This window comes from Elaeis guineensis, chromosome 5, assembly GCF_000442705.2.
Source record: "Elaeis guineensis isolate ETL-2024a chromosome 5, EG11, whole genome shotgun sequence".
Lineage (NCBI taxonomy): Eukaryota > Viridiplantae > Streptophyta > Magnoliopsida > Arecales > Arecaceae > Elaeis > Elaeis guineensis.
In genome coordinates this window covers 19,237,446-19,381,624 of record NC_025997.2, presented here as the reverse complement: position 1 = coordinate 19,381,624, position 144,179 = coordinate 19,237,446, and the positions used below count along the sequence as shown (strand labels likewise).

Genomic DNA, 144,179 nt, shown 5'->3' with positions numbered 1-144,179 from the left:
CAAGTACTTGACTTGTCGGTGCGTGTGTCAAGATGGGATTGACCACTTCAGTTTAGGAGCTGTGTACAGTCGTGTTTCAATTTAGCAAAACCTTGGCCAGGGTAGTCCTAGTGAGGAGTCACAGGACTAATTGAGTTGAGCACGATTCGGATGATATGATCAGGGTTGACAGTTTAACTCTGAGTCATCCTAAACACAGGGGTCAAAAGGGATGAATTATACGGTAACCATATTCACGTAGGTTCTGAATGTTGCGATTGCGATTATTCGACCTATCCGGTCGTCGGGTACCATTGCTAGATGGTCACTTCGATTAGTACAGAAATTGGTTCCTGTGCTACCGGCTTAGGTTCGAACCTGCGGGGTCACACACATTAGAGGTTCCTTTCTGATCTGATGGCTGATTATGAGTCTTATCTATCTGGAACTCTATGATTGAAAATTAGGATTCTCTAATCATGAGTTCCACACATTTTGGGTACCGGGTCAAAATTTTGAATTTCGAATTTTGAATTTGAAATTTGAACTCTTTGATCAGGGTTTCATATCGATGGTCTCTGATGCCTGATTGCCCATCGAATTTGGACTCAACATTTATGAGAGGTTTAATTAGTAATTTAATCACTAATTAACTCAATTTGATTGAGTAATTATTTTTGGATCAAGTCCAATTGAATTGGATTCAGTTTGGATTGACCCGATTAGGTTAAATGTTGACCTAATCGCTAAGGTGGTTTAGTCCCTGATTTGATCAGGGGTTAGGTTTAGTTAATTCCTGATTTGATTAGGATTTTATTAAGCCTAATTAAGCCTAATTATGTTAGGTTTAATTTGGTCTAATTGTGCTCAACCTATTTTAAACTAGGTTGGCTCAATTTGAATCAAACCACCTTGTTTTAAATTCCCTGCATCACCCAACTTCCTTGCACCCATTTGAATTCACGAGAAGAAACTTCTCGTGAAATTTTTCTAACGTAAAACCCTTCCCCACGTCCTCATTTGTGCACCATATGGATGGATAAATTAATTAGTTAGCCATTCAAATTCAAAGCATGTTTGAATTTGAATGGATAACTTATCACTTGCCCTTTCATCCTTATCCATTTTGTGCGCCACATTACTTACACGAGAAAAGGTTTCTCGTGAAACTTTTCCACGCATAAAGAGCCACGCCCCTTCTCTTCTCACACCCAAAAGGATAGGGATAAGTTGGTTTTCATTTGAATTCAAATTTGATTTGAATTCAAATGTGTAACCTCTTATCTTTATCCTCTCACGCGGATAAGACACGTTCGACGTTGTTTTAAAAAGAGGAAAAGGTGGGACGTGTGTAGAAAAATTAGGAGAGAAACTTTGGGGCATGAGGAAGGCTTCTGCACAAGGTGAAGGTCCAAAACCTTTCGAGAGAAAAAGAAAGAAAAGAGAGAAAATTGGGTGCAGGGTTTTTGGTGTGTACCCTAGGGTTTCTACCTAGGGTTCGGGAAGTGAGATTGGTGTGCCACGAGTGTCGTGAGTCCACCAAATTTTAGAGAGAGATCCATCAGCCTCTCAAGTAACTGTGCAGACGATCCGGAGTATTCGAGAAGTCGGCACACATCGATCGAAGGAGTTCGATCAATATCTGCCATCAAAAGGGTGAAATCACGAACTAGCATTCGTGAGGAGCTGATCAGACGGGAGCTTCGTGTGGACGATCTGCAGAGGCCAGACAGTTGGGTGGCTGTGACGTGATGATCAGAGCCCTCCGATGGTGATCAGATTGCGGTGATCGACTACCGCAAAAGGTGATGTGTTCTGAACACAGTACTGTAAAACGTTTACTGATTCAAATTTGAATTTCAAATTTAAATGCATGCTGTTGTATCATATTTAGATCCTAGTGTAGGGTTAATTAGTATTAATTAATGAGATTAATTAATAATTTCGCTGTAAAATAGTAATTTTGAAAAGGTTTTAAAATTACCATTTTGCCCCTGCCCTAAATTTTTGCTTCATAGATACTGTGCCGAGTGGCTTTAGGACAAGTGGGAGTTGTTGGGAAATGTATCCCAAAAAGCCAATCGTCAAGCTGTTGACGGTTGAGCAACCAAGTATTGTAATTGATTTGTTAATAAATAAAATATATTTGGCATCTTCATCATAAGCTTTCATCTTCTAATGAACTTCGTTGTTATGATGAAGTCCTTAGGACTATTTAAGTTCGATAAAGAGAGGATTTATCGATTAGTCCTTAAAACTGTTCACGACCAAATGATAAGCTGTTAATAAGGACGACCGCTTCTATTGAGCATAGGTCGCTGTAGGCCATATGGGTTGGTTGTCCTCTTAACCAAGGAGTGTGGAGACATTGGTATGGCATACAGGTGAGATGTAAGGGTACATCATCATTGAACGTGACCAACTCCAGAGCATTCTGCTGTCGAGAATGTCTCTGATGGGATATAGGTATAAGTGTCCCTTAGACTTGAGATCGCCTCAGTGACTTGCAAGCAACTCACTGTGCTTTGGGACTGGACTAACTGAATTTCTAATTTAGGGACGGAAGGCTTCCGGGCACAGTCAAGTACTTGCGAAGTCAGAGTGTGATCGAGATGGAATTGACCACTCCAAGAGTTGGAGAAGAATGAGTCGCTGTATTTCAATTTAGCAAAACCTTGGCCAGGGTAATCCATCAGATGGATTTGATATTTTGAAATACAATGTGGTCAACCTGATCAGAGTTGACAGTTGAACTCTGGGGTGTCCTATGATCATTTTGATCAAGGAGATAAATTATATGAAAACTATATCCGCATGGGTTCTAAGGATGTTGTTCTACACATTCGACCTATCCGATCGTCGGGTACCATTGCTAGATGGTCACTTCGATTGGTATAGGAATTTATTCCTATGCTACAGGCTTAGGTTCGGACCTATGAGGTCACACACATTAGAGTTCATGATCCGATCAGATGGTTGATCAACGATTAAGAATCATTCTAGGGTTAAATGATCAATACGATTGACATTTAATCTAGTGCAAGTGTTGCAGGAGGATCGATTAGCAATTCGATTACTGATTGGCTTAATTTGATTAAACCAATGGGCTGAGATTAAGTCTAATTAAATATGATTTAATTAAATTTAGTTTGGGCTTGATTGGATCAAGTCCAATTGATTTATTGGATAAGCCAAGTGCAAGGAAAAACTAGTCCTAGTTCAACTAGGACTTGGATCAATCTAATTTCTAATTTGATTAAAAATTAAATTAGATTTAAATATAATTTAATCTGATTAAATTAGATTCTTAATTGGGTTAAGACCTATTTTAATTGGGTTGATCTAATTTTGATTTGATTTGGTTTGGAAAACCAAATTAAAACAAGTCATAAGACAGAATCCTAGTAGGACTAGGATTCCACCTTGCGCCACATAATCCTTCTCCATGCCCTCTCTCTTATTCAACGCCAATCTCTACTTATTTTATGTGACAAAAGCCCTCTCCCAGATCTCTCCCACGTTCACAAAAGGTCTCCTCTCTTTTTTCTTACATGGAAGGTGGTTTGGATCAAATCTAAAAGGAATAAGTTTGGATTTCGAATTCCATGAGATAGAGTTTTAGAAATCCAAAACTCTTTCAATTTTGCATCGAATTTATCCAAATTTTTTTTAGAATTTTCATGGATTTTAGGGTATACATTGTGCACCCTTTTCTGGTGATCCATGCATGAAATATGAAGGAGGTGCTCAAGAGTTGGGCGTCCCTTAACTTGCCATGTTTGGATAAGCCTTGACTAGGTGTTTGACCTAGACAAGGACTCTATCATATCTCTCTATATAAGATGAGTTTCTTCATGAAATTTTAGGACAAGTTAGAGATTTGAGAGACCATTGTGCCATCAAAAATCAAAGAGTAATACCTTTGGGTTTGGACATATAAAAGATGCAAGTTTGGGTGTCTAGAGAAAAAAATGTGAAGAAGAAGAGGGTCTTCTTCTAGGGTTTTTGTTTTCATATCTTTCCTCCCTCCATCTTGAGTTTTCTGAGAGTGTCTCAGATCTGAAACTCCTCCTTCTACTTTTCATCTTTGGAAGAGTCCAAATCAAGAAGAAGGAGGCACCTGATCAACCATCAAAGAAGGATCAGCGCAGTACTAGCATACTGTGCTGATTTTCTGAAGCAGGACTTCTGATCGAGATTCATGGGCTCGTGTGGACGACTCCTAGAGGCCGGATGCGTGTGTGGCTTGCAACATCATCCTCAAGCCCAGATCAACAAGGTTAGAATGTCTAACTTGCAAGGTAATAGATCTGATCTATTATTTAATACATACATTAGATGTAGTATAAAAACATGTTGATATGATCAACATGTAGTTCATGCTATATTTATATATTTTAATTTTTGATTTAATACTATGTAATAATCATGTAATAGAATCTTAGATCTAGGGATTTTCTGATTTTAGAAAATAAATTTTGATTTATTTTAGTCTTCCGCTGTATGATCTTGAAAAAGTTTCAAGATCTAACCCTAAAACCCTAGATATGGTTCCTACAATTGGTATCAGAGCCTAGGTTCTTTATTACATGATTATTTATACATGCTTAGATTATTTTTTAGATTAGATCTAATTTATAATCTGATTATTAAATCTAAAATTAAAATTTTAGATCAATCACAAACTGCAAGGTTGTCCTGCTGTAAGGTTTACCCCTTACAGTGCAAAGGTTGTCCTAGTTTGTGTAGATCTATCTTTAATCATAAATTTGTTAGATATGATTAGATTAAATTTATATTTATTAGATTTAAAAGATATTTAAATCTAAATAAAATCTCTTTGTTAATAATTTTTGTGCAAAGAAATTGTTTAAAGTTGAAATTGTTTCAATTACATGAACCTGTTTAGATTAGATCTAAAGTAGTTTCATGTTTATTTCACTTGCATCTTGATTATGAATCAAACATGCAATATGGTTGGTAGAATCATATTGTAAAATTATTTTACAAATATGAAAATTATTTTTTGAAAAGCCAAACCCAACCCTCAGCCCAAAACTTAATTAAAATTAAGAAGTTGTTTGAATAGGTTCTAGGATTGTGAATTGAAGAACCTAAGACACAAACCATAACAATTGGGTTAATGGGTTAGTGGAATTAGGTCCATTAATTGGGTTAGACCTATGGTTAGATTGAAGATGGACTTAATTAGAGAATTGACTAAATCTAATCAATTATTGTCTTAGATTAGGTCAAGATTCTCTAGATCAATTACAATAGTTGTAGTTGGTCAAGTCCATGTCTTTAACGAGAACCAAATGGACTTGATTCTTGGCTAAGCGGTCTAGCACGAACTGTTAGGTTGATCTAATCGAAACTAATTAAACCAGTTGGTGTCTAAGGTAAACCAGACCGGTGGTTTTAATTGGGAGCCCGCTTACCTGGCCATTTCTGATGGTGTCTAAGGCAAGCTTTGGCAGACCCTCCCACTGATCGAACTTACCTGGCCTCTTGGTGAAATTATTTTTGATCGGATCACTTGACTATTCGAGCTGACCCATGTCAGCTAGGTAAATCAGTGTGACTGATTTAGGTGCTCCTAGACCAGCCCTTAATGGTCTCCCTTAAGCTGACTTGGTGAAGCCAGTGGGAGGATCATGATAAGCTGGTTCATCTGACCTCATCCTCTATATTATTTAAATCTCTAAAATTATTAGATCCTTAAAATGATAAAGTTATGGAGATAACTGAGTCATAGCCTCCCATTAAGGTGTTTGATAATGAGTCCATTAACTCAATAATCATTGCAGACCCAAAGGCCTGGTGCTTGTTGACTAATGGAATTATCACTCATCATATGACGACTTGGAAGTGTCTCTCTAATGGTGGTTAGGTGAGCCAACCAAAGTTGGGCTTAATCATTCGTTGGTTAGATACACCAAGTATGATCATGTTAATGGTTGGACCTAACTGGATCCTTACAGTGGAGGCCAAAGCCTACTGATTAGGTTTCTGGGGCAAAATTAAATTACTAGAAATTATTTAGAAAAAATTGGTTATGAACCTACCCTTAGATGTACATGGGTTGCCAACCAAGTTGGGCTTGTGTGCAGTCTAAGTGGATTCTAGTACCCGCTAAGAATTAGGGTAATTCCTCGAATTGGAGGTAGAGGCTACCAATTCGAATAAAATAGTGGGAGAAACCTTTTGATTAAAGTCCAAATCTTTAGGTTTAATGAATCAATTACTAATTAGGTTATGGTTCTCCTTTTGCAAATATGGCCACTTCCCTATCGCTCCGATCATTGTTGGACAATGATAAGTTGGTGGACCCAACTTCGTAGCTGGTATCGAAAGTTGAAGATAGTCCTGGAGCATGAACGGATCCTATATGTGATAATGGATCCTGCACCTGAGGAGCCAGCTGTCAATGCAGTGGAACAGTCAGAGACACTTACAGAAGTGGCTCAGTGACCGGACCACGGTGGCTGTATCATGCTGGCTGCCATGAGCGACGAGTTCAGTCGCAGATTCGAGATAGCTCAGCCAAGGACATGCTTCAAGTGTTGGAGGATGCCTTTGGCACACCCGATGACGTAGAGAGGCACAAGACTAGTTGTGCCATCTTCAACGCCAAAATGCGGGATGGTGCCTCTGTCACTGATCATGTATTGTACATGATCGAGCTGATGGAACGATTGAGCAAGCTCGGCTTTCCTTGCATGAGCAGCTTGGGAAAGATGCAATATGAACTCGCTGCCCAAGTCTTATCTCCCATTCCTCACTCATTATAGAATGACAAAGCCTGAAGAACTACCACGGTTACTGGGGTTGCTTCAGAACTTTGAGAAGGATCACCAACTTCAAGGAGTCGGTGAACTCAGTGGGAGGTTCATCTTCTGGTTCTCGACCCTTTGAGAAAGGAAAGAAGAACAAGAAGAAGAAAGTAAGAAGGTGCAAGTTCAGGCTGGACATCTGTGCGAGCCAGACCAAAAAGATCAAGCCTGATAAGAGTCTATTCACTGGCAAGCATCCTAGATTAGATAGTGTGTCAGATATCTACTTATGGCACTGTAGGCTAGGTCATATAAACAAGAACAGAATAAACAGGTTGACTCAAGAGGAATCCTCGAGTCAGTGATTGTGAATCACTTCAACCTGTGAGTCCTGTCTTCTTGGTAAAAATGATCAAGTCACCTTTTACTGGAAAAGGTGAGAGAGCTACTGAGCTCTTGGGCCTAGTACATACTGATGTATGCGGGCCATGAGCACAGTGCTAGAGGTGGATATTTCTACTTCATAACTTTCAGGATGACCTATCCGATATGGATATGTCTATCTGATGAAACATAAGTCGATTCATTTGAAATGTTCAAACGATTCCGAAGTGAAGTAGAAAAACAAACTGGAAGAGTATTAAAACTCTTCGATCTGATCGAGGAGGAGAATACCTTTCTAGTGAGTTTCTCAATATCTAGGAGAGAATGGATTCTCTCCCAATGGACTCCTCCAGGAACACCACAGCATAATGGTGTGTCTGAAAGGAGGAATCGGACTCTGTTAGACATGGTCGATCCATGATGGGTTTTGCTAGCTTGCCGATATCCTTCTGGGGATATGCACTCGAATCGGCCTGTTATCTGTTAAATAGGATTCCAAGTAAGTCTGTAATTAAGACTCCATATGAGATATGGACGGGACGTAAGCCAGCACTTTCACACCTTAGGGTCTGGGGGTGCCCGGCCTATGTCAAACGATTAGTCACAGACAAACTTGGACTAGGTCTGACAAATGCTCATTCATAGGGTACCCCAAAGAGACAAAAGGATATTTTTCTACCATGCTGATGAACAAAAGGTGTTCGTCAGCCTTAAGGCAATCTTTTAGAAAAAGAGTTCCTTGGTGAAGGAACCGTTGCCTCTAAGGTTGAACTTGATGAAGTTCAACAGGTAGAAGGACCGACACCAATAGCTGAACCTGAGTGGATATGATTAGATCAATCCGGAGCCCAATTACCTGCACCATTAGGGATCCGGTAGAGTACCCGTCAGCCGACAGATACTACGTTTCTTGGTCCGGGAGGTGATCCCATCGAACTTGATGAGAATAATGAGGATCCGATACCTATATGGATGCAATGCAGAGACTGATTCTGAGAAATGGCTTGAAGCCATGAAATCCGAAATGGAGTCCATGAAGGTCAACGATGTATGGACATTGGTTGACCCACCTGAAGGGGTTAAACCCATTGGGTGTAAATGGGTCTTCAAAAGGAAGAGGGGCGCAGACGAAAGGTGGAGACCTATAAAGCCCTCTGGTGCCAAGGGTATCGTCAACGTTATGGTATTGACTATGACGAGATTTTTCCCTGTGGCAATGCTCAAATCTATTCGGATAATGCTTGCAATAGCTGCCCATCTGGATTATGAGATCTGGCAGATGGATGTAAAGACAGCTTTCCTGAATGGAGAGCTGACTGAAGAGGTGTATATGATACAACCTGAGGGGTTTACATCCACAGATGAGTCCAAGGTGTGCAAGCTTCAGAGATCCATTTATGGATTGAAGCAAGCTTCTCGGAGTTGGAACATGCATTTTGATAAGGTGATCAAAACGTATGGCTTCATTAAGAATGGAGAAGAGCCCTGCATCTATAAATGGGCAAATGGTCCAGTTGTGGTATTCCTTGTCTTGTACGTGGATGACATTCTCTTAATCGAGAATGACATCCCCGCACTACAGGGAATAAAAGTTTGGTTGTCATCACAGTTCTCCATGAAGGACTTGGGTGAAGCATCCTACATCCTAGGGATGAAGATCTATAGGGATAGATCTAAAAGGATGCCTTGGGTTATCCCAGTCCATGTACATAGACACTGTGCTGAAGAGGTTCAGCATGGAGAATTCCAAGAAGGCTATCTACCGATAGGCCAGGAATTTCTCTCTCTAAGAAGGATTGTCCGACAACTCCTGAAGAGAGAGAGGTATGAGTAGAGTCCCATATGCTTCAGCCGTGGGATCTATCATGTACGCCATGACATGTACAAGACCAGATGTGGCATACTCACTAGGAGTAGTGAGTAGATACCAATCTGATCCTGGAGAAAATCACTGGAAAGTGGTTAAAGCCATCCTTAAGTATTTGAGAAATACTAAGGACCAATGGTTGGTTTATGGCGAGTCAGATCTGAAACTTGTGGGTTCACAGACTCCAGCTTTCAATCTGACCATGATGACAGCAGGACGTGTCGGGTTATATCTTTACTCTGAATGTGGAGCCATCTGCTGGAAGAGTTCCAAGCAGCATACTTGGCAGACTCTGTTTGTGAAGCGGAGTACATCGCAGCATCGGATGCCGCGAAGGAAGCTGTGTGGCTGAGAAAATCATCACGAGCTCGGAGTAGCACCCTCCCTCGATGGTCCAGTCCTGCTCTATGCGACAGCACTGGTGCCATAGCTCAGGCGAAGGAACCCAAAGCACATCAGCGGACGAAGCACATCTTGCGCCGCTTCCACCTGGTCTGGAGATCGTGGATCGAGGTGACGTCGACCTTCAGAAGATCGACGGAAAGGAGAACCTAGCCGACCCCTTCACTAAAGCCCTGGCGATAAAGGAGTTCGACAACCACAAGTCGAAGATGGGTATTAGATACTGTGCCGAGTGGCTTTAGGACAAGTGGGAGTTGTTGGAAATGTGTCCCAAAAAGCCAATCGTCAAGCTGTTGACGGTGAGCAACCAAGTATTGTAATTGATTTGTTAATAAATAAATATATTTGGCATCTTCATCATAAGCTTTCATCTTCTAATGAACTCCGTTGTTATGATGAAGTCCTTAGGACTATTAAGTTCGATAAGAGAGGATTTATCGATTAGTCCTTAAAACTGTTCACGACCAAATGATAGGCTGTTAATAAGGACGACAGCTTCTATCGAGCATAGGTCGCTGTAGGCCATATGGGTTGGTTGTCCTCTTAACCAAGAGTGTGGAGACACTGGTATGCATACAGGTGAGATGTAAGGGTACATCATCATTGAACGTGACCAACTCCAGAGTATTCTACTGTCGAGAATGTCTCTGATGGATATAGGTATAAGTGTCCCTTAGACCTGAGATCGCCTCAGTGACTTGCAAGCAACTCACTGTGCTTTGGTACTGGACTAACTGAATTTCTAATTCAGGGACGGAAGGCTTCTGGGCACAGTCAAGTACTTGCGAAGTCAGAGTGTGATCGAGATGGGATTGACCACTCCAAGAGTTGGAGAAGAATGAGTCGCTGTATTTCAATTTAGCAAAACCTTGGCCAGGGTAATCCATCAGATGGATTTGATATTTTGAAATACAATGTGGACAACCTGATCAGAGTTGACAGTTGAACTCTGGGGTGTCCTATGATCATTTTGGTCAAGGAGATGAATTATATGAAAACTATATCCGCATGGGTTCTAAGGATGTTGTTCTACACATTCGACCTATCCGATCGTCGGGTACCATTGCTAGATGGTCACTTCGATTGGTATAAAAATTTATTCCTATGCTACCGCTTAGGTTCGACCTATGAGGTCACACATTAGAGTTCATGATCCGATCGATGGTTGATCAACGATTAGAATCGTTCTAGGGTTAAATGATCAATACGATTGACATTTAACCAGTGCAAGTGTTGCAGGAGGATCGATTAGCAATTCGATTGCTATTGGCTTAATTTGATTAAGCCAATGGGCTGAGATTAAGTCTAATTAAATATAATTTAATTAGATTTAGTTTGGCTTGATTGGATCAAGTCCAATTGGTTTATTGGATAAGCCAAGTGCAAGGAAAAACTAGTCCTAGTTCAACTAGGACTTGGGTCAATCTAATTTCTAATTTGATTAGAAAATTAAATCAGATTTAAATCTAATTTAATCTGATTAAATTAGTTTCTTAATTGGGTTAAGACCTATTTTAATTGGTTATCTATTTTAGTTTGATTTTGGTTTGGAAACCAAATTAAAAAAGTCATAGATAGAATCCTAGTAAGACTAGGATTCCACCTTGCGCCACATAACCTTCCACGCCCTCTCTCTTATTCACGCCAATCTCCCTTATTTTGTGGACAAAACCCTCTCCAGATCTCTCCCACATTCACAAAAGGTTTCCTCTCTTCTTTCTTACATGGAAGGTGGTTTGGATCAAATCAAAAGGAATAAGTTTGGATTTCGAATTCTATGAGATAGAGTTTTAGAAATCCAAAACTCTTTCAATTTTGCACCGAATTTATCCAAATTTTTTTTGAAATTTTTATGGCTTTTAGGGTATACATTGTGCACCCTTTTCTGGTGATCCATGCATGAAAATATGAAGGAGGTGCTCAAGAGTTGGGCGTCCCTTAACTTGCCATGTTTGGATAAGCCTTGACTAGGTGTTTGACCTAGACAAGGACTCTATCATATCTCTCTATATAAGATGAGTTTCTTCATAAAATTTTAGAAGTCAGATATTTGAGAGACCTTTGTTCCATCCAAAAATCAGAGAGAATACCTTTGGGTCGTGGAGATATAAAAGATGCAAGTTTGGGTGTCTAGAGAGAAAAACGTGAAGAAGAAGAGGGTCTTCTTCTAGGGTTTTTGTTTTCATATCTTTCCTCCCTCCATCTTGAGTTTCCTGAGAGTTCTCAGATCTGAAACTCCTCCTTCTACTTTCCATTTTGGAAGAGTCCAAATCAAGAAGAAGGAGGCACCTGATCAACCATCAAAGAAGGATCAGCGCAGTACTAGCATACTGTGCTGATTTCCTGAAGCAGGACTTCTGATCGAGATTCGTGGGCTCGTGTGGATGACTCCTAGAGGCCGGATGCATGTGCGGCTTGCAACATCATCCTCAAGCCCAGATCAAGGTTAGAACGTCTAACTTGCAAGGTAATAGATCTGATCTATTATTTAATACATACATTAGATGTAGTATAGAAACATGTTGATATGATCAACATGTAGTTCATGCTATATTTATATATTTTAATTTCTGATTTAATGCTATGTAATAATCATGTAATAGGATCTTAGATCTAGTGTTGCTCCTTAGATTGATTTTGATGATTACAAAGCAGTTGAAGGGGTACCAATGATTTTCACTTGAAAAAGCTTATTGCTCTTCAGGGGCAAAATTATAATTTTACCAAAATCCTGATTTGATAGTATCAAATGATAGAACAAAAGATTTGTGATCCAATGGTGAAAATTTTATTGATTTTGGACTTGTATTTTGAAAGATATGCATGATTGAAAATCATGAGTCGACCATGAGTCGACTCATGGCAATGAGATGACTGGCACGCTGATTTTCTGGCCGGCACAGACTTGGAACCTGTGAGTCGACCCATGAGTCGACCCCCAAGGCATGAGTCGACTCATGAGTCGACCTCTGCGGGTCTTTTGCCAGTTTTACAGAACCATGGATCCCGTTCACTTCTGTGACGATTTTCCACAGAGGTCGACCCATGAGTCGACCCCCAGGCATGAGTCGACTCATGAGTCGACCCCTGTGACGGGATTTTTCCGCAACGGCTAGTTTTTTACCCATTTTAAATACTTTTAATGCTCATTTAATGCAGTCTAACGGCTCTTTTTTCAGTCTAGAATGATTTCCTCTATTTCTTAAAGCTATAAAAGGAACAAAAAGGTGGGAATCAAGAAGAGGATTCAAGAGAGAGATTTTGAAAAAGGGATTTCAAGCCAACTTTTCAGCCCTAAGCAAGAGCTCATTCAAAGCTTTCAAGAAGCCTTTAATCCAAGCTCACCAACTCCTCAAGTGCACATTCAAGTCTCCATCCACCTTGAGGAAATCCAAAAAGGGTCTTCTTCTCTTGAGTAAAGTGTATTTAAAGTTATATTCGCTCATTGAAGGAGCTTTCTTTGTACTTATTTGTGCTATAAATTGTTATACTCAGTTTGAGTGATTGGTTTTGTTTTGGAGGGTTCCAAAACAAGGAAGGTTGATCCGAACCTAGAATCGGAGTGTATTGGTTGGCTTGTACCTGAAATAAGTGGTCTAGCTTGGAATAGCTAGAGTCGGAGTTTCCGACGTTTGTATTCGGGTTGAATACAAGATTAGTGGATTGAAATTCCAAGTAGGAGCTTGGGGAGTGGATGTAGGTGCAAGGTTGGCACCGAACCACTATAAATCCTTTTGTTTGGTGTGTGTCTAATTGCTCTTCTTTATCTCTTCATTATTCTCTTGCATTCTTGCTCTTGCTATTAGCCTTGAATTAATTCTACTCACTCTATCTATTTAGCTTTGTCAAACATTTCTCATAAGTCATAAGTTAAGCTTAAAATTTTTAGAAACCCAATTCACCCCCCCTCTTGGGTTGCATAGCTGGGCAACAAGTGGTATCAGAGCCCGGTGCTCTAGCCCTTCTTTGATCTAAACAATCAAAGAGCCAAAGATCTATGGCAACTCATGTCGGCACTTCTCTAGCCGAGGGGCAATCCACCAACCGACCTCCACTTTTCAATGGGTCTAATTACACCTATTGGAAAGCTCGGATGAAAATATTCATTCAAGCACTCGACTATGATATGTGGAGTATCATAGTGAACGGTCCTCACACACCCACTAAAATTATAGATGGTGAGGAATCAACCAAACCCGAGAAAGAATGGGATGAGGTTGATAAGAAGATGGCCCAATTAAATGCTAAAGCAATGAATGTTCTTTATTGTGCTCTTGATGCAAACGAATTTAATCGCATTTCTACTTGCTCATCTGCTAAAGAAATATGGGATAGGTTAGAAGTAACCCATGAGGGAACCAATCAAGTAAAGGAGTCTAAAATCAACATGCTTGTGCATAAATATGAATTGTTTAAAATGGAGCATGATGAGTCCATAACTGGAATGTTTACTCGCTTTACTGATATTATTAATGGTTTAAAGAGTCTTGGTAAGTCCTATACTAACAGTGAGCTTGTAAGAAAGATTCTCAGGTCCCTACCAAGAACTTGGGAAGCCAAAGTGACTGCCATCCAAGAAGCTAAGGACTTGAACATTCTACCCTTGGAAGAGCTTCTTGGATCATTGATGACTCATGAGCTGAGCATGAAGCAACATCAAGAGGAAGAAGTCAAAAAGAAAAGAACCATTGCCCTCAAATCCACAGCTCCACCAGATGAAGAAACTGATGACACTGAAGATGAAGAACAGGATGAAGAGATGGCACTCATTACCCGAAGATTCAAGAAATTTTTGAGAAAAAGAAACAGGGGATGAGGAAGAGGCCATTCACAAAAGGGAACAGAGCAAAGAAAAAGAGAAAGACCAACCCCTTATCTGCTACGAATGCAAGAAGCGGGACACTTCAAATCCGAATGCCCACAACTGAAGAAAGGTCCAAGAAGTACAAGAAGAAGGCCATGATGGCCACTTGGAGTGCGAGTGATGACTCAAGCTCCGATGAGGAAAACTCAACCGAACAAGCCAACCTGTGCCTTATGGCACACGAAAATGAGGTAATTTCTGAAACTCCTAGTGACTTTACATTTGAAGAATTACATGAAGCTTTCTATGATTTAGTTGATGAATTAAAGAAACTAGGAATGAAGAACAAAGAGCTAAAATTGAAAAATCAATCTTTATTGAAACAAACTGAAAATATTTCAATTGAGAAATCCACCCTGCTTCAAGAAAATCAAAGCTTAAAGAATGAAATTGCCAAGCTAAAACCAATAGTAGAAAAGTTCACCTTGAGTTCAAATAAACTCAATATGATTCTTGATAATCAAAAAGCCGTGTATGATAAGGCTGGACTTGGCTATAACCCTTGAAGAAACAAAAATATCTGAAAAATATTTATGTAAACTCTTTAAGTAACAAGTCTTCCAATATTACTTGCTTCAAATGTGGTAGAGTAGGACATAAGTCATACACTTGCTTCTCTAACAAGTCTGCAAACTCAACTATAAAGAAAATATGGGTTCCAAAAGGAACCATTATGACTAACCAAAAAGGATCCAAGAAAGCTTGGGTACCTAAAACAAAAACTTGACTTTTGCTTGCAGGTGTGTCTAGCATCCCAAGGAGGAAACAGAAATGGTATCTTGACAGTGGATGCTCGAGACACATGACTGGTGATGAATCCAATTCATCACTCTTGATGCTAAGGATGGAGGGATGGTCACCTTTGGAGACAATGGCAAAGGAAAGATCATCGGTATAGGTAACATTGGTATCACTCCCTCCAAATACATTGAAAATATTTTGTTAGTTGATGGTTTAAAGCATAATTTACTAAGCATTAGTCAATTTTGTGATAAAGGATATAAAGTTATTTTTGAATCGTCTGTTGCATTGTAACTAGTCCTATTAATGATGGCATTAAATTTATTGGACATAGACATGGTAATGTTTATATGGTAGATTTAAATGATTTAGCCAAAATAAACATGCAATGCCTAGTATCCTTGAATGCTAAATTAATGAGACAGTTGGCTTTGGCATCGCAGACTTGCACACATTAGCATGCATTCTCTTTCAAAATTAATTAAGAAAGAATTAGTTCTTGGTTGCCAAAACTGAATTTTGAAAAAGATAGAATTTGTGATGCATGCCAACTAGGTAAACAAACAAGAGTTTCATTTAAATCCAAAAATATTGTTTCAACCTCTAGACCTTTAGAGCTTTTGCATATGGACTTATTTGGACCTACTAGAACCACTAGTCTAGAAGAAAATGATATGGTTTTGTAATTATAGATGATTACTCTCGTTTTACTTGGGTTTTTTTTTTAGCACACAAAGATGAAACTTTTCATGTTTTCACTAAATTTTATCGAAAAGTCACTAATGAGAAAGATTTTCAATTCAAAATATTCGAAGCGATCATGGAACTGAATTTGAAAATCAAGACTTTAAAAACTTTTGTGATGAAAAAGAATTGGCATAACTTCTCTGCTCCTAGGACACCCCAACAAAATGGGGTAGTAGAAAGAAAAACAGAACTTAGAAGAAATGGCCCGTACCATGCTTTGTGAAAGCAACCTTCCAAGATATTTTTGGGCGGAAGCAATTAACACAGCATGTTACATTTTAAATCATGCTTTGATTAGACAAATTTTAAAGAAAACCCCCTATGAACTTTGGAAAGAAAGAAAACCTAATATTGCATATTTTCATGTTTTTGGTTGCCGATGTTTTGTGTTAAATAATGGTAAAGAAAGACTTGAAAATTTGATGCAAAATCAGATAAAGCAATCTTTCTTGGTTACTCCTCCACTAGTAAAGCTTTTAGAGTTTTTAACAAAAGAACTTTAGTAGTAGAGGAGTCCATACATGTTGTTTTTGATGAATCTAACGATCTTCCTTCAAGGAAGAATGAGGTGTTGATGATGCAGATCTCTAATAGAAGGACTGAAGGAGATCACTCTGAAAGATTCAACAATCAAGAGGACGAGCAACAAGAAGACAAACAGGATGAGAGAGGTGAAGAAATTCAAGAACAACCTCAAGGTACAAATGACCTACCCAAGGAATGGAGGTATGTTCACAATCACCCTAAGGAGTTAATTATTGGTGATCCTATGCATGGGGTAAAAACTCGTTCTTCACTTAGAGATGTATTTAATCATTGTGCTTTTGTATCTCATCTTGAACCAAAAACTATTGAAGAAGCTGAAAATGATCATAATTGGATTAATGCAATGCAAGAGGAGCTTAATCAATTTGAAAGAAATAATGTATGGACTTTAGTATCAAGACCTAAAAATTATTCAATAATTGGCATAAAATGGGTCTTTAGAAATAAATTAGATGAACATGGTAATGTAATAAAAAATAAAGCAAGATTGGTTGCTAAAGGTTATAATCAAGAAGAAGGAATTGATTTTGATGAGATCTTTGCACCTGTTGCTAGATTAGAGGCCATCCGACTTCTACTTGCATATGCTTGCTTTATGAAATTTAAATTATTTCAAATGGATGTCAAAAGTACATTTTTGAATGGATATATTGCTGAAGAAGTCTATATAGAACAACCTCCAGGTTTTGAAAATCATGCTTTTCCTAATCATGTTTTTAAGTTAAATAAAGCTTTATATGGATTAAAGCAAGCACCTAGGGCTTGGTATGATAGGCTAAGCAAATTTTTGCTAAATAATAGTTTTTCAAGAGGTAATGTAGACACAACCCTCTTTATTAAGAGAAATCAAAATGATATGTTAGTTATACAAATTTATGTTGATGACATTATTTTTGGGTCTACTAATGAATCTCTTTGTCAAGACTTTGCTAAGCTCATGCAGGGGGAGTTCGAGATGAGCATGATGGGAGAACTTACTTTTTTCCTCAAACTCCAAATCAAACAAACAAAAGAAGGAATCTCCATCACCCAAAGCAAGTACACCAAAGAATTACTCAAAAGATTTGGAATGGAGAACTCCAAAGCAATTGGCATACCCATGAGCCCCTCATGTAAGCTTGACAAGGATGAAGAAGGTAAATATGTAGACTTAAAATACTATAGAGGTATGATTGGCTCTCTATTATATTTAACTGCAAGTAGGCCTGATATCATGTTTAGTGTCTGTTTGTGTGCTAGATTTCAATCTAATCCTAAAGAATCTCATTTGAATGCTGTTAAAAGAATCCTTAGATATTTGAATGGTACTCAAACTCTAGGGTTATGGTACTCTAAGGACTCACTAATTGATTTATTAGGATATTCAGATGCTGATTTTGCTGGATGTAGATTAGATAGAAAAAGCACTAGTGGAAACTTGCCAATTTCTTGGAGTTAACCTAATCTCCTGGTTTAGCAAGAAATAAAATTCGGTAGCACTGTCTACGGCTGAGGCCGAATACATTGCAGTCGGAAGTTGTTGTGCTCAAATTTTGTGGATTAAGCAATAACTCGAAGACTTTGGTATCAAACTTAATGAAACACCCATAAGATGTGACAATACTAGTGCCATAAATCTAACTAAAAATTTAATTCAACATTCAAGGTCTAAACATATTGAAATAAGACACCATTTTATAAGAGAACATGTTCAAAATAAAGATATAATTCTTGAATATGTTTGCACTGAAAATCAATTAGTTGATATCTTTACAAAGGCCCTTAGTGAGGATAGATTCTGTGAAATTAGGAGAAATCTAGTAATTCTTGATCCTTTTGCCTAAATATTTCTCAAAATTCCAAGAAGTCGATGTCAAAATTTCTTTGAGCTCAATTTTCATCATCTCTCTTGGACCTAAAAGCTCAAGATTATCATTCTCACAACTTGTCATTGAGCAAAATTTCTTCTCTCAAAATTTTAAATTTTTTTGGAATTTATTCATATTTTTTCTGAATTTTTGTGATTCATGAGTCGACCCCCTAGGGTTGACCCAATGGCATACTTGAAATTATTGCCAACTTTCCACGGGTTCTTTTCTTTTTAACTTAAAGCCCGTTCATGAGCCAACTCATTCTTCTTCTTCGTCTTCCTCCCTCCAAGACTCGTCGTCCTCATCTTCGTTCTCTCCAAAACCAAGGATTTAGCCCAAGATCATTCTCCCTTCTCCTCTCCATCTCAAATCACCCCCTGGGAAAGGAGCTTCTCGCATCCTTCTCCCTTGATTGAAGCGTTTGGAGCGTGCCCTAGCTTCCACCGTTCTTCTCAAAATCATCTCTTCTCTCCATCAAAATCTCTTTCCATCCTCTTGTAACCCTCCTTCTCCTCATCCTTTTGATCTTCCGAGTCTCCCTGCCTGCTCTTGTGGTGAGAATGGCTCCAAAGATGAAACTCCCTCAAAGAAGAAAATCAGTCTGTGAGCTGGAAGAAAGCGTCCGCAGGAAAAGGCAAGCTGCTCAGACCTCCACTGCTCCCGTTCCGGCTTCAGTGTCTGCTCAAGGTCCCTCTCAGTCTCCCCTTAGCCCTAGCAAAATTCCTCTATCTGACAGAAAGGTAGAAACCGGCAAGAATATGGATTTTAGATTCTTTGAAAAAGAAGGTTTCTCCTTTGAGACAAAGATAAAAAACCAGGGTTGGGGTTTTTACTGCTCTCTCAAGGAAGTTACATATGTAGACTTGGTTAGAGAGTTTTATCAAAATCTACACTATGGCAATGGAATAGTAACTTCTACTGTTAAGGGAGTTGATATATGCTTAGATCCTATTATTTTGGGAGAGATACTACATTTGCCCTGTGAGGGATATTCTTACATGGAACTCCCAGTGAAGGAAGAGGGGATCAATGTAATTCTAGGAGGAACCTACTCGGGAAGTTTGAATAAATTGGAAGCCAAAATTTTGTCAATTGAAATGAGAATCCTACATCAATTAGTGACAAAGCTTTTCTTCCCAAAGAGTGGTAGGCATGACCTCCTTTCTGGCCGAGACATTTGTATAATGTTTCATGTGATCACTCAAACCCCCTTAAACCTCCCTGCTTTAATGATTGAGGCCATGAGAGAGACACTGAACAGATCCAAGGCATATCTGCCTTTTGGTATGGCTCTCACACTAATTTTCAGGAGGTTTGGAGTCAGTTTTGAGGGGGAGGCATCTGCTAAGCTTTCTCACGCAGACACCATCAACCAACACACTCTACACTGTATGGGATTCACTAAGATTGATGGTGGTTGGATCAAATGTACAGAAGAAAGAGCTGAGGACAGAGTTGAGGACAGAGCTGAGGGAGAAAGTCCCTCATCACCTCTCCATGATGTCAGGGCAGCATCTCCAGACATCCAGTTTATTTCAGATTCAGAGGCTGGCCCTTCAGAGTTCACCAGGAGGTACACACCAGTTCAGCAGCCAGAGAGCAGAGCACCTCCTTCAGAGTTCAGATTGACCGATGATCAGATTGAGCAGATTTCTCAGCGTGTGGCTTCCTTGCTTTCACGTCAGTGGAGCACTTCTGCATTTGCACCGGGATCCACATCATTAGATTCATCTGATCAGACCTTGATACCCCATATCTCCACTGTATTTCAGTTGATCTCAGATCAGTCTATTCGGATTCAGCAGCTCGAGGATTGCATTTTGAGACGACTGGGAGAGTACTTGACTTGCAGGGGCAAGTCTTAGCTTTGGCCCATCCTCAGCCATAGGAGTGTACTATTGAGGTCACAGACCTTACTGCGGAGGCTGGCAGGCTCAGAGGTGTATTGGAGGGTGGTTATGAGTTCTTGAGTAGAGAGATCAGAGGCTCCAGTGAGCGTGCTTCTACACAGTTCACTGCATTGCTTCAGTCTGTTTCGAGAGCTCTGAATGTTCTTGATTCCATCAGGCTCTCTCTTACAGTCCAGTCTTTGGCCTCTCAACGTTCTCAGCCTTCAGGATCATCTCACCCACCTGCTCGTGCCAGCACCTCCACTCGTGGCAGAGGCAGACGGGGTAGAGGCCGAGCTCTTGGCCGTGATCCATCATCTCCCCACCCCATCTCTGATACATCTGATTCTGATCCATAGAGTCATGTAGATCCTTGTTGTTAGTCATGTCTGTTGTTCTTTCTAGGATCTATCTTTTGGGCCATGTAATGATATTAACTAGTTGACTTTTATATTATGGAATATGTATTGAAACAACTATGGTTTTAATCATCTTTTAATTATATATCTACTCTTTGTAATGGTATCAATTATCTCTTGATTATATATCTTTTCTTTGTTGCTAATTCATATCTATGGTACTCAATGGCATATTTTGTTTAATGATTGCTGTATTCAGGGAGAGCAAACATTAATGATTAGCACAAGAAGTTTGAAGAAACACTAAAGAGAAAATGTATTCAAAAAAAAAGGGGGAGTTAACAATGTTTGATGATGTCAAAAATGGGGGAGAAATTAATGAAAAATATCAAAAGCAAGATTATTAAATGACTTAAAAATACAATGAGTGAATTGCTAAGCAAAAGTATCAAAAGAAAGATAAATAAAAGACTTAAAAATAAAATAAGTGAATTGGGAGAAATTAAAATATCAAAAACGAGATTGCTAATAAAATGGATGAATTGCTAAGCACAAAGCAAATGAGCAACCTTTAAAATTTCTTCTTAGACATGCTCTGATATGCTTTAAAAAAAATTAGACTTGCTCTGATACATCTTAAAATTTGACATGCTCTGATATACTTTACAATTAATTCTTAGACATACATTGATACACTTAATTGTTAAACTTGCTCTGATACTAAAACTAAATAATCAAATGAGAATGAGTAAATTTTTAAGATACAACTTGCTCTGATACTAAAACTAAATAATCAAATAAGAATGAGTGAATTTTTAAGGAATTTGAAAATAAGCAAATGAGCAAATGAGATATTTTCAAACATGCAATTTTCAAATCCTAATGTAAATTCTGCTTCGCTCTGATAACAAAAATAAATTTTCTACTCTGATACCAAAATCACATAATCGAATGAGCAAATTTTCAAATCATTAAGCATTGGGCAAATTATTTATGCTAATGGGCACATGTTTCACATGCCAAAAGAATCAATCTTCTTTTCAAGCAAATGCACTTATAAGTTGGTAGTAAATCTCCTATTTATCTTCAAACTACCTATAATGTATTTCATTCCTTTGAATTTCATGATCATTGATTTATATATGAATGCTTTTGTTCAAGTGTTTTGTCATCATCAAAAAGAGGGAGATTGTTGCTCCTTAGATTGATTTTGATGATTACAAAGTAGTTGAAGGGGTACCAATGATTTTCACTTGAAAAAGCCTTATTGCTCTTCAGGGGCAAAATTGTAATTTTATCAAAATCCTGATTTGATAGTATCAAATGATAGAACAAAAGATTTGTGATTCATTGACGAAAATTTTATTATTTTTGGACTTGTATTTTGAAAGATATGCATGTTTGAAAATCATGAGTCGACCCATGAGTCAACTCATGGCACATGAGCTGTTAGGCATGCAGATTTTTTGGCTTAGCACAACCTGTGAGTCGACCCATGAGTCGACCCCCAAGGCATGAGTCGACCCCTACAGTTTTTAGGTCAAAAATCACAGAACCTTATTTTTTGGTGATTCTCTGATGTTCTTCCACAGAGGTCGACCCATGAGTCGACCCCCAGGCATGAGTCGACCCATGAGTCGACCCCTGTGATGGGATTTCTCCGTAACGGCTAGTTTTTAACCCGTTTTAAGTGCTTTTAATGCTCATTTATTGTGGTCTAACGGCTCTTTTTTAGCTTAGAATATTTTTCACTATTTCTTAAAGCTATAAAAGGGATAAAAATATGGAAATCAAAAAGACGAACAAGGAGAACAAAAGAAGAACAAAAAGAAGAAGAAGAGAGGATTCAAAGAGAGAGATTTTGAAAAAGGAATTTCAAGCCAACGTTTTAGCCCTAAGCAAGAGCTCATTCAAAGCTTTCAAGAAGCCTTTAATCCAAACTCATCAACTCCTCAAGTGCACTTTCAAGTCTCCATCCTCCTTGAGGAAATCCAAAAAGGATCTTCTTCTCTTAAGTAAAGTGTATTTAAAGTTATATTCGCTCATTGAAGGAGCTTTCTTTGTACTTATTTGTGCTATAAATTGTTATACTCAGTTTGAGTGATTGGTATTATTTTGGAAGGGTTCCAAAACAAGGAAAGGTTGATCCGAACCTAGAATCGGAGTGTATTGGGTTGGCTTGTACCCGAGAAATAAGTGGTCTAGCTTGGGATAGCTAGAGTCAGAGTTTCCGACGTTTGTATTCGGGTTGAATACAAGATTAGTGGATTGGAATTCCCAAGTAGGAGCTTGGGGAGTGGATGTAGGTGCAAGGTTGGCACCGAACCACTATAAATCTTTTTGTTTGTGGTGTGCATAATTGCTTCTCTTTAACTCTTCATTATTTTCTTGCATTCTTGCTTTTAGCCATTAGTCCTGAATTAATTTTACTCTCCATATTCATTTAGCTATTGTAAAATATTTTTCATAAGTCATAAGTTAAGCTTAAAATTTTTAGAAACCCAATTCACCCCCCCCCTCTTGGGTTGCATAGCTGGGCAACAACATGGAAATGTGATAAGAAATAAAGTGAGATTAGTTGCAAAAGGTTATAATCAAGAAGAAAAAATAGATTTTGATGAGACCTTTGCATCTGTTGCTAGATTAGAAGTAATTAGACTTCTACTTGCATATGCTTGCTTCATGAATTTTAAGTTATTCCAAATGGATGTCAAAAGTATTTTTCTAAATGAATATATTACTGAAGAAGTTTATGTAAAACAACCTCCAGATTTTGAAAATCATGCCTTTTCTAATCATGTTTTTAAATTAAACAAAGCATTATATGGTTTGAAACAAGCACCTAGGGCTTAGTATGAAAGGCTAAGCAAATTTCTGCTTAATAATGATTTTTCAAGAAGAAATGTAGACACAACTCTTTTCATTAAAAAAAATCAAAATGGTATATTAGTTATACAAATATATGTTGATGACATTATTTTTGGGTCTACTAATGAAACTCTTTGTCAAGATTTTGCTAAGCTCATGCTGGGGGAGTTCGAGATGAGCATGATGGGAGAACTTACATTCTTCCTCGAACTCCAAATCAAACAAACAAAGGAAGGAATCTCCATCACTCAAAGTAAGTACACAAGAAAACTACTCAAAAGATTTAGAATGGAGAACTCCAAAGTAATTGGTACACCCATGAGCCCATCATGTAAGCTTGACAAGGATGTAGGAGGTAAAAATGTAGACTTAAAATTTTATAGAGGCATGATTGGTTTTCTATTGTATTTAACTGCTAGTAGACCAGATATTATATTTAATGTTTGTCTTTGTGCTCGCTTTCAATCAAATCTGAAAGAATCTTACTTGAATGCAGTTAAAAGAATCCTTAGATATTTAAATGGTACACAAACTCTAGGACTATGGTATTCTAAGGACTCATCAATTGACTTGATAGGATATTCAGATGTTGATTTTGCTGAATGTAGATTAGATAGAAAAAGTACTAGTAAAACTTATCAATTTTTTGGAGTTAACTTAATCTCTTGGTTTAGCAAGAAGCAAAACTCGGTAGCACTGTCTACGGTCGAGGCCGAATACATTACAGCCGGAAGTTGTTGTGCTCAAATCTTGTGGATTAAGCAACAACTTGAAGATTTTGGCATCAAACTCAATGAAACTCCCATAAGATGTGATAACACCAGTGCTATAAATCTAACTAAAAATCCAATTCAGCATTCTAGATTAAAACATATTGAAATTAGGCATCATTTCATAAGAGAACATGTCCAAAATAAAGATATAATTCTTGATTATGTTTGTACTAAAAAATAATTGGCTGACATCTTTACCAAGACCTTAAGTGAAGATAAATTTTATAAAATTAGGAGAGAACTAGGAATTCTTGATCCATCAGCTTAAGTATCTCTCTAATTCCAAATTTTTAATGCTAAAAATTTATTGAACCAAATCTATTGAGCTCAATTTTCATTTTTCTTAAGAGCTTAAAAGCTCAAAACTATCATTCACATGATCAATATTTGGGTAAACATCATTCTCTCAGAGTTTCAAATTTTTTCAAAATTGTCCCATCATTCTTTTGAATTTTTCTGTGCCATGAGTCGACCCCCAGGGTCGACCCTAGGATAATCTTACAATTTTGTCAAAACCCTTTAGGCACTCTCTTCTTATTGAGAATTTTTTCTTGAGCTGACTCATCCCTTCATCTTCTTCCTCCCACCGAACCAAAAGCTCTCCATCTCTTCTCCCTCAAACCAAAGATTTCTCTCAAATATCTCCTGCCATCGATTTTCACTCTTCAAATTGCCCATTTAGGAACCAAGTTCCTCTCCTCTTCCTTCTTCATTTGGGGTGGTTCGAGCTTGCCCTAGACTCTACCCGTCTTCTCCAAATCGACACATCACCTCTCCAAAATCTTTGCCTTTCCACTAGAATCTTTTCCTCTCTCCCTCACATTTAGTCTCCAAAGCTCTGTGCAAGTCCTTCTTGTGCAAATGGCTCCCAAAATGAAGCTTCCACAGAGGAGAAAATCTGTTCACGGGTTGGAAGAGAGTGTGCGCAGAAAGAGATTAGCAGCCGAGCCCTCTCCTGCTCTAATCCCTGCTCCAGGTCCTGCTTCAGCTTTCACTCAGTCTCCAATCAGCCCAAGCAAGGTACCTCTCTCTGACCGAAAAGTGGAACCCAAAAAAATATTGATTTCAATTTTTTTGAAAAAGAGGGTTCACTATTGGATCGAAGATTAAGAATCAAGGATGGAAATTTTGCTACTCTTTAAAGAAAAATACTTATGTCGATCTAGTCAGAAAATTTTACTTAAATTTGAGCTATAACAATGGAACAGTGAAATCTACAGTAAAAGGTATTGATGTTATTCTTGATCCAGTACATTTGGGACAGATACTGCATTTACTTTGTGAAGGCTATACCAATATGGAGCTCTCTATTAAAGAAGAAGGAATTAATATTATTTTAGAGAGAACTTATACTGAAAGTCTAAATAAATTGGAAGCAAAAATTTTTTCTGTTGAGATGAGGCTATTACATCACTTGGTAACCAAACTATTTATCCCTAAGAGTAGTAGACACGACCTTCTATCTGGTAGGGATATTTGCATTATGTACCATGTGATCACCCAAACCCCCCTGAACCTTCCAGCATTGATGTTTGAGGCCATGAGAAAAATCCTGAACAGGTCCAAGGCTCACTTGCCTTTTGGTATGGCACTCACCTTAGTTTTTAAAAGGTTCAGAATCAGTTTTGAGGAGGAGGTAGTTGCTAGACTATCTCATTCCGACATCATCAACTGCTACACACTGTATCGCATGGGTTTCTCTAAGACTGATAGCGGTTGGACAAAGGGTGTTGAGGAGAGAGCAGAGGAGGAGGGACCATCTTCACCTCTTCGTGATCATAGAGCATCCCTAGATATTCAGTTCATATCTGATCACGAGGCTGGTCCTTCAGAGTTTGTGAGGAGGTATGCTTCAGTTCCACAGTCAGAGAGCAGGGCACATCCTTCAGAGTTTAAACTAGCAGATGATCAGATTGAGATGATGTCCCAGCGTGTTGCCTCCATTCTATCTCAGTAGTTTGCGACTTCAGTCTTTGCTCAGAGATCGACATCCTAGGATGACTCAGATCAGACTCTGATCCCTCACATTTCTACTATTTTTCAGATGCTTACTGATCAGTCGGTACGTATTGAGCAGCTTGAGGGATGTATTTTGAGATTGATAGGCAGAGTATTAGACTTGCAGGGATAAGTATTAGCTTTAGTCCATCCCCAACCGCATGAGGATATCACAGAGGTCTCAGACCTATCTACAGAGATGGCTAGACTTCGAGGAGTTTTAGAGAGTGGCTTTGACTTCTTAAGGAAAGAGATCAGGGGCTCCAGTGAGAATGCTTCTACTCAGTTCAGTGCCCTGATGCAGTCTGTATCGAGAGCCTTGGATCTTTTGGACACCATCAGACTTTTTCTTATTGCACAGTCTGTAACTTCTCAGGCTCCAGGATCCTCTCACCCCTCTACTCGTGCTGGTATCTCTACCCATGGCCGAGGCAGACGTGGTTGAGGTCATGCTCGTGGACTTGATCCTACATCTCCTCACCCTATCTCTGATTTTTTAGATTCTGATCCCTCTAGCCATAATATCTATTAGATCTAGATTAGTTTGTCTCCTATGTCTAGGATCTATCTTATGGGCTTTGTATTTGTTGGCTAATTAACTCTTGGATAGTTTCTATCCATGACTTTTATATTTTGAGTTGACTCATGTGTATTGGGATACCTTTTGTATTCAGTCACTTTTGAATATATATATATATATGCTTTGACTTTCAATGAATGTCTATGAATGTGATCAAATTGAATTGTTTTAATTATGAGATATGAAAAATAAGTCATATTGTGTTGAGAAATATTACGAATTACAATATTTTCTAGATGAGAAAATTGATATATCCTTTATGTTTGCTATGTTGAGGGGGAGTAGAGAAATAAGCAATCAAAGAAAGAGGCTAAAGAAGTAAAATATGGTATCAAAAAGGGAGAGTAAAGAAAATATATCCTTTTTGTCATCTTTCTTTTCTTTTCTCTATTCTTAAAATCCCTTAAGATCTTAATTGATGCTATCAAAAAGGAGGAGTAAAAAAAATTTATCTTTTCAAGATCCCTTAAAAGGAGGAGTAGAGAATCTTAATTGATGCTGTCAAAAAGAGAGAGTAGAGAATCAAAATCGAATTTGAGCAATAAGCAATAAAGAAATGAGCAATAAACAATAAAGAAATTAGTAATAAGCAAAATTGTTAAGCAAATGTGTCAAAGAACCAAAATCGTCAGCTCTTTTTTTATCTAATTTTTAAAGCAAATGAACTTATAAGCAAATTTTAAATTGATCTTCAAACTGCTTATGATGCATTTCGTTCAAATACTTGGCTATGATATTAAAGTGATGCATCTTCATAAATTTAAAATTCATGTTCAATGCTTTATATATGCTTTTGCTCAAGTATTTTGTCATCATCAAAAAGGGGGAGACTGTTGCTTCTTGAATTGATTTTGATGATTACAAAGTATTTGAGGGGGTTACTAATGATTTTGGCTTGAAAAAAGATTTATTGTATTTCAGAGGCAAAATCATAATTTTATCAAGTTCTGATTCGGAGGCCTTAAGAGCAAGAACACAAGATTTGTAATCTATTGGAGGCAATTTTAATATTTTTGAATATGTATTTTGAAAGAAAATCATGTATATATATTTGAGTCGACTCATGGTAAAAGGGGCTGAACGGCACGCTGAATTCTTTGGCTGGCACACTCTGTGAATCGACCCCATGAGTCGACCCCTGAGCATGAGTCAACCCTATGAGTCGACCTCTGCTGTTGTGTAGGTCAAAATTATAGAATAGTCATTTTCTGTTCTGTGCCGCAGAAGTCGACCCCATGAGTCGACTCATGAGCATGAGTCGACTCTATGAGTCGATCCCTGTGATGAAAAAATTCTGCAACGACTAGTTTTCAGCTCATTTTGTCTGCATTTAATGCCCATTTAATATGCTCTAACGGCTCTATTTCAGCCCAGATTACTCTCCACCATCATTTGAAGTTATAAAAAGCACTTAAATGAGGGAATCAATAAGATTTTTGAAAAGCTTCTTCAAGCATTCATTTTCAACCCCAAGCAAGAGCCCTTTTGAAGTTAAAGAAGCTTTTATTTCAAGTTCACCAACCCCTCAAGAGTTCATTCAAGTCTTCAACCACCTTGAGAGAAATCAGAAAAGCTTGCTTCTCTTTGTGTAAAGTGTATTTAAAGCTTTATTCACTCATTAAAGAAGCTACATCTGTATTTCTGTGTGATTAACTGTTATACTCTATTTTTGAGTTGAATTTTTATTTTGGAAAGGTTTCAAAATGTGAAAAGATTGATTCGAACCTTGAATCAAATTGTATTGGGTTGGTTTGTACCCAAAAAATAAGTGTTCTAGCTTGAAATAGCTAGAGTCGGAGGTTTCGACATTGTATTCAGATTGAATACGGTTTAGTGGATTTGAATTCTCAAGTAGGAGCTTGGAGAGTGGACGTACGTGCAAGGTTGGCACCGAACCATTATAAATCTTTTTGTTTGTGTTGTGCTTACTTGCTCTCCTTTTAAATTTTCTTATCTTCTTGCATTCTTGCATCCAACTTCTACACCTTGCATAAATTTCACTCTCCACATTTATCCTGCTCATTGTTAAATAATCTTCATAGTTGTAAGTTAATTTTTAAATTTAAAAAAAATCTAATTTATCCCCTCCTCTTGGCTTGCATAGCTGGGCAACATGAGTAAACATTTATGTTATAGACTCTTCAGGTTTCATTTTAAATAATTTATAATTATGCACAAATATATTAATTTTTGACTCCTTTACTTGATTTGTGCCCTCATTTGTAACTTATAACCTATCCTAAATTTTTTTGGCTGAATTATAAGTGAAAATATAGTTAAATTTATTTGCATCTAAAGCACAATATAAGATATTTATAGCTTTAGCATTGAGCTGAGTCATTTTTTTATCAAATTCATCCCATTCACCTTCCGACTTAGGGAAGGACACACCATCAATCAACTTTATGGGTGTGTGAGGTCCATTTACTATGATACTCCACATATCATAGTCAAATACTTAGATAAATATTCTCATCTGAGCTTTTCAATAGGTATAGTTGAATCCATTGAAAAGTGAAGGTCGGTTTGTAGATTACCCCTCGGCTAGAGATGTGCTAAATTGGGCTGCCATAAATCTTTGGCTCTTGATGGTTAAATCAAGCAAAGACTAGAGCACCGAGCTCTGATATCACTTGTTGCTCAGATATGGAGCCCAAGAGGGGGGGTGAATTGGGTCTTTTTAAAACTTTTGTAATTAGTGCTTTCAAGTAATGTGCTATACTTATTGAGTGGGGTGAATTGATTAGCTAAAAAAATAAGATCAACTACAAATGACAAGTAAACAAGTATAGAGCATAATGAATGAAAGAAGATATGCAAGCATAACAAACACAAGAGATTTATAGTGGTTTACTGCTAACCTTGAATCGACATCCACTTTCCAAGTCTCTACTTGAAAATTTAATCCACTAAAAAGATTTCAAGATACAACCCATCGGATAACACCGACCCTTGCTATCCAAGCAAAAATATTTGTTTTTTAGGTACAAGCCAATCCACAAACACTCTGATTTCAGATTTGGATCAATCTAACCGAGTTTTGAAACCCCCCAAAACTTAAAACCCAATGTACAACAAGAAGAAATGAGTGTACAGGAATTTCATCACAAACAGGCCCTTAAATAAGCACAATAAAAGCAATGAAAATACAATACTCAAGAAAAAGAAGCTTTTACTGAATACTCTCAAATGATTGGCACACTTGAATGCAGCTAGAGAGTGGTTGGTGTGCCAATTGAATGCTTCTTTCCTCTCTTTCTAAGTTTTTCTTTTTCTTTCGTGAATGTGAGCTTGAATGCATGAATCTTTTTTGATTTTCTACCTTTAGAGAGCATTTATAGTCTTCATTTGGAATTGAGAGTGTCTTAGTATTGGTTAAAAGCCATTGGAGTGTGTTTAATACGTATTAAGTGTATCAAAAATAGACTGAAAACTAGCCATTACGAGTGTTCGCCCAGAATGGATCGACCCATGGGTCGTTCCACTACGAATGGATAGTCGCATGAGTCACCTCATTTAGCCAGTCAGAAAAATAGGTTTTCTATTTTGATATTTGGATCTCAGAGGTTGATCTATTGGTCGTCCCACTGCGTGCCACAAGCCAAAAATAGTGTGTGCCGGCTACTCAATAAAAGGGAATGACCAAGTTGGGTCATCCCATTTCATTCCAATTCAGTTTTTCATATATTTAAGGTCTGAAACTTATCAGAATACTATCAAATACTCTTAAATAAATTTGAATCAAATTGACACTTCCAAAAGGCTTCAAAAATAGCTCCAACTTATAGAAACTTCAACTTTGGCACACTTGATGGAGCTTTTCAAATTCAATATTTTTGGACTACCTGAAACAACACTAAAATATTTTTTAAAGATAAAAAACTCATTAGTAGTCTCCTCAAATAGTTTGTGATCATCAAAATCAATTCTTAGAGCAACATAAATTTTGATCATCCACATTGGATCGTATGGTTAGAATTTTGATTTTGATAAAAGATGATTTTATCCTTTAGAGTATTGTAGAAAAACCCATTTATATAACATAGTATAAAATCTCTAAAAGTATTATGATAACTGCTATTCAAATTTGAGTGCTCCTTCTAGGTATCAATTCATTCCTTGCACATAATCTCTATTGGATTAGGTGGGCCTATTTGTTATAATCCCAACAATCACCATGCATCGACACTATAAGTGAGAGATAGCCACCATGCCTTCAATACACCAATTCATCCAACACTAGATTATATCTTATTATTATTGATGCTCATATATGCCATTGATCTATTGCTAGTATATTGTCATCAAATTTAAGATACCAATGCAGATTACCTTCATGAACCTATAAGGTAATAGGTAAAAATTAGAAAGCTCATCGGATTGGCTTCAACTAGTTACTCTGATGCTTAAGTTTAAAAGGATTTATTTGGTGGCAAGCAAGGAAGTAAAAGAATAATGCCCTACAAGCCAATCGCATATGGGATGCGATAGGATATTTTTTTTATAATTTATCTTTCAGACTCATGTAATTGATATTTATATTATTAATAAAATAGATATTTTTGATTCATCATATGCTACATCTTATTGTTCTAAAGATTATAATGAACCTCATAGGTCTGGGCAATGATTTTAGGGCCGTGATGAGATCACGCTAGTGAGACCTAAATTCTTGATAGCCCTGATCTAAAATATTTTTAGTCATTGCTACATTGAGTCAGAGATCAATGATACCGATAAGACTGGTATATCCTATGTATGCTCAGAAATGAGGGTTGTTGATCTCATAACTACTTATGTGGTGACACTAATACAAAGATATGGATGCTCATTAGAGAATGAATTTCCTATATTGACCTATGAGAGAATATCAGATAGAATTTTATTTACATGTCAACTGATGTTTCTCTACTGGGAGTTGTGTAAGTGATCTTTTGACCTGAAATCATCATGGTACTTTGTGTACTTGGATCCATATTTTGGTCCACTTCCTAACTTAATTCTTTGATCTTTGTATGGGATGTTCTGGATATGGTGAAGAGTGCATGGAGGTTGTGAGTGATCAATAAGGGATCAATCACTCCTAATAAGGAGAGCGAACATCCTATGTGATCTCATAGGTCAATGATTCGAAAGTTTTTGGCCAAAGCAGGATGATAATTAGAATAGAATTTTTAATGTATCATCAATTGAATCATCATCTTCAGATCGAGATACATAAAGATAAGTGATTGAGTTTGACATATTTCTATACCCACATCTCATCTGAGATGTTGTTTGACTGAAGGATTGAATTATACGGTAACTTACCACTGAAGAATATTTTGATAATTTTTTATCAAAATTTTAAAATTTTTGGATAGTCATGATATATTGCTAGACATCAATATTGACTTATAGATTCATCAAAATTAAAAGAGTTTAACTCTGAAATCAATTTGGAAGAGTTCAAATTAATTGAGACTCTTCAGATGACCTAATCTCATCGGATTAAGGTTACATTGAAAGTCTTAATCTACTGCTGGCTAGATTTGAAACTCAATGGGTCACAGACTTTAGAATTTGATCTTGATCTGATCTAATTAGAGTTTAATATAAATTCTATGGGTTAATTTGATATGTTAGCATATTGTATTAACCCAAGTTCCTAAATTGGTTTAGATCAAAGTTTTTGAGCTAACCTGGACCAGTTGCCTTTGATCTAATGAGATTGGGTCAATTTAAATTGGATCCTTATCCAACTTGAATAGTTTCAAGTGGAGAAGGACTCCTCTGTGCCCATTAGAAGCCACACCAAAAATAAATGCCACCCCACCTCTTTTCAGCGTGTGAAGTTGGAGAGTCCTTCATGAAAGCTCTTAACTAATACGCATTGCCTTAAATTCTTAACCAGATATCCATTGATTTGTCACCAAAATTAAGTGAAATTTTTATGACATATAGAAAAAAGAGAGTTCTTCTATTGCAAGTATCTCATGTACTAAAAATTCTACATGATGAATTTATTCACCATGTGAGAAGTTGGAGTGCCAAAGGTCGGTGCCCCTTCATCCCATGACACGTCTCTTGGTCACTTATTTATATGGGACATCCCACATGGATAGCTGCTATGATTTTGGATTGAAACCAGAGATTAGGGATGTGAAAATCATAAAAAAAATTTTGAAAAAAATCTGAGAAAAAGATAAGGGAAAATTGAGTGGCAACAGTTGTAAGAAGGGTGGTGAGAAATTTAGCAAGAGTTGCTAGTGTGCCCTAGGGTTTGGTTTTTCTATGTGTTGGAGCCAAAAATCAAATCCTAGATTATGAGACATTTGAAGAGTGTCTTCTTGGTGTGATTCTGGTGGCAAGCTTGGAGGCGACTGGGCTTTGACGTGATCATACCATGAGTATAAAATCAATAGTGTTTTTGAGAAGACAAGGCTGCAGTGGCGCACCAATTAGGAAGGACCTTGGCCAACTTTCGTGTGGATCATCATTGGAGGATTTTTAGTTTGGAGTCTCATGGAGAACACCAACATACCACTTCTTTCTTTTTGGTGAAAGTAAAAATTCTATCTCTTTTGCATGCTTGTTTTTATTTTATCGATATCGGCAAGGTGATTCTAGGGTTTGGATTCTGGCTCGATAGTTTTATTTGATAAAGTTATTAATTTATTTATTTTTAAAATTTTTAAAATTATTTTTACTATGTGATCGGATCTCAATAGTAGTATCAAAGCCACCCTTATCTAATTCGATCAAACAAGTGCAAAATAATTGCATAGAATTGTTATTGAACATATATTGCCAAATATGTTACATTGATTTTTAGCATTGATCTTTAATCTCAAAAAAGTATTTTTGACTTTATATGTATCATGATTTTAAATTTTAATTAGTAGAATTATAAATTTTTGATAATTTGAAATTTATTTTATCATGGTAGCTTCATGCTTAAATCGATGTATGGTTAAGGGTGTTATGCATGCCTAATATGATTAGGAGTTGCTTTCTTTTTCAATATGCTTGTCATATGTTATAACTTCTAATGCACCCTTATTTGAATTTTTGGCATGTTTATATGACTGATATTATGATTTGTGTTTACATGCCATATTGCATAATATGTAGAGTACATTTTATGTAAATGTAGTCAAGATATGCCGAGACTAGTTCAAAGTCTCTCTTAAAAATTATATTAAGTTGTAACGTCGAGATTTATTTTCAATTCAAAAGTCAAATTCTTTAGATCATTGGTGTTGAAGAAAGTGTGAAAGGTGATTTTTTAATTAGGTCCGTATACTAGCCTAGCCAACTCTATTGGTGTCCAAGAATAGCTACAGGATGCCTCCCACCTATTGACCTGGCCAATTTGATCTTATTGAATTTCAGACTTAGATTGATTAGTGATGTAGACATTGCAAGGGCTTTCTTTCGAACTTAATCAATAGAGTATGTCAAGATCTTAGTGAGCTTGTTGTGCTATCCACAAAACTTATTATAAAAATTAATATGATGTTGATCAAATGCATTTTGATGCTTATGGCATATTTTGAATAGTATTGCTTTGTTATGCTATCCACAAGGGCAGCATTATTTAAGTATGACCATATGGAATTGAAGGATCAACTTAATTAGAATACTATAGTTTGTTGTGCTATCTACAAGGCTGTATGTGATCTAGAGGCCAGAGAGAAAAATATTAAAAATTGTAGAGGTACAATTGGTAAAGAGTTATCTACTCTTGAACTCATGAATACTTGTTGTGCTATCCACAAGGTATTTGTGAGAAATAGAGATCTTAAACCCATTAAAAAATATTAGTATATTTTTTGATTTTCATATTTGAGGACTATGAAGTTCGATAAAATAGTGGAAGACACAATTAGATAAAAATTTTAGTCTAGTTGTGAATGTCATCATGAGTCGACCGCTTATATTGTGTTCTTGTTATTATAGATTAACTACACATATGGCATCCTCACTGTCACTTAGAGGCATACTAGATGCAAACAAGTTGATTGGACCTAACTATGTCGACTGGTTAAGAAACTTGAGAATTATTCTCACTCAGGAGAAAGTCTCCTACATTCTGGATACACCTACACTAGATTTCTTTGGGGAAGATGCTTTCGAGGAGGAAAGGGCCACATACAAGATGTGAAAAGATGACAGTGTGACTGTCAAATGCATCATGCTTGCCTCCATGAGCAACGAGCTTCAGAGGCAGCATGAGGACATGGATATTTTCTCTATACTCCTTAATCTTAAGAAGTTATATGGGGAACAAAGTTGAATTGCTTGATATGAGATATCAAAGTAGTTGTTCCGTATCCGCATGACTGAAAGCACCTTTGTGCAAATGCATGTCCTGAAGATGATTGATTTGATCACTCATCTGAGATAGCTAGATTTTGCCATAGATGGTGATCTGAGCCAGGATTTGATCATGCAGTCTCTCCCTGACTCCTTTTCTTAGTTTGTCATAAATTATCACATGAACAAACTGAACATCAGCCTGTTAGAACTGCTGAACATGCTGAAAACTGTAGAGAGACATTTCAAGGGTAAAAAAGCTCTGGTACTTCTTGTTGATAAGATCGACAAGAAGAAGGCAAAGAAGAATTCTAAAAAAAAGATGAACCCTAAGGCTGGCATCTCCAAAAAGAAGGCAAAGAAGATCTCCACCAGAGGTACTTGCTATCACTATGGTAAGGAGGACCATTGGAAGAGAAATTACAAGGAGTATCTTGCAACCATGAAATCGATAAATGTTGCTAAAGGTTTGTATGTGATACAAACTAATTTATCATTAAGTACTTCAATGTTAGATTCTTGGGTATTAGATACCACCTATGGCTCACATCTTTGCAAATCGTTGCAGGGTCTACAGGAAATAAAGAGTCTGAACAAATGTGACTTTGAGCTGTTCGGCACTAGTGGAGAGTCCATTCAGACGAAGCTGTAGGAACCAAAATTTTGGAGTTGCTTTCGGACAAAGTTTTGAAACTGAAGACTTGTTATTATATTCTAAATATCGTTAAAAATATTATTTCTATATCATTGTTATTGGAATAAAATTTTGAAATAAATATAAAGAACAATAGTTGTTCTATATATTTTTCTAATGAATATTATGGAAATGCTTTTATTGATAATGATCTTTTATTTCTTTCACTTAATGATAATGTATTTCATATTGATAATATGAAAAAAAGAAAGAGAGAGGATGTGAATGTCACGTACCTCTGGCATTGCCGACTTAGCCATATAAATGAGTCAAGAATTAACAAGTTATTCAAAAATAAATTCTTTAATCCTTATGATTATGAATCATATGGAACTTGTGAATCTTGTCTTATGAAAAAAATGATCAATACTCCATTTACTGGACATGGAGAAAAGACAAGTGATATTTTGGATCTTGTACATACTAATGTATGTGGTCCAATATTGACTCAAGCCAGAGGTAGATACTCTTACTTCATCACATTTACTGATGATAGATCTAGATTTAGATATGTGTATTTAATGAAATACAAATCTGAAGCTTTTGACAAATTTAAAAAGTATCAAAGAATGGTTCAGAAATAAACTGATAAAAGTATTAAAACTCTTCGATCTGATCGAAGAAAAGAATACTTATCTAGTAAGTTTTTTAATTATTTAAAATAAAATAAAATACTCCCTTAATGGACACCTCCTTATACTCCATAATTAAATAGAATTGTGGAAAGGAGCAATCACACCTTATTAGATATGGTGCAGTGCATGATGCATTTCACGGATCTTTCGATATCCTTCTAGGAATATGCTTTCAAAGCTGCAGTGTATATTTTAAATAAAGTACCTTCTAAATCTATTTCTAGCACTCCATATGAAATATAAAAAGAAAAAAGATCAAATCTTAAGCATCTTGAGATTTGAGGTTGCCCGGCTTATGTGAAAATGTTGATGGGCATAAGCTAGATGCTAGATCAGAAAAATACAGATTTATAGGTTATTTCAAGGAGAGTATAGGATACTACTTCTATAATCCTACTCAACAAAAGGTGTTTGTTAGTAGGCATGCTGTTTTCTTGGAGAAAGAGTTTATCCAAGAAGGAGGTAGTGGGAGGTCTGTCGAACTTGAGAAAGTTCAAAACCTACAATCCATCTAAGATTTATAAAATAATTTTTAACCAGATGTGCCCATTGTTGAGGTACAGCCACTACACACACCTCCTCTCCGAAGGTCAAATAGAGTACGTAATGTACTACTCAGGTATGGGTTTGTCATTGAGAATGACAGTACATCCCACATCATTAAGAATGATTATCCCATGACCTATTCAGAAGTTGTCATGAGAAGTGACTCTGACAAATGGCTCAATACCATGAAATTCGAAATGGACTCTATGTATACCAACTGAGTTTGGACTTTGGTTGATGCGCTTGAGGGTGTGACCTCAATAGACTGTAAATGGATCTTCAAAAAGAAGATTGGAGCAGATGGCCAGGTAGAGACCTATAAGACCAAGCTAGTAGCAAAAGATTTTAGATAAAAATAAAGTGTTGATTATGAAGAAACCTTTTCGCTGCTAGCCATACTCAAGTCTATTCAGATAATGCTTGCTATTGCAGCATACTATGACTATGAAATCTGACAGATAGATATCAAAACTGCCTTCCTCAATGAAAACTTTGAGGAAGAAGTCTATATGACTCAGTCAGAGGGATTTTTCTTTAATGAAAGAGCAAATCAGGTATGCAGCTGAATAGATCTATATATAGATTAAAATAAGCATCGAAGAGCTAGAACATCCATTTTGATGAGAAAGTCAAATCATTTAGCTTCATCAAAAATATGGATGAACCTTATGTGTATAGGAAGACTAGTAGGAGTGCTATTATCTTCTTAGTCCTGTATGTGGATGACATACTGCTCATTGGGAATGATATTCTGATGTTACAATCGGTCAAGATTTGGCTATCATAAAAATTTTCTATGAAAGACTTGAGTGAAGCATCCTATGTACTTGGTATAAAGATCTATAGGGATAGATCAAAAAGAATGCTAGGCTTGTCCCAGTCTAAGCACATTGATCTTGTGTTGAAGAGGTTCAACATGAAGGGAAGTAAAAGAGGTTACTTGCCCATAAGTCATGGCATACAACTGTCTTAAAAGATGTCTCCTAAGACACCTGAAGAAAAAAATAGAATGAGCTTTATTCCTTATGCTTCAGCTGTAGGATCAATTATGTATGCTATGTTATGTACCAGGCTTGATGTGGCTTATGTTTTGGGTATTGTAAGCAAATTTCAGGCTGATCTCGGAGAGGATCATTGAAAAGTTATGAAAAATATACTCAAGTACTTGAGTAGGACTAGAGATATTTTTCTGATATATGATGGATATGATTTAAAACTAGAAGGTTATACAGATTTTAATTTTCAATCTGATTTGAATGATAGTAAATCTATATCCGGGTATGTGTTCACTCTGTATGGTGGTGTCGTAAGTTGAAAAAATTTCAAACAGCAAACTGTTGCTGACTCGATCACTGAAACTGAGTATATTACTGTAAGTGAGGCTGCTAAGAAGACCATCTGGATCAAGAAATTCATCACAGAGTTGGGTGTGATTTCAAAAATTGAACAATCAATGCCCTTTTATTGTGATAATACTGGGGCAGTTGCTCAAACCAAAGAATCAAGGTCTCATCATAAATCCAAACACATCCTAAGATGGTTCCATCTTGTTTGAGAGATAGTTGAAAGATGCGATGTGATCGTGGAGTGAGTTGACATTAAGAATAATATAGTAGATCTGTTCACTAAGGCCTTGTCAATGCAGTAGTTTGACCGCCACCTTGATAGCATGGATATCAAGTATAGAAACGATTGACTTTAGTATAAGTGGGAGATTAAAAAAATAATATCTTACAAGCCAATCGCATATAGAATGCGATAGGATACTTTTTTATAATTTATCTTCCAGACTCATATAATTGATATTTATATTATTAATAAAATAGATATTTTTGATTCATTATATGCTGCATCTTATTGTTCTTAAGATTATAATGAACCCCATAGGTCTGTGCAATGGTTTTAGGATTGTGATGAGATCATACCAGTGAGACCTAAATCCTTGATAGCCCTGACCTAAAATATTTTTAGTCATTGGTACATTGAGTTGGAGATCAATGATACTGGTAAAACTGGCATGTCTTATGTATGCTCAGAAATAAGGGTGGTTGATTTCACAACCACTTATGTGGTGACACTAATACAAGGATATGGGTGCTCATTAGAGAATGAGTTCACTGAATTAACCTGCGATAGAATATCAGATGGAGTTTTATTTACATATCAACTGATGTTTCTCTAGTGGAAGTTGTGTAAGTGATCCTTTGATTTGAGATTATCATGGTACCTTATGTACTTGGATTTATATTTTGGTCCACTTCCTAACTTAGTTCTTTGATCCTTGTATGGGGTATTCTGGATATAGTGAAGAGTGCAGGAGGTTGTGAGTAATCAATAAGGGATCTGTCACTCCTCATAAGGGAAGCGAACATCCTATGTGATCTCATAGGTCGATAATTTGAAAGTCTTTAGCCAAAGAAGGATGATAATTAGAAAAAGATTCTAATATATCATCAACTAAATCATCACCTTCAAATTGAGATATATAAAGATAAGTGATTGGGTTTGACATATTTTTATGCCCATAGCTCATCTGAGATATTGTTTGACTGAAGGATTGAATTACACGGTAACTTATCATTGAAAGATATTTTGATAATTTTTTATCAAAATTTTAAATCTTTCTAGTAGTTATGACACATTGGTAGACATTAATCTTAACTTATAAATTTATTAAAATTAAAAAATTTAATTTTAAAATTAATTTAGAAGAGTCCAAGTTGATTGAGACTCTTCGGGTGACCTAATCTCATCAAATTAGGGTTATATCGAAAGTCTTGATCCACTGCTGGCTAGATTAGAAACCCAATGGATCACACACTTTAAAATTTGATCTTGATCTGATCTAATTAGGGTTTAATATAAATTCTATAGGTTAATTTGATATGCTAGCATATTGTATTAACCCAAGTTCCTAAATTGGTTTAGATCAAAGTGTTTGAGCTAACTTAGACCAGTTACATTTGATCTAATGGGATTAGGTCTATTTAAATTAGATGCTTATCTAACTTGAAACAGTTTTAAGTGGTGGACTCCTCTGTGTCCACCAGAAACCACACCAAAAATAAATGCCGCCCCACCTCTTTTCAGCATGTGAAGTTGGAGAGTCCTTCTTCATGAAGGCTCTTAACTAATACATGTTGCCTTAAATTCTTGACTAGATATCCATTGATTGTCACCAAAATTAAGTAAATTTTTTATGGCATGCAAAAGAAGGAGATCCCTTCTATTCAAGTATCTCATGCACCAAAAATTCTACACAGTGAATTTATTCACCATGTGAGAAGTTGGAGCGCCAAAGGTTGGCACCCCTTCATCCCATGACATGTCTCTTGGTCCCTTATTTATATGGGATGTCTCACATGGCAAGCTACTATGATTTTGGGTTGAAACCAGAGATTAGAGATGTAAAAATCATAAAATAAAATTTAGAAAAAATTTGAGAAAAAGGCAAAAAGAAATTGAGTGGCAAAAGTTGTAAGAAGGGTGGTGAGAAATTTAGCATGAGTTGCTAGTGTGCCCTAGGGTTTGGTTTTTCCATATGTTGGAGTCAAAAATCAAATCCTAGATTGTGAGACATTTGAAGAGTGTCTTCTTGGTGTGATCCTGGTGGCAAGCTTGGAGGTGATTAGGCTTTGGCACGATCGTACCATGAGTTCGAAGTCGGCAGTGTTCTTGAGAAGACAAGGCTGCGACGGCGCACCAGTTAGGAAGGACCTTGGCCAACTTCCATGTGGATCACCATTGGAGGACTTTTACTTTGGAGTTTTGTAGAGAACACTAACGTGCCACTTCTTTCTTTTTGGTAAAAGTAAAAATTCTATCTGTTTTGCATGTTTATTTTTGTTTTATCGATATCGACAAGGTGATTCTAGGATTTGGATTCCAGCTCGATAGTTTTATTTGATAAAGCTATTGATTTATTTATTTTTCAAATTTTAAAAATTAGTTTCTGTTGCATGGTCAGATCCCAATAGGAAGAAGAAAAAGGAGAATAATACCACTAATAGAAGTTCGTAGATAGAGCCTTCATCCTTTTCTTATATTCATGGATAGCTTTTCGAGCTTTTTTTATAGCCAAATTCCCACATCTTTGGCTAATCATGTCCCAATAAACTCTAGGTCTTGCCACAACAATTTTGGCATATGATGGAATTGCCAAAACCCCATGCATGTTTGGGGAGGATGTTCTACTCAACTCAAGTAATTAGTCATCGAGGTTGCAAGTTGAGAGGTCAGCCATCTCTAGTCTACTCATTTGGCTTTTAAAGCAAATCAGAATTCTGATTTAGTTGGGGTGTATCAAATTATGGGATAATTTGATGATTCATAAAAAATAATTATCTAAAAAAATAATTATGAAAAAAAATAACTTTTACTATAATTGATTAGTATAAAAATTACTCTAAAAAATAACACTGAAAAAAAATTACTACGTTTAGTTGGAGGTAATACTATATAAAAATATGATAAAATTTATAAATATATCCTTCAATATAAAATAATTTTTAATACTAGGATAGTATTATCATATTCAATTAATTTTTATATAATGACTATAATTACATAGCTCTTTGCAAAATGCCATCTTACTTTTAATTTTTTTACAAAAACTCTTTATTAAATAAATTTGAAAAGACATCATAATAAATTCAATGATTACATAAACAGCTTTATTAGGGATATTTTTATCAAGAATGGATTACTATTACTTAAAAATTTATAAAATACCAATCCTTCATGGTATTTATTTTACCTTCTTTTTTCAAAAAATAAATATAGGGCCCATCAATTTTTTTATCATCTCTCTTTCTCATATCTTTTATACCAAATATGGTAATCTGATATGAGATTTTTTTTTCATACTAGATTACCCCCAACCAAACCAACCCTTAAAAGTTTCTAAGGATGCCAAGATCATCCTCGATCATTTATTGTCCTAACATATATCTCATTATTTGTAGAAGATAAGCTATTCATGTAGCTAAACTAGATCGGAATTGTGAATTACAAGCCAGTTGTTCATTAAATGATAAGTTGGTGTTCGCGAACGCACGAGGAGAGGTGGGCATGTTGTTGGTTCCACTCCATCGTCATATACATTATTATTTTGCCCTCCTATTTTTTTTAGCAAAGAACAAAAAAGAAATGAAAGGTGAGGGTCTGACACATACAAAAGGTGATCGATAATGGAGAGCTGCCAACTAGAGGTGGCTTCCTTTCAAGAAATCATGGGCGAGCATGGGACCAGGCCTAGATCGCTTCACATGGGACCAGGCCTAGATCACTTCACATGGGCATGGTCATCGCATGCCGAGTTCTAAGTTAGAGGGAAATTTTGGTAGCACGATTGAATCATCCAACCACCACTATAGTAGTCCACGCATTTCTTTTGGTTGTTGATGTTTTTCCTAGATCAAAGGGTTCTTTCCATAGTGTATTTCTGGTGAGCCACTGTCAATTGACCATCAGAGTTGATGTAACAAACTCCTATTCTCCTTTATCTTCTTTTTTTCAAACTGTAGGAAGCTTTTGACAGTCAGATTGAGCCATCAACCATCTGATTTCTTAAGAGACTAGACCTCCCCTACTTTTGTTTCTTCTTTTTCTTCCATCGGACTGCCTGCTGTCGTCGAATGCAATCATGCTTGAGTGTCCAACAGTTGAAGCCATCGAGGAGATTGTTGCCATCGTAGGGATGGCCGGTGTAAAGCCTTTCCCCTCCCCTACTTCCACAAAGAAGAAGAAAGAAGGAAACGAAAGAAATAGAAAAAAAAAAAGAGAAGAAGAACAAGAAAGAAAAGAAAAGAAAGAAAGAGTTTCCCCTCTTCCCTTTCTTTTCTCTCTCCTCTCTCCACTTCCTCTCTCTATGAGTTTCTCTCTCTATTTTTTTCTTTGCTTTCTATCTCTAGCTTATTTTTGTTGGCTTGTCTGATCAGGACACCACCACCACAGGATCTTTTCGATACCATATATCGTAGTAGGAAGAAAGAAGAAATAAAATAGAAAACAATCAAATATGTGGATCAGCCAAAAGACTCACCTCCACGGACATATAAGCTTCACTATGAAAAAAAAAATTACAAGAGGAGATCATACCTTCAAACCTCGTACACCTAATCTCTCCCTCATAAGAAGCTCTCCCTCACAAAAGCTCTCTCTAGGAAGACCCCCTAAACTCTTAAAGTGACCACTGTCTGCTGCTTGATAGTCTATCTGAAGCTCCTACTTTCACTCTCTATCGGCATCCCTCCAGGGTCTACTACCCCTACTGTCAGACTTTGCTCACGGCTGCCACTCATCTGGGTTCACTGCCGACTGCGCACACCATGGTTCCTCTCTGTTTCACCACGAGACCTCTTAAAGGCCAAAATCCATGTTCAAAATGAAGACAGGAGTCCGATCACAAGTCTAAAAATTCTCCTGACCGTTGGATCTCACTGCAATCATACCCGACACCAACTGCTCCCCTCCGATTGCGCAAATACCCTGGGAAACACCCAGAAACCAAGTTCGGTCTATGATGGATCGTGAGAAACTGCTGAGAAGCACCTCCCGATACATGCAGCCTCTCTATGGACCGTCGGTCCACACACCGTGCATGGATTGTGTGAGAAATCCACGTGAGCCACGCCTACGTGCACCGACCTAGGCTTGGGCCATGCCCGTGCATCCACGTGCTGGGCCGTGCGCCATCGCATGCACTCGCTCCGTGGTGGCCGGTCACGCCCTGAACCCAACACTCGAGTTCGATATGTGATGGCCGCACACTCCTTAGGACAAGCCCTAAAGAATATGTAAGGCCTAAAATAATTCATTACGACCTCAACATCTATAATGTCTAATTTCAATAATAATTAATAAAACTTATATAATTATAATTTAATTTTTTTCAATCCTCTGATCAAGTATCAATTACACTCTATCTATGCATCCACTTGCTCGTAAATCCATACCATAGCAAATTATGAGCATCCTATAACTCCGAGAAGAAAAAAAATAGAAAGGTGTGAGCTTTACAGCCCAATAAAAATCCTACATATCACACCATTATAATAATATAATTTAAAAATAATAATAAATATAAAATCTCATATCAAATATCCAAAATAATATAAATATCTGTATAAACATATGTCAATTATCTATCTTGTCCAAAGAGAAATGCTATCATATATCACCAGTGAGAGCCTTTTATTCAGTATGAATTTCGTGTCTTGTCATCTATTTTTCTTATTATATATCCAGATTTCTTAATCCTTTCTTTCCAACTTTGGACTAATCAAGATCATGCCTCAATTCTCTATTTGATCAAATTTTTTACTCATAAGCCCATCAAGACTGTCTCAGGCATGAGCTCTTGGCTGGCTGTCTCACGTATGAAAGCCCGTGGGGGCTGTCCCAGGCATAAGCTCCTGACGGAATGTCTCAGGCATGAGCTCTTGGCTGGCTGATCCACGTATAAGCCCGTGAAGGCTATCCCAGACATAAGCTTCTGACAGACTGTCTTAGACATAAGCTCTTAGCGGGCTGTTCCACATGATGAGGCTAGTCCAAACCATATCCTTTTTATTTAATTATTATATATTGATTTCACCAAATCAATTTTGATTTACAGTGTGATCAAAATAGATATGTTATATCCATATAACCATATCATCAATCACTCGCATACATATATATTAACACATAATATATGTACATTGAAAAATCATACGAGCAACAATAGTATCTCAACATGATAATCCATCAACAAGAATCCAACGATATAAAATCAAAAATACAAATCCAACAATAAAAGTAGTATATATAATGGTGATCATGTATCGAGATTCTTATCTCCACTAGTGATTATTTCAAGCATAAGAATCAACGAACTCTTTGATTTATGAATTTCAAAAATAAGATATTCTGCTTGACATCTTATGCAGATAGTCACATCTCTACATGACCATGATCAAACATAAAAATCATATAGGGAGAAATTATGGATAAATGATTCTAATAACATAAATCCAATTTCTCTCCTTGGATCAACCAAAATTAAAATTTGTTTAAGCATTTGGACCCTCCACTGTCCATAAGATTTTTAGAGAGAGAAAATCATAAAGAGAGATAAAATTTTAGAGAGAAAAAATAGAGAGAAAAAGTAGAGAGAGAATCTTCATATCCTTCAAATGAGGTAATCATGATCGAGATCATCGGAGGTCATATTAGGGTGACTCAATATGGATTAACTATGATCAGATGCTATAAATTTCGAATAGGGACTGAACTGGGATCCAACCTACTACACGAATTTTGACATGATTTCAGATCATCTTATTTTCATCTCAAGTTTGTCCTAGGATCCGTGATGCAATTAGAGAGAGAAAGAGAGAGAGTAGAAAGATCCTAAAGAAAAGAGAGAGAAAATTCTTTTTCTCTCTTTTTTTTTTCTTTTCTTCTCTTCTTCTTTTCTTTTCTTCTTTCTTTTCTTGGCCGAACAGAGGAGGAAGTGGCAGTGATTCTTGGTGGCTAGTGGCCGAAAGACCGACAATAGGTGATGGTAACAGGTGGCCGGTGATGGTGAAAACAAGGGACGACCGATGGCAGCAGAAATAAGAGATGACCAACGACCAGTGGCCGGCCAATAAAAGAAAATAAAAATTTTCAGAAAGACAGGGGACCTCCATTATTTCCTTCATTTCTTCCATCATCGGCCGATCACTAGCAGCCATGAGCTTTAAAAGGGTAGCAAGTAGGTGGGGGTTTATGATCCAGGGGATTGGCACCATAGATAGCGGTGCCGGTGGATGAAAAAAGGAGGAAGGTTCATTCAAAATAGAGAAAAATAGGAGTTCTCTTTTTTTGATTTTTTTTGGCAAAGTAGGTGGTTGGTGGCAAGGCTTGAGCCAGGAGAAGATAGGGAAGAGAGAGAGAAGGAAGGATTGAGCCCTTATCTTGGCTCCGACAGTCGAGAAAAGCTCCGATGACTCTTCTTTCCGTCCAGCAACTCATAGAGATCACCTTGAAAAATTCTGACAATTCTCTACAATCCATGGTAGAAATCTAAGGGAGGAGAAGGGGTCTATTTATAGAAAAGTTTTCTAGACCTAACCAAACTCTCGTCCACCCAATCTCGATGAAATCAAAAATGAAGAAGACTCCGATTAGGAGTCTTCTTCCTCCTCTCTGTCACGCGTTGCACATAGGGGTTTTTTTGGGCATCAAAATTTTGGGCTTGTTCCAGGGCCCAAATGGACCGGGTTATTACATTCTCTCCTCTTTAAAATAATTTCATCCTCGAAATTAGTATGTTGTAAACTCGAAATCTTAAGGGCACAAACTCTTATCTCACAAAGCTCTTAAATAACCTTCTTCACTCAGAATTTCAATCCTCTATCTTAACAGCCTTCGAGTCAGAACTAATCTTTCGATCAAATTTAAATGATTTAAACTACCATGCTTCCGCTGCACACTATAATCTAAATCCATCAAATTTTTAGGACTTGCTATATAACTTTCAAAACAATACGATCGTAAATTTGTCAATCTCTTAATTTATATCCTAAGATTCTAGTTATCTATTGAAATCCAAATCCTATGAATCACCTCAATTATAACCTTATGTTCAATATCCATTAACTCACAGTTCTTAGAGATCACATCCTAATCACTTATATCATAGTCCCCAAATGATCATAACCTAAGCTCTGATACCATTCTGTCACATCCTATTGATCATACATAAAGTTTTGATTTCACTTCATAAACTCTAGTGATCTTAAATCTAAGCTCTGATACCACTCTGTCACATCCTATTGATCATACATAAAGTTTTGATATTACTTCATAATCCCTAGTGATTTTAAACCTAAGCTGTGTACCATTTTATCACATCCTATTGATCATACATAAAGTTTTGATATCACTTCATAATCCTTAGTGATCTTAAACTTAAGCTCTGATACCATTTTGTCATAACTTAATCACTTATATCATAGTCCTCAAATGATCATAACCTATGCTATGATACTACTCTGTCACGCTCCGAACCCAACACCTGGGTCGGATACGTGATGGCTGCACACTCCTTATGGCAAACCCTAAAGAATATGCAAGGTCTAAAATAATTCATTACAACCTCAACATCCATAATGTGTAATTTCAATAATAATTAGTAAAACTTGCATAATTATAATTTAAATTTCTTCAATCCTCTGATCAGATATCAATGATACTCTATCTATGCATCCGCTTACTCGCAAATCCATACTATAGTAAATTATGAGCATCCTGTAACTTTGAGAAGCAAAAAAAAAATAAAAGGATGTGAGCTTTATAGCCCAGTAAAAATTTCACATATCACACCATTATAATAATATAATTTTAAAATAGCAATAAAAATAAAATCTCATATCAAATATCCAGAATAATACAAACATCCGTATAACATATGTCAACTATCTATCTTGTCAAAAGAAAAATATTATCATATATCACCAGTGAAAGCCTTTTATTCAGTGTGAATTTCGTGTCTTGTCATTTGTTTTTCTTATCACATATCCAGTTTTCTTAATCCTTTCTTTTCAACATTGGACTAATCAAGATCATACCTCAATTCTCTATCTGATCAAATTTTTCACTCATAAGCCCATCAAGGCTATCCTAAGCATGAGCTTCTGGCTAGCTATCCCACATATGAAAGCCCGTGAGGGTTGTCTCAGATATAAGCTCCTGACAGACTGTCCCAGGTATGAGCTTCTGACTGGCTGATCCACGTATAAGTCCGTAGAGGCTATCCCAGGCATAAGCTCCTAGCAGACTACTCTACATGATGAAGCTAGTCCAAATCATATCTTTTTTTATTTTATTATTACATATTGATTTTATCAAATCAATTCTAATTTACTGTATGATCAAAATAGATATGTCATATCCATATAACCATATCATCAATCACTGGCATACATATATATTAACACATAATATATGTACATTCAAAAATTATACGAGAAACAATAGTATCTCAGTATGATAATCCATCAACAAGAATTTAATGATATAAAATCAAAAATACAAATCCAACAATAAAAGTAGTATATATAATAGTGATTATGTACAGAGATTCTTACCTCCATTAGTGATTGTTCCAAGCATAAAAATCAACGAACTCTTTGATTTACGAATTTCAAAAATAAGATATTCCACTCAACATCTAATGCAGACAGTCACATCTCTACATGACCATGATCAAACATAAAAATCATATATAAAAAATTTATGGATAAATAATTTTAATAACATAAATCCAGGACCTCTCCTAGGATCAATCAAGATTAAAATTTGTCTAAGTATCTGGACCCTCCACTGATCCATAAGATTTTTAGAGAGAGAAAATTATGAAAAGAGATAAAATTTTAAAGAGAGAAAGTAGAGAGAAAAAGTGAAGAGAGAATCTTTGTATCCTTCAGATGAGGCAATCATGATCGATATCATCAGAGATTATATTAGGATGACTTAATATGGATTATATGATCAGATACTATAAATTTTGAATAAGTACCAGACTGAGATCCAATCTATTGTATGAATTTTGAAGTGATTTTAGGTCATCTTATTTTTATCTCAAATTTTTTTTAGAGTCTGTGATACAATTAGAGAGAGAAAAAGAAAGTAGAAAGATCCTAGAGAGAGGAGAGAGAGATGAGAGAGAAAAAATAGAGAGAAATTTTTTTTTTCTTTTTTTTCTTTTCTTCTCTTCTTCTTCTTTTCTTTTCTTTTCTTCTTTCTTTTCCTGGCTGAACAGAGGAGGAAGGGACAGTGATTCTTAGTGGCTAGTGGCCGAAAGACCAACAATAGGTGGTGGTAACAGGCAGCCGGTGGTGGCAAAAATAAGGGACAGTCGGTAGCAGAAACAAGGGACGACTGGCGGCCAACGGTCGGCCAACCAAAGAAAATAAAATTTTTTGAAAAAATAGGGGACCTCCATTATTTCCTTCATTTCTTCCATCATCAATCGATTGTTGGCAGCCATGAGCTTTGAAAAAGGTAGCAAGTAGGTGGGGTTCATGATCCAGGGGTGTGGCACCATAGATGGTGGTGCCGGTGGTCAGAAAAAGGAGGAAGGCTTGTTCAAAATAGAGAAAAATCAGAGTTCTCTTTTCATAATTTTTTTGGTAAGGTAGGTGGTCGGCGGTAAGGCCTGAGCCAGGAGAAGATAGAGAAGAGAGAGAGAAGGAAAGATCGAGCCCTTACCTTGACTTCGACGGTCGAGAAAAGCTCTGATGACTCTTCTTCCCATCCAGCAACTCATAGAGATCACCTCAAAAAATTTCAACAATCTCTCTACAATTCATGGTGAAAATCTAAGGGAAGAGAAGGGGTCTATTTATAGAGGAGTTTCCTAAACCTAACCAGACTCTGCTCTACCTAATCTCGATGAAATCGAAAATGAAGAAGACTCCAATTAGGAGTCTTCTTCCTCCTCTCTGTCACACGTTGTACACAAAGGTTTTTTTGGGCTTCAAAATTTTGGGCTAGGTCCAAGGCCCAAATGGACTGGGTTATTACATTCTCCCTCCCTTAAAATAATTTCATCCTCAAAATTAGTATGTTGTAAACTCGAAACCTTAAGGGCATAAACTCTTATCTTACCTTAAAGCTCTTAAATAACCCTCTTCACTCAGAATTTCAATCCTCTATCTTAATACCCTTTGAGTTAGAACTAATATTTTGATCAAATTTAAATGATTTAAACTACCATGCTTCTGCTGCACACTCTGATCTAAATCTATTGAATTTCTAGGGTTTGCTATATAACTTTCAAAACAATACGATCATAAATTTGTCAATCTCTCAATTTGTATCCCAAGATACAAGTTATCTATTGAAATCCAAATCTTATGAATCACCTCAATCATAACCTTATGTTCAGTATCCATTAACTCACAGTTCCTGAAGATCATATCCTAATCACTTATATCATAGTCCTCAAATGACCATAACCTAAGCTCTGATACCATTCTGTCACATCCTATTGATCATAGATGTAATTTTGATATCACTACATAATTCCTAGTAATCTTAAACCAAAGCTCTGATATCACTCTGTTACATCTTATTGATCATACATAAAGTTTTGATATCACTTTATAATCTCTAGTGAACTTAAACCTAAGCTCTGTACCATTCTCTCACATTCTATTGATTATACATAAAGTTTTGATATCACTTCATAATCTCTAGTGATCTAAAACCAAGCTCTGTACCATTCTGTCACATCCTATTGATCATACATAAAGTTTTGATATCACTTCATAATCCCTAGTGATCTTAAACCTAAGCTCTAATACCATTCTGTCATATCCTATCACTTATATCATAGTCTCCAAATGATCATAACCTAAGCTCTGATACCACTCTGTCACGCTCCGAACCCAACACTCAAGTTGGATATGTGATGGCTGCACACTCCTTAAGGCAAGCTCTAAAGAATATGCAAGACCTAAAATAATTCATTACAACCTCAACATCCATAATATCTAATTTCAATAATAATTAGTAAAACTTACATAATTATAATTTAAATTTCTTCAATCCTCTGATCAGGTATCAATGATACTCTATCTATGCATCCACTTCTCGTAAATCCATACCATAGTAAATTATGAGTATCCTGTAACTCTGAGAAAAAAAAAATAGAAGGGTATGAGCTTTATAGCTCAGTAAAAATCTCAAATATCACACCATTATAATAATATAATTTAAAATAGTAATAAATATAAAATCTCATATCAAATATTCAGAATAATATAAATATCCGTATAAACATATATCAATTATCTATCTTGTCAAAAGAGAAATGTTATCATATATCACCAGTGAAAACCTTTTATTCAGTATGAATTTCATGTCTTGTCATCTGTTTCTCTTATCATATATTCAGTTTTCTTAATCCTTTCTTTTCGACTTTGGACTAATCAAGATCATGCCTCAATTCTCTATCTGATCAAATTTTTGACTCATAAGTTCATCAAGGCTGTCGTAGATATGAGCTCCTGACTGGCTGTCCTACGTATGAAAGCCTGTGAGGGTTGTCCCAAGCATAAGCTCCTGACAGACTGTCTCAGGTATGAGTTCCTGACCGACTGATCCACGTATAAGCCGATGGAGGCTGTTCTAGGTATAAGCTCCTAACAGGCTGTCCAAAGTATAAACTCCTGACGGGATATTCCATATGACAAGGCTAGTCTAAATCATATCTTTTTTATTTAATTATTATATATTGATTTCACCAAATCAATTTTAATTTACAGTGTGATCAAAATAGATATGTCATATCTATATAACCATATCATCAATCACTGGTATACATATATATTAACACATAATATATGTACATTGAAAAATCATACGAGAAACAATAGTATCTCAATATGATAATCCATCAACAAGAATCCAACGATATAAAATCAAAAATCTAAATCCAATAACAAAAGTAGTATATATAATAGTGATCATGTACAAAATTCTTACCTCCACTGGTGATTGTTCCAAGCATAAGAATCAACAAACTCTTTGATTTATGAATTTCAAAAATAAGATATTCTACTTGACATCTTATGCAAACAGTCGCATCTCTACATGACCATGATCAAACATAAAAATCATATATGGAGAAATTACGGATAAATGATTCTAATAACATAAATCAAGAATCTCTCCTAGGATCAATCAAGATTGAAATTTATCTAAGTATCAGGACCCTCCACTGGTTTATAAGATTTTTAGAGAGAGAAAATCATGAAGAGAGATAAAATTTTAGAGAGAGAAAGTAGAGAGAGAAAATAGAGAGAAAATCTTCATATCTTTCAGATGAGGCAATCATCATCAAGATCATCAAAGATCATATCAGGGTGACTCAATATGGATTAACTATGATCAGATGCTATAAATTTTGAATAAGGATCGAACTGAAATCCAGCATACTGTACAAATTTTGAAACGATTTCAGGTCATCGTATTTTCATCTTAAGTTTATTCTAAGATCTGTGATGAAATTAGAGAGAGAAAAAAAAATAGAGAGAGAAAAAATAGAGAGACAATAGGTGGTGGTAATAGGCGGCCAACGGTGGTGGAAACAAGGGAGGCCGGCGGCAGTAGAAACAAGGGACAGTCGGCGGCCAGCGGTCAGCCAACAAAAAAATAAAAATTTTTTAAAAAATAGGGGACCTCCATTATTTCCTTCATTTCTTCCATCATCGGCCGATCACTGACGGCCATGAGCTTCGAAAAAGGTAGCAAGTAGGTGGGGGTTCATGATCCAGGGGTGTGGCACCATAGATGGCGGCGTCGGTGGCTGGAAAAAGGAGGAAGGCTCGTTCAAAATAGAAAAAAATAGGAGTTCTCTTTTCTTGATTTTTTTGCCAAGGCAGGTGGTCGGCGGCAAGGCCTGAGCCAAGAGAAGATAGGGAAGAGAGAGAGAAGGAAGGATCGAGCCCTTACGTTGGCTCCAACGGTCGAGAAATGCTCCGACGACTTTTCTTCCCATCCAGCAACTCATAGAGATCACCTCAAAAAATTCTGACAATCTCTTTACAATCCATGGTGAAAATCTAAGGAAGGAGAAGGGGTCTATTTATAGAGAAATTTCCTAGAGCTAACCAGACTCTCCTCTGCTCGATCTCGACGAAATTGAAAATAAAGAAGACTTTGGTTAGGAGTCTTCTTCCTCCTCTCTGTCACGCATTACACACAGGGGTTTTCTTAGGCTTCAAAATTTTAGGCTTGGTCTAGAGCCCAAATAGACTGGGTTATTACATGGCCTCCGCTAGGGCACCGTCGGCCTCCGCCACTCCATGGATCATGCTACTTTTTTTCATATGTATCTTCTCCATCTGAACTCTGTTTGGACTAATCTTGGGCTCGTTAGACTCCATTCGTTATATTGGACCTCGCTGTGGGTCAATGTGGATCGAATCTCAAGGCATCAAATCCTAACAATTTTTCTTCATGGATTTCTCTTCTTGGAAATCTTATGGACCAGTAGAGGGTCCAGATGTCTAGTACTTTTGGATTGATCAGTTAATCCTAGAAGGGGTTTGAACCTACAGTGTTAGGATCATTTACCATAATTTTTTACCATTCCTAATCATCAATAATTTTTGTATTTGATCTTGATCATATAGAAGTATAGCTGTTTGCATAATGTGTCAAGTAGAACACTTTATTTTCGAGTTGGTAAATTGAGAAGTTCATTGATTTTTGTATTTGAATCAATTACCGATAGAGGTAAGGGTTCTCAACATAATCATCTACATGATTATGAAATTATAGATTTATATGGTTGATGTATATTTTATATCTATTGATGTATCTTATACGTTTTTAAATTGATATTACTTAAATTATGATTAATTGATGCTTAATAATTGCTGAGTAAGAAAAATATGATTTAACATAATTGATAGGATAGGCAGTATCTAGATTAGCTGACTATGTAAGAAATATGGTGTATATACTGGATCAGTCTTGGATTAAAAATATGGTATTATTTTTTATCTAGCATGGGCTAGAGCATGACTGCAACTGATTTAACATCGAAAATTAGATTATGACTTAATAATATGGATGTGGCATTAGCATTGCTTGAACTGTTTGGCTATATAAGAAACATGGTGTATGTCAAGATCAGGCTTGGGCTAGGGCGCAGTATTGTGTTTTGCTGATCACAGTCTGGAGCATGACTATAATTAGTCTAATATCAGAAAGACAAACATAAAGCATAAAAAATGGGAGCATGTGGATTAGTCGGTCATGTGTGAAATATGGCATATCAATCATGGACTGAGATGTTTTGGTCTGCTATGGGCTGGAGCATGATTGTGACTAGTTTAGTATCGAAATCAAATTAAGATGATGAATCGTATTTAATTGAAGCATATTTGGGCTAGTCGACATGTGTGAAATATGGTATTTATGATGTCAGCTACAGAGTGAGATATGGTTGCCGGCCACAAACGGAAACATGCTGTGCGTTTGTGATCAAAGCACAAATATGTCATAAAAATTATTAAAATTTTTGATATTTAATTTTTATTATTTTAAATTTGATATTTTTTATATTTTTAAAAAATAATTAATTATGATAATTTAATCATGAATCAACAACAACGGTCTTTCAAATTTTACGGATGAAATTCAAACTCAAATTTAAATTTATCAGATATATGATATATGAATGTATCAATAGAGATTCACTGGATAAAAAAATAAGAAAAATAATAAGAAGGAGAATTATGAGCATTAAAGGCTAAGGGTCCTACGGTGAATTTAACGCATCAGAAGGCCACTTCTTCATGTGGTGCGTGGGCTTGAGTGGTCCATGGTGGACCACGTGGAAGCAGGGAGCGTGGCGTGGAGTTTAAATGCTGGCAGGCGTCCGGGGCTTCAAGTGGGCGAGAGGAAGTGGGTTTGCGCTGGGGTTCAAGCGGCTTCAGGCGGACTCGTGGCTCTCTGGTTGGCGTGCAGGTCGAACGGCGGACGGGTGCGATCATGTGGGTCCGAGCGGCCTTCGGGCGCGCGTTCATGTGGCCTGAGACGCGCGACAAACCGAGAAACTTTAGGATTTTAAAACCTAAGCCAAAAAAAAAAAAAAATTCGGTGAGAAGCAAAGAGATTGCATACGGTCAAGATTAGAGAGGCTACGAAAGCTATAAAAAAAAAATTTAAAAAAAATAAAAAAAAATTATGAAAAAAAAAAAAAAAACAGCCCTATACACGGATAGCAATTTTCGTCTTCAGAAGAATAGATGAAGTTTTTCAATTCAAATTTATATTTTATTTTCTGATCTTATTATATATTTTTTTATATAATCAATTACTTGAACATTATAATATATTTTTTAAAATAATATTAAATATTTAATAAATATGAATATTTTTTATGATTTTATTTATATATTTAAATAATAATTTTTTATTTCATAAGATAGATTTTTAAATAGTTTAGGACTACATAGAGACGAATCATGATCTAAGGATACGATTCGTGCTCAGCGAGATAAGCTATGCTCGAAATTTAACCATGAATTTATCTTCTTCCAATCACCAAGGCTTATAGTTTTTAGTAATCTAAATTGCTTTAATTAAAATATAAATCTGTGATCAAAAGATGAATTCTAAAATCTAAGACACTTTCTTCTATTTGATTTTTTTCAACTTTATTTCTATCAAACTTATTTCTTTTATCTTTTCAAAATCTCAAAATCTTAATTCTTCACTTTATTTTCTAATTTAAACACAACTCTGCACTTTGATCCCTAAGGATACAATCCCGACTTACCGTATCTATATAGTTTAAGTTAGATTTTTTTTTTTTTGATCGCCTACGACAACGATCAGTTTCACTTGCCATGAGCTAGAGCATAGATAGGTCTAGTCCAATATCAGAATAATAATATTATCTAGATCAGAACTATGTAATCAGTTAATGATAAGTAATCTCATTGAATTTTCATTAAATAAAATTATTGATCGGCGATATGTGATGTATTTAATAGAATAGCATATGATGATATTATTCAACTATCATATTGATGATGTATGAGTCCTATTATTTTTCTATCAGTTATATATATTTATTAAAAGATGTTTTATATTCATATTAGTGTGAGATGGAGGATTCTTACTAGACTGTAAAACTCATAACCCTTCTTTCTTTTTTTTTTTTCAAAATTATAGGATGTTCATAATTGGCTATGGTTTGAATTTGCAGATGAACAGATGAATAAATAGAGTACCATTGATACCTGATTGGATAGTTGAAGAAATTGAATTTATAATTACACAAATTTTGCTAATTATTATGAAATTAGATCACTATAATTTGTGAATATTGAGGTTATATCAGATTTTAAGATCTTGCATATTCTTTAAGATTTTACCCTAAGAAGTATATGGCCATCACGTATCCGACCTGAGTACTAGATTTGGAGCATGACAGAATGGCATCAGAGCTTAGGTTTAAGGTTACTAGGGATTATGGTATTAGTGATATTGAAACTTAGAGTTATGATCACTAAGGATTGTGATAGAGATGATTCATAGGATTTGGATTTTGATGGATAATTTGTATCTCAGATTATCATTTGAGAAATTAATAGTCTATGATTTTATTGGTTCAAAAATTATTTAGCAAATATGAAATATTCGATGAATTTAGATTAGAGTGCACTGTGAAAGTGTGGTGGTTTAAGTCATTTAAATTTGATCGAAAACACTGATTCTAATTCGAAGAGTTTTATGATAGAGAATTAAAAAAAATTTTCGAGTGAAGAAGGCTATTCAAGAGATCGAGGATAAGATAAAAATTTTATACCCTTAAAGTTTCGACTTTGCAGTATGTTAATTTCGATGATGAAATTATTTTAAGAGAGAGAATATAAGGATCCAGATTTTTTCTATACAAAACTTAAAACAAAAGTAAAAAAAAATACTTTGACCTCACATGCTCAACACGTGAGGTAGAAGAGGTGGACTCCTGATGGAGTCCTTCTCCTTTTCTAAGTTTGATTGAGAGAAGGATCCTAGGGCTAATCGAAGTCGAATGATGACCTTAGGATCTGTGTATATAAATTTTTCGGTCATCTCCCTAAAATCCCCAGCTAATCACAGATGAAGTCATGAGAATTAGAGGGTTTTTTCCACAAAGTATTTCGGACGAGCCACCATCAATCGCCCACCTGAGTTGAGGTAACAAATTCCTATTCTCCTTTCTCTTCTCTTTTCTGAATTGTAGAGAGCTTTTGATAGCCGAATTGAGCTGCCAACCATCAGATTTCTTAAGGGACTGAATCTCTCTTGTTTTTGTTTCTTTTTCTTTCGTTGTTCTAGTTGCTGTCGTTGGATGCAGCCTTGCTGGAGTGTCCTAGGCCGAAGACATTGGAGGGTGTTGTTGGCATCTAGGGTCGCCATCGTAGGGATAGTTGGCATAAAGCCCTTTCGCTTCCCCTATTTCTACCAAGAAGAAGACAGAAGGAAACAAGAGAAATAGAAAAAAAAAAGAGAGAAGTAAAGGAAAGAAAAGAAAAGAAAAAGAAAGAAAGAGTTTTTTTCTCTTCCCTCTCCCTCCTCTCTTCTCTTCTCTTTCTACTTTTTCTTCATATTTTCTCTCTTTACGAGTTTCTCTCTTTATTTTCTTTCTCGACTTTCTCTCTCTAGATTGTTTTTCTTCATAGATTTCTCTCTGTAGAAATGTTTTGGGCTAGTAAAGGGTCCAAATGTCCAGTACACTTGGATTGATTAGTTAGTTCCTGAGAGGGACTTGAACCTGCAGTGTTAGGATGGTTTACCATAATTTTCTACCGTTCTTAATCATTTTTGATTTTGATGTTTGACCTGATCATGCAGAGGTGCTGCTGTTTGCACAATATGTCAAGCGGAACACTTTATTTCTGAGCTCGTAAATTGAGAAGCTCATTGATTACTGTTTTTGAATCAATCATCGATAGAGGTAAAAATTCTTTAATATAATCATCTATACGATTATGAAATTATAAATATGTATGATTGATGTATATTCTATATCTATCACTATGTATCTTATACGTTGTTGAATTGATATTGCCTAATTATAATTAATTGGTGCTTAATTAATGATTATGGAGTAAGAAAAATATGATTTGACATAATTGATGGGGTGACGGCATTTAGGTTAGCTGTCATGTAAGAAATATGGTGTATATACTGGATCAGTCTTGGACTAGAATGCGATATTATTTTTAGCCTACCAAGAGCTGGAGCATGATTGTAACTAATCTAATATTGAAAATTAGATTATGACTTAATAAAATGGATGAGGCATGAGCGGTGTTTGGACTAGTTGGCCATGTAAGAAATATGATGTATCACTACAAGAAAAGAGGATTTTAGTGATGGAATTATTTACGAAAAAAATATTTGCATCGCAAATACATGTATTAGAGATGTAATAAAATTTACGTCACAAATAATGAATTATTTATAATAAAAAATATTTTTCATCATAAATAATTTATTATTTATGACGTAAAAAAAATTTATGTCATAAATATTAAATTATTTATGATACAAAATTTTCATCACAAATAATCAATAAAAAATTAAAAATTTAAAAAATAAATTTCAGATTATTTGCGATAAAAACTTTTCTTCATAAATAATTTTATTTATGAAGCAAATTGAATTTATGTCATGAATAATCAATTGTTTATGATGCAAAATTTTCATCATACATAATCAATGAAAAATCAAAATATTTAAAAAAATTGAATGGCATATTATTTGTGATAAAATTTTTGCATCATTAATAATTGATTATTTACGATGAAAATTGAATTTGTGTCGGAAACAATTACTATTTACAATATAAAATTTTTATCATAAATAATCAATAAAAAATCAAAAGTTAAAAAAAAATGAATGGTAGATTATTTGCAGTGGAACTTTTACATCATAAATAATTGATTATTTATAATGAAAATTAAATTTGCATCATAAATAATTACTATTTATGGTGCAAAATTTTTATCATAAATAATCAATGAAAAAATAAAATTTTTTAAAAAATAAATGATAAATTATTTATAATAAAAATTTTACATCATAAATAATCAATAATTTATGACATAAATTGAATTTGTATCATAAATAATTTTCTATTTGTGATGTCAAATTTTTGTCGCAAATAATCAATAAAAAATCAAAAAATTTTAAAAAATAAATAGCAGATTATTTATGATAAAAATATTTTATAAATTTTAAAAATAATTCAAATATTTTATGATCTATTTTTTGATAATAATTTTTTTTAATATTTTATAACCAAAAAATCGATCTCAAATATATTTTACAACTGAATATAATTTTTTTTTTTTTTTGAATATAATATAATTTTAAAATTTAAAGTCTATCTTCACTGTTCATTATCTAAATAATTATCGTTAAAGTATCATCATAAAAGAATATCTCGATCTGATAGCCCTAGCTATGTCGATCAATAAAATTTGATTTCAACAGTCACAAACGACTGCATGATGATCTGATAGATAGAGATCATCGATAGATTCAAAAATTTATAACGATGATATTAATAATATTTATAATATACTATCAAAATTTTACTTCAATCGAATATTATTATCATGGTCAATTTAATACGAAATGATTTGGACCGTTAAATGAAAAATGAGTGATCAAAGCCCAAACAGTATCCAATTACAAGATAATTTTTTAAATAAATGATCTTTACTACTACTTTGATCATCTATATGGTGGTGATCATAAAATTCAAACCGTGCACATATGAACCATCCACATTAAGTAGATCTTATAAAAGCATAAGTATAATTACTTAAGGACTTTAAAAATGAGTATCAAGAGACATAGTTTGGATGGTTCATATACATATGGTTTGAATTTTATGATCATCACTGTACAAATGATTAATCAAAGTATTAGCAAATATCATTTATCTAAAAAAATTATCTTATAATCAGATGTCATTTGACTTTTTGATCACTTATTTTTATTTAACGGCTCAAATTATTCTGTGCTAAATTGATCATGATAATGATGTTTGATTGAAGTAAAATTTTGATAGTATGCTACAAATATCACTAAAATTATCGTTGTAAATTTTTGGATCCATCGGTGGTCTCTATCTATGAGATCATTATACGATCATTCGTAACCGTTGAAATCAAATTTTATTGATCGACATAGCTAAGGCTACCAGATCGAGGTGATCTTTTGTGAAGATATTCTAATGATAATTATTTAGATAATAAATAGTAAAGATGGACTTTAAATTTTAAAATTATATCATATTTGAAGAAAAATAGATAAAAATTATGCTATAAAAAAATAAGATTTTTGTAATGGAAGTATTTGATATGAAAATTACCATCATAAATAATTCATATTTGTGATGAAAATAAATTTTATATCATAAATATTAAATTATTTATGATTTAAAATTTTTATCACAAAATAATAGATGAAAAATCAAAAAAAAATTAAAAAATAAATGAGTCAATTATTATCGACGCAAAAATTACATCGCAAATAAGTATTATTTATGATGTAAATATATTTTACATCATGAATATTAAATTATTTACTATGTAAAGTTTTCACCATAAATAATCGATAAAAAATTAAAATTTTTTAAAAAATAAATGACAGATTATTCACAACATTAATTTTGTTTGCATTGAGAATAACTATTATTAACGACGAAAATTCTAATTTTTATCATAAATTATTTTTTTGAGAATTTTTTGGGTTAATTTTTTTTAGAGAGAAAAATTTTTAGGAAAAAAAATTTGACAGAAATTAATAGCGATGGAAAAAAAATTTGTTGGCCAGATATGCAGCTCAAGAGGGGGGGTGAATTGGGTCTTTTTAAAATTTTTGAGATTAGTGCAATCAAGTAATGTGCTAAAGTGTTGAGTGAAGTGAATTGATTAGATATGAAAATGAAATCAAATATAAATAATAGGTAATCAAGTATAAAATATAAAGAATAAGAAAAGAGATGCAAGCATAATAAACACAAGAGATTTATAGTGGTTCGGTGCCAACCTTGCACCTACATCCACTCTCCAAGTCTCTACTTGAGAATTCAATCCACTAAAAGATTTCAAGAATACAATATATCGGACAACCCCAATCTTTGCTATTCCAATAAGAACACTTATTTTTTGGATACAAGCTAACCCACAACACTCCGATTTTAGGTTCGGATCAACCTATCCGAGTTTTGGAGCCCCCCAAAACTCAAAACCCAAAATACAATAGGAGGAAAAACAGTGTATAGAAATTTCAGCACAACAACCCCTTAAATGAGCACAATAAATACAATAAAAATATGATACTTAAGGGGAAGAAGCTTTTGCTGAACATCCTCAATGGATTTACATACTTGATTGCAGCTGGAGGGTGGTTGGTGAGCTGATTGAATACTTCTTTCTTCTCTTTTTGGAGATTTTTGAACTTTCATGGATGTGAGCTTTGAATCCTAGAAAACTTGTGATTTTTCACTTTAAGAGAACATTTATAATCACTATTTGCACTCGAGAATGTCTTAGTATCGGTTTAGAGCTGTTGGAGAGTATTTAATGCGCATTAAATGCACTAAAAATGGACTGAAAACTAGCCATTACGAGGTTTGCCCAGAATGGGTCATCCCACTATGATGGAAAAATCCCATGAGCCATCTCATTTGGTCAGTCTAAAAATCAGATTTTCTATTTTGATCTCAAGGTCTCAAGGGTCATCCCATGTGGGTCATCCCACTACGTGCCATAAGCCAAAACAATACGTGCCGGCTACCCATTGAAAGGGGATGACCCAGATGGATTGCTCTATTTTGTTCCAACCTAATTTTTTATATATTTAAGGCTGAAACTTATCAGTACACTTCCAAATACTCTCAAATGAATTTAAATCAATCCGACACTTTCAAAAGGCTTCAAAAACTTCTCCAACTTGCAGAAACTTCAACTTTGGCACACTTAATGGAGCTTCTCAAATCTAATATTTTGGACTACCTTAAACATTACTAAAATATTCTCCAAAAATAAAAAAACTCATTAGTAGTCTCTTTAAATAGTTTGTGATCATCAAAATCAATTCTTGGAGCAATAATTTCTCCCTTTTTGATGATGACAAAATATTTGAGTGTTCATAAAAAAATTCATAAAGCTTAAGGGATTGAGTTTGTGAAGCACTTGTAGGAACATGCCAAAGATTAAGCATAGAATATCATGAGATATATATTTTCAGTAAGTTGTAATATTTTAAATCAATTTTGCTAAAAATTATTTGTGAAGGTATCAGAGTTTTTCAAAAATTATTTCTAATCAGTAAAATTCTTCCTTTTCTAGTATGAAACAGATAAAAATAACCATTTTGACCATTTTAAAAAAGATCTCTCCCTTTTTTATATAAAAAGTAGTCAAGTTGTAAAGTTTTTCTTATTGGAGCAAAGATGGTTCATAAAAGAAATTTCTTCTTTTCTTCCTTATTTTTAGTATTAGAGCAATATGTATAAAAAAAATCTTTCTTTCTCTTTTTTTATTTTGATATCAAGGCAAAGATGAAAACATCAGAGCAAGAATCAAAAGCGAAAGTATTAGAGCATTTTGTAAAATAAAAAAATAGATGTATCAGGATATTTTGGTATCAAGATAAAAATGAAAATATCAGAGCACTCAAAAAAAATGAATGTATCAGAGCATTTTTCAAAAAATATCTAAATAGAAGTAGAGATAGATGTATCAAAGTAAAAGATGGATGTATCAGAGCAAAATACTGTATCGTATCAGAATAAAATTTGCAAAAAGTTAAAAAATTCATATAGACAGGATAAATAGGACTACACTACTTTCTCCTCCTTTTTGACATCATCACAAATGGACTAAAGAGAGTAAGATTTTTAATATTGTACATCAGGTATCAGAGTAATAGTGCATTCATTCAAATAAATTAGTCATTCATTCATTCACATATAAACAGAAAGTGATACCAAGTGATGTCAAGATAATGGATAACCTCATACATTAATTACAACAAAAAGAGAGGTTACAAGGGTCAAGTATATTCATTCATAGTACATATCATGATAGTGTTCTCATACATTTTACAAAACAACAAAATACAACAACTAAGCAACCTAAAAGTCTAGTACAAAAAGGATCAGATCAACGAGAATAGGCATCGAGCTGAAGATCAAGATAAGTGAAACATAATCATCTTCGTCCTCGACCGAAGGGTCTGGTCCAAGTGGAAGATGTCGGGGGACGGAATGCAATGGGCTGGACAAAAGCTGGCTCACTGGATGCGGAGGGCCTAGACTGTAGCTGAGTCCTAATGGCATCTAGCTGGGACAAGACCCTCCTCATAGAAACTCAGAGCCCATCAAGATCAGAAGAGATGAAGTCCCTAGAGTCTTTGATATCTACTCGGATCAGCTCAAGTGAAGAACAAAACTGGCTGTGGAGTCTCTCTATCTCTCGAGCCAAATTAGCCAACCGAGGTAAAGAGATGGTCGATGTGCTCGCAGCTACCAATAGAAAATCTAAAATCAGTCTGATCTCCCTCTCAATGTCAAAGATCCTGTCACTGAACCTGAGTAGGAAACTCTCCACACTCTCTAGTCTAGAACTCAGATCAGATAAAAGCTGCATCAATGAGGATATGTATGGCACAACAAAAAAGTCTGAGAAAGAGTCAGAAAAAGAACTTGGTGAAGGCTGACGATACTGCTGCTGCTGCTGCTGTTGCACTAGCTGGAGGATCTGCTACTGAAACTGATGAAATTGCTAAAGAATCTAATCCTAAAACTGCTACTACTGAACAGACAGAATGTCTGTCACTCTCTCAGTCAACAGTCCCATCTGATCCCCCCCAAAACTAAAAGATGGCACGATATGACTCGAAGATGCGGGTACATTGATCGAGGGTCCTGCCTCAAGCTCCAATACAAGGTGATCATCAAGGCTTTGCGTGGACACAGGTGAGGGACCCTCCCCTTCAGCACGCTCCTCCTCCTCATCATCATCCTCCTCGACTGTAGCTGCACAGCTCTTGGGCTAACGGCCATCAACTCTAACAAACCCCATGCATCGAAGGGAGTGGTTTTTGTAGGTGTCAGTGTTTGACAATCTACAAACAATCTCTCCCTAAAAACTCACTCTAGACTCCCTAAAAATCATAGTAAGAGCCATACCATATGGCAAGAGAGCCTTGGATCTATTCAAGGCCTCCCTCATGGCATCGATCATCAAAAAAGGTAGATTCATGGGAGTCTCAGAGACAACATGGTGCATCAAGCAGATATCTCTATCAGTCATCAAATCATATCTTCTCCCTCTGAGGAAGAAAATCCTAGACACCATATGGTGGAGCAATCTCATCTCCATGCTCAGATCCTTGGCTTCAATTTTCGAAAACTCTTCTACATCCTCTCTTCCAAAGATAGTTCTAAGCCCGATTTCTTTACTGGAAAGCTCATCTAGGCAACTATTCTCATAGGGCATCTGAAGGAGTCTACCTAGCCTAGGAGTATTCAGAATAATTTGGACACCCTTCACAATAGATCTTAACACTCCATCAGTGAAGACTAGATTTGAGTAAAATTTCTTGACAAGATCAATGTAAATGGGCTCGGATAAATTACAAAAAAATCTCCATCCTTGTCTAATCAGTTTCTCACCAATAGAAAATTCATCATTTCTTATGAAATGAAAATCAATATTCCTTCCTAGGACTACTTTTCTTGCAGACAAAGGGATCTTACTTGGGGTGATCGGAGGAGAGGCTTGAACTGGTGCTTGAGCTGTCTTTTTTTTTCATTCCTCAGTCTCTAAGGACCTCACTGACTTCCTTCTCTGCAATAACCTCATTTTGGGGGCCATTGTCTCAAGAAGAGCAGAAAAATCGATCAAAAAGACAGAGAGGGATGAGGGATGGATGGAAATGATGAGGAGAAGAGGGTTTTGGGTTGATTGTCACGGATTTTGTAAGTTAGGGCTTGAGATTTTGATGGAGAGCAAGAGGGTATGCCGAGAGAGAGAGTTTGCTCTAGGGTTTGAGATGGAGATCTAAGATTTTGGGCAGTTAATGGGATGGATTTGTGGCCGATGGAGACTTAGAGGAAGAGTTTTTGGTTTGGGATGAGAAGAAGAGGAAAAAGCATAGTAGTTGAGTCACCCCACTTAGCTTTTAAGAGAGAAGTTTAAATGGATCGATTCACATGAAATCTATTTATCTGATCAATTGGAATGTCCCACATAGGTCGTCCCATCCAGAAAAGATTCAGGTGATGAGAAAAAGATTTAAAAAAAAAAATCAAGAGAAATAATTTGAAATTGGTCATATCGACTTGAGATGATCATGAGAGGTTTAGGTAAGTTTTTGGCAAAATTTTTGATGGAATATTTCAACAAAAAAAATTTGAGATTGTATCTGAATACCGCTAATGATTTTTTAATTTTCTTGAGAAAATCTCAAAAAAAGATAGAAACCTTCCAAAATTAAGATAATGAAGTCAAAAGATTTTAGATAGATTTTGAGAGTGAAAATATGATTAAAGTTCAAGCAGAAGGATCTAAGATGCCTAATTTCCTTCCAATTTCACAAAATTTATTTTTATTTAGAGCTTTGGTGAAAATATTGGCTAATTGCTTTTCAGTGTTTATGAATTCAAGTGTTATATCATTATTTTGAATATGTTCTCTTATGAAATGATGTCTAATTTCAATGTGTTTTGACCTAGAGTGTTGGATTGAATTTTTGATCAAATTAATAGCACTAGTGTTATCACATCTTATGGGGATGTTTTTAAGTTCAATACCAAAATTCATGAGTTGTTACTTAATCTACAGGATTTGAGCGCAGCAACTTTTGGCTGCAATGTACTCGGCCTCAACCGTAGACAATATTATCGAATTTTACTTCTTGCTAAACTAAGAGATTAAGTCACTCCTAGAAATTGACAAGTTATACTAGTACTTTTTCTATCTAGTCTACATCCAGCAAAGTCTTCATCTGAGTAATCTATTAAGTTCATAGAAGATTGCTTTGAGAATCAAAATCTTAGATTTTATATTCCTTTTAAGTATTTAAAAATTTTCTTAATAGCATTTAAGTGAGATTCCTTAGGATTTGACAGATATCTAGCACACAAACATACACTCAACATTATATCAGATCTACTAGCAGTAAGATATAATAAGAGCCTATCATACTTTTATAGAGCTTTGAATCAATATTCTTACCATGTTTATCTTTATCTGATTTGCAGAAAGAGGTCATAGGTGTACTTATAATTTTTAAGCTCTCCATTCTAATTTTCTTTAATAGTTCTCTTATGTACTTTGGATGATGGAGATTCCTTCTTCCATTTGTTTGATCTAGAGTCCGAGGAAGAAAGTGAGTGCTCCCATCATGCTCATCTCAAACTCTCCCTGCATGAGCTTAGCAAATTTTTGACATAAATCTTCATTAGTAGACCCACATATGATATCGTTAATATATATCGTATGACTAGAATTTCTTCATCTTTTCTTTTTATAAATAGAGTTGTATCAATTTTTCCTTTTGAAAAATTATTTTCTAGTAAAAACTTACTTAATCTTTCATACCAAGCTCTAGGAGCTTGTTTTAAATCATATAATGCTTTGTTTAACTTGAATATATGGTTTGAAAATTTATATTTTTTAAAACCTAGAGGTTGCTCTACATATACTTCTTCAGCAATATAATCATTTAACAAAATATTTTTAATATCTATTTAAAATAATTTAAAATTCATAAAACAAGCAAAAGCAAGCAGTATTCTTATAGCTTCTAGTCTAGCAACATGAGCAAATATTTCATCAAAATCAATTTCTTCTTGTTGATTATATCCTTTAGCAATCAATCTTGCTTTATTTCTGATATATTTCCATCTTCATCTAATTTATTCCTATATACCCATTTAGTTTCTATTATGGGATGATTTTTAGGTCTAGCAACAAATATTCATACATTATTTCTTTCAAATTAATTTAGCTCTTCTTGCATGGCAATTATTCAGTTATGATCTTTTTCAGCTTCATCTATTATTTTAGGTTCTAGGTGTGAAACAAAAGCTATATAATTATATACATTTTTAAGAGAGGATCTAGTTCTTACCCCTTGTGCTGGATCATCAAGGATTAATTCTTTGGGGTGATTGTGGACATACCTCAATTTTTTTGAAAGATTACTTATATCTTGAGGTTGTTCTTGAATGTTTTGATCATTGATGCTTTCATCCTCATGATTTTTTTTTAACTATTCCTTGTTTCACTCATTTGAGTCATTGATGGTGAGCTTTTTCATTCTATCTTCTATGATACCTGCATCATCAACACCTTCTCTCTTCCTTGATGGAAGATCATTAGCTTCATCAAAAACTATATAAATTGATTTTTTCACTACTAGTATTCTTTTATTAAACGCTCTAAAAGTTTTATTAGAAATAGAATAGCCAAGAAAGATAGCCTCATCAGATTTAGCATCAAACTTGCCTAAGCTATCTTTGCTATTATTTAAAATAAAGTACCGACAACCAAAAATATGAAAATAACCTATGTTAGGTTTTCTACCTTTCCATAATTCATAAGGTATTTTCTTTAAAATTGGTCTTATTAAAGTATGATTTAAGATGTAACATGCTATGTTGATTGCTTCTGTCTAAAAATACTTTGGAAGCTTGCTTTCATAAAGCATGGTACGGGCCATTTCTTCTAAGGTTCTATTTTTACTCTCTACAACTCTATTTTGTTGTGGTGTTCTAGATGTTGAAAAATTATGATCTATATCTTTTTCATCATAAAATTTTTTAAAATCTTTATTTTCAAATTTAGTGTCATGGTCACTACGAATTGAAATAATTGATAAACTTTTTTTATTTAAAACCTTTCGATAAAACTTAAAAAATACTGAAAATGCTTCATCTTTAGATGCCAAAAATAAAATCCAAGTGAAACGTGAAAAATCATCAATAATTATAAATCTATACCTTTTACCTCCTAAACTAGTTGTCCTTATAGGACCAAATAAATCCATATGTAAAAGTTCTAAAGGTTTAGAAGTTGAAATAATATTCTTAGATTTAAAAAAAACTCTTGTTTGTTTACCTAACTGACGTGCATCACAAATTTTATCTTTGTCAAAGCTTATTTTTGATAAATAAAAAATCAAATCTTTTTTAATGATTTTAAAAAGTATGTGCATACTAATATGTGTAAGCCTACGGTGCCAAAACTAACTACTCATGGATTTTAGCATTTATGGCCACAAGACATTGTATGTTTTGTATGGAAAGATTATCCAAGTCAACCATGTACACATTGCCATGCCTATGCCCAATGAATCTAGTGCTATCATCAGAAGAACTAGTTATAATGCACATAGATGATTCAAAAACTACTTTATAACTTTTATCACATAATTGACTAATACTTAAAACATTATGCTTGAGACCATCTACAAGTAACATATTTTCAATACAAAAGGAGGGAGTGATACCAATGTTACCAATGCTGATGATCTTCTCTTTACCATTATCTCTAAAGATGACTATCCCTTCATTTTTAGCTTCCAATATGATGAATTGAGATTCATTATTGATCATGTATCTTGAGCATCCACTATCTGGATACTACTTCTATTTTATTACTTGGGATGCAAGACACACATGCATACATAAAGTCAAGTTTTAACCTTAAGTACCCAAGCTAACTTGGATCCTTTAAGATTAGTCACAATGATTTCTTTTGAAACCCATATTTTCTTAATATTTTTATCAACAAATTTATTTGATAAGCATGTATAAGCTTAATGTCCTATTTTGCCATATTTAAAACAAGTAATGTTTGGCAATTTGCTCGTGGATGCATCAATAAAAATATTTTTAAAAAACTTTTATTTTCTAAGAGTGTTATAGCCAAGTTCGATTTTATCATATACAGCTTTTTGACTATCAATAATCATTTGAAGTTTGTTTGAACTTAATGTGAATCTATCAACTATAGGTTTCAACTTAGTTACCTTTTCCTTTAGATCTTGATTTTCTTTTGCAAAGATTTCATTTAGGCTAGAAATTTCATCTTTTTCTTTCAATAGAGATTAATCTTTATTTTTAATTCTTTATTCTTGCTGTCAACTTCTTTTTTTTCTTTAGCTAATACTTGGTTTCTTAATTTTAAATCTTTATTTTTTATTCTTAATTTTCTTAGATCATCCAAGAGTTCATGAAAAGCTTTTGCAATTTATCATAAGAAAACTCATTTTGAGTTTCAGAGATTACTTCATTTTTATGTGCCATGAGGCACCAGTTGACTTTTTTATGAGATTCTTCATCTATGGTGGAGTCATCACTGTTACTCCACGTAGCCATCATAGCCTTTTTTTTTGAACTTCTTTTGATCTTTCTTGAGCTAGGGGCAGTCCAATCTGAAGTGGCCCGACTTCTTACATTTATAACACATGATGGGTTACTTTTTTTCTTTTTCTTTACTTGGCTTCCCCTTAGCTGGTGGTCTTCTTTTGATCCCTTGTCTCTTTCTCCTCATGAAACGTTTGAATTTTTTGGTGATTAGAGCTAAGTCCTCATCTTCTTTGCTGTTGTTTGATTTTTCTGTATCTTCTTTTTCTTGAGCTGTTGACTTGAGAGTAATAGTCTTCTTTCTTCTGATCTCTTCCTCAGAATATCGCTTTATTGTCAGCTTGTGGGTCATGAGGGATCCAAATAGCTCCTCCAAAGGTAGAGTGTTTAAATTCTTGGCTTCTTAGATTGTAGTGATCTTTGCCTCTCACGATCTTGGTAAAGATCTGAGCACTTTTTTCACAAGATCATTGTTAGAATAATATTTACCTAGACTTTTCAAACCATTTATGATGTCAGTGAAATGGGACTCTTCAGGTTCCATTTTGAATAGTTCATGGTTATGCACAAGCATATTGATTTTAGATTCTTTAACTTGGTTTGTACCTTCATGGATAATTTCTAACCTATCTCAAATTTTTTTAGCTGAATTGCAAGTAGAAATATGGTTGAATTCGTTTACATCTAAAGTACAATATAAGATATTCATGACTTTAGCATTAAACTGAGCTATTTTTTTATCAAATTCATCACATTCACCTTTCGACTTAGGAAGAGACACACCATCAATCAATTTAGTGGATGTGTGGGGTCCATTTACTATGATACTTCACATATCATAGTCAAGTACTTGAATAAAAATTCTTATCCGAACTTTCCAATAGATGTAGTTTGACCCATTGAAAAGTGAAGGTCGGTTTGTGGATTACCCTTCGGCTAGGGATGTGCCAAATTGGGCTGCCATTGACCTTTGACTCTTGACGGTTAAATCAAGCAAGGGTTCAAGCATCGGGCTCTGATACCACTTGTTGTCCAAATATGACCCAAGAGGGGGGGGGTGAATTGGGTCTTTTTAAAATTTTTGAGATTAGTGCAATCAAGTAATGTGCTAAAGTGTTGAGTGGAGTGAATTGATTAGATATGAAAATAAAATCAAATACAAATGATAGGTAATCAAGTATAAAATATAAAAAATAAGAAAAGAGATGCAAGCACAACAAACACAAGAGATTTATAGTGGTTCGGTACCAACCTTGTACCTACATCCACTCTCCTAGTCCCTACTTAAAAATTCAATCCACTAAAAGATTTCAAGAATACAACACGTCGGACAACCCCGACCCTTGCTATCCTAGTAAGAATACTTATTTCTCGGATACTAGCTAATCCACAATATTTTGATTTCAGGTTCGGATCAACCTATCCGAGTTTTGGAACCCTTCAAAACTTAAAACCCAAAATACAATAGGAGAAACAACAGTGTACAAAAATTTCAGCACAACAACCCCTTAAATGAGCACAATAAATACAATAGAAATATAATACTTAAGGGGAAAAAAACTTTTGCTGAACACCCTCAATAGATTTGCACACTTGATTGCAGCTGGAGAGTGGTTAGTGAGCTGATTGAATGCTTCTTTCCTCTCTTTTTGAAAATTTTTGAACTTTCACGGATGTGAGCTTTGAATCATTGAAACTTATAATTTTTCACTTCAAGAGAATATTTATAATCACCATTTATATTTGACAATATCTTAGTGTCTGTTTAGAGCCGTTGGAGAGTGTTTAATACATATTAAATACATCAAAAATGAGCTAAAAACTAGCCGTTATGAGATTCACCCAGAATGGGTTGTCCTATATGGGTCGTCCCACTGTGACTGGAAAATCCCATAAGCCACCTTATTTGGCCAGTCTAAAAATCAGACTTTCTATTTTGATCTCAGGATCTCAGGGGTTGTCTCATATGGGTCATTCCACTACGTGTCATAAGCCAAAACAGTGCATACCAGCTACCCAATGAAAGGAGATAACCCAGATGGATCGTCCCATTTTGTTCTAACTCAATTTTTTATATATTTAAGGTCTAAAACTTATCAAAATACTTTCAAATACTCTTAAATAAATTTAAATCAATTCGATACTTTCAAAAGGCTTCAAAAACTTCTCCAACTTGCAGAAACTTCAACTTTGGTACACTTGATGGAGCTTCTCAAATCCAATATTTTGGACTACCTGAAACATCACTAAAATATTCTTCAAAGATAAGAAACTCATTAGTAGTCCCCTCAAATAGTTTGTGATTATCAAAATCAATTCTTGAAGCAATAGAATTTCCATCGCTAATAATTATTTAAGCGACGGAAATATTGCATCGCTAAATGTTCTATTAAAACCATCCCCGTCACTTCCATCTGCCAATCACTTCTGACGAAACCCTTTTCCTCTCCCACACGAAACCCTCTCCCCCACCCTTTCAGGCTTCCACCGACCGGCGAGCGAGCCCCCATCGTCACTATTGTCATTGTCAGTCTTCCTCTTCATCGTCACTGCCATCGCCGCTCCTGCGAGGTAAATCCTTTTTTTTTTGGCTCCACAGGGAAGGGAGGAGCGAAGGGTGGGGGGCATGAGTGGAGCGGGCCACAGGAGTGGTGGTGATGCGGGGGTGGGGCGATGCGGGGGTGGGGCGGAGGATGGGGGGAGGGGGTGGGTGGGGGCGTGGGGGGCACTAGTGGAGTGGGCCAGGGGGGTGGCTGAGGGCCATGGGGGGCACTAACGGAGGGGACCAGGGGCGTGGGGGTGATGCAGGGTGGGGCAGAGGATTAAGATGGGGGGGTGGGGGCCTCGAGCGGTGGGGAACATGAGCAAAGTGGGCCAAGGGAAGGAGGTGACACAGCATGGGGCGGAGGACAGGAGGTGGGGGCTGCGGGGGGCGGAGGATGCGAGCGGAGCAGGCCAGGAGGTGGGGATGATGCAGGGTGGGGCAGTGGATGGGGTTGTGGGGGCCATAAGTGGAGTGGGCCAGGGGGTGGGGCAGAGGACGGGGGCTGTGGGGGCTGCAAGCGGAGCAGGCCAGAGGGTGGGGGTGGTGCAGGGTGTGGCGAAGGATGGGGGCCTATAGGGGCCGCGAGATGAGCGAGCCAGGGGGGTGCGGTTGATGCGGGGTGGGGTGGAGGATGGGGAGGCCATGGTGGGTGGGGGCAGAGGGATGCCACGAGGGATGGGGGCCGGTGCTAAAGAGCTGAGGAGCGGCAGTGGTGGTGGGGGCAAGGGGTTGTGGCATGCGGGAGAAGAAAGGGAAAAAACTAAAAAAATTATTTTTTAAAAAATAATAATTTAATAATAATAATAATAATAAGCATTAAAAATTAATAATGATAAATAAAATAAAATATTTTAAAATATTTTAAAATAAATTAATTTTTGTAATGAAAATAGTTTGTTTTTAAAATAATGATAAAATGTTATTTTTAAAAAATAATTTAATACTTTTGCTTATTTAGTCTCTGTATTTTATTGTGATTATGATTTAATATTTTAACTAGAATTAGCCAAATCTGAAATTCAATCCAAGATCTGATCCGGTTCGACTAGGATCCGATTCGGGATCCAAGTCATGATCTGGGTCGGATCGAGGTCTGGAATCGGATCGAAAATTGTTCTGAATCTGGATAGGAATCTAGGTCGGATCCAGATATATCTCTCTATTTCCAAAGAGAGATGCATGGTAGTGATTTAATACATGCATTGATGTAATCTTAGACTTCCATTCAAGAATTAGTCTCAGAGTCTCCAAAATGGACTCTGTGAATGGCTCTTGAATATCCTATTTTAGGTAGTTCAAAAATACATCAATTTTTTATTGTTGTCATGACGTTCTTTATTCTATTATAGAAAATTTCATCATAGTTATCTTGTTTGTTCTCTGGATACATATTAGATATGGTTAAAATATGATCCATCTATATCGTATACTTGAAAAACTGCAGAGAGATGTTATCGAATTTTTTTCGGATATGAAACAAAGAATAAAGCTGTGGCAACAATAAAAATGATATATTTTTGAAAGGAATAGGATCTATCTTTACCTATTAGTTGGTGATAGGATGCATTTATTGTGTAAGTCATTTTAAATGATAAAATAATTAGGTAGCAATTACCTTATATTTGTATATGCAGAATTTGTAGATAGTGAATCCGAGTTGGGATGCGGATCGGGATCAAGTCTGGGATCTAGTCCGAGATTCAATTTGAATGAATGCTAGAAGTATTTTTTTTATTGTTAATAATTTTTTTTATTATTAGATGGATGTCAACAAAAGTTGGATGAATGCTAGAAATATTTTTTTGCCTGAATATCGAAAAGGTGTTTGAAATTTTATTGAGTTTACACAGTATAAGGCTAACAGTGCCAGTAGGATAAAGTGTTTATACAAGAGATGTGTCAATATGGTATATCATCACATATCACTTGTTGAGGAGTATTTGCTATGTTATGGTATGGACAAGAAGTATACTCGCTAGGTATGACATAGGGAGGGTGATCCGAATGAAGTCGTGCATGACGATGACGATATTGAAGATAATAGTGATGATGCCGAACCTGTCGAATATGGTGGTATAGATTTTCTATTGAATGATTTACATCAGGATGTTCGCTCAAATATACCCATGAGTACTAATGCATATGAAGGCAGTTCTGATCATGAATACAATATTAATGAGATAGAAGGGATTTCTGAATAGTTTGCAAAGCTTGTAAGGGATGCACGAGAGTCACTCTACCCAAATTATGTAAAGTTCTTCAAGTTAGAGCTTTTGATCAAATTACTTCATATTATAATTGTGAATCGATGGAGTCAGAAATTATTTGATCAAAATTTGACATTGATTAAAGCAGCTCTTTTCGATAGAGAGAAATTTTCAAAATCATATTCTGAAGCAAAAATATACATGCAGAAATTGAGATTTAGCTATATTCCTATACATGCCTATAAAAATGACTGTATATTATTTTATAAAGAGAACGAACAAGCAAGTAAATATCTAAAATGTGGTGAGCCTAGGTACAAAATCGATAATAAGAAAAGAAAGAAGATACCTTATAAGATTTTGAGATATTTTTTATTGATTTCAAGACTTCAAAAATTGTATATGTTTATAAAGACAGCTGAAGAAATGAGATAGCATCATGAGTTATGGGTTTTGGAGGAGAACATACTTAGCCATCCGATCGATTCTGTAGTGTGGAAAGACTTCGATGTAAAATATCCACACTTTATGAGTAACCCGCGCAATACCCAGCTTAGTCTAGTGACAGATGGATTTAATCTCTTTGACAATTTGAGTACTTCCTATAGCATGTGGCCTATGATGCTAATACCATATAATGTGTCACCTTGAAAGTGCATGAAAGAACTATTATTTTTATGTCATTGTTAATTCTGGATCTGAAAGCATCAGGTAATAAAATTGATATATATCTACGACCCTTAATCGATGATCTGAAGGAGTTATGAGAAAATAGAGTGCAGACATATGATTCTGTTAGTCGAAAAAAATTTAAGTTGCATGCTTCGATTTTATGAACCATAAATGATTTTTATGTGTATGGAAGCTTATCTGGATGGAGTACCAATGGATATCTAGTATGTCCAATATGCAATAAGGATACATCCTCTTTACATTTAAAGTATGGAAAGAAAATCTACTTCATGGGTCATTGACAGTTTCTACCTGCTAATCACTCTTGGAGGATCTAATATAACCAATACTTTGATGGTAAGTCTGATCGACGTTTGCTACCTAAGGAGTTAAGTAGAGCGAAAGTTTTAGAACAATTTGAAGCCATTGAAAATGTAAGATTTGAAAAAAAATATTGGGTACTCGCAAGCGGAAGCGTACTCAAGTTGAGTTGAATTAGATGAAGCAAAGTATATTTTTTGAACTACTATACTGAAAGTAGCTACTACTTTATCATAACCTGGATGTAATGCATATTGAGAAGAATATTTATGATAATGTCATCGGTATAGTGTTGAACATCGTAGAAAAAATAAAAGATAATTCAAAAGCTTGTCTTAATTTGCAAGAAATGAAAATCTGACTGGAGTTACATTTAGTTCGTTGAGGTGATAAATTTTTTATGCCACTTGCATATTATTCGCTATTTGGCGAGGAGAAGAAGAGTTTTTGTAGATGGTTCAAAATCGTAAAATTTTTTGACGCTTATGTTCAAATGTATCATAGTGTGTTGGCAACAACGACGTCAATATCTCTGACATAAAAAATCATGACTTCTATATGATGATGCAGTGCTTGCTTCCTGTGGTCATGCGTGCCTATCTAAGTGGTGATCTTCAAGCTGCATTGATTAAATTGGGAGTGTTCTTCTGAGAATTGTATTATCAAAAATTGAAGATTAACTTACTTGAGAAGTTTGAGAAGGATATTGTGCTCATTCTTTTTAAGTTAGAAAAAAAATTTTCACCATCATTTTTTGATGTTATGGTGCATCTGACTGTTCATCTTCCAAAGAAAGCTCTTTTGATCAGACCAGTATATTATCGATGGATGTATTCTATTGAAAGGTAAAAAAATTATAATCTCTTTGTCATATCAGTTATAAGATGTAAATATATTAGTTAAATTTAAATTTATTTTTATTTACAGATTCTTATGTATCCTAAAAAGGTATGTGCGCAATAAGGCGGCCTGAAGGGTCTATAGTGGAAGCATACATAGCTACGGAGTGTATCACATTTTGCTTAATGTGTCTTGATGATATTGAAATAAGATTCAATCATGCAGATCATAACACAGAACATGAAAGGGATGACGATGAGCCGACACTGTCCATATTCAAACAAACAGTTTGACCCATAGGTAGAAGGAGATATGAGTTTATGAATGTGAATGAGCTATCCAAGATGCACTTCTGTATTCTAAATAATTATGAAAAAATTAAATATTTCATTGAGTACGTACCATCTTAGCGTATTTTTTTTATATCGATGTAAAATTAAAAATCATGACTTATTATAGTGAGCACAAAAAGATACTATCCAGAGAGAATAATACAGATATTGATGATCAACATAGAAGAAAATTTATAAAATAATTTGGAGACCATGTAAGTTCCACTAGTATTATGTTTCATTTTAATAACTATAAAATTAATTATTTAAACCAACATAATTTTTTATGTTATGTTATAGATGAAATCTAAGCATTTTCATAAAAAAGAAGGTGCGACCGATGAGTTGTACAATTTAGCATGTGGTCCCGATCGAAGGGTTAACCACTATACATCCTATATCATTAGAGGAATGAGATTTCATATATGAGAGCTTGAGATGCAAAGATGGATCCAGAATAGTGGGATTGTTACGATATGATATGAAGAAGAAGAGGAGATTGAATATCTTGGTGTATTGATAGATATCATAGAACTAAAGTATGGATACAATAATTTGATATTCTTGTTTCAGTATGAATGGTGGGATATTAGAAATAAGAAGATTGATATTCATATCGATCTATATTTATCAGTGTAGATTTTACACGAATATGGTACCAAAATGAGCCGTATATATTAGCAACTCAAGCGAAATAAGTAATATATTTGAAGGATCCGAAGTATCGAAGTGATTGGCATGTTGTATAAAGAATAATATTTAGAAGCATATATGACATACCAATCTAATTAGAGATGGATGAAAATTCAAATCTATATGAAGAGAAAGCTATTCAGGAGGAAGAATAAATATTGATCGAGCTCTTTGTTGATGAAGAATTTGTGACAACTCCTTTGAATAGGGCTGATCTATCGTCTAACGAAGTTGAAGCTGATTTTGTATTTAATTTTGATGATTCAGAGAGCGACGATCAATTTATAAATAACGATGAAATAGAAGATGATATATTAGTCGATTATTATGATTCGAAAAAGGATCTACAAATTGAGGAGGATATGGATATTGATGAGTAGATCTATATTCTTTATTGAACTTCTCTTGCAATAATGGTATGCAATACAATTCTATTCATTAGCATTTATGTATTTTTCACTATTATTGTTCATTATTATATTCATTTATATCTCAAGTTAGTTATATGTATGGTTTAAGCATTGTAGGTATGATGCCAGAAAAGAGATGACCACGTCTAAATTTTCAGCCTCCCCCTGAGGATGAGCCTTCCCCCATTTTCACTACCGCACCATCGGAGCCGTTAGATAGTACTGCAAAGATGGATCCAAGTGGTATTTTAATATTTTTTACATAACAAAATTTGATTTTAATTGTATCTATTAGGTTTATAAATAGTTATCATACTAATGATTTATTCATTCTTGTTTCAGGTCATTCAGTGCAGATGGTGAGGTGAGGGTGAGATTCGTTAAAGAACCTCGTCCTAGAGCATTGGAGATACGAGCACGAGGGTCAACGTCTCCATACCGAGATTTTGTCCGACTTCACCACGTCCATTAGGAGATGGTGCGAGCCATGGCGGACTGAGCTGGACATCATATGCCGCAGTTATGCTCCTGTGACGCTCTCCGATTGATGTCACATTACACCGACTCAGAGGGAGGTCTTCTATAGCCACTTATAGGTAAAATAATATTTAGTGAACTATTTAATTAGCATTGTATTCTTATAATATTTGTTATTAGCAGGCTGTATTTAATATTGTTAATTTTGAGCATGATTACGTGCGGGGAGCTATGGATGACCATCTATGCTTACATTTCAAGGATTACTGGCATCGCATTCATCGCCACTAGTACATTGTAGTGGAGGACCAGGGGGTGGAGGCAGTGCGACAGCGGCCATATGACATCATTAATATTGAGGACTAGACTGTCATATACCACAGGTATAAGGACATGGCATATCAGGTTAAGCATCCAATTTTTTTTTAGAGTTTAATAATTGAATCATTTATTCTTAAATTCAATTAGTTACTTACTAATTTGACTGTCAACTGTACAAGATCGATGTTCTTGAAATACCGTGAATCGAATGAGACAGACCATCTCACACTATGGGGGTTCGAGGTCATTCGCTTACCATATAAAATAGATGATAAGTAATTTCTATTTAGTATATTATAACTCTTTAACTATTTAAAAATTTTTTTATTAATTATTCTCAAATTGTAAAGAGATGTAGAGAGTGGCGAGCTTCCTGGTAGGATCAAGATCTACCAGCGGACCCACTAGCGACGGTCAGGAGAGTGGACGGTAGAGAGCCAGGAGCTTTATGTAAGTTTTTTCAACTATTTTTTTATTGGTATTTTGATTTTCAGTACAAACTTAGAATAGCTATAACTTTAATTTTTAGGATCGTATGATAGAGATGCGATCCCAGCCTATCTCTAAGGGCTCGACCGTACTCACAAATGGTGAGATCTATGATCAGGTGCTTGGTATGAGACCTTGTTATGTTAGAGAACTACAGTATGGGATCAGAGCTCCCCCATCCTCACGCTTGTTTAGGGCTATTGTCCATGCTACCATGATATCCGGCTAACAGAGATACCGAGACAGACTGCTAAGGATCGATAGTGAGCTATTGAGAATCGACAGCAAGCTGATGAGTTGGCTACATGTGTTGACTCCTACCAGTCATTTCAGATGTAGATGATGGAGTAGATGGTGCAGATGGAATAGATGATAGACCTGATGAGGCTGCAGTAGGCTAGTCCATCATGCTCCACCCATTTTTCTTATCCAGACGCTAATGCTTGATGGCCAATGGTTTATTTCTATATTTTTTATTTTTATTTTGGACCTCTTGTAGTTATTAAATTTTTTTTTATAATTATATTTTAATATAATAAAATGATCAAATTTATTTATAAATTTTTTATGTAAATTTTTTATTTTAATGTATAGATTATAAATATAAAATATTAAAAATATAAATTAAAAAATATATTTATAAATTATTTTTTAAAAAATATTATATTTTAATTAGTGATGAAATTATTTGCGATGAAATATCCATCATAAATAAACTTATTTGCGATGAAAATCTTCCATCGTAAATAATTTTTTTTTAAATTTAAATTTTTTTAAAAATTATTTATGATGGAATATTTTTGTCACAAATTCATCTTTTTGTAATGTAATTATTTCATTACAAATAATTTAAAAAATAAAAAAATTATGATGAAAAAATTTCATTGCAAAAAAGTAATTATTAGCGACTAAATTATTTTTCCATCGCAAAATATTATCTATGACTCTATTTTTAGCGATGAATTATTTACGACAGAAGTTTCATCGTAAATAATTATTTGTGATGAAAATTTATTATTTACGACACTTTGTTTGCATCGCAAATACCCTTTTTTGTTGTAGTGTATGTGCTAAGTCAGCCTCAAGCTGGGATGCAATATTGTGTTTGGTCGATCATAGACTAAAGCATGGTTATAATTAGTCCAATGCTGGAAAGATAAACATAAAGCTCGAAAAAAGAGAGCATGTGGATAGTCAGCCATATGTAAAATGTGGCCATGAACCATGGGTTGAGATATTTTGACCTATCATGGGTTGGAGTATGGTTAGGATACTACAAAAAAATAATATTTTTGCGATCGATTTTGCAATCTATTTTTTTTGACCAAATTTGCAACAAATCTTGCAATCAATTTTTGGATAAATATTAATATGGCAACCATCGATAAAAAATCAGTTGCAAAATCGGTTGCCAAATTATCTGCCGTAAGGTGCAGGAATACTCTGTGACTAATTTTACAACCGATTTATTGAATATAAAAATAAATTTATAAAAAAATATTTTTTTTATATTTTTACAACCAAAAAATTGATCACAATAGATTCTAATTATTTATTTTTATTTTTAAATAATTTTGTGACTGATTTTGTTGTTGCAAAAAAGATGTAATATATTGCGACCAAAAATTTAGTGACAAATATTTTTCATTATTTATGTTATATATATATTTACGATCGATTTATCGGTTGCAAAATGGAAATAATAATTTGCAACCAAAAAGTCGGTCGTAAATGTTAAATATATTTATTTTTATTTTATAAATACATTTATAACCAACAAATCGGTCATAATTATTTTTTTATTATGTAAATTTTGAACAGCTACTCAACATGTTATGTGATTGTCATAGTGAATTTTGAACATCAGAAGGCTCTTTACCCTTGCCATGTACTTTAAAAAAGTCAATATTTTAGCTATACGAAGTTTTGCTTATATTGTATTTGTATTGATCTTATTTTTCAGATTTTGTTCGGCATATACTTAGTCCTCTGTGAGCTGCTCCGATTTTTGAAGGCTCTTTTTTGGATATTTTCTTCTCGTGATTTCTTTCTTAACCCTATCTGATTTTTTTATCGAATTATTTTTAAAAATGAAAAGAAAGAAAGAGGTGAAGATTTGGAACACCATATTTTAAGACTCGACTGTTAATGTAATCACAAACAAAATGGCTGCCTGATGCAAAGCCTTTACCCTGATATTATAGGATTATGGCATCTCTTTGGTGTCATTGATCTGATTTTTAATGTAGTGCAATGAGGATACCAAATTTGTGTGTATAGAACAGCATTTGTTTAGTGATTCAGTTGTGCATGCAGGCATCTAGCTCTGCTACAGATCTAACACGTTATTATTCATATCTCCCTTTGGTATGATCAGTTTCTCTTTACTTCTGAGAATTGTCGTCATCCTTCTCTCAACATGTCTCATTTTAGACCAAGTACAGATTTTCACCACTTCATTACTTATATTTTATGTATTAATTTCTGCATCCATTTTTCAAGATGCAAGGGTATAGAAATGGGACTAGTCTTCAGGATACGGCATTTGTAGATTTTATTTTACTTCACAGCTGATGGTATTGATACCATCGTGATGACCAGAAGATAGGTATATTTTAGCTTTTTGAAATAGTTTTCAGATTTTTATCTTTCTAACATATTTTAAAAATCTTTTTGTTAATAGTTTCTAGCATGAGTTGGATCATACCATAGAACAGCTAGTATTGGAGGCTATGGGAAGAATACTTCTATCCATTTAGCTTTTTGATATGCTCTTAACTGACAACAGAGGAGTTCTTCGTAATCGGTCTAAAAAATGACACTCTTATTATCTCACTAGCTCTATATATTTTGTTGGTATTGTTTGTTTTTGCTAAAGTAATGTTTTGGAAGGTCTGTCGAGTGAGCTGCCTAACAAAGACAAAGGCTGCCCATGATTATGATACATTTGGTACAAGGTATGTTAAACAAGGGTGCGTTTGGTTACATTTTTTGATTTTTAATTTTTGATTTTTAAAAAATATTTTTAGTTTTTTTATTTTTGCTATTGAGTAAAAGCAAAAAAGTAAAACGTATGTTTGGTAACTACGTTGCCATAAAGCAAAAAGTAACATTTAGGGACGGCAGGTGAAGAGCTCGACGAGGGAGAAAAGTTCAGAAAAAGATGGAGAAGGGGGTGGAGAGGTGAAGAGCTCGACGAGAGAGAATGATTCGGATACTTTATTTTTTGATTTGGTGTTTTAGATGTGCGGAAGTAAAAAAAATAGAAAAGTAAATTTTAAAAAATAAAAATTTTTTGCTTTGCATATAAAGCTATTATTTTGATTTTTTTGATTTTTGTTTTTTGCTTTTCATGGTGTTACCAAATATTGCTTTTTGATTTTTACTTTTTAAAAATCAAAAAATAAAAAAAATATTTTTTTAATGGCTAACCAAATGCACCCCAAGTGATACATTTGGCACGAGGTATGCTATAATATTTTTTTCTTATTCTTATATAATTTATTAAAGCTGATAGGTGCCGATGGATTTTACTTGCTATATTGTTAAAGTTGCCTACTTATTTTTTTTTGATAATAATCCAAACTTAATGGATATTGAAGGGAATGACTCCATAGATTGTTGTGGCCTCTTTTTTTTATTTTCATATAATGTGTTAAAGCTGATGGGATGCTAATGGATTTTTCTTGCTATATACTTATGGTTTCCTACTTATTTTTTCTGATGATGATCTAAACTTAATGAATATTGAAGGGAATGACTTTACAGATGGCTATGGCCTCTTTTTTTTGTTCCCATATGATGTATTAAAGCTGATGGGTGCCGAATTTATGAAATTGATGATCTAGTGTTGCATCTCTTTATAATATTTTTGATAAATTTTCTCTTTATTAATATTACATGCTACATTGCATCCTTGATCAATCTAGATAGAATCTGCTGATGTAGAAGTTCAAGCAATTAAGAAGCTCTTTCTTCTTCAAATTAAAATATAGGTAGAGTAAGTCTCCTCACACATACAAGGATCTGGGACTAGGGCTCCTCTCTTAGATTGCAAGATTGTAAATGTTTAAGAAAATAGAGAGAACTTGGAAGTATTGAAGAATTATTAGTCATAAAGTTCTATAGCTGAATGTTTTCTCTTGGTTTTCTTGATTGATACATGTTACTGTCCCTTTAGCTTGATATCTTTGTACATAGGTCTTCACATAATGAAGTCTTAAGCAAGGACTACTTTTCAATTGTAGTGGATGGATTGCTATGGCCTCTTTTTCTTATTTCTATATGATGTCTTAAAGCTGATGGATGTCGATGAATTTTGCTTGCTATATTCTTATGGTTGCCTCCTTATTTTTTCTGATGATGATCCAAACTTAATGAATATTAAAGGGAATGGCTCCACAGATTATTATGGCCTCTTTTTCTTATCTTCATATGATATATTAAAGTTGATGGATACTGATGGGTTTTGCTTGCTATATTCTAATGCTTCCCTTCTTATTTTTTCTGATGATGATCCAAACTTAACGGATATTGAAGGAAATGGCTCTACCGATTGCTATGGCCTCTTTTTCTTCTTCCTATATGATGTGTTAAAGCTAATGGATGTCGATAGATTTTGCTTTTAGCTGATAGTAAAGGAGTTCTTTATAATCAAAAGCAAAAATGACTCTCTTGTTATCTCATTGGTCCACATATTATGTTGGTATCACTTATTTTTACTGCAGGTAATACCTTGGAAAGCCTGTCGGATGAGTTGCCTAAGAAAGACAAAAACAACTTATAATTATGATACATTTGGTACGAGGTATGCTAAACAAGTGATACATTTGGCCCATGGTATGCTATGGCCTCCTTTTCTTATTCCCATACAATGTATTAAAGCTGATGGAGGTTGATGGATTTTACTTGCTATATTCTTATGGTTGTCTTTCTATTTTTCAAGATGATGATCTAAACTTAATGGATATTTGAGGGAATGGCTCCACAGATTACTATAGCCTCTTTTTTTTTGTTGCTTTCTATTTGAAATCTATATTATTTATCTTTGGTATTTTCAGATCGTATGATTGTAGGTCTTGTGTTTTACTTTTATTACGAGAGGATGAGTATGTTTTGATCTTTTTTCTGTTTCACTTTGTTGTTTAGGACATGTTGCGTGGTTGTGTATGATGGATGATGATGTTGCTTGGTTCTGTTATACTTTAATGAAGCTGCAATTCTTGTAATAGAAAAAAATAATATGATTTTTAATTTATTTTCTTCAGATATAAATTTTAGCAATCGATTATTTTAATTAAACTAATTTTCAATCGATTTTGTGATCAATTTTTTACATTAAATTTTATTTAATAATTTTTAATAAATTTAGTGATCGATTTTGTAATTGATATTAAAAATAAAAATATGATAAAAAAATTTACGATTGATTTTGTGATTGATTTTTTAAATTTAAAATATTTAAAAAAAATTAGTGATCAATTTTGAGATCGATTCTGATTTAATAATTTTTAATAAATTTAGCAATTGAGTTTACAACCAATATTGAAAAGAAAAATATTATAAAAAAATTTACAATCGATGTTGCCATCGATTTTTTTTAAAATAAAAATATTTTAAGAAAATTAGTGGCTGATTTTGAGATTGATTTTTAGACTAATATTAATTTAATAATTTTATTAAATTTAGTGATCGATTTGGCAATTGATTTAAAAAATTTAAGATATTGAAAAAATAAATTACAATGGATTGTTTAAATAAAAATTATTTTAGAAAACTTAGCGACCAATTTTTTGGTCAATAAATTGGTTATAAAATAGTAAATAATGTTTTATTTTTGGTTGGTAAATCGATCATAAAATTTTAATTAATTATTTTTATTTTTGATTGCAAAATTGATCGTAAAATATTGCGACTGAAAAAATTGATCGTAAAGTATTTGCAACCAGGGTTTTGCCAACTGATACGTATTAGTCTCAAAATTGATCACAAAAAAAAAATTAGGAACCTATTTTTGCTATTTAGTAACAGATTTTGCGGCCGCTAAAATCTTATTTTCTTATAGTGTGACTAGTCTAATACCAAAATCAAATTAAGATAATGGACTGTACATTTAAGGATATTTGGACTAGCCGACATATGTGAAATATAGTATTTGTGATGTCAGTCATGGATTGAGATGTGGTTGATAGTCATGGGCGAAAATATGATGTGTGTATATATGTTTGGCCTATCATAGGCTGGAGTATAAGCGGATCTAGTATAGTATCGGAATAATAATATTGTTTGGATCATAACTATGTTAACTAGTTAATGATATGTAATTTCATTGAATTCCTATTGAACAAAATTGTGGATTGGTGATATGTGATGTATTTAATAGAATTGCACGTGATGATATTATTCAACTATATATTGATGATATATGAATCTTATTATTTTCATATCAATTATATATATTTATTAAAAAATATTTTATATTCATATTGGTGTAAATGTGGAGGAGTCTTATTGGGCTATAAAGCTTACAGCTCTTCTTTCTTTTATTTTTCAGAATTATAAGATATTTATGATTGGTTATGACCTGGGTTTGCAGATGAATGGATAAATAGATAGAGTACCATTGATATCTGATTAAATAATTGAAGGTATTAAATTTGTAATTGTGCAAATTTTGGTAATTATTATGAAATTAGATTACTATAATTTATAGATATTTAGGTTGCATTGGATTTTAAGATTTTGCATATTCTTTAAATTTTTTTTCTAAGGAGTGTGCAGCCATCACATATTCAATCTAGATACTGGATTCAGGGTATGACATTATGACACGTAGACATGTCAACCAATGTGAGGTATGACATACCAAGAGATGAGTGAAAATATATAACTGGATCTATTAAGTACAACTTTAGATGTTCTTGTCCTACATTTTAAACACAAGTGCATCTTGCCATTACCAATTCATTAGCAAGACGAATGTTCCTAATGACAAGCAAAAACACCTACTAAGTTAACAGGCCATCCCAGAAGGGCAGTGATGGAGCCCAAAGCTTACAAGGCCTCTGTCAGCAGAAAACTCAACCTGCAAAGCTGTACGGCCAGTCCTCAATGGGCCACTCTATCATATAATTTGTCCAACTCTCTTCTATAGTTATTGTTCTATTACAATCAAAGAAAATCGAGTTGTTTCTGTCATGTTCGCCATCCACCACAAAGAGATTTGGCATACCTTATTATACTAAGAAAATCTGAAACTAACATCTTCGCTTTGTCCATTAAAATGACAACTAAAAGCAAGAGTAATTCTTTATGCATCGTATGCGGTGCAGTAAAATTAATATAGAGTATACCATCTAATTATATTAGATCACGTAATATAATTAATAACATGATAGATATTTAATACCACTCAATTTTTTTCATAAAATTTTTACTAACGAAAAAATTCTTTCCCTTCATAGAACAAAGAAAGAACAATATTATTATTTTTTGATGTCTTGTATGAGTTTTTGTGTATGTGTGTGTGTGTATATATATATATATATATATATATATATATATGATATTTTGAATAATATATATGATTTTTTGTGTCTTTATATGATATCTTATTGGTTATTGTGACTATGTGATGCTTTATATGACTTTTTATATTAATATATATAATTTTTTATGAATATATATGATATTCTGAATAATATATATTATATTTTATAAATATATATAATATCTTGAATAATATATGTAATTTTCTATATCTTTATATGATATTCTGTTGGTTATTGTGACTTCTCAATGCCTTATATGACTTTCTGTTGGTTATAATAACTAACATGATATCATATAAAGATAAAAAGTCATATATATTATTTAGGATATCAGATATATTTATAGAAAATTATATATATTATTTAAGATGTCATATATATTGATAGAAAATCATATAAGATATCAGAAAAATATATATATTATTTAGAATATCATATATATTCACAGAAAATTATATATATTATTTAGAATATCATATATATGGTTAAGAAGTCATATAAGGTATCAAGAAGTCATATATATATATTATTTAGGATATCATATAAAGACACAGGAAGTCATATATATTATTCAGAATATAATGCATATTCACAGAAAGTCATACAAAGTATCTAGAAGTAATAATACTATTTTTTTTATTCTATAGTGGAAAAGGATATTTTTGTCAGAAAAAAATTTGATGGAAAAAAAATAAGTAGTATTAAATATCTATTCTATTATAAATTATACTATGTCATCTAATGTGATTAGATGGTATGCTCCGCGTCAATTTTGCTGTACCTTATGTGGTGCACAAAGAATTACTTTTAAAAGCCAAACAAACTACTGGTAAGTGGGCACCGGATCCAAACATCCTGGCCTTCCCGGCCAAAAAATGGACCATGGACTATAGAGAACATCCGACCTATGATAGTACAGGAGTTTGCTGCCCACTGACGTGGTAAAATTCTGGGCCTGGGATAGATGGTTATTCAACTTGGTTGGGACCCAAATTTTGGTGCAACAATATATGTCCAAATTTACACATTCGAAATCGATATAATTCTAACATGTTTCCAGTCCTGAAGGAAGGACTACATTTCATCTGAAATCACAAATTAGTCCAGATCCGACTCGACTTTGGATTAAGGTGAAGTTACATGCCCAGGCCTACATGGCCTGACTCGGTTTTCTCTGAATTTTGCCACTCTTAGCTAGCAAATTTGTTGCCCTGTCCACACGAGCCAGTTTGCCTGATAGTTCTTTAATAGAAGTCATCCACCGTGGCATGTCGCCTACAAGAATTTAAATGAAATCGCCGAGAAGCCGAAGTGGTTTCACGTGGTGTCCCACCCAAAAGCCGAACCCGAAATTAAGTAGGCCGACCGTTATATTCGAGGCCTCCAAATTGCATGCACCAGGGGAAATTGGACTGCGACAAATCCCACAGTGCATAACACGCCACGTTATCCCTTGTATTTCACTAATTCCCAGTTGCGCGCTATCCACCGTGCATATGTTCCGCGATTTGCACTGATTCACTTGGACGTGCAATAATTTCTCATGTTCAAGGGACCACAATGGTCCGTTGGAACCCCTTCAGTGAACCATTCGGATTATCCGACCGTTGAGGTTCGAAAGTGAAGCGCCTCCCATTGACGACCTAGCCAAGCCCAGGTCAAACTCAGACCGTTGGAGAGGTCGGAATTCATTCCCTCTCTTGTAATCGTTAACTCGGTGATCGTTTTGATAGCTATAGAGCTTCCTCTCTCTCTGTTATAATCTGTTCTTTCTTTTTTCCAGCGTATTAGTGCTTGAAACTTTCTCTTGGCATTTTCTCTCAATTTTTGAGAATATATTTTTAGTCCCTCAATTATATTTATTAGGCACATCGAAATCTTTCATTTGCTTGCCTCTTTTTGAATTGCAAAGTGATCTCAAGGGTCCCCTATTAATGAGCTAGTTGGCTAACCTATTCTGGAGTTGGACTAGATTAACACATGTTGCGGCTAACTCCCTGTCGTTTGTCGCCGGTGATAAGCACCTACAAAACAGCATCCTCACAGATCGGAATTGTGTCCGATGGAGACCCTCCGATGTTTAAGTCAGAGAGAAAATTGATGAATAGTAGATTTGAATGTCGAGAGTAGCAGAGCTTTGGCTCAAAAGTGTCTTACCGGCACTGTTCAATTACCCTCCTTTTATAGATGATTCTGATGTAACCGTCGAGCACATGGTCTCGTTTTTTATAACGCTAAATTATCGGACCATAATTATAGAGTTAGTGGGTCATTAATTCTCACTAATTATCATGACATGTAGTCGATAACCGTTCATAATGGTTACAATATGTTGAGTAGATTGACCGACTATATGTCGGTAATATTGATATGCTGGTAGAACATTCGAATGACCATCAGCTAGTAACTCAGATATACTGATGGTCTTAGGTTGGAGGTTGATCAAGTCGTTTACTTATTGATCGATAGTTGCCGATTGTAGATCTGTCAGCCGATTGTGAGAAGGTGCGATATGTTCAGTTGGCCGATGTAAAGTCAGAGTCGGTGAAATACATTCAGTCGACACTCGGTCATAGAGTCGGAGTCGGCCGTCATAGAGTCGGAGTCAGTCATTGTAGAGTCGGAGTTGGGGTCGGTTGATTTGCCCCAATAGTTGCCCCTCACACCCAAGTCCAAGATAATCCGATGTGCATATCATCACGTGGTCTATTACGTTAGATGAAGGGAGTCATCATGTGTTGAATCGAGCTCCGACTTGACTGCAAGTCTCTTTGGAGTATGAGAGTTGGCTGTTTTGTCATTTCGGTGGCTGCAGAACTATCATTAAACTATCATATTGATGGGACAATTGTATCGGATATCTGTATCGGACGTCGTTTCAGGAAGATAACTCGACGTCGGATGATACGATTCTGACAAATAGATTTCATCCACGTGTCAAAACGACATTGGGCCGGAGCTGTTCATACGGATGATGGTGAGGTGGCATGATCAGAAGTAGGTGCATCGAACCATCCAATCTACGGTCGGTCTGGATGTTGCCATATATCGTCGTCTGATAAGACTTCAATTTGATCGCTTTCATCTTGACCGTTGAGGATTCTATATATATAGGGTCACTTTCGACCAAGCCTTTACTTTGCATTTTATTTCCATCTCTGCTGCAGAAACTCTGCCAGAAGATCGTCTCAGCGCCAGAAGACCTTCCTTTGCCTTTTTGTTTCTAGCTTTCAGGTTAAATCTTTTGTCTTTCTTGAGGCTTCCCTTCACGCTGGGGTGATCCAAGGATCGACCACAACGAGAACAGTCGGTGGATGTCAATGATCTGGAAGACTTCCTCCAGTTGAAGGACATGGCAGTACCTTTGTATTAATTACAGCTATGCAGCTGAGGACAAGAGTATCGGGCATCGATATTTATCAGCATACTGTCAAGAAGAGGGGAGCATCCGAAGCTGGACCTTTCTGACCGAAGAAGGTTCGGACAGCTGCTTCATTTATGTCGGGAGAATCTGACTTACCATCGATATTAGTTCTTGAGCCAGTTTTGGTGCTGTCGGCTCGGACAGTGCTTTCTGAGGTACCATCCGTTGAAGGTGGGATGACCGAAGACTATTACTAGATTTTAGATATATTCCACTCCTGTCTTACTTGCAGCGGGTGAACGAGCTACCATTATATGCTTTATATCCTTGTCTTAGCCATGCAGCCAAGGATGCTAATGGCAGTTTATGAAAAATTTGAAGCCCTTCTCTATTCCTGTACGAGTGGGTCAGGCTGTTGATGTGGTTGGCCAGGTGAGGCGATCGAAAAATTGTATTCGGATCTTGACTTGAGCAGCATCATCCCTCTTGCTCTCAAAGGTGGAGCTGCTTAAAAAGTTGCACCGACTATAGACAGTACCGACAACACCAGAAGTTGTTCAAATCGCCGATGCTACACCAGAACAAAGAGATGGAGATGATGACTGATGATCGGTGTAATTTTTTGCTTTCTTTTTGTAATCAAACTATTTTGTAATCGGACTTCGATCCAATTTTGCAATGAATGAAAAAAACTTTTTTCTAAGTCCAAACTCTTTCTTTTGTATGTCTGCAATGTTATAGAGTAACCATTTAATTATCGAATCTCAATCAGCGAATCGAACGTTCGATAGTAGTTGCAGGATCATCCGTTAGTCGCATATCCGTTTGATGTACTTTAAGTATTAGGATAAACGATAATAAGCCATACCCTCCATCCGACCTTAGTCGGATTAGTACGTCAGGTTATTTGATAATCAGTGGCAAGCTGAATATCCTTCGATCGATCGTAGTCGAGTCGATATGATTCTAATACAACCTTGGTCGTATTGGCATAGCATTTTGCTTAGTTAAGACTAAGTCGGCATAATCGGCTTTTAAAGTAGAAAGCCGAAATATGTTTGGTACCGAGGCATAGTCGATATTATGGCTTTTACAGTAAAAGCCAAAGTATAGTTGAAGTCAGTTTTTACAGTGAAAAACTCAGATATGTTCTGCACCAAGACACAGTCGATAGTTTGACTTTTACAGTGAAAGCCGAAATGTATTCTGTACCGAGATAAAATCGATTCTCTGGCTTTTACAGTGAAAGCCAAAATATAATCGGTGATGAGATAAAGTCGATCTTCTGATTTTTACAGTGAAAGTCAAAATATATTCTCTATGTTGATTTTTACAGTGAAAACCGAAATACTGATATTGATAGGAGTTGACCATCCATCACTTAATAGTTGGCCTAATTTAGTGATTCTGAAATTTAGTATTTTATTGACGGATATGGGTGATGCAACATATTGAATTCACCAAGTAGTCACATTCGGAAGAAAGTTGAGTAGAATAAAACATCTATCGAGCTTTTATTAGCTAATTGCTATCGAAACAACGACAGCATCATCATGGAAAGTTTGAATTCTTCAAACATCTTCTTTTGAAAAAGTTATTACATCATCAAATTATCACTTTTTTGCAGATTTTTCTTCGAAAGTTGCCCCCTCAGCTTGGTCATCCAGAGATCATATTAATGGCTCCTACAGTCGAGAGATTATTGATAATCTCCTCAGATTGTGGCTAAGGTTGTCAATCAGCAGGAGGTTAAATCGGTTAATCTTTTTGAAATTTTTCAAGGTAGCCTTGTCGGATCAAAGCCTCTATCTTGTTCTTGAGTTGGATGCATTATTCGGTATCATGACCATGATCACGATAGAACCGACAATACTTCCTTTGGTCACGGTTCTTCGATGGTGCTTTCACTGGTAGGGGGTGTCATAGGTATTCTGCTCCTTCGATCTCCATGAGAATCTGCACACGAGAAGCAGAGAGAGGAGTATAGGAGTCATACCTGCCGTAGTTTGGCTTCAAACTGGGTGAAGCTTGTTTATTGAGAGGTGGCCTACTTGATTCGACTGGAGCTCCACTTTTCTTTTTTTCTTTTTCTGACCTTTACCTTCTGTCTAGTGTCGGTCAGAAGCAACCTCGTCCATGCGGATGTACTTATACGCACATTCGAGAAGTTCAGCATAGGTCTGGGGGAGAGTTTTGTCCAAAAGAGTAGGTGAATCTGGATCTCCTCAGACTCCTCTTCATGATAGATATAGCCATATCTTCATTGAGATTCCTGACTTCAAGCATGGCCGTGTTGAAATAAGCCACAAAGTCTCTTAGTGTCTCAATCTCTCCTTGTTTGATCGAAGAGACTGTCGGATGTTCGTGATGACCTTTAGCTAGTACTGAAGTAAGTCACGAAAGAATGTTTGAGCTGCTCAAAAGAGTCAATGCTTTCTGATTGGAGCCTAGAATATCAGGCCCCAGCAGCTTTCCGAAGAGTTACCGAAAAGTCAATGCATAAGAGGGCGTCGGTTGCCCCCTGGATCATCAAGAGAGCTTTATAGCTCTCTAGATGATCGATTGGCTCGGTGGAGCCGTCGCTGCTGAGAAACTCTGGGGGTGGAATCCCCTAACAAGCTCAAAGGAGAAATAGATGGTGTCTGCAGCCATTTTCCCTTCCTAACACTATGTAAATGGGAAGGAGAGGGGGAACGCCGTGAGTGATGGGTGGCACGGTGAGAGTGTCGAAAATATAGTCGTCCGTCTCGATGAGAGCATCGAGATAGCTACCCCGAAAAGAAAGAAGGTGATCGCCGTGGAGGACGGTGGCTGTGCCTAGAAGGCACCGATTATGCCATCGATTGTTCCGTCGGTAGCTATTGCTACTGTTGAGTTTGCTATTATTGGAGACTTTTGATCGCCTCCATCAAAATGTTCATCTACTGTACAAGTACTGCGATCTGGACATCTGTGGTGACCACAGAATGCGAGGAACTGGGCTCTGCTATCGGAGGTGGGGGAGGAGGATCTTCCCTGTGGGAAGAGTGCCTCGTCGAGTCAGTTAAATGTTGGGCTCTGATTTTCGACATGATCGATTGCAGATCTCCCCTTCCTGACCGTCAATCTGTTGCGGCCAACTCTCTATCATCTGTCGCTGGTGATGAGCACCTGCAAAACAGCATCCTCACAGATCAGAGTTGTATCCAATGGGGATCCTCTGATGCTTAAGTCAGAGAGAAAATTAGTGAACAATAGATTTGAATATCGAGAGTAGCAGAGCTCTGGCTCAAAAGTGTCTTACCGGTGCTATTCACTTACCCTCCTTTTATAGATGATTCTGATGTAACCATTGAGCACGTGGTCTCACTTTTTATGATGCTAAATTATCGAGCCATAATTGTAGAATTAGTGGATCATTAATTTTTATTAATTATCGTGACACGTAGTCGATAACCATTCATAACGATTACAGTATATTGAGCAGATTGGCCGACTATATGTCGGTAATATTGATATATCGGTAGAACGTCCGAGTGACCATCGGCTAGTAACTTTGATATGCTGATGATCTTAGGTCAGAGGTTGATCAAGTCATTTGCTTATTGATCAATAGTTGCCGACTGTAGGTCGGTCAACCGATTGTGAGTAGGTGCGATATATTCAGTCGGTCGATATAGAGTCAGAGTCGATGAAATATATTTAGTCGGCATTCTGTCATAGAGTCGGAGTTGGCCATTGTAGAGTCGGAGTCAGTTGTTGTAGAGTCAGAGTCGGGGGTCATTTGATTTGCCCCAACAACACACGTCTCCAATCAAAGTGATGCAAGGTAAGTCTGGATCTAACAGGCTTCTTTTAAGGCATACTACTCTTTGCTAATTAACATATAATATATAACATATAATATATAATATATAGTATATGTTTAGGATAACCTAACCTTAACCAACTTGATTCTAATTATTAAGTGGTTTGGAATAGGTTGGCTTTGATATTGATTGGATGGACTTGGATCCATAAATTGGATGTTCATTGACTTTGATTGGTTATATCTTAAGCTTTAACTTGAATCCAATCTAACCCACATATGCATCTTGCTCTATGTATTTAATTATTAACCATAATTGACTTATGCAATCCGCTTGAGAAATGAATTGTATCATATTCAATTAAGTATATAACAATTATCCTATTTAAAAATTTTGAAAAATAATTTGGGTAATTATAAAGAAAAGTTAAAAAGTTAAACTCGATTTGAAATGAAAAGGATTTTTTCACAAAAAAATAAGGCTTGACATTGCCAATGAAACTAATTCTTCTCAAAAAAATCCATAAGTAATAAATAAATAGAATTATTTAGTCCTAAAAGTGAATATTAAATTTAATTTACAATGAAAATTATTTTTACTTAAAGAAAATATCATCGTAGCAACAAATTTAAAAAATTAGATTTTTTTAATTTTTATTTCGATAAATATACCTTAGGTACCTATTCTAGCATCACTGCTGAAATCATTAATTAGTATGGATGACAATTTACTCCATCCCATGAAGTACTCAACCTGATCTAACCTGAATGGGGTAAATTTTATCCAACCAGTCAATCAATGCAGGGTGGGTATGGACAATGCTAAAAGCAATCTCGAACCCGATCTGCATATAAATAACTCTTGATAAAATCTCTCTTTGAGATTAAAAAATTGATTTGTATGCAAAAAAAAATCTTAATTCTTACAATTTTATTGGACTTGATCTGTCCAATCGCTTTATTTAGTTCTATCCACTTTATCCCAACCCAAGGCTCTACCCATCCTGCCTCACTCTAAGTCAAGTATGCGGTCATTACCCGAGCCATTGCTAATAATTATCATCCTTACTAATTAACAACAAGAACATGTCATTACTAAAAGCCTTCGTAGTAGCATTTCATTGTAGAAGGTCTTAAATCATCACTAAAAGAATTCTTGATGGGACTGGAAGTATTCAAAAGCGACATGTTTAGTGACTGTTACGGGGTCATACTACCTCGGCTAGCTACTGTCGTCGGGACTCATCCTCGGACGTACTCTTTGGATTGGCTGCAATATCAAAGAGGACTCTAAATGATAAGCATTATCCAGACATTCTGATAATGGAGCAGACAACTTCATCGGACTTTGTCCCCAGCCACCTGCTTACGCTACTGATGACTACGATCGATGACTTGCCAAGAGTGCCATAGGAGAGCCAGAAGGGAATAATTTCACTGGTTTCTATCTGACGTCAAGTTCGGGATCGTATCAACCATACAGGATGACCTCCTACATTCGATGCTGATGAGAAAATATTCAAGCTAAGACCTTGGCTGTGTACCGACCTTAGGCTATTGGCTTATTCAGCCATGTGAACCATCATCAAGAATCTTTGTTAGAATGTGGCCACTCTCTATGACTAATAACCTCTGATTTATAGATCCTAACAGCCTAACAAATTGTAACCTAGCCTATCTGCTTACATAACAGCCTACATCTCCATCTCTATATAAAGACATAAGAAGGGGACCCTTGAGGTATGCAACCTCATGCAACAGTAAGACCATACCTCCTCCCACGGACCACAGCTTCATGGCTAATAAAGGAAAAAAGAACTCTCTGACAAGCATTGCAATAGAGAAGGTGGAAAGCAGTTGAATAACAAAAAAATTTACCAGGTGGACAGTCTATTTATACAAACTTCGATGGTACAGATCTGATAATCAAACCGCCAAATCACACCATGCGGCCAACTCTGAAGCGGCGAATCTCGTGGCCCTTTATTGCATCCTTATTTCATTAAGTCCATGGAACAATTCTCAGAGAGCACCTTGGAACATGCCACAACCCGCCACATGGTGAATCTAGATAGATCCAGAGGCAGTTCCAAGATTTAATCCTTCTTGGGAACAACAATGGATGCATGGCGATCTCCAATTGGTTAAGCCATAACCATCAATTCTTGACATTTGAAGCTGAAATAAAGATCTACCTCAAGTTGCCCATCTCTCATAAATGCACCAACTGGATCCACAAAGTGCCGAATCTCCTGAAATAACTAAGGGACAATTTGTGAAACAACTTGTCAATTCAGCTCTGAATTTCATGAAGTGATGTGATGGTTTACCTAAAGGCCAAACGAACTTGGATTAACCAGTTCGAACATGCATCGATAATAGATTGTGAGGACTACTACTTCCTTTGGCCGAGTGAAAACATCTCGAATTTGAAAGTGGGGGATGAGGGAAAAATGGTGTAGGGGTAAAATGGTAATTTTAAAACTTTTTCAAAATTATAATTTTATAGTAAAATTTATTAATTAATCTAATTAATTAACATATATTAACCCTACACAAGGATCTAAATATGATATATACAGCATGCATTTAAATTTAAATTTTAAATTCTCTACAGTAAACAATTTACTGTTATGTGTTCAGAACACATTATCTTTATGCGGGTAGTTGATCGTCGTAATCTGATCACCATCGAAAGGATCTGATCATCACAACATAGTCACACAGTGTGTCTGACCTCTATGGATCATCCACATGAAGCTTTCGATCTGATCGGCTCCTCACGAATGCTAGTTCGTGACTGCACTTTTTTGATGGTCGACGTTGATCGAACTCCTTCGATCAATATCTACTGACTCTTTGGATGCTCTAGATCATCGGCAAAGATGGTAGAGAGGTTGATGATGCTCTCCCTAAAGTTTGGTGGGCTCACGACACTCGTAGCTTACGTTCTCACTTCCCGAACCCTAAGCCAAAACCCTAGGGTACACAAGAAAAGCTTGCGCCCACTTCTCTCTCCTTTTCTCTTCTTTTCTTTTCTTTTCTCATGCAAGAAACCTCTCTCATGCCACCCTTTTTTTCTCTGATGCTCTGTGCACATGCCCTCTCTTATCTCCTTTTTAAAATGATGCAAGACCGCATCTTTGCAGTGTTTTTACCATGTGAGAGGATAAAGATAAGTGGTTGCTCATTTGAATTCAAATCGAATTTGAATTCAAATGCCAACAAACTCATTCCTATCCACTCTATGCATGAGAAGAGAGGAGGCATGGCTTCTCTTGTGCGTGGAGAATTTACACGAGAAACTCTTTCTCATGTAAAACAAATGGCACATGGATAAGGCTAGGTGGCGTATGGATTGGTTGCTCATTCAAATTCAAACTTTCTTTTGAATTTGAATGGCCAACCAACCATCTTTATCCACCCATATGGCACAAAAATGTGGGGCGTGGGAAGGCCTTTGTGTGGGAGAAAATCCACGAGAAGTTGCTTCTCGTGAATTCAAATGGGCGCAGAGAAGTGAGGTGGTGCAAGGAGTTGAATTCAAAAGGTGGTTTGATCATAATTGAACCAACCTAATCAAAATAGGTTAAGCACAATTAGACTAAATTAAATCTAACTTAATTAGTCTTAATTAAGCTCAATAAAATCCTAATCAAATCAAGAATTGACTAAGCCCAACCCCTGATCAAATCAGGGACCAAACCACTTCGATGATTAGGTCAACACTTAACCTAATCGGGTCAAATCCAACTGAATCCAATTCAATTAGACTTGATCTAAAAATAATTACTCAATCAAATTGAGTTAATTAGTGATCAAATCACTAATTATATCTCTCATAAATACTGAGTCCAAATCTGATGGGTAATCAGGTATCAAAGTCCATCGATATGAAACCTTGATCGAAGAGTCCCAAACCAGTGGGACTCTTGACCCCAGTATCCAAAATGTGTGAAACTCATGATCAGAGAATCCTGATTCTCGATCACAGAGTCCCAGATATGTAGGATTCATAGTCTACGAGCATTAGGACTCTTCATCAGCCATCAGATCAGATAGGAACCTCTAATGTGTGTGACCCTGCAGGTTCGAACTTAAGCCGGTAGTACAAGAATCAATTTTCGTACTAATCGAAGTGACCATCTAGCAATGGTACCCGACATTCGGATAGGTCGAATAGTCACAATCACAATATTCAGAACCTACGTGAATATAGTTACTGTATAATTCATCCCTTTTGACCCCTGTGTTTAGGACGACTCAGGGTTAAATTGTCAACCCTGATTAGATCATCCGAATCATGCTCAACTCAAACAGCCCTATGACTCCTCACTAAAACTACCCTGACCAAGGTTTTGCTAAATTAAAATACGACTGTACACAGCTCCTAAACTGGAGTGGTCAATCCCATCTTGACACACGCACTGACAAGTCAAGTACTTGACTACACCCAGCAGCCTTCTGTCACTAAATTAGAAATTCAGATAGTCCAGTGCCTAAGTGCAGTGAGTTACTTGCAAGTCACCATGGCAGTCTCAGGTCGGAGGGATATTTATACCCATATCCCATTGGAGCAAATCTTGACAGTAGAAATAGCTCTGGAGTCGGTCACGTTCAGTACAGATGTACCCTTACATCTCACCTGTATGCCATACCAGTGTCTCCACACTCCTTGGTTAAAAGGACAACCAACCTATATGGTACACAACGACCTATGCTTGATAAACGTTGTTGTCCTTGGTAACAACATGTCATTTGGTCGCGAACAGATTTAAGGACTAAACGATAAATCCTCTTTTGTTGAATCTAAATAGTCCTAAAAACTTCACCACAACACAGGAGTTCATTAGAAGATTAAACAATTTGTGATGAAAAATATCAAAATAACTTTTATTTATTTATAATTTATATACTAATATAAGAAAAAGTATAACTATCAACAGGCTGACAATTGGCTTTGGGATACTATTCCCAACAATCTCCCACTTGGCCTAAAGCCAATTGGTGCAGTATCTAATACCCATCTTCGACTTGAAGTCATCGAACTCCTTCATCGTAATGGCTTTAGTGAATGGGTCGGTCAGGTTCTCCTTTCCGTCGATCTTTTGAAGGTCAACGTCACCTCGATCCATGATTTCTCGAATGAGATGGTAGCGACGCAGAATATGCTTCGTCCGCTGGTGTGCCTTTGATTTCTTCACCTGAGCAATGGCTCCAGAGCTGTCACAGTAGAGCAGAACTGGACCAACAAGGGAGGGTGCTACTCCAAGCTCGGTGATAAATTTTTTCAGCCACACCGCTTCTTTGGTAGCATCTGATGCAGCGACATACTCCACCTCGCAAACTGAATCAGCCACAGTGTGCTGCTTGAAACTTTTCCAGCAGACTGCCCCACCATTAAGGGTAAAAATAAATCCCGACACACTCTTGCTGTCATCATGATCAGACTGGAAACTAGAGTCTATAAACCCTATAAGTCTCAAGTCCGATTCACCATAAACAAGCCACTGGTCCTTAGTATTTCTTAAATACTTCAGAATGATTTTAACAACCTTCCAGTGATTCTCTCCTAGATCAGATTGGTATCTACTCACTACCCCTAGTGAGTATGCCACATCTGGTCGTGTACATGTCATAGCGTACATGATAGATCCTACTGCCAAAGTATATGGAATTCTATCCATACGCTCTCTCTCTTGAGGTGTTGTCGGACAATCCCTCTTCAAGAGAGAAATTTCATGGCCTATCGGTAGATAGCTTTTCTTGGAATTCTCCATGCTGAATCTTTTCAACATAGTATCAATATACGTGGACTGGGATAAGCCAAGCAACATTTTAGATCTATTCCTATAGATCCTCATCCTTAGGATGTAGGAAGCTTCTCCCAGATCCTTCATGGAGAATTATGACGATAGTTAAATCTTTATTCCCTGTAATGCAGGAACATCATTCCCGATTAAGAGAATGTCATCCACATACAATACAAGAAATACCACTACTGGACCATTAGCCCACTTATAAATGCAGGACTCTTCTCCATTCTTAATGAAGCCATATGTCTTGATCGTCTTATCAAAACGTATGTCCCAACTCCGGGATGCCTGCTTAAGTCCATAAATTGACCTCTGTAGCCTGCACACCTTAGACTCTTCTGTGGATGTGAACCCTTCAAGTTGTATCATATACACCTCTTCATCCAGCTCTCCATTTAGGAAAGCTATCTTCACATCCATCTGTCAGATTTCATAGTCCAGATGGGTAGCTATCGCAAGCATAATCCGAATGGATTTGAGCATTGCCACAGGAGAAAATATCTCATCATAGTCTATACCATAACGTTGACGATATCCCTTGGCAACTAGATGGGCTTTATAGGTCTCCACCTTTCCGTCTGCGCCCCTCTTTCTCTTGAAGACCCACTGACACCCTGTGGATTTTACTCCTTCGGATAGATCAATCAATGTCCACACATCGTTGACCTTCATGGACTCCATTTCAGATTTCATAGCCTCTAGCCATTTCTCAGAGTTAGGTCTCTGCTAGGTGATCGGATCCTCATCGTTTTCATCAAGTTAAACAAGATTGTCGTCCCAGATCAAGAATCATTTTCATCAAGTTCGACAAGATTGTCGTCCCGGATCAAGAAACTATAATATCTGTCCGATTGACATGGTACTCTACCAGACCGCCTTAAGGGTGCAGGAACAATGGGCTCTGGATCTGATCTAACCAAATCCGGTTCAGGTTTAGCAACTTGTGTCGGTTTTTTCACCTGCTGAACTTTCTCAAATTCGACCTTAGAGGCAACAGTCCCTTCACCAAGGAACTTCTTTTCCAAAAAGATTGCCTTAAGGCTGACAAACATCTTTTGCTCATCAGCTAGGTAGAAATAATAGCCTTTGATCTCTTTTGGGTACCCTATGAAATTACACTTGTTAGACCTAGGTCCAAGCTTGTTCATAATTAAACATTTAACATAAGCCGGACACCCCCAAATCCTAAGGTGCGAGAGAACTGGCTTACGTCCTATCCATATCTCATATGGTATTTTGGTTACAGACTTACTCGAAACTCTATTTAGAAGGTAACAAGCCGATTCGAGCGTATATCTCCAGAGGAAGATCGGCAGACCAGCAAACCCCATCATGGATCGAACCATGTCCAACAAGATCTGATTTTTCCTTTCAGACACATCATTATGCTGTGGTGTTCTAGGAGGAGTCCACTGAGAGAGAATCCCATTCTCTCCAAGATATATCAGAAAATCATTAGAAAGGTATTCACCTCCTCGATCAGATCGAAGAGTTTTAATACACTTCCCAGTTTATTTTTCTACCTCATTTCGGAATAGTTTGAACATTTCAAATGACTCCGACTTATGCTTCATTAAGTAGACATACCTATACCTCGATAGGTCATCTGTGAAGGTTATGAAGTAGAAATATCTACCTCTTGCACTTGAGCTCATGGATCCACATACATCAGAATGTACCAGACCCAAGAGTTCACTGGCTCTCTCACATTTTTCAGTAAAAAGTGACTTGGTCATTTTTTCAAGAAGACAGGACTCACAGGTTGGAAGTGATTCACAATCACCAACTTCAAGAATTCCTTCTTGAGCCAACCTGTTTATCCTGTTCTTATTGATATGACCTAGCCTAAATGCCAAAGGTAGACTTCTGACACATTATCTATTCTAGGATGTTTACCAAAGGTTTGAATCACATTAACAGGCTGTGATAGTATGTAAATTTCATTATTTATTTGTTCAACAAATATTGTAATACCATTCAAAATGATATTGCAAATATTTTTTTTATTAAAAATTCATAACCGTACATGGTCAAAAGGCCTACAGAAATAATATTTAATAAAAAACTTGGACAATAATGACATTCACTCAGAATTACATTACAAGAATTGATTACAAGGTTCATGATTTCTAAAGCTAGAACTGAAACTTTGCTTCCATCTCCAACGTTCAGGAACCTCTCACCGTCATCAAATCTCCTACTGACCTGCAGACCCTGCATTGAATTGCAAATATGATAAGGGCTTCCGGTATCCAATACCCAGGCAGTAGTATCACAAATGAAAAAGTTGCAAGGTGTTATCATATAATTACCTTGCTTCTTCTTCGGCCTGTTCGGGTCCAGGGAGGCAATGTATAGAGGATAGTTTCTCTTCTAGTGCTCCTGCTTCTTGCAAAAGAAGCACTCCGCCTGGTTCTGGTCGGGCTTGCACTTCTTGGTCTGACCCTATGCAGACGTTCCAGCATGCGACTACACCTTCTTATTCTTCTTCTTCTTGTTCTTCTTCCCTTTCTTAAAGGGTTGACGACCAGAAGAAGACCCTCCCACAACATTCACCGACTCCTTTTAGAGCTGGTGGTCCTTCTCAAAGTTCTGTAGCAACCCCAACAAGCCGTGGTAGTTCACTGCAGGCTTTGTCATTCAAAAATGAGTAAGGAAGGGGAGGAAGGACTTGGGCAAAGAATTAAGGATCGCATCCTTACCGAGCTGCTCGTGCAAGGGAAAGCCCAGTTTACTTAGGCGCTCAATCATTTCGATCATGTATAGTACATGATCGATGACTGAGGCCCCATCTCTCATTCGAGCATTGAAAATGGCACAACTAATTTTGTGCCTTTTAACGTTGTCAGGCGTGCCAAAGAAGTCGTTCAACATTTGAAGCATCTCCTGAGGGCTGGACATTCTCGAACCTGCAGTTGAACTCATCATTCATTACCGCCAGCATTATGCATCGAATGGTAGTGCGATCGTTGAGCCACTTCTGGTAAGTATCTCGGACCGTCCCTCTAGCATTCGGGGCTGGCTCCTCGGGTGCCAGATCCGTTACTACATAAAGGATCCGCTCATGCTTAAGGATGATTTTTAATTTTCGATACCAGCTATCGAAATTAGGTCCCATGAGCTTGTAATTATCTAATAATGATCGGAACGACAGGGTAGTGGCCATAGCTGCATAAAGAAAAATCAGACCTCTATTAGTATATAAATTATTAATACTAAAGACTTAGACTTCAGTCTAAAGTTTCTCCCAGTATTTTTACGAACTGGTAGCCTCAACCTCCAATTCGAGAAATTACTTTAATTCTTTAGTGGGTACTAGAATCCACATAGACCACACACGAGCCCAACTTTGGTTGGTCAACCCATGTACATCTATGGGTAGGTTCATAACCAGTTATTTCTTTAAACAACTTCTAGTAATAAATTTTACCCCAAAACCTAATCAGTAGGCTTTGGCCTCTACTGAAAAGATCTGGTTAGGTCCAACCATTAACATGACTTGATTTGGTGAATCAGACCAATAAATGATCAGGTCCGACTTTGACCGACCAACCTGACCACCATTAGAAAGACTCAACCAAATTATCATACTATGAATGATAATTCCATTAGTCAATAAGCACCAGGCCTTTGGGCTTCCACTGATTATTAAACTAATGGACTCATTATCACTCACTTAATGGGAGGCTATGACTTAGTTATCACTATAACTTAATCATTTTAGGGATCTAATAATTTTAGAAGATTTTTATTAAAGGATAGAAGAGAAGAAATTAACCAGCCAATTTCAATCCTCCCACTGACTTCACCAAGTCAGATTAAAAGAGATTTAATTAAAGCTGGCATTAGGAGCACCTAAATCAGTCACACTGATTTACCTAATGACATGGGTGAGCCCTAATCACCAAGTGATCTAATCAAAACCTAACTCACCAGGTTGGCCAGGTAAGTGAGATCAGTGGTGGGGATATATCATTAACTTGTCAGAGATCGAATCAATGCGAGTAGCTCCCACTTAAGAACCACTGGTCAAACTGCCGAACTTACCTCAGACACCAACCGGTTCATTAGTTTTAATTTGATCAACTTAGTAAATAGGGTTCCACCGCATAGCCATGAATTAAGTCCATCTTGGTCTAGTTAAAGACATGGATCCATTCAACTACAACTATTGGAGTTGAGTTTAGAGTGTCCTTGACCTAATCTAATTCAACTTTTGATTAGATTTGATCAATTACTCTAATTTAGTCCATTTCTTTAAGCTAACCTTAGGTCTAACCCAATTATGGATCTAATCCATCTAACCCATTGATCCACAAGTTTATGCAATTGTCTTAGGTCTTAATTCACAATTCTAGACCAACTTGACAATACTTAATTCTTTTAATTAAGTATTTGGGCTGATGGGTCAGGGTTTGGCATTTCAAAAATAATTTTTAAATTTGAAAGGTTTTATTTTCTGTTCATCAAATATGTTGACTCATTTCACAAATAGATCAGCACATTTCATAAATAGCAATCCTATTGCTAATTACATAACAGGTAAAATGGTAATTTTAAATTTTTTTTAAAATTATAATTTTACAGCAAAATTTATTAATTAATCTAATTAATTAACATGTATTAATCTTACACAAAGATCTAAATATGATATATACAGCATATATTTAAATTTGAATTTCGAATTCTCTACAGTAAATAATTTACTGTTATGTGTTCAGAACACATTACCTTTATATGGGTAGTTGATCGCCGCAATCTGATCCCTGTCGAGAGGGTCTGATCATTACAATACAGCCACACAGTGTGTCTGACCTCTGTGGATCATCCACACGAAGCTTCCAATCTGATCAGCTCCTCACGAATGCTAGTTCATGACTGCATCTTTTTGATGGCTGATGTTGATCGAACTTCTTCGATCGATGTCTGCCAACTCCTCGGATGCTCCGGATCATCAACAAAGATGATAGAGAGGTTGATGATACTCTTCCTAAAGTTTGGTGGGCTCACGACACTCGTAGCTCACGTTCTCACTTTTCGAACCCTAAGCCAAAACCCTAGGGTACACAAGAAAAGCTTGCACCCACTTCTCTCTCCTTTTCTCTTCTTTTCTTTTCTTTTCTCATGCAAGAAACCTCTCTCATGCCACTCTTTTTTTCTCTGATGCTCTGTGCGCACACCCTCTCTTATCTCCTTTTTAAAACGATGCAAGACCGCATCTTTGTAGCATTTTTACCGTGTGAGAGGATAAAGATAAGTGGTTGCTCATTTGAATTCAAATTGAATTTGAATTCAAATGCCAACCAACTCATTCCTATCCACTCTATGCGTGAGAAGAGAGGAGGCATGGCTTCTCTTGTGCATGGAGAATTTACATGAGAAACTCTTTCTCATGTAAAATAAATGGCGCATGGATAAGGCTAGGTGGCGCATGGATTGGTTGCTCATTCATATTCAAACTTTCTTTTGATTTTGAATGGCCAACCAACCATCTTTATCCACCCATATGGCGCACAAATGTGGGGCATGGGAAGGCCTTTGCGTGGGAGAAAATTCATGAGAAGTTGCTTCTCGTGAATTCAAATGGGCGCAGAGAAGTGAGGTGGCGCAGGGAGTTGAATTCAAAAGGTGGTTTGCTCATAATTGAAACCAACCTAATCAAAATAGGTTAAGCACAATTAGACTAAATTAAATCCAACTTAATTAGGCTTAATTAGGCTCAATAAAATTTTAATCAAATCAAGAATTGACTAAGCCCAACCCCTGATCAAATCAGGGACCAAACCATTTCGACGATTAGGTCAACACTTAACCTAATCGGGTCAAACCCAACTGAATCCAATTCAATTGGACTTGATCCAAAAATAATTACTCAATCAAATTGAGTTAATTAATGATCAAATTACTAATTATATCTCTCATAAATACTGAGTCTAAATCCAATGGGCAATCGGATATCAAAGTCCATCGATATGAAACCTTGATCGAAGAGTCCCAAACTAGTGAGACTCTTGACCCCGGTACCCAAAATGTGTGGAACTCATGATCAGAGAATCTTGATTCTCGATCACAGAGTCCTAGACATGTAGGACTCATAGTCCACAAGCATTAGGACTCTTCATCAGCCATCAGATCAGATAGGAACCTCTAATGTGTGTGACCCCGCAGGTTCGAACCTAAGCCGGTAGCACAGGAACCAATTTTTGTACTAATCAAAGTGACCATCTAGCAATGGTACACGACGTTCGGATAGGTCGAATAGTTACAATCACAATACTCAGAACCTACATGAATATGGTTACTGTATAATTCATCCCTTTTGACCCCTGTGTTTAGGATGACTCAGGGTTAAACTGTCAATCTTGGTTAAATCATCCGAATCATGCTCAACTCAAACAATACTATGACTCCTCACTAGGACTATCCTGGCCAAAATTTTGCTAAATTGAAATATGACTGTACATAGCTCCTGAACTGGAGTGGTCAATCCCATCTTGACACACGCACCGACAAGTCAAGTACTTGACTACACCCAGCAGCCTTCTGTCACTGAATTAGAAATTCAAGTAGTCCAGTGCCTAAGTGCAGTGAGTTGCTTGCAAGTCACCATGGCGGTCTCAGATCGGAGGGACATTTATACCCATATCCCATCAGAGCAAATCTTGACAGCAGAAATAGCTCCAGAGTAGGTCATGTATAGTGCAGATGTACCCTTACATCTCACTTGTATGCCATACCAGTGTCTCCACACTCCTTGGTTAAGAGGACAACCAACTCATATGGTACACAACGATCTATGCTTGATAAACATTGTTGTTCTTGGTAACAACGTATCATTTGGTTGCGAACAGGTTTAAGGACTAAACGATAAATCCTCCTTTGTCGAGTCTAAATAGTCCTAAGGACTTCACCACAACACAGGAGTTCATTAGAAGATGAAATAATTTATGATGAAAAATATCAAAATAATTTTTATTTATTTATAATTTATATACTAATACAAGAAAGAGCACAACCATCAATAGGCTGACGATTGGCTTTGGGACACTATTCCCAATAGGAGATAAGTGTTATAGGGTCATACTACTTCGGCTACTTTCCTCGGGACTCATTATTAGATATGCTCTTTCGAATTGATTGTGATACCGAGGAGGGCTCCAAATGATGAGCATCATCCAGATATCCTGATAACGGAGTGGGCAAATTCATCAGACTTTATTTCTAGCCACCTAACGAGGACATCTACATGTAGTCTATGACTACGGTCGATAACTCACCAAGACCGCCATAGGGAGAGCTAGAAGGAAATAATCTCGTCAACTTCCATCCGACCTCATGGTCGGGACCTTTCCGACCACATAGGATGACCTCCTGCATTCGACATCGATGAGAAAACATTCAAATCAAGATCTCGACTGTGTGCCGATCTCAAGTTACCAATCTATTCAGCCATGTGGACTACCATCAAGAATCTTTGTTAAAATGTGGCCACTACCATGACTAACAACCTCCGATTTGAAGATCCTAATGACCTAATAAATCATAATTTGACCTATCTAACTATGTACCGGCCTTAATAGCTCGCGATGTTGTCGTTAGGACATCGTGATTATCAAATTAAATTCAATTTTTAAAAATTAAAAAAAATATATAGAAAGTAGCGAGTCAGATCGAATCCATAAAGAAGACAGTGCTTTGATTTGATAACTTTAATTTTTATTAAAAAAATAAAATTTTGAAGAAAGTAATTTAAGTCAGAAAATAAAAATTAAAAGTATAAAAAATAAATTTGGTACTAAGATCTATTATTTAGATCCTAGCTTCTATTAGCAATAAAAATAAATAAAAAAATTTAAAATATATAAAAATAAATTGGTACTAAGATCTACTAACTAGATCTTAGCATCTACTTATAATAAATAATAAAAATTTAAAATATAAAAAAATAAATTTTATATTAATTAAAATTAAAATTTAATTATAAAAAATTTAAAAAAATAATAAACTAAAATAAAATTATAACAAAGATCTGAAGTTGATCGATGCAGCTTCGTCGGAAAGATAGTTGATGATCTCTCCTTCTTCCTTTGTACTTTATGGAGCGAATTGACTTGTCTCCTTCTTCTTCTTGGGTCCCTACACTTCTCTTTTTTTTTTATTTTTAATTTTTTTTTAATTTTTTTACCTTTTCTTTTGTTCTCAGAACTCCTTATTTATAAGTAAATTTTTTATCTTTTTCTAGTAGAAAACAGAGTCCTAAAATCTCTCAAAATATGTCCAACCTGTGTATAATATTTTTGATCATTAGATCTGCTTTGAACCACCCAGATTTCATCAAAAATCCTTTCATCAGGCTTTATTACAATCGGGATCATTGTCAGCCATTGGATCGATCGCTAGATTTGATTTGGGCTGTTGGATCGTGCATTTGATCTCCTATTCAAATTTGGATCGAGCACGAACCATTGGATCGGGCCTGAGATTGATTCTAGACCATTAGATGGTGCAAAATTAGCTTCTATGGTTTAGTTCTCAGCCGGCAATGAATACCAGCCATCCAATCTCGCTCAGGATTACTTCAGACCATTCGATTGTGCAAATACTGTGGGCCACCATCGCTTGATATGGGATAGCACATTCTGGATCGTCTGATCGTGTATAAAAATCAATCCTAGCTGTTCGATCATGCAAAACTCAGCTGCCTGCCCTATGAGCCACGACGTGGACTGGAGGTACTGTGTTGTGGACCACACTCCTGATTCCATGAATCAGTCGGTCGATCCATCGTGCATCGAGCGGTTTAATTGGGTTAGGTTCGAGCTAGTTTGAATTGATTTTGAGCCCAATTGGAGTCCATTTTTCGCTTGTCTTTGGGTCTTGATTCTGGATCTATTTTAAGTTCTATTTGCTCTAAATTTTTTTTATTTTAACCTACAAATCGGATTCTTTTTATTGTCAATTGTATTTTCTATAAAAGATAAATAAAATCATCAATTTTTAAAGAATTATTGTATAAATTAATACTTTTATTGATATATTTTCAGTACTCATCATATCCTCCAACTTGAACTTTGCTCATCCTCGAGTAAAAAAAAAAATCTAAAGTTAAGTACCATTTAACTTAGAGTTTTGAATTTCACCAAGCAATTTTAAAAAGAACCATTGATGTTCAATAAAGTGCGAGTAAGGTATGTCATTAGGGTATTAATACTACTCAATGTGAGAGTTAAGCTAAGAACACTAAATTTTTTTTGAATTTTTTCTAAATTATCCCGACTTTTATCTCTAAATCATTAACCTTCATATGGACAAGTATATTGTTACTTCTGTCCTTCATTTATTATTATTTTTTTTTATATTTTTTTAATATTGTACCACTATTGAGTGTCCTAATCTCTTAAGCTTTCTGTCCGATCCATATAGCGAGTTTTTGATCAATGACTCTCGAACTAGATGGCTTTAGGGCACTAAGTTTAGAATATCCCTCGAACTTACTTACTTGAATCAAATAGGCTACGAGTTAAAACTAGCTTCACAATAGAGCTTCTTTGTCTTTCATACTTTTTGACGCAAAACTCATTGCTTGCTTAGGCAAAGAGGCCTAATTACTCAGCATGAAGTACTTGAAAATCTTTTTTCTCTCTTTTTTTTTTATATATGAAGAAATGTATAGTTACACTACATAAGTCCGTAGAAAGTAAACTCTTCTTTGATGTTGGTAGAAAAATTTAGAAATACTCAAGAAAAAATGTTTAAGTTCTAAACTTAACTCTTTATTGATTTTTCTTAATACTTGATTCCTCGATATCTCACAAACTCTCTAATCTGTGCATTAATTTACTTTTGTTTAAAAAAAATTACTTGGTTTAACTCGATTCTTAAGTATAATCAGGTACTTAAATGCTAAATACTAACTTATTTGAGGACTTAAAAAATTTATTTAGAATATTCTTTTATTTTTATTTTTATTTTTTATTCTCTCTCTAACTAAATTGATATTATTTTCAATAGAGTAGAAAAATAAAAGGTGCATACAAAGAGAAAGAAAATGAGAGATGTCACTGTTAGAAAACTCACTACAGTTTCGTACGTATAGTTCAAAATTTTTTCTAGACATGTACGCAGTAAAAATAAATAAATAAAAATAATTTTAATTTATTCATAGACCAGATCAGATCTAAAAATTATAGTAAGGATCTTGATACGAACATGTAACTATGATCTAGAAAAAACAAACAGAGATCAGATCTCTATACCTTAGATCCTATGGATATCCCGAGTTATGATTGTAGCTGCGCATGCGTCCGACCTCTGTTGGTATCCATATAGAGCTGTTTGATTGGAGCATCAAGATTATCGGTGTGCTAGCACCTTACAGATCTCACTCCTCATCCTTAAATCTTGATCTCTTCTTCTAGATCCTGAAGAAGCAGATCGCTATGTGAACTCTTTCGTGCAGATCCGACGGGATTTGAACCAGATCATCTTGAAGAGAAGAAGAACCCTTTTCTTCTCTTTTTCTCTCTCTTGTCTCTTCTTAGATCTGATCTCCATCAGATCTTGGTGTGGAGGATGGAGGAAGGAGGGTGTTGGGATGTGTAAGAAAAAAAGAAAGGTGCAAAACCATGTTAGCGATAAGAAAAAAAACACCCTCCTTATTAGCGCATGCCATCTCTTGCTTTTCTCAAATTTTTTGTCGCACCACCCTTATCCTTCATGTCCCATTAGAGATAAAGATTAGATCTCATCAAAAAAGAGAATATATGGTGTGTAAGAGAGGAATGAAATAAGTGGTGCACCAAAAAGAAATCAGGAAGATCTTTCACGCACAAATCCAGTGCACATCCACTTTCTCCAATCTTTTTTGTCACACAAAAAAATACTTTCATACCCCAATAAAAGAGATTTTTATCTTATTTTGAATCAAATTTAAATAAAAAAAAATTAAATGAAAAAGAATTCTAGATAAGATGGGGCGCCAACTATTGGCGCCCCCTCTCCTTTCACATGCGTGAAAAAAGAAGGATGAGAAAAATAATATCCTACTTCTTTTTTAGTATAATTTTTGATGAGAAAATTTTAAAAAACTTGGGCTCTCTGAGTCATGATTCATCTGGTTCAAATAGAGCCTCAATCGGGTTCAAATTGAGTCTGAAACGAGCAGAATTCGAAAAGACTATCAAGTCTGATCCAATCAGGCTTGAAATCTAAATCTAATTTAAATAATTAAATCTAATTAATATTAAATTAAATTAAATCTAATTAAATTAAATTTAATTTAAATTAATTAAAACTTAATTCATAATTTAATCAGCTCCAAAAAAAATTACAACACTTATAATTAAGTCCCTGTGCTAACAATTAGCAGCTACCGAGACTGTAATGCTTATAAATTAATAGTTTCTATAATTGAAACTATCAATCCAATTGATAATTTGAATATGATCCAAGCCATTGATCAAATCATTCTCCTTTTATGTGTGATCCCTCAGGTTCTATTCTATCTGATAGTGAGACATACCATGATCTCCATCACATTATCATCGAAACTCTTTTCGATGGACTAAAATGATTCCAACTCACCTCAACAAAGATCGTTGATCTGAAAATGATCTTAGTGAGTTCTCACGATCCACCAGTGACATCTAGTAACATGTAGTGGTAATCCAGCAGAACAAAAAAGTAAACTCCTAGGTGCAATTATCATGTGATACAATCTCTCTATCGAGAGTTCCGACGGGACGGAAGTCATGGAGAACTCGTCAAACCCCATCGTCAATCATATGCTAGATTGGCTCGACTCGAGTTTATTTATGAATCTCATGGAAACTCTTTTTCAGTATTCACACTTATTCTGGTCAGAGATTTTTCTGAACTCAGTGTTACGAATCGCATAGGACTTTTCCTTTTCTATCAAGATTGATAGATTCCATCTAGGTGTATCCTACTCCAAACAGTGAACCTGAACCTACATAGCTAATATACACAGCAAGGACCCATATGGTTAGGGACCAAGGGAACGTGCAGTCAAACTATATAGTCTCGCTATAAATAGTCAACATACCGCAGGTCAAAGGATCAATCACACCACTGCAGTATCAAAAAAATCACTGATGAGTGAGTAGACATCCAAGTGGTTTCTCGTGTTGGTCACACTCAGTGCAAGTTGTTCTCTAACAACCATCTGCACTCTCACCCCAGTGTCTTTACACTGCAGACTCGAGACTCATCTATCCTAAAAGGAGGTGATCCATGTATTGATCTCGAATAGATTGATCACTGTCCTCCGTGATGATCTTTCGATCAAAAGTATTTAAAAATTAACCACTAATGATGTATGTCTCAAATTTTTAACACCTTGAGAATATATAAAATCATCTTTGTTAGTTTTTAGGACAAATCATGGATACATAAATATAATTAGTAATTAAGACTGCCCAACAAGTATAAAATATGTCCTAGAGAAAAGTATGTATTAGCCAAAATTGTCTTCTATGGCACACATCCAATAAACTCCCACTTGCACTAAAGTTAATCTGCCATATACCTGAGCGCCATCTTCTGAAGATAGATTTTGGTATTTAGCTGGCTAAGTGCTTGGGCCTACCATTATCATGTAGAGTCTACTCTCTTCACCTCCATATATTTCTACCTGAGGTAATCGCAGATATCTATTCTATGTGCATGGACTTCTGGTGAGATCTTGACTTCTTAGCGAGGGCTATGGACTATTATCTTTGCAGCACAATGTCATAGCATCCAATGGTATTACATCTAAGTCTACAACTATCATGAGAATCAAAATGCATCTTGCACATTTATAGCATATTCAGCTTCCACTGATCGATTATTTAAAACTCTTCCAATAAATCAAACTAATATAACTCAAGAACATATGCTGATGTAGACATTCTACTATCAGCATCAATGTATCCTCCCACTCTTAGCTCTATCTTTTCTTCAAAGATGAGGAATAATTCTTTAGTGCTTCTCAAGTACTGAGGGATATTTTCACAGCAATCCAATACTCCCAGCCTGGATTCAACTAATATCTGCTCGTAATTTTCACAACAAGATATAGCAAGTCGAGTACATAGCATGGCATACACCTATGCCCAAGAAGATAACGGATCCCTTTTGAAGATTTCAATGCTAAACTCTTTAGCACCTCTTCTATATACTTATCTGTGAAAATCAAATATCTTTTTAGGATCTATTTCTATAGATCTTTTATTTTCAGAATATTTGACCTAGATCTTTGAAAAGAAAATTCTATATGTAACCACATCATAACCAATGTCATCATGGGACCCTCCCACTGACTCCATGTAACTACATGATTTCTCATATCATGTCGTTGTAGGTTTTAAGATCATCCCTATGTTTTCAATCTCTTTTGAGAAACACTTTCTTTGAATCCTTTGTAAGAATACCAAGTACCTTTCTAAAGGATAGGAGTTCCTACAAGATCTACAAGGTAGAGGAGGTACTACATATAGTGACTCATCTTACATAGGTTGTACAGGTCCTGTGACTCATTATTCTTAAGAGATTTTTCTTTGATTTTATCCTCCCACTGTTTTCAAGAAAATAGTATGACTGCTCACAATCACATTGTGAACCATTGAGAAAAGAAAGTGATATCTCAAACACCTTTTAGGATACCCTATAAACGAGTTCTCACAGACCTATCCTTTAACTTGTCCACCATATCATATCTCATATGGTGCGGTGAAACCAACTTTAGAGAAAACTTAATTTAAATTTTAAAAATTAAATTTTGCTTCTAAAGAAATAATAATTAAATTAGTGATATTCATGATGGACCGGACCATATCTCATATAGTGCCATTGCTCCTCACATATACACCATTGAGCTGAGGTGTACAAAGAAAATTTCATCATGAAACTATGCCATTCTTTTTAGATAATCAATAAATTCTCTATTTGATATTGCATCCTCGATCCGATCGAAGTACCTTTAGAGATTTTTTTATTTATCTTTTCTACTTCATATCTAAATTCTTTGAACCATTTAAAGTTTTTCAGATTTGTATCTCAAATACATACCTATACCATGACTGATCATCAGTAAGGATAATGAAATAGTGATAACCTCCTAGTCTGGCTCATCAAATGGGCCATACACATCATATGTGTACTAGGACAAGTATCTCAGTGGTCCTAGTCCTTTTTTACAAATGCATCACACCATGCAAATGACAAAAATTAAATCAAAATGGTAATCACCGAGATTAGGTGCTCACAGCCTCAGTGTAACTTTTGCACAATTGCCAACTCAAAAGAGTCACTTCACCTTCCCTTAGTCCTCTTCCTTCCTTAGATCTTATATTAAAGTGCGTAATATGTACTAGAATCTGATGAAAAAGAAAAAATTGTAAGATCAATTTTGAGTAATTCGACATACCTTCTGAAGGTATGTTAATATTTATTTTAGGTTTTTCAGATATGTATCTCTGAACTTTTCAAGATCCCTTAGTTACCAGCATATCAATTAATTTAGTTAAGGTGCTATAATATTTATTCATATAATAGTTTCATAAACTATCCATATGAATCAGAAATTATAGGATCAAATTCATTAGCAATTTCTTATGTATGGTTATATGGAGCTTTTCAAGCTCTTCAATGTCCTTGATCATCGATCATGGACAAACTGTCCATTATGCATCTCATGCACTATGTGACTCTGATCATCTCATAACTATTACAAATGAATCAGCATGTCATTGGCAGTCTACATATCCTTATGCATCCATTAAATTTTATCAACTATGAAGTCCAATTTATAGCACTTAACCTAATTGTCAACGTCCAACCATTTGTCAAGTATAGCTCGTTGACTATGAATTGGATAAGCTGATAACATTAGGTTAATCTGGTCAAGAACATGGCTTAATTTTTAAAGCTAAGAACTATTCTTAGATTTTTGAGTCAGAATATGTAATTAATTTTGATTAAGTGGTAGATATCTAGGATTCGAGCTAGAGTGTTGGAAGCTGAAAAAATTAATCACAAAGAGTAAAGATTTAATTAGATGATTGTTCTTGTAATAGTTTGTTCTAGAAACTTTAAAAACAAACAAAAGACTCCTACTAATTTTTTGAGTCTCTCATACTCCTCGGATAAAGAAACGAAAATCCTAACACGATAATAGGTTCTAGTGGGTGCTGCGGTCCCATCGATGTACAGTACCTCAACTAACAGTTATTGATGACACGTATATCAATGTGTAGATAACTTTTTATCCAGATACTTCTCTAAGTATATTGCAGCGATTTGATCTCTAAGTTCTGTGGCCTCACCTAACAGTTATTGGTACATTCCTTAGTTAAGTCCGACCTACCATTCACCAGTGATAGCAAAGCCGTCATTGGGTCCCTCACCTAATAGTTAATGGGCCCAACCTCATCTTTATCTCAAGACATCTGATGTCAATAGAGTGGTTGTCTTTTCGAAGTAATCGAACCACTATAACCAGTCGAGAATGATCAACACCAAAAAAGGCACCAGCACCTGTACAACAGTAGAAGATCAGTAGACAATATTCAGTGAGAAGATTTGGATTAAGGTCTCTTCTAATTAGTCACATACATTTGATGTAGTGACTAGTATGATTTAGATCAGCATATTTCATATCTGACCAACCTAGTCGGCATGGGTGAACTCGGGTCAATAAGTAACCTAATACAAAATATAATCTCTCAAGATGGTCAGGTAAGTAAAGATGAGTGGGGTTCCCACCGTTGCTTTTCTTAGACATCAATGAATTGGTTAGGTCAGACAACGGAACTAATTAAATAACCACCATCTAATACTTGCCTTAGACATCAAATTAATTGATTAGAATTAATTAGGTTAACCTATAGATCCAGACTCGAACTGCTGAGCCAAATTCGATCTTGACTTAATCAATTCACATCACATGTGAGTCAATTTGACTAACTACAACTAAATTCAATTTTGAGCCTCTTTGACCTAATCCCAATTAACTCTTGATTAGGTTCGGTCAATTGCTCAAAATCGAAAACGGATTCAAATCTGATCTAATCAATGACCCTAATTGTAGTTTAGTCTCTAAACATAATTTGTTCAACCCATATCTGAAGCTCATATTTTATGCATTGAAATTTAGATATTAAATTCATAATTTTAGATCTTATAATTTTAAATCTTAATTCTTAATTAAGTGCATTATATACATAAATTTGAATTTAGATCTCGAAATATTTTCTAATCTAAATATTTGTGTTGTATCTTATACAATATCACTATTTATAGAATCGAGTCGATTCATCCTAGTACACGAATTGACTTATCACAGTGAGTTAGCACACACTGAGACAAATATAAACCTATAGACCTAACCTGCATAATTGAGTCAGCCCATCAGCAAATGAGCTGACCTACCAGGGTCTTGAGTCGACTCCAACAAAAATGGGTCAACCCACCAAGCACTTGAGTCGACCCAATTGAAAATCGAGTCAACTCCACAGGCATATCAGTCAAGTTTCATGCTCTCATGCAAATAAAGCCTAGAATTTTGGATCTAGAGTTTTGCAGAAATTAAATTTTAGATCATGTGTCAAACAATATATCAAATATAATATTTTAACGATCTAAAATACATAAAAATATATGTATTATCTGATTTAAATTAAAAAATATAATAATTATAATTTTTTATTCACTGTTCATCTACTTAAGAAATATCACAATCGACATCCCTACACGTCATAAGAGAGAACCCATCGAATGGACAAGAAAGAGACTTTGATCCCTTCATCATCTTATGATCGAATGGTTATGGTGACTATCCTAATTCAATTATTAAGCTACTAAGAATTTAATCTAACATATCATATATATAATCAATTAAAAATTAGATCTAATTATATTTCACATATCAAACATATGAACAATAATATTGAATCTATGCATGTAGAAAGAATTTCAGCAAACACACTAGATCCAAATTACATCCTAATTAAAATATTCAGATCTAAAATTAATTTCAGATTTGAATAACTCATGATTTATTTCAAATCTGAAATAATTTTAGATCTAAAATAATCCTGTAATCATATTACAGCATGTACAAAAATTAGATCTAACCTTAATCGATGTTCTATATCATTCTAGGACAACCATTCAGCATAATAAAGGTTATGCCAGGGCAATCTTATTTCAAAATGATGTGATTATTTTATTAACCTTCAGATCTGATTTTTACAAACTAGATATCAAATCTGAAGAGGTTTTATGTTCGTATCAGAACCTATGCTCTGATACCACTGTTAGAAAATTCACTACGATTTCATACATGTAGTTCAAAATTTTTTCTAGATATCTACGCAGCAAAAATAATAAATTAAAATAATTTTAATTTATTCATGTACTAGATCAGATCTAAAAATCATAGTAAGAATCTTGATATGAACATATAATCATGATCTGAAATCTGAAATAGAAAAATGAACCGTTAGAAAAAACAAACAAAGATCAGATCTCCATACTTCGGATCCTGTGGATATCTTGATTTTTGATCGTAGCCGTGCACACGTCCGACCTCTATTGGTATCCACATGGAGCTGTCTGATCAGAGCACCAAGATTATCGGTATGCTAGCACCTTACAGATCTCGCTCTTCATCCTTGGATCTTGATCTCTTCTTCCAGATCTTGAAGAAGCAGTTCACTGCGCGAACTCTTTCGTGCAGATCCGATGGGATCTGAATCAGATCATCATGAAGAGAAGAAGAATCCTTCTTCTTCTCTTTTTCTCACTCTTTTCTCTTCTTAGATCTAATCTCCATCAGATCTTGGTGTAGAGGATGGAGAAAGGAGGGCATTGGGATGTGTAAGAAAGAAAGAAAGGTGCAAAACCATGTTAGCAGTAAGAAAGAAAACACCCTCCTTATTAGCGCATGCCATCTCCTCCTTTTCTCAAATTTTTTATTGCACCACCCTTATCCCTCACATCCCTTTAGAGATAAAGATCAGATCTCATCAAAAAGGAAATATATGGCATGTAAGAAAGGAATGAAATAAGTGGTGTGCCAAAAAGAAATCAGGAAGATCTTTCACGCACAAAACCAGCGCACATCCACTTTCTTTAATTTTTTTTGTCACACAAAAAAATATTTCTATACTCTAATCAAAGAGATTTCTATCTTATTTTGAATCAATTCAAATAGAAAAAAATCTGGATGAAAAAAAATTTCGGATAAGACGGGGCGCCAACTATTGGCACCCCCTCTCCTTTCACGCACGTGAAGAAAAAAGGATGAAAAAAATAATGCCTCACTTCTCTTTATGGTATAATTTTTGGAGAGAGACTCCTAGAAAACTTACGCTCTCTGAGTCATGGTTCATCTGGTTCAAATAGAGCCTCAATCGGGTTCAAATTGAGTCTGAAACGAGCCCAATTTGAAAAGACTGTCAAGTTTGATCAATCAGGCTTGAAATCCAAATCATGCTTCTTTTGTATATGATCCCTCAAGTTCTATTCTGTCTGGTAGTGAGACATACCGTGATCTCCATCACAGTATCATCGAAACTCTTTTCGATGGGCTAAAACGATTCCAGCTCACCTCAATAAAGATCATTGATCCGAAAATACTCTTAGTGAGTTCTCATGATCCACCAGTGACGTTTAGTAACATGTAGTGGCAACCAAGCAGAACAGAAAAGTAAATCTCTAGATGCAGTTATCGTGTGATACAATCTCTCTATCAAGAGTTCCGACTGGATGGAGGTCATGGAGAACTCGTCAAACCCTATTGTCAGTCATATGCTAGATTGGCTCAACTCGAGTTCATTTGTAAATCTCGTGAAAATTCTTTTTTAGTATTCATACTTACTCTAGCCAGAGATTTTTCTAAACTCAATCTTACGAATCACATAGGACTTTTCTTTTTCTATCAAAGTTGATAGATTCCATCTAGGTGTATCCTACTCCAAACAGCGAACCTAAATCTATATAGCCAACATACACAGCAAGGACTTATATGGTTATGGACTAAGAGAACGTGCAGTCAAACTATATAGCCTCACTGCAAATAGCTAACACACCGCAAGTCAAAGGATCAGTCATACCACTACAGCATCGAGAAAACCACTTACGAGTGAGTAGACATCCAAGTGATTTCTCATGTTGATCATGCTCAACGCAAGTTGTTCTCTAACAACCACCTGCACTCTTACCCCAGTATCTCTACATCGTAGACTCGAGACCATCTGCCCTAAAGGGAGGTAATCCGTACATCAATCTCGAATGGATTGATTACTGTCCTCCATAATGATCCTTCGATCAGGAATATTTAGAAATTAACCACTAATAATGTATGTCTCAAATTTTCAACATCTTGAGAATATACAAAATCATCTTTGTTAATTTTGAGGATAAATCATGCATACATGAACATGATTGATAATTAAGACCGTCGAACAAGTATAAAACATGCCCTAAAGAAAAGTATATGTCAGTCAAAATTAGCTTCTATGGTACACATCCAACAGTCACCTGACCCAAAAATCTTTTCAAAATTATTTCTCCCCCAACTTAGCCAACATTGTCTTCAAATCCCTACAAAAGATACTAAACAAGACTCAATTAACAAAATGCAAAAGATATCAAAAAGCAGAAGCTAAGTTGCTTTAAGAAAGTGCTAAGTTTATCATTTCATCCAGACCATTGTAGATTCTACATCACATATCCCGTGTCGAATATTGGATTGATAAATTCTTATGGGTAAGGTGGGTAAGATGAATCAAGCAGGGTATTCACCTCCTGGACTTGAGTTTTTTTAATGGGCTCATCTAAAAATTATTTTTTATTAATTTTAAAGAGAAATCAGATTCAATTATTTCATCTATTAATTCAACTACCAAACAGTTTTTCTCCTTTTGAGTGTACTTTAAGGTATTAAAAATATTAATTCTCACCTTTTGATCCTCAAAAGAAATATCCATAGCTCCTATTTTATAATTGATATTGGCATTGACAGTGGCTAGGAATGGACAACCTAAAATTATAGGATTCTGATTTAGCTTCTCAGATGGTTCCATATCAAGTATGAAGAAGTTTATTAAAAAATAATATTGATTTACTCTAACTAAGACATCCTCAATCAGACGATGTGGTATTTTTACTGATCTATCGGCTAATTATAGAATAACTGACGTGGGTTTCAGTTCTTCAATCTTAAATTTTTTATCGATCGATATTGAAAGTAGATTCACACTAGCTCCTAAATCTAACAGAGCTCGATTAAAGATGATGCCTCCTATAACACATGAAATCAAAGAAGCATCAAGATCTTTCATTTTCTAAGATAATGGGTTCAATAGAACTGTACTTACATCCTCAGATAGCATAATTCTCTCTATTGTTCTCGGCTCACTTTTATGTGCAGAGCTCGTTAAAAAATTTTGCATAAGCTGGAACATACTGAATCGCATCAAGGAGGGATAAATTAATATAAATTTATTTGAATAATTTTATTAACTCCTCATTGCATGCTCCTTGTTTTTTGCGAAAAGAACTAGCTTTTAAGGCTGAAGGGAAGGGTACTTTAAGTTTATATGACTCGGATAACTCATCTGCTCTCTTTTTTCCTTTATCTTTCTCACTCAAATTGGAACCAACATCAGTACTAGTTCTGGGCTCAAGTTTTTCTATGTGGTCAGTCTCAGTACTAACTTTTATGTTCTCATTTTGGCTAGTATCAGTACTAACCTTTCTTACCTGATCTTGTATGAATTCTTAAGAATTCTACCACTTCTAAGTTCAGTAATTGCATTGGTATTCTCAAATTGAGAATTCTTAGGTGGGATATTGGATTGATGACTAGGTCCAGGTGGTTGGTGGGTGGATGGGTTATTCCTGAGATTTAGTATCGATTGGCTTGCAATTGATGTAGTTCTCTCCTCATGATAGATATAGCTAACTGTCTTATTTGTGCTTCTAACCTGACGATAGATTGCTGTTAGGTCATAATCAATATTGGAGTTGATTAAATCTATCGTCGGCTAGATTGATCTGTTGAGGAGGTGGGTATGATGACTGATTGTGATATGATGACTGAATAGGCTGACTAGGCTGACCTCTATTATAGGTATAATTTTGGTATTGGGGCTTATTTTGAAAATTTTGTACAGAAGAAATTTGGGTCTGAGTCTGAATCAGTTGGGATCTCCAAGAAAAATTAGGATGGTTCCTCCAACTTGGATTATATATATTTGAGAATGGATCATTGATAGGCTTGGAGTAACCTTGAACAGCTAGAACTTGTTCTTGAATGAAAGGTAAAAACTGTGCAGTCATGAGATATTCACTCACATGATGAGCTGGGCTAGCACAGATAAAATAAATCTCCTGATAATTGAGAAGTGGCATATATTGCATAGAAAATTGTTGACTTAAGGTTAGAAATTGATCTAATTTTTGGGCAAAAAGATCGATTTTATCTAATTTTTGAGCTATTAGGTTTAAATCAGCCTTAGAACTAGAGTCTGTTTGTTTGATCTAAAAAATTTTTATCTATTTTTGGTGAGAGATCATCTTTCATAGGAAGATAATAAAGCATAGTTGATCGAGTTTTCACTCAAGATTTTAAACAAGATATAGACTTCATCCTCACTCTTACTCATGAATGCACCTCCATAAGATGCATCTACTATCTGTCTATACTGGTCACCTAAATCTTCATAGAAAGCTTGAACAATTTACTACTTAGATAGACCATAGTATGGGCATTTTCTAAAAAATTTCTTAAGTCTTTCTCATGATTTATGAATTTATTTTTCTAAAAGCTGAGCAAATCCAGTGATGGCTCATCTCATAGTGTTGGTTTGACCTATGTGATAGAATTTCTTAAGAAACTCATACTGTATTTTAGTCCAAGTTCAGATTGGTCTCCCTATTGCACTAAGCTAGTACTTGACTTTGTCCTTAAGTGAGAAGGAGAATAGGATCAGTCTAAGTGCATCATTAGTAAAATTTTGGATCTTTACCATAGAATAGATTTCTAAAAACTCATCTAAATGCATGTAAGGATCTTCATTGGTGTTTCCATAGAAAGATAAAAGCATCTGGATTGTGGTTGACTTGATTTGATAATGGCTTGCAGGAATATCAGGTAAGTGGATACAAGTCGATGGGTTATAGGTGGAGGAAATAAAATATTCCTTCATCTACCTAAGTGGTTCTCTAGGATTTCTAGCCATTTGATTTTCAGGTTTAATATGAATCAGCCATTCAACTTCAGGATTGGATTTAACTAGGTCAGGATAAAGAGATCTCCTACTGTGCATGTATCAATACAAATCCTAATGTGTGTGCTTCAGATTTTTTTTTTAAGAAGAGGGAGAAAGAAAAGAGAAGAAAAAAAAAGAGAAAAGTTCTAAAGGTAAGAACCTTAAAAAAGTCCTAGACCTAGAGATGATAGATGAGAAGAATTAGTTATGGTTAAGTGTTAATTACAATCAAGTTAGCAAGCAATTAAACCTAAGAAACCTAACACCTATGAATTTTTTAGACCTAACAGTTCGATATAAAGTGACTTAGCCTAGATGCAAGTTGGGTCTATTCTTACTTTCTTCAACTAGCCAGGTAAAAGGTGGGGTCGTGGGGATCCCTCCGTTGCTTGCCTTAGACATCAATTGGATTGGTTAGATAAGCTAACAGAACTAATTAAATAACCACAAATTCACTTAATCTTAGTCTTTTTAATTTCTTGCCTTAGACACTAGTTTTAGGGATGAGTCCAAACTTACTTTATACTTGACTTTACTACAATACTCAAACTGAACTCAATTGATCCTTGGAGCCAATGTTTACTTAATTTTAATTAGATTTGGGTTTAAGCGGGATGCTGGTTTGTTGTTTTATGGTTAAAGAAGGATGATGAAATCCTCACCTTATCTTGTTATGGGTGTTGCCTTTAAGTTAATTTAGAATGAAGTTGCACAATCAAGTTCAAATAAGAGATTCTATGCAACTAAACTAGATGCATGAAACTAATCAAACTTGAAAGCTTATCTTGCCTCAAGCGATCACCAAAAGTAAATCTAAGATGATGAATATCTCTAAACAATTAAGTTTCTACTCTTGTCATGTAATTTTTATTAGATTTATGTGGGTGACTTTTATGTTAATTTGAAAAAAATAGTAATTAATACTAAAAAAGAAAGTAGTTTAGGATTAGGATTGATCTCACCAACTTGTAGCATTTCACCCTTCTTTTCTTCTTTTTTTTCTGTAAAAAGATAAAAAATTAAAAAAATTAGAAAGCTATATTCACAAAAAAATTAAACATTAAAATTGGTGTCCTCTCTGGCAACGGTGCCAAAACTTGATAGCTCGCGATGTTGTCATTAGGACATCATGATTATTAAATTAAATATAATTTTTAAAAATTAAAAAAATATATAAAAAGTAACAAGTCGGATCGAATCCATAGAGAAGGCAGTGCTTTAATTTGATAACTTTGATTTTTATAAAAAAAATAAAATTTTAAAGAAAATAATTTAAGTCAGAAAATAAAAATTAAAAGTATGAAAAATAAATCTGATACTAAGATCTATTATTTAGATCGTAGCTTCTACTTGTAACAAAAATAAATTAAAAAAATTAAAATATATAAAAAAGATTGGTATTAAGATCTATTAATTAGATCTTAGTATCTACTTACAATAAATAACAAAAATTTAAAGTATAAAAAAATAAATTTTATATTAATTAAAATTAAAATTTAATTATAAAAAATTTAAAAAACTAATAAACTAAAATAAAATTATAACAAACATCTGAAGTTGATTGATATAGTCTCGTCAGGAAGATGGTTGATGATCTCTCCTTCTTCTTTCATACTCCGTGGAGCAAACTAGCTTCTCTCCTTCTTCTTCTTGGATCCCTACACTTCTCTTATTTTTTCTTTTTATTTTTATTTTTTTTATTCTTTTCTATCTTTTCTCTTATTCCTGGACCCTCTTTATTTATAGATAAATTTTTTATCTTTTTCTGATAGAAAATAGAGTCCTAAAACCTCTCAAAATATGTCCAACCCGCATACAATATTTCTGACTGTTGGATCTGCTTTGAATCGTCCAGATTTCATCAAAAAACTTTTCATTAGGCCTTATTACAGTCGGGATCACTGTCAATCATTGGATCGATCGTCAAATTTAATTTGGACCGTTGGATCGCGCATCTGATCTCCTATTCAAAGTTAGATCGAACACGGACCATTGGATCGGGCCTGAGATTGATTCTGGACTATCGGATGGTGCAAAAGTCAGTTTCTTTGGTTTAGTTCTCAGCCGGCAATGAATGCCAGCTGTCTGATCTCGCTCAGGATTGCTTCAAATCGTCCGATCACACAAATGCTGTGGGCCACTACTGTTTGATATGGGATAGCGCGTTTTGGATCGTCCGATCGCATGCAAAAATCAATCACAGCCGTTCGATCACGCAAAACTCAACTCCCTGCCCCATGAGCCGCGATGTGGACCGGAGGTATTGTGATGTGGACCGCGCCCCTAATTTCATGAACCGGTCGGTCGGTCCATCATGCATCGAACGGTTTAATTGGGTTAGATTCGAGCCGGTTTGAATTGATTTTGAACCCAATTTGAGATCATTTTTATATTGCTTTTGGATCTTGATTTTGGATCTGTTTTAAGTCCGATTTGCTCCAAATTTTCTTCATTTTAACCTACAAATCGAGCTCTTTTTATTGATAATCACATTTTCTGCAAAAAAATAAAAATATTAATTTTTAAAAAAATATTATATAAATTAATACTTTTGTTGATATATTTTCAATACTTATCAGTCTAAGTCTCCATTTCTATATAAAGAGACGAAGAGGAGACCCTCAAGATATATAATCTCATGTAATATTAAGTTTATACTCTCTTTTTTTTATTATTATTTTTAAGCTCTACCTAACTTAATTGTTAAAGGGGTCTCCGTCGGAAACCACCAGTAAACGTGGGCTATTTTTGTAGGTCTTTATTGTCATCCAGACGTCTGGATCTTCTGTAGGAAACCATATCAGCATCCACCAGTGACTAACACAACAGTGACAATAACTAGCAACAAAATATATTTTTTTATTATCAAAAATATTATTAAAGAAATATTCCACACCAAACTTTTTATTAAAGAAATATTCCACCACCAAAGTCGAGATCATATGAGGGCAGCCTGAGCCAGCCATCCACGTCCACGTTAGGGCACAACACCCACTTGTCCGCGTCGGCCGTCGGCACCAGCTCCTCCTTGTCCACCACCCCCGAGCTTGCCAAGTCTATGAACGACTTGAAATAGGCGTCGTTCACTCTCGCGACGGCGTCGCGGATGAGCTCGGCCGCATACCGCAACGGGCTGTCCACGACCTCCCGCACCTTAGCGGGGGGGGGGGGGGGGTATGCCCATAACACCACATTACCGAAGTACTCGTCCGGCAGGCGTGGGTTCATCCTCCTCCGCCCGTTCACCGAGATCCGGACGTGGGTGGTCTCGGACTCGTGGAGCCTACGAGCCTTGGTGACCACCCTCCACAGGTGAGCCATGAGGCTTTCGAACGTGCTGTAAGGCTTGCTGGCCCCTGCCGAAGCCCGGGCCTTGAGCTTGGTCAGGAATTCCTTCGTGAAGTGAGCCTTGTGGACGACTATGTTGTCCTTGAGAGGATCAGCCTTTTCAGCGGCAAACTGGTTCTTGGGTGCGAACTCCACCCCTCGGTGCTCGAACTCCTCCAGCAGAGGCGGCAGGCGAGGGGTGAAGAACGTGCACCGGTCGTGCACGGCGAGGCTAACGTCGAGGCCCCGCGTTGCGAGGCTCCATGCGATCAAGAAGTTGCTGGCGGCATGGGCATCGGCGACACGGTGGTGCGAGGTGAACCCCACCACGAGAGAACCGCATGCAAACCGCGTGAGCTGGACCTGGCCGAGGAGCTCCGCCACGCCATGCACCTCAGGGTGCAGGCTTAGCAATGCCGACGAGGGCTTGAAGTGGCAACGCCCCGTCCAGAGTGGAATCCACTGATGCCTTGATGCAGGGCCGGTTTTGGGGCAGGTCGAACTGGACGACAACCCCAAACCCAATGGAGTGCAAGGATAGCTTTCTATGATATTATAACAAAGAAAATAATTAAATAGATTAATAATGGGTTTTACATGCTGTTTAACTAATATATCTATAAAAAATTATTGCACGTAGATTAATTTTTTAATAATAATTAATGTTCAAACTATATTAAATTTTAATAGAGAAGATCTGATTTTTTCATTTGGCTTCAGGTCTAACAAATGTCAGGACCAGCCCTGCCTCGACAAACCGCACGCCCTCGTCGTTGAGGAGGATGACAGGGTTCCCTTCGGCGTCCTCCCCGAGCCTACCAGCGAACTCCCGGTACTCAGAGAACACCCTGGTGAGGCCATTCTGCATAACAGAATTGGGAGGAGTTGGTGCACGGAAGGCGTAGATGCTTGCTATGTGCATGTCGTAGGTTACTTTATCGAATACGCTCAGGGGGACATGGGGAGTGGTGGTTGGAAGATTGCCTGCATACTTGGGCTTGACGATGCTTGTACTCTCCACGCTCACCTTCAGGATTTTGATTGGGCTCGGCATGGCTGCACTGTGTGTTGGAGGAGATCTTTGAAACTTAGGGTTTGCAGGAGTGGTGCTGCTGGCCTTGCTTAAATAGAGTGCGAATGGGTGATGTATATCGCCTCATGAGGCACCAAATTGGTGGAGGGGTGGTTGAGAAGTATTTATCAAAGACGAGCGTTGTCCTTCCTTTTTCTTTTTCCTTTTTTTTTTGGTTCCCTTTGTTTTCCGTCTATTTACAAGGTTGACTTGGTGAAGGATTCGCAGGACAACAGAGATTAGGTAGACCGGAGAAAAGAGCGTTAGATAATTGTATGTCGGATAATGGCTGTTCTAGGAACCTACGTTGGATAACGGTTTTTATTACAATTAATCTACTGCAAGGAGCGGGAAGCAATCGTGAGAGGAAGTTCTGGAATATGCTTGCTGGCGTTGATTTTGGCCATTGTGTTGCCAAGGATTAATCGTATATTCTGTGAATATTAGATGAATATGATGAGTTGGAACATTATATGTGTATGTGTGTGTTGCGCGTATGTATATTGTAAAGGTTATTTGAAAATTGATGTAGTAGGAGAGTCATCAAGCTATGTTGCAATGGAGAAGCAGTTGGGTCCGATAAAGGTCATACGGAGGTAGCCTGTTTAAATTAGGAGGGACCGTCTCTGATATTTTTGATTTTTCATACCTCTATCCCGGGACAGTCTCCATCGAGATCGAGAGAGAGAGAATACTTTATCTTACTTCTATATACCTCTATATATATATATATATATATATATATATATATGTATGTATGTATGTATGTATGCATATTAAAATCGAGGCTTCTGCCTCTGTTTGAAGAAATTATGAAATAAACTGATCATTCTACCATAGGCAAAGTCAATAAAAAGTCCACACATCAGTTTACCCTTCATTAATTACTAATCATGCTTAAATTTGATTGGCTGTGAGGTGAAAAGGAGCCAATCAAAAATTTTTATTGGCTTTGTCCATGGTGGAATGAGCCCACCCAATAATTTCTCATTTGACATATGGATAAATGGACAAAGCTTTCGTTCACCACATGTAAAAACCTCCATCTGCCATGTATAAAAAGTTTCGAAGGTGTTTTATTTCTTTTGGTTTTTGAAGCACCAGGGGCCATCCTCTCTCCCGCTCGCCATGAGCCTCCACACTCCTTTTCTTCTACAGCGTGTGGACTACTTCCCCTCCCATCTCCTCCCCATGAAGATTTTTGTTAAATATCTTCTCCCGTCGAGGTTTTTTGATAGAATTTAGAGTTCTTGGACAGAGATGTGATGGCGAAGGAGAGGTGGGGCGCCGCGGTGTTGGAGGCCTACAGCATGGCGTCGTCGTCATCCTCAACGTCGGCGAGGAGCTGGATCCTGTTGGACTTCATTGAATCTAGAGTTCTTGGATGGAGATGTGATGGTGCTGGAGGGGTGGGTTGCGGCATTGGGGGCCCACAGCATGGCGTCAGCGTCATTCTCGGCATGTCGCATTAGCTCAAGAGGCTTTGGTGGACGAATGCCGACAGTCGAATTTCGGCTCGCTCCGGATGGAGAACCGATGCTGCCTTGGGAAAAAAAATAAATAAATATTAAATATATTAAAAAAATTGAAAGATCATTTTGTAAATTTAATTGAAGTGTCAAAAATTAAGAGTCATATGAAAAATTCAAAAGTCACATGGAAAGTTTAAATGATAAATTTATTAGAAGAGTCAAAAGGTCATTTCTTATACCTATAAATAGGTGGTTGTTGTAAAATGTATGGTGTGGTGAAGTGGTATCAAAGAATAGAAAAAAAAAGAGAAGGTTTGTAAGAAAAAGTTATACTGCTCTATTGTTTTATATAGTTTTTCATACTATTATTGTATGTTCCACCACCATTACATATTCTATCAAAGTGGTATCAGAGCTCGGAGGTTGGAAATATGTCCAACAGCATATAATTCTCCATTCCACGACTCACCACCACCAATTATGAGAATTGGAGAATCCAGATGAAGGCATTGCTAGGCTCCCAAGATATTTGGGAGGTTATTGAAAAGGGATATAAAGAACCCCAAGATGGCCGCACACAAACGGTGGCACAAAGAACGATGCTTGTTGATCAAAGAAAAAAAGGATAAGAAAGCCCTTTATTTCATCTATCAAGGACTAGATGAAGCCGGATTCGAGAAGGTTGCTCGTGCCATCAACTCAAAGCAAGCTTGGGAGATCCTCGAGAACGCTCATAAGGGCATTGAGAAAGTGAAGAAGGTGCGCCTCTCAATGTTGAGAGACAAGTTCGAGACTTTGAAGATGAAGGAAGGAGAATCCATCTCGAATTACTTCACAAAGGTTCTTTCTAATGTAAACTAAATGAAAAAAAATGGTCAGAATGTAGAGGACAAGAGTGTAGTGGAGAAGATCCTAAGATCTTTCGATCAGAAGTTTGACTATGTTGTGGCTGCAATTGAAGAGTCCAAAGATGTGGACACTATGACAGTTGATGAACTCATGGGTTCTCTACAAGTCCATGAGCAGAGGATCTTAATGCGGAAAGAAGAACCCTTGGAGCAAGCCTTGAAGTGCAAGCTCACCATCAATGAGAAGAAGGATGGCCCAACTAGCAAAAGCAGTCAAATAAATTACGGTCATAGTTATACCCATGGATACGATCATGGACGAGGCCATAGACGAGGATGAGGTTCCTTTGGACATGGCAGAGGAAGAGGAGACACAGGAGTCTTACCTAATGAAGAAAGCACACAAGGTCCCTTTGGCGGAAGAAGGCATCGAGGTTTCTCAAGAGGAGGACGAAGGTATGACAAAAGTAAAATTAAATGTTATACTTGTGGTAAATATGATCATTACTCCTCAGAATGTTATCATAATGAAAATAACCAAGTGTATGAGAAGGCCAACTATGCAAAGAAGGAGGAAGGGGAAGATGGTATCTTGCTACTAGTAGAGAAGAGAGAAGAAGCTTCCAATGAAAATATTTGGTACTTGGATACCGGCACAAGCAATCATATGTGCGGGTACAAACACATGTTCAAAGATTTAGATGAGATAGTGGAAGGCAATGTTTCTTTCGGTGATACCTCAAAAGTTCAAGTGAAGGGGATAGGTAAAATCTTAATTCAACTCAAGGATGGTTCTCAACAGTTCATTTCTAATATTTACTATGTGCCTAATATGAAAACAAATATCTTAAGTCTTGATCAATTATTAGAAAAAGAATTTGATGTTGTTATGGAAGGTAGATATCTTTACTTAAGAAAACATAATCAGCTGATTGCAAAAGTACCTATGACCAAAAATCGAATGTTTATATTGAACATCAAGTATGTTGTGACAAAGTACTTGAGTGTATGCATGAAGGATGACACATGGCTATGGCACTTGAGATTCAGGCATGTGAACTTTGGTTCCTTGAAACTCTTATCTTCGAAGGCAATGGTGAAGGGATTACCTCTCATTGAGGATACCCGTGAAGGAATATGTGAAGGATGTATTATTGAAAAACACTCAAGAGCTAGCTTCCCAAAGGAGTCATTTCATCAAGCCCGAAGGCCTTTGCAACTCATCCATACAGATATTTGTGGTCCCATCACACCGGCCTCATTTGGAGGTCGTCATTATTTTCTAACATTTATTGATGATTTTAGCAGGAAAACTTGGGTGTACCTCTTGAAGGAGAAACATGAGGCCCTGGAGACATTCAAAAGGTTCAAAGCTCTTGTGGAGAACTAAATCGGGTGCAAAATCAAAGCTTTGAGATTAGATCGAGGAAGAGAGTTCACCTCGAAGGCATTTGAGGAGTTCTGCAAATCTCAAGGTATTTGGAGGACTTTGACTGCACCATACTCACCCCAGCAGAACGGCATAGTAGAAAGGAAGAATCGGACCATTCTTGACATGGTGAGAAGCATGCTGAAGATAAAAGAAATGCAAAAGAGTTTTGGACGGAAGCTGTGAATTGTGCGGTATACATTCTCAACCGCTGCCCAACAAAGAATCTTGAAGGAAGGACCCCTCAAGAAGCATGGAATGGATATATGCCAGATGTATCTCATCTGAGAGTGTTTGGTTGTATTGCCTATACACACATCACAGATCAAAGGAGAATCAAGCTTGATGATAAGAGTTATCCTTGCATCTTTATAGGATATGATCAGAGATCCAAGGCATACAAACTTTATGATCCAAAGGCGAAGAAGATCCTCATAAGCTGTGATGTGAAGTTCTATAAAGAAGGAATCTGAAATTGGAGCACCAACATGATAGACGTGCAAGAAGAAGAAGAACAAGTGAAGGCTCAAGTTGAAGATCCCACATCACCTAGCACGAGATCTCCATCTTCAAATGAAGAATCCAGAAAGACAAGAAGCATTCAAGATCTCTATGAGGTGACGAGTCCCCTTAATCTCATTTGTTTATATGCTAACGAGGATGTAATCTCTTTTGAAGAAATAGTGAAGAATGAAAACTGGAGGATGACCATAAATGAAGAGATGAAGGCAATCCAGAAGAATAACATATGGAAGCTTATTACTCTTCCAGAAGGTTATGAACCCATCGGAGTGAAATGGATATATAAGGTAAAGAAGAATGCAGAAGAAAAGGTGGAGAAATATAAGACTCGATTAGTAGCTAAAGGCTACAAGCAGCAAGCCAGAATTGACTATGAGGAGGTATTTGCTCCCGTAGTATGCATGGGGATAATTCGCCTGATGATTTTTTGGCTGCATAAAATAATTGGAACATTTACCAGTTAGATGTGAAGTCAGCATTTCTAAATGATTTTCTAGAAGAAGAAGTGTATGTTGAACAACCCAAAAGGTACGTGAAGAAGGGACATGAAGAGAAGGTTTTAAAGCTAAGGAAGGCACTTTATGGTTTAAAACAAGCTTCAAGAGCATAGAACTCAAGAATTGATGGCTACTTCAAAGCAAATGGCTTCAAGCAATGTCCCTATGAGCATGCTGTGTATGTAAAGAAAAACAATTCTAAGATTCTACTTGTGTGTTTGTATGTGGATGATCTTATTTTTATAGGTAATAATCTACAAATGTTTGAGGAGTTCAAGCATGCCATGATGAAGGAGTTTGAGATGACAGACATGGGGTTAATGACATATTTTCTGAGTTTGGAGGTCAAACAATATCAAAAAAAAAAATTTTATCCCAAAAAGGTTATGCCAAAGAAATCTTAAAGAAATTCAAGATGAAAGATTGTAACCCTATAAGCACCCTCGTTGATTGTGGAGCAAAGCTGTCAAAAGAAGATGAAGGAGAGATTGTGGACCCTACTCTCTATAGAAGCTTGGTAGGATGTCTGAGGTACATGACATGTACTAGGCCGGATATTCTATATACAGTCGGCCTAGTCAGTAGATTCATGGAGGAGCCCAAATTAATGTACTGGAAGACAGCGAAGAGAATTTTTTGTTACATCCAAGGTACTATTACTGATGGACTATTTTATTCTCATCATAGTAACTTTGAACTTGTGGGCTATTTGGATAGTGATTAGGCTGGAGACATGGATGATAGGAAGAGTACTTCCGGATTTGTATTTTCTATGCGAGATGCAACTTTTTCATGGATGTCAAAGAAGCAACCTATTGTTACTCTTTCTACATGTGAAGCCGAATATGTTGCTGCATCCGCATGTGTATCACATGCTATATGGCTAAGAAGCTTGCTGAAGGAAGTTCATTTTGAGCAAAAAGAACCTACCAAGATAAGCATTGATAGCAAGTCGGCTATTGCACTAGGAAAGAACCCGGTGTATCATCAAAGAAGCAAGCATATTGATGTGTGTTTTCATTCAATCCGGGAACATGTGAAGAACAAAGAAGTAGAGCTACTGTATGTGAAGACACAAGATCAAGTTACCGATATATTCACTAAACCATTAGGAGCAGAGCTCTTCACCAAGTTTAAAAGTTCTCTTGGCATGATGAAGAAAGAACAATTAAGTTTAAGAGGGGGTGTTGGAAAAAATAAATATTAAATGTATTGAAGAAATCCAAAGGTCATTTAGTAAACTTAATTGAAGTGGCAAAAATCAAGAGTCACATGGGAAGTCTAAATGATAAATTTATTAGGGGAGTCAAAAGATCATTTCTTATACCTATAAATAGGTGGTTGTTGTAGAATGTATGGTGTGGTGAAGTAGTATCAAAGAATAGAAAAAGAAAAAAGAGGATTTGTGAGAAAAAGTTATACTGCTCCATTGTTTTATATAGTTTCTCATACTATTGTTGTATTTTTCACCATCATTACATATTCTATCATGTTGAATATGTCAATCTCGAGGATCATCTTATAGGCTGGCTCTCAGTTGCTTTTCTTTTATGAGATTTATTTCTTCCTTTTTCTAATATCAACAGAGAGAAAAGCTTAATATGGAGAGGTCATTTGCTTTGATACAGTGGGCGGTGTTGATCATGTGGCAGGCAAAACGGATGATGGAGACGTCACGGCAAGATTAGGTTTCGGGTGGAAGGGACTGGAGAGGGGCGTGGGGGTGGTGGTGGTATTTGAGCCAGTGGGCGAGCCACGGACAAAACCAAGAAATTTGCACTCGACATCGGGGGTGGAAACCGAAAGGGATGGAAAAAGAATTGGGTTGATAGGTTACGTATGTTAGCATGAGTAATATTTTTGTTAATTATACCTTGAGTTATTTTGTATAGGAAAAACTTTGGAATCTGTTCATCAATTAGAACCGTACATATATGACACGATGACTATGATAGGGTAGATTTTGATAATCGGTACATGAAATTTGATGAATTTTATGTTTATAAAAAAATTAATCTTTTATTAAATTGATTGAAATAAATAATAATTTTGCAAACACCTCAATCATATGAGTCTTTTAAAAATCAAGATTGTTAATAGTTTTGCACCCACCTGTAACGTGGTATTTGCCACAAATTCTGATTATAGAAATTTTCTACAGCTAGATTTGATGCTGATTAATAATTTCAAACATAGTTAAAGTAGTAATATATCTCAACATACCATAAAATTTATTTTGAAAAATAAAATTTTAATCAGCTAAAAAATGCAATATTGGAGCCTACACGGTGCACTGGTGATCTAAGATGAGGGCATGATGAATGGAGCAAATAAGATCTAAAATGCACGATTGATGAATGGAGTCCACAAGATCTAAAATAAATCATGTGGTATTCTAAACCACCTTCACCATTCTATTTATCATGATTCAGACTATAATTTGAGGTGACAGCACCAATTGAGAGGCCATAGGACAAAAATGTCATAGATCTTTGTGATGTATATCCATACATCTAATTAATTTGCAGCTAAGGTATAAATCTACATAATTATACTATTGAGGTAGAGAAAGATCTATAGTACAATGTGGATTTATTAGCTCATGTGATTCTCGACAGGCTTCATATATCTTCTCATCCCTTGCCTAAGACTCATTCATAGGATCAGAGATCTTTTTTATATTGTAAAATAACATCATTTGAACATGAGACCTAGGTGATATATTTTTTAGATAAGAAAAAAAAAGTATCTCCGTGCATAGCGTGGGTTATATGCTAATTTTATATTACAACGTGGCTAAGAGGTATCGATTTCCTTATAAACAGTATGGTGTGCAGCAAGGAGTTATTGGTTTAAACTATTTTACCATATAGACTTCAAACCATCCAATAAAATACCACCATATTATTCGGTGAAATTTTAAAAAAAAAATCAATAAAAATTATATTGAAAATAACTAATTATGGTTAATTGTATACTTTATTTTTATTTATATTTTTCAATTATATAGAAAGTTTTGAAATTTTGAATCATGGGATGATATATAGCTATATGTCTTATTGGATGATCCAAAGTTTGTACGGTAAAATAGTTTTAATCAATAATTTCTCGTTTACAGTCACTATATACGGATTTATGATGCATGACCACATGATGATGAACCAAAAAAGGTTTGACATATGGAGGCAAAATAGCCATGGCTGCACCTAAATACTAAGTTCATCATGAGATTGCCCTTCCTCTACCTTGTAAGGTTCTCCATTATATAAAACTGTCTCCAGAAGTATCCAAAGTAGACGAATATCTTCAACGAATTGTTCATATGCTCGCCCCTTCTAAATTTGTTGACCAAAGTAGTGAGCAAGCTAGTTTTGATGATGACCATGCTCAAGTTGTTTTTTTTTTTAAATAAAACCCTTCTTAAGTTTGAAAAAATATTCATTGCAACGGTGATATCATGTCAAATTTATAACTGTTGAGTGGATGTTTGGCCAGGACACCACCTCCCAAGATATTTTTGGTACCACACGATATAGCAGGAAGAAAAAAGAAATAAAATAAAAAATAATCAAAATATGTGGATCAATCACAAAAGAACTCGTCTCTACGGGGCATGCAAACTTCACTATAAAAAAGAAATTTTATAAGAGAAGATCTCACCCTCAACCCTCGTACATCCAATTTCTCTCTCACCTGAAGTTTTCCTCACAAAAGCTCTCTCTCTTGGAAGACCCCCCTGAACCCATGAAGTGCCCGGCATCCGTTGTCCAGGAGCCCTACTCCTTCTCTGTCGGTGGCCTTACGCCTCTCTCTTTTTCTTCTCGAGTTTCGCACGGCATCCTCAGCAAAAAACCGAATCACCCACACCTTTTTCATTGTTCAGGCCTTTTTATAGGGCTAAAACTCAATTAGATTAGGTTTAAGAGTCCTGATCAAACCCAATTAAGGCCCCAAACTATTGGATCATCATCGAAAATCACCCATGCCATCCGATCGCACTTCGGTCTATGAAATAGTGCCGTGGATTGTGTGAAATGTGTGGGAAATGCTCACGTGGTCCACAGGCCCAGCCGTGGACTGCCTGATCCATGGTGGACCGGGGTACAGGCCCAGGCAAGGTGCCTGGGCCTGGGCCGGCCCGTGCACGGGCCTGGGCCGTGCCCGCGCACAGGCCGCGCGCCCGCCTCGGCAGCACGCCCGCCTGGGCCGCGCGCTGGGCCACGCACCGCCGCCTGCGACCACGCCGCCGGCGGTCCTCCGCCACCTCGGATCTCGTGCCGACTTCAAAAGCTCGTATCTCCTCAATTCGAGCTCCGTTTGGGGTGATCTTGGTTTCGTTGAACTCCATTTTTTGCCGCGAACCTCGTTGTGGGCTCAATGTAGGCTAAATCTCGAGGTATCAAATTCTAACAATCTCCACCTCAACTCGATATTCGGCCTCCTCCAAACTTCGAGAGCTTCTAAATCTCCTCGCCTCCATATCCTGGGGCAATCGTCTGTTGATCATGGATGGGCAAACATGGGAGTCGAGCCAGGCTGCTCGATCTCATCTCCATCGTATGCTGTGCTCCTCCTGACCTGAGACCTGCTCGGGGCATTGTCATGCGGCGATAGGAATCTCACCTTGCGACATCGCCTCTCGTCCTCTTGAGTCTCTTGTCTTGTGCCCAATCTGCCTCCTGAAGCTCTACCTCGCTCTGGGCTCCGCCTAGCTCCCGAAGCTCCATCTCGCACTAGACTTCCTGCCAGGTAATAATGTCCTTTGCTCCCCTTCTTTCCCTCCAGCACAATCCTATCACCGCGTAGCACCCTCAAGATTTCTCCACCAGCTACTATCCTGTAGCCTCTCGAATCCAGTCTGCTAAGTGAGATAAGATTCCGCCTGAAATTGGGTATGTATCGAACCTCTCCCAATCTCCTCACTGCACCGTCATATGTCCTCCAGTTGACCGTCCCAATGCCTCTGATCGCACAGCTCAATCCATCCGACAGATATACAGTGCCCTCACTGTTCTCCAGGGAGTCAAACTGCTCCTCTCTGCAACATACATGATAGGGGCATGCAGAATCTAATATCCACTGCTGGAAAGAAGTAGATACCTCGTCAGATATCTCCAGAAGATCTCCATCTGAATCACTGCCGGCTGTTGCTACAGCAGCCACCGTCCGACTTTTGAGTTGAGGGCAATCTCTGGCTAGATGCCCCAACTCTTCACACCGGTAACATCTAGTTTTGCTCAAGTCCCTCCTGGACTTGGACCGCCCTCCTTGCGATCTCCTGTCGCTCCATCTACCATCTCCTGCTCCTCCAGAAGCCACCAAAGCTGAGCTACCGCCACCTGAGCTTGAAGCTGGGTTCTCCTTCCTGAGAATCTCATTCTGGAGTATCGCCGTGGTGACCTCGTCCATCTTGATGGTGCTCTTCCCCACTAGAAGAGCAGTCACCAAGGACTCGTACGAAGGGGGAAGTGACGCCAACAAAACCAACGTCCTGGTCTTCTCCTCAACATTCTCATCAATATTGAGGAGGTCGGTGAGGATCTTCTGGAAGTGGCTGAGATACTCCTGCACGCTCTGTCCCTTAGCCATCCGCAGTTGGTAGAACTACCTCCAGAGGAAAAGAGTGTTGGTGAGAGACTTTGCCATATACAACTCCTCAAACTTCAACCACAGTACCGTCAGAGAAGTCTCACTGAGCATATAGATCACCACCTCATCCGTCAGGTACATGCGGATGGTGCTCACCGCCTGCATCTGTCACCGTTTCCAATCCCGCACCTCCATGATGGTCGGCTTCTCATCGCACAAGAGAGCATCGATCAACCCCTGTTGGATGAGCACGTCCTTCACCCTTGCCTGCCACAAGGAGAAATTGCTCTTACCATCGAACTTGTTGATCTCTATCTTGATTGTTCCTGTCTTCTCCATCTTCAATCTTGCTCACCACCGCTGCAATATGCATCTTTGTACCGCCTTGCTCTGATCCCACTTGTTGAGTGGATGTCTGGCCAGGACACCACCTCCCAAGACCTTTTCGGTACCATGCGATGCAGCAGGAAGAAAGAAGAAACAAAACAAAAGACAATCAAAATACGTGGATCAGCCACAAAAGGGCTCGTCTCCACGAGGTATACAAACTTCACTATGAAAAAGAAATTTTACAAGAGGAGATCTCACCCTCAATCCTCATACACCCAATTTTTCTCTCACCTGAAGTTTCTCTCACAAAATCTCTTTCTTGGAAGATCTCCATGAACCCCTGAAGTGCCTGACGTCTGCTGTCCAGGAGCCCTGCTCCTTCTCTCTCAGCGACCTCACGCCCCTCTCTTTTTCTTCTCGGGTTCCGCATGGTATCCTCAGCAAAAAATCGAATCACCCACACCTTCTTCACTATTCAGGCCCTTTTATAGGGCTAAAACTCAATTAAAATAGGTTTAAGAGTCCTAATCAAACTCAATTAAGGCCCCAAACCGTTGGATCATCACCAAAAATCACCAACGCCGTCCGATCGTGCTCCGATCCATGGAATAGTGCCGTGAATTGCGTGAAACATGTGGAAAACACTCATGCGGTCCACAGGCCCAGCCGTGGATCGCCCGATCCACGGTGGACCGGGGTACAGGCCCAGGCAAGGCGCCTGGGCCGGCCCACGCGCACGGGCCTGGGCCGCGCTCGCGCATGGGCTGAGCCGCGCTCCTGGCTGGGCCGCCCGCCCGCCTGGGCCAAGCACCCGATTGGGCCGCCGGCGGTCCTCCACCACCTCGGATCTCGTACCGACTTCAAAAGTTCGTATCTCCTTCATCCGAGCTCCGTTTGGGATGATCTTGATCTCGTTGGACTCCATTTTTTGCCGCGAACCTCGCGTGAGCTCAATGTGGGCTGAATCTTGAGGCGTCAAATTCTAACAATAACAAATCAATAAAAGTCTTTATATTTTATCGATTGGTGTATATTTTATCGATTTTCGTAGATTATACCCCATATTATCTCCGTGTGTTTTGCTCATTTCCGATTGTTGATTGATTTGTTACACTGGTAATGTGGTATCAACATTGCAACGAATATTTTCTCCCTAAGTTCCACGCATGGGCCGCTCGAAGTGTCCCAATGGAGGATTATGGTGGCTACATGTCGAGCACCTGCATGCATAAAAGAGCCAGTATCAACTATGATCACGAATCCAGCTGCTGCTTCTCGTTTAGACTGGATCAAAATATACCTTTGATAAGCCTTCACCCGGCCTGTAGGCGGGCCTTGCCACTGAAGCCATTTCGGTTGAGTTGTACTGGACTTAGTAAGTGATGCATGGGTGATTAATATATCACTTTTATTTCTAATATGAAATATTTATTCCCATGAATAAGTGTCAGTTTCTAGTTTCGACAACTTAACTCTTTTTTGTTCACAATATGATTGACCCACATCAGGTCTAAACGAAAAATACTCTACCTAACTTTGTTTAGTTGGATAACCTTCTAGCTTGGATTATTAATGATCCACACCAAAAATGATGTCTTGTGCATGTAATATTAACTTGAATGAGGACTTTGATCTGGGTCAAATCTAAGTGTTATTAAGTTTGGATAGAGTGAAGTCATTCAAATAAAAATAATTAAACATGCATAAGGGTAATATCTAATATCCTATAGGTATAGAATTAACCATGCATCATGTAGAAGTCAAAAAAATTAAAAAAAATAAAAAAAGCGCATGGCTCGCATTGGTGATTAATATATTATTTTCTATTTTTTATGCAGGACACTTGTTCTATAAATGTGCTGCAGTCAATTGGGTCGGCCACCAACCTCTTAGCACCAGTAGCCCCTTTCTTTATACTTGTTTGCTAAAGAGTCTTTTTCTGTTTTACCACAAAAACAGTATTTTTCTTTGTTCTTCTTTGCAACTTTCTATCCTTGCCTATCGAGCTGTAACGGTAGGTACTAGGTCGTGCATTATGCTTGAGATATTGGTCTGGAAGGGAGTCTAATTAATATTCGGCTGTTGAACTGAACTTCTCAAAAATCTCGTAATGCTTCTACTTTAACAATAATAATTTTAGGATATATATGGTTGGAAAGTCGGACTTTAGAATGAAAATGAGAATGAGTATTCTCATTTTCTGTTGTTTAGTTAAAGAAAATTTTATTCTCATTTGAATTTAAAAAAAATAAAAATATCCTAATTCTGCAAAATCTAATCTTTATTTTATTTTGGTATTTAAATATTATTTCAATTCTGATTTTGATTCAAGTTACAATTATTTCAATTTATTCTGATTTTGATTTCAATCAGAAATCGACTGCACCTTAAATTTTTTCAAAAGGGAGTATTTTAATTGCTTATTCCATCCATATAATTTATATAGATATTTTTGATTTGCACGGCTTTTAAATAGGAGTGGATACGGGGAGGAAATGGGTTTCGTGGAAACATTCTGATTAGGTTGAGAATATTATAAAAATGATATTTCATAATCATGCATTTGAAGCTGGTAGTGTCGGGCATACTATAATGACCTAGCCTAGTTTAGCTCAAACTAATTATTGGGCTTGGTCGCACGTGTGCCTCGCATGTGCAGGGTGAAAAAGAAGACTTCTAATGGAAGTCTTCTTCTTCCTCCGATTTTGTCGGAGAACCGGAGTCTTAGGGCATACGATGATGTGATCCATAAATCTTTCTCCTCTTTTCTCTCTATGCATCATGTTCAAAACCCCGATCAATCGCTGAGGAGGCCATCGATTTTTTGGATTCCATCAAGCATCTCTTGGTAAATCACCATTGATTTCTCACTAGAGATGAGGTAAGAATCTCTAGAGTGTCCTCTCTTTTCTTTTGTTAACCCTAAGATCATCATTGATGGCCAAATTAAGTCATCAGCCATTGAATTTCGTGGTGGACCGAGCCCCACTTGTTTCTTTCTTTTCTTTTCTTCCGCTGGACTGGCCGCCATCATCAAACATGGTTGTGTTTTGGTTGTCAAGGTCGGGCCAAGCTGTCGAAGGGTTGTTGCCTTTTGAGGTCACCACCAAAGGGGTGGTTGGTCTATATCTCTATCTTTCCTTCCCTATCTCCACAAAAAAGAAAGAAAAAAAATGAGAGAAAGAGAAGGTAGAAAAAATGAGAGAAAAAAGAAGAAAGAAAAGAAAAAAAAAGAAAAGGATAGAGTTTCTCTCTCTTTCCTCTCTCTCCTTTCTCTTTTTTCACTTGCTTTTCTTCGTTTCTCTCTCCACTTACTGTTTGAATCATGACATCTTGGATTGCCATTCATCGGTCGAATCATAACATCTCGATTTACCACCATGGGCTGACATATGAATATTTTGATTTACCACCATGAGTCGAAATATAGATATTTTGATTTGCTATCATGGGCCAAAGTACGGCTATATTGATTTTCTACTACAGACCAAAGTATAGATATTATGGTTTGCCACCACAAGCAAAGATATAGTTTATGGTTTGTCAATCATGAGTTGAAGTGTAACTATTGCTAGTCCAAAATTGAAAGACAACTATTGATTTAAATCATATTAATGAAACATGAATAATAAATAAGTCATATGAACCCATTGGTGATATTTATACTAGAATTATAATAATATACAATATGCAATATATGCTTATATAACTATTGAGTTATATTGGATGCCCGATATGAGATTTATGGCTTATGATTTTTCTTTAATACTACTAACTCAATATTTTGAATTATATTATTATATTAATATAAGTGTGATGGGATTCTTACTAGAATGAAAAGCTCATAGTTTTAATTTTTTCTTTCCCTTCAGAGTTGCAAGATATATAGCACTGGATGAGTTTGACTATGCAGTTCGATTGATTGAGCATCTTATAGGTCTTGTATGATCTCTAGGTTTTGTTCTAGAGTTCATGCAGCGATATCATATGATAGACCCAAGTGATGGGTTCCAAATGTAATAGAAATGGTATCAGAGCTTAGGTTTAAGGCCACGAAGGAATATGACATAAATGATATCAAAACTTGGGGTTATGATTATTTGAAACTATGACAAAAGTGATATTAAAGTTTAGATTTGAGGTCATTAAAGACTGATATAAGTGATATCAAAACTTAGGATTTTGATAACTAGGATTTGTGTCAAAAGTAATTTGGTTTGGCTTTTGATTGACAATTTCTATCTTGGGTTATAATTTGAGAAGTTTGATAAATTTATGATCTTATTGATTGGCAAGTTGTTTAGTGAACCTAGATAACCTAGTGGATTTAGATCAAAGTGCATCGCAAAAGTCTAATAGTTTAAGTGAAAATGTTATGATGATAGAGGACTTGAATATCTTCTCTCAGTAAAAGAGGCTATTTAGAAGCTCAAGGATAAGATGAGGATTGGGTACCTTTAAAGGTTGCACTTTGAGACATATCAATTTCGAAGGCAAAATTATTTTAAGGGAGGAGAATATAATGACCCAGCCCAATTTAGCCTAAACTTATTGGGCTTGGTTGCACCATGCCTTGCACATGTCGCTCTAAAAGAAAGACTTCTAATAAGAGTCTTCTTCTTCCTCTAATTCCATCACAGAATTAGAGTCCTAGGGCACACCAGACTCCAATGATGTGATCTATAAATCTTTCTCTTGTCTTCTCTCTACCCAACATGTTCAAAACCCCATCAATCATCAGTGAGGCCATCCAATTTCTCTTGTATTCCATCGAGTGTCTCTTGGCAAATCATCATCAATTTCTCATCGGAGATGTGGTTAGAATCTCTAGATTGTCCTTTCTTTCCTTTTGTTAACCCCAAGATCACCAGTGATTGCCAGATTGAGCTATTGGCCACAAAATTTCATGGTGGACTAAGCCTCCCCTATTTCTTTCTTTTTCTTTTTTCTGCCAAACTGGCCACCTTCATCGGATGTGGTCATGCTTTGGTTGCCAAGAGCTGAGCCAAGTCATTGGAGGGTTGTTGCCATCTGAGGTCACCACTGTGGGGGTGGCTGACCTATACTCTATCTTTCCTTCTCCTGTTTCTATGAAGAAGAAAGAAGAAACAAGAAAAAGAGAAGAAAAACAAAGAAAAAGAGAGAAAAAAATAAAGAGAAAAGAAAAAAAAGAAAAGGAGAGAGAGAATTTCTCTCTTCCCTTTCTTTACTTGCTTTCCTTAATTTTTTCTCCATTTTCTCCTTCTACAAGTTTCTCTCTATAATTTTCCTCCCTATATTATTTCTCTCTCTTCATGGATTTTTCTTTTTAGAAATCCTATAGATCAATAAAGGGTTCTGTTATCTAGGTAACTCAGATAGACCAATTGATCCTAGGTGGGATCTTGGAATTCTAGTGCTATGTTACATTCTACTATTCATAATCATCTATGATTTTTATGTTTGATCCTGATTATATAGAGGTGCAACTATCCATACAAGATCAAATGGAATATCTTATTCTCGAGTTTTTAGATTGGGAAGTTGATTGATTACTATGTTTCCAAAACCATTAGAGGCAAGGATCCTTTTATATGATCACTTGTATGTATGTTTTGTACTATACATAATGATTTTTGGCTTTGTGTTAGATATAAGATTCTTTATTATATATATATATCACATGTTGACTATTTTGATTATTGAGAATATGATATGTGATATTTTGAAATTAACCAATAAATGCAATATAAATTATTGAATGGTTAATTGATTATGTAAGAGGATTTGGACTAGCCATGATGTGGATTGTTGATCATGGACTGAATCGTGATATATTGGATTGCTAATCATAGACCGAAGCATAACATCTTGGTTTGCAACCGTGGATTGAAGCATGGATATTCTGATTCACTATTGCGGGTCGAAATATGAATATTCTGATTTGCCATCACGAGCCAAAGTACAGATATGTTGATTTGTTACCGTGAGCCAAAGTGTAGATATTCTAATTTGCCATTATGGGTTGAAGCATGTTTATAGTTAGTTAGTTATGGGCCGAAGTATAACCATGGTTGGTCTAAAATTAAAAGACAACTATTGATTTAGATGATGTTAATAAAACAAAAATAATAAGTCATATGAACTCACTAAAGATATTTATACTGGACTTGCAATAATATATGATATGTGATAAATGCTTATATAAATGTTGAGTTGTATTGGATGTCAAACGTGAGATTTCTTTCTGATACTGCTAACTCATTATTTTAGATTGTATTATTATATTAGTGTAAGTATGATGGGATTTTTACTGGGTTATAGAGCTTATAATCCCAATTCTCTCTTCCCTTTTAGAGTTGCAAGGCATATAATATTGGATGAATTTAACTATGCAGTTCGAGTGATAGAGTCATCTTATAGGCCTTATATGATCTCTAGGGCTTGCCATAGCGTTCATGTGGCCATGTCACCTGGTCGATCCAGATGACGGGTTCAGAATGTGGCATATGCTAGCAAACATGCCGCAACAAATAAAAGATTAACACCCCTTTATAACTTTTTAAAAGTATTTAAGAAGTATTGTGGAAGACAATTCTAGACATTAGAAAGGATTTGAGGTGCTACATGCTGGTTGGGGTAGACTCCGACATTTCATAACATGCTTTTAGTGTTGGTGGAAGTGGGTAGTTGACACATAGGACACTCTATATCAAAAAATGGGAAAAAAAAATTTCACCCCATCTCAATAATTTAAAAGTAAATATCATGTGTTTGAGGACTCTACAAAATCTAATAAAAATCAGATACATGAAGATCATATTGGATTTGTCTTTGGCAGTCTGATCATGAGAAACATAGAAATGTAGACCAACTACGGAACATGACTCGGCCAAGACTGACCATGATGTATAGAGATAAAAATTGGAGAATGTTAAGTTTTGGAATAGAAGTGGGCTTATGTTTATACCGTGCATGAAGTATGTGGAGTCATGTGAACTTTCGCAACTGTTGAAGATCGTGATAACCAACATGGACAATTACAAAGCTCAATGCTCACTTGATAATTTTAGTTGTGTATAAATTATTGAATGTAGCCTGAAAAAGGAGATCTTTTGGCCAATCAATGGAATTAGTTCATCTTTAATTTATTCTTTCTCTGCTATTATATATCTCTAAATTTTTTACTTTTAGTTTCTCAATAAGACTCTAACTTATGAGTAATAGCAATAAAGTATTTTGATCATGTCTCAACTATTCCTTCAATCAAACAGGATGTACAGTAATAGCCAAAGTTCTTGAAGATTATAGCATCTGAATCTCACACTATATTCATTATCATCTTTTTATTATTCTATTTCCAGCTAATTCAACATCAGTGTCATACTTGCATATCGATCTACCCCTAGTCATGAGATTTATCATCCCTCGTTGTCAGCTAACAACCTTTTTTGCATGCCTATATATGTCTTCCTCCCGACGGTCAAAGAGTGTGTTGATACCAATAGTAAAACTTTTTAAGAAATATTTTTTGAAAATGTTTAATAAGTATCATGTAGAATCATTCCAATTATTAGTATTGTCCGGGCATGATATACTAAGATTTATTTTGTCAAAGAAAAGTAAAAATTTTTGTTAGCTTAAAAATTTATAAAATCTTTTTAGATTAAAACTTGGCTATACAAAATAAAAGAAGATGACTTAGCTATCCCACAATTAGTCCAGTTAGAATAGAACAATAATAAAATAAATATAAATAAGAAAAATCAGAGCTCATGGAAAGAGCAAATTTCAAATCATGACCTACTCCTTTTCAAGCGATGCTTTTATTGCATGGGATGCTGCAAATGCCCCACAAATTAGAAGAATCCTAAAGCAAAATGAAAGGTCACTGAAAAAAAAAGCCAGCCCCTATAAGTCAAATAATTGACTATATTGACTTCTATAGCAACACTTTCTACTAAATTTAAATAATCAAAAGGAGCATGAGTTATATATTCTGCGGAATGTCATTCTTACAAAGAGTGTATGACTTTTTTCAGCTTACTCAAGTCTAGACCCTTTAGACCCGTTAGCATTCCAACTTGGGAGGATGAAGATCCTAAATACAAAGTTTCTACTCCAAGATAGTCTCCTAAATTGGGGAAGCATGAGATATTTACCTAAACTAGTAAGTCCTTGGATAGATCCTACATTAGCTCCAGGATATTTATCTCTAACCAAAAAGGTAAATATATACTTAATTTTGAGAAGCTTTTGGCCTAGTGGGTTC

General features: G+C 36.1%; 1 protein-coding gene across 1 annotated transcript; it reads right to left on the bottom strand.

Annotated features, from left to right (window-relative positions):
- Positions 1 to 123,749: 123,749 nt before the first annotated feature.
- Positions 123,750 to 125,723, bottom strand: LOC105035715 (agmatine coumaroyltransferase-2-like). The gene is made up of 2 exons (XM_073257364.1): positions 124,885 to 125,723; positions 123,750 to 124,769 (listed from the first exon to the last, which is right to left on the bottom strand). The coding sequence occupies exons 1-2, from the start codon at positions 125,221 to 125,223 to the stop codon at positions 123,750 to 123,752; spliced, it is 1,359 nt and encodes a 452-aa protein (XP_073113465.1). The 5' UTR covers positions 125,224 to 125,723.
- Positions 125,724 to 144,179: the final 18,456 nt, after the last annotated feature.

What these genes read in the sequence shown, in the direction of transcription:
- LOC105035715 (XM_073257364.1), bottom strand. Translation starts at nt 125,223, where the DNA reads ATGCCGAGCCCAATCAAAATCCTGAAGGTGAGCGTGGAGAGTACAAGC. An exon ending in TGACATTTGTTAGACCTGAA is followed by an intron (nt 124,770 to 124,884) that starts GCCAAATGAAAA and finishes TTAGTTAAACAG; the next exon opens with CATGTAAAACCCATTATTAA.